The sequence below is a fragment of the Hipposideros armiger genome, unplaced genomic scaffold, assembly GCF_001890085.2.
Source record: "Hipposideros armiger isolate ML-2016 unplaced genomic scaffold, ASM189008v1 scaffold_867, whole genome shotgun sequence".
Classification (NCBI taxonomy): Eukaryota; Metazoa; Chordata; class Mammalia; order Chiroptera; family Hipposideridae; genus Hipposideros; species Hipposideros armiger.
Genome location: NW_017732217.1, coordinates 604,704 through 727,373, shown reverse-complemented (window position 1 = coordinate 727,373; position 122,670 = coordinate 604,704). Strand labels below are relative to the sequence as shown.

Sequence of the window (122,670 nt, the reverse complement as noted above, 5' to 3'; positions counted from 1 at the left end):
GCCCAGCTCCAGGTTGAGCTGTTGTTCAGCATCTTAGCTGTAGAGGGCAGTGTCACTGGCTCTCATATGTGGGATCCGAACCGGGGCCCTCTGGCTTTTAACCATCGTGCCACTCGGCCGGCCCACCATTTAATTATTTAATACAGAACACAGAGAGTAACAGCAGTTTTCTGTCACTTACTAGCTGTGTACCTTGGGATGAGTGTCCTCCCCTCTCTGACCCTCAGTTGGCTACTATGAGAAAACTGTTACAAGAAGATAATGCATACAACGCAAGACAATACACTATAGCTTTTTCTTCCTTAGCATCTAGCTCTTTGCTAGTTCCAGAGGAATCAGAGATGTACACATCCAAGACCTTATCCTATTGTAGCTACCAGTCCAGTGGGAGACACAGCCCCATTACCAGACTGTGACAGCCCAGAGTCACAGTCAGGACTGGAATAAGGGGAGCCCAGGGAGAGTGGGATCCCAGAGGAAGCATCTGACCCAGCCAGGGAGGGAGTGCCAGGAAAGGCTTCCTGGAGGAAGGGATCACTAAGATGAGACCTAAAAGATGAAGATGACCTGTCAAGAGCAGACAGTGTTGTGGGAAGAAAGACTAACCTGTGCAAAGACCCTGAGTCCAGGGAGAAAAGAGAACAGGCTTTGTCTTGTTCCTAGATGAGTTCCCAATGCCTCACTGTTCATTTTCCTTGCTTCTGTCCCTTATCCATGCATTCATTAATCAATAAGCAATCACCAGCACCTCCTGTGCGATAAGCCCTGCACTGGACAAAGCTAGCAACACAGTGGTGACCACAACAGGCCTCCCACCCTGCCTTCGCAGTTCAGTGAAGGAGATAGCCCCATCGCCAGGCAGTCACAGCCCAGAGTGATCAGGTCTATGATGGGCGAAACAGAGGCCGAGTGATCAGGAATGTGGGGAAGGCAGCCCAGGTCCTATGGAAGCACCTGACCCAGACTGGAGGGTCATGGAGGGCTTACCAGAAGGGGTAGGGGGAGATTCCAAACTCGCAGTCTCTCTCCTAGCAAACAGAAAAGGGGATTCAGATGGCAGTGGTCTCAGGGACACGTCATAGGTTGAACTTGCCCCTTTCTCTCCCTAGGCATCGCTTTCTCCAATGGAGAGCGGTGGAAGGTCCTTAGGAAGTTCTCGATCCAAACTCTGCGGAACTTCGGGATGGGAAAGAGGAGCATTGAAGAGCAGATCCTGGACGAAAGCAGCTTCCTGTTGGCGGAGCTGCAGAAAACCGCAGGTCAGATCCTGAAATGCAGTCCACACCCCTAAGTCACACTGATCCTACTTAGTGACCAAGACTGCCAGATACCACAGCATGAATGTAGCCGGGAGGCTCCTCACTGAACTCACAATAAGAGTGGCGCCCCCTGGAGGTGGATCAGCTTGTGGTGCTGTGTTTCCGAGGTTCAGCAGCAGGACATGTGGTGGCCATTCTGTTGCACTGTGTGTGGTACTTGGAGCACAGCTTGTGCAATTGTGGTCAGTGATCTTGATGATGATACTCTTGAGACTCACCACGTGTGGGGCCCTGTGCTAAACACATTTTCACACATAAGCCCCATAATCCTTGGAACAATCCATTTTGCAGATGAGGAAATGGAGGCACAGAGAGGTTAAGTAGCAGGCTTGAAGTAATAAAGCTAGTAAGTGGAGGAGCCAAGATTTAAATCTATGTCTTACTGACACCAAAGTCCACACTCAACACATTCATGCCCATTTGTGGAGTGTTTACTGGATACCAAGCACCGTGCAAACATTTCACCCTCCCAGCAAGCCTAGGTAGTTGTTACAGGTGACGAAGTTAAGTCCCGGAACTGTTAAGTCATATGCCCAGGAATGCCCAGAAAGTGGCTGGGCTGGGATATAAACCCAGGTCAAAGCTGTCAATCCATTAAATAAATAAATAAAAATTTCCAGCACTTACACGATACCTACCATATGCCAGATCTGATCCAAGAACTTTGTGTTTATTACCTCCTTGAAAAATCACCCAAGCCTAAGAAGTAGGTCCCATTATAAGCCCCATTTTACAGAAGAACCTGAGGCACAGAGAAGAAAACAGCCCTCTACCCTCGTCTCCAAATCTTGCTGGTTTTGGGGTGGGGGAAATGTAGCAGGTGATGCTGCAGAGATTAAATGATGTAGGTAAAAGAAAACTCCCAGTATTTGTTTCCTATTGCTGCTGTAACAAATTGCCACAAATGTAGCGACTTAAAACAACACAAATTTATTCTCTTACAGATCTCGAGGTACAAAGTCTAAAATGAGTCAGCCGGTCTAGTTCTGTTTGGAGGCTCTAGGAGAGAATCCACTTCCTCACCTTTTCTGGCCTCTAGAGGTCACCTGCATTTCTTGGCTCCTGGCCCCTTCCTCCATCTTCAAAGCCAGCAATATAACACCCTCCAATCTATCTATATATCTCTCTCCTTCCATCATCATATCACCTTTGCTTACTTGGACCCTTCTGCCTCCCCTCTTATAAAGACCTTTGTGATTACACTAGACCCACCCAGATAATCCAGAATAATCTCCCTCTCTCAAGAGCCTTAATTTAACCACCTTTCTTCAGGTTCTTGGAGATTAAGATGTGGACATCTTTGAGGAGCCATTATTCAGCCTGCCACATCACCCTGGTTTGTAACAAGCTCACAATGGGCCAGGCCCTTAGCTAAGCACTTCCCAGCCATACAACTCACTGACTCCTTATAACAGCCCCATGTGGAGAACACTGTCATCAAGCCTATAATACAGATGAGAAAACAGGCTCAGAGAAGGGAAGTCAGTTCACTCAGGTCACACTGAGATTAAGAGGCCAAGCCAGAAAAGAGGCCAAGCACAGACCCAAACTATGCCTATCTAACTCTGAGCTGTGCTGTTAAGTAATGGTTAAAGTGTCAGAACGTATGTGTTTTAGCATTGTTTTCTGCAGGTCTGTTCAGTTGTTGGATCACTGGGTGTTAGATGTTGTGTTGCTATATGTTATTGCTGAGCAACATTGTAGTGTTGCCAGGCAATGCATGTAATATTATATTGTGTTGTCTCCTGTGCCACCAATGTTGGTGTGTTGCTGTATACTGTGTGTCAATCTGTTCTGCCGCCTTGATTGTATGTGTCGTGACATCACACACAGCATGTTCTGTTGGGTTGCTGTGTATTATTGTTGTGTGTTGCATTTCAGGGTGATGTGGTTATATGCTGGTGTTATATGTCCGTGTATTATGTTACCCTGTCTTGGGGTGTTTCTGGGCCAGCTGTTAGGTCACTGTGTGTGGCTGTGTGTGTTAGCAAGTAATGCAGTCATATTTGCTGGGCGTTTTGTTGCCATGTTATATGTTCTATGATGCCTGATGATTGCCATGTGTTCCTGTGTTGTGTGCTGTGTGTTGTGTCACCAAAAGCCTTTTCGGGTGTTGTTATGCTGCATGTTGGGTGGCCAGGAGCACGTATTCTGTGCTGCAAGTCACATGGTCATGGTTGGGTTGGATGTTGTGCAAGCTAGTGCATGGGGCCTGATGTGTTGCACTTGTGTCTCCCGAGCTTGCCCCCTGACCCTTTCTGCCCCTCAACCTCAGGCGAGCCCTTCGACCCCAAGTTTGTGCTGGGCCGCTCAGTGTGCAACATTATCTGCTCCGTGATCTTCGGTAGCCGCTTCGACTACAACGATGAGCGTCTGCTCGCCATTATTCACCTCCTCAATGACAACTTCCAAATCCTTAGCAGCCCTTGGGGCAAGGTCAGGAGGCCTAGTTATTTGGGGGACAGGGTGGGGGGTTCCACACAATTCAGCGACAAAGGTAAAACAGCGGGTGGGGGTGGGACTGCAATTGGCCCTACCTGACCCCGCCCCTTCTCGCCTGACCCCGCCCCCGAGTTGCACGGCCCCGCCTAGCCACGCTCATGTCCACTCCACAGCCTTTCCACAAACACACAGTCTCCGCCACCACTTGGCCTCTCCAGACCTAATTGCCCCTCAGGATCCCGTCCCTGCCCTCCTGATCCACCCTGACCTTCACTGGCACACACACATTGCCTGCCCCTCCAAACCCCACCGACTCTGCCCCACCCCTAGTGGTACAACCTCTTTCCGAGCCTTCTGGACTGGGTGCCCGGGCCGCACAGACGCCTTTCCCAGAACTTCAGGCGCCTGAAGGACCTCATCGCTCAAAGCGTCCGCGACCACCAGGCGTCCCTCGACCCCAACTCTCCCCGAGACTTCATTGATTGCTTCCTTACCAAGATAGCACAAGTAAGCCCTGCCTGGAAGTCCCACCTCTGGTCTGACCTGCTGCCCCTGCTTCAAACCAAGGATCCCAGGATGTGCGAGTTTTGGTATGATCTCACACCTGGGAAGCAGAGCTGAAACACCTAGCTCTGCTGAGCTGGAGCCCGGCGCCATTTGGGGCCACTGCCAATTAACTGTTCATTAAGCCATTAAGGATCTGTTGATTGTGGGCCCTGCGGCTGAGATTCCCCCTATCCCGCCCTCCCGCGCTCTCGCGCTCCCTAGAGGAAAGGAAGTTAAACAAAGGAGACACTGAACTGGCACCCAGCAGCAGTTGTGCATATCTAGGGGAAACCCCGCGCTCAGGCTCTGAGCCCGCGGTCACTGTCGGGGCAGGGCTCCAAGTCCTGGTTCATATCCCCATCAGGAGAAGCAGGACCCGCTAAGCCACTTCCACATAGACACCCTCCTGATGACCACATATAACCTGCTCTTTGGCGGCACCCAGACCTTGGGCACCACGCTGCGCTACGCCTTCCTTGTGCTCATGAAGTACCCAGAAGTGCAAGGTGCGCGCCAAGCCTGGCGGGGTGGTCTGCCCACAGCTCCTCCGGGCACGCCGCCCCGCCCACTTCTGAGCCCCGTGAGTCCCGACCCCGCCCAGCATGCCGGATTGTCGGAGCCTCCGGCTTTCGCTTGAGTCGCATAGCCAAACCCATACGCATGCCGACCCCACCCATGTGGCTCCCAGGGTCCACGCAGCCTGTCTGGACCTAGACCCCGCTCGCATGGTCTTGCTTCGCGGCCCACCTCTGACCCTGAGCACTCAGCAACCGTCCTGCCTCCGAATCCACTTCGCATAGTCTGCGCAGCCCACTGCCCGGAGCCTCAGCCACATGGCCAGCCCAGGAACCCATTTCCTCCCACACAGTCTGACACGCCCACACAGCTCTGTCTGCGACCACTTCTCCCCAAACCCAGCTTCTGGGTCTACCCCGGGACCCTGGCCTCCAGGACAAAGTCCGACAGGGTCCGCGACGCCTGCTCCACCCCCGATCTCTCAGCCCTCCCGCTCAGCCCTCACTCGATCCACCCTCCAATGGGTCTGGTCCTCGAGGCCCCGCCCACAATCTCATCAGGGGCCTGGACTCCAGGCATCCCCGAAGCCCCGACCGCACAGCCCAGCCCCTACGAGCCCTTGCACAAATCAAACTTTCGCCCTTACCGACGTCTCTAAACCCAACACGCCCTCTCCCCCAAGGCTCCGGCTAACCCTCACATTCACCTCTGCAACTGTACCCCGGCTGGGAAGTGCTAATTGGACCCCTCCCACACACGCACACACCTCTTCCCAGTCCGTTCGAGCCCGCTGATACCCTCGACTACGTGTCTCCCTTCAACACCAGCCAGGGTACAGGAGGAGATCGACCGTGTGGTGGGACGCGCGCGGCTGCCGGCAGTGAGGGACCGAGTGGCCATGCCTTACACAGATGCGGTGATCCACGAGGTGCAGCGCTTCGCAGACGTCCTCCCCATGAGCTTGCCGCATCGCGTCACTCAGGACACGACCTTTCGCGGCTTCCTGATACCCAAAGTGCGCTGAGTATCTGGCAAACGACATCTGACACACTCAAAAGAGGCATCCCAGACTCTAGCAATCCACACCCCAAACCTTAGTAACTGGCACCCTGAGCAAGCCCTAGCAACAGACATCTGGCCCTTAAATCCAGAACCTCAGTCCCTGCCAAAGCCCACATCCCACACCATAGTGGACTGGACTCTGTCCTGAACCTCAGACTCCATCCCATAACAGGTCTCCTTCCTAGGACCCCTCTCCGGAATCCCCAGGGTCTGAGACTTCATCCTGAGGATCCCCTGTGCCTAAACACTATTCTCAGAGATCTCATTCCCTCCCGAGAAACCCCAGATCTGTTCCCACAAAGAGGGTATACCGCGACCCTGCCTCAGACCCTGACAACACAGCTTCCAGTACCCATCAATTCCAGACACCCAAACACATTTCCTGGACCCCTGATATATTCCTATGCTTCAGCCCTTACTCGCGTCAAGCCCCCAGGGCTCCCAAGCCCCTGTAGAGTGGAAACTCTAGTTGGGCAACCTCGCAGCCGTTCTGCACCACTGAGTCTGTCTTCCACCCACACAGGGCACGGATATTATCACTCTTCTTAACACAGTCCACAAGGACCCCACCCAATTCCTGAATCCCCAGGAATTCAATCCTGAGCGCTTTTTGGATGCCAATCAGTCCCTAAAGACGAGCCCTGCCTTCATGCCCTTCTCAGCCGGTAAGAGCAGTGGGAACAAGAGTCAGTTTTTCAAAAAAAAAAAAAGTCAGTTTTCAGGCTCCTTATTCCCACCTATATTGCCCAGTTCTAATACCACTCCGCAAGCCCTCTCACTTCTTCATCCCACCCATCCTCAGCTTTGGATGTGCAGAGACATCCATGCTCCCTCCCAACTCTGCTCCTACAGGCAGATAATGACTGAAATCCTTGTGGATGGAGGTGGGGAGGCAGAACAATTTAACTTGAAAGCGGTCACTGTCTCTCCACTGGGTGGCGCAAGTGGAGTGGTTCTAGTTTTTCTTGGCTTTGGTCTTTACCCCCCTGAAAAAAATCTTTGCAACTCAGTATTAGAAACAAAAAAAGGACGGGGGGGCGGGGAGGAGATAATAATAGGTAACTTAGCATATTGATACTGCGTGCCAGGCCCTGCCTCTGAGAAGAACTATAAGAATGATGGCTAAGAGCTGGGGTTTGCAGCCAGACTCCAGCTCAGCTACCTCCAAGCGGGATAGCCTTGGATTTGTTACTTCACCTCTGTGTCTCAATTTCCACATCTATAAAATGGAGATGATAATAAAGCCCACCTCTTGGAGTTGTTAAGAGGATTAAGTTAATTAATTTCCGTGTAGTGCTTAGAGTAGTGCATGTCACATAGTACAACCTACTTAAGCATTGTATTTTCACTCCTTTATCTGCATTTAACATTCACACAACGTAATGAGGCACTATTATTATCCACATTTTAAATACCCAGAAACTGTGGCTTGCGTAAAATCACAAAACTATTAATGGCAGAAGGGGGATTGGAACCCATGAAATTGCATTTGTATAAGCCGGTTCATTCTGGCCCACGATTTACTTAAAGCATCTTCCTCAGACTTTTAGATGAGTGGGCCTGTGACGTCCCCAACCGTTATCCTCATATGTTTTCCTCTAGTAATTTGGAACTGGAGCGCTTTACCCCATTTTATCTAATCTCTCCTCCCCACCCTCCCACCTCCGCAGGACGCCGACAGTGCCTGGGCGAGTCTCTGGCGCGAATGGAGCTCTTCCTCTACCTCACCAACATTCTGCAGAGCTTCTCGCTGCAGCCGCTGGGAGCGCCCGAGGACATCGACCTGACCCCGTGCTTCTCTGGTCTCGGCAATTTGCCGCCGCCCTTCCAGCTGTGCATGCGCGCCCGCTGACGCCGGCTCTCTTAGGCTGTGGGCTAGAGGGCCGCCCCTAGGGGGTTGCTCCGTCCTTCTTCTCAGTCCACTGTGCCCCATCCCATCTCGCTGTCACATTCGCTTCCCCTCTGCTTGTGCCTGCCACATTCCCATCCCTCATCGCTCCTGTCTTTACTGGGAATGCGCCCCAGAGGCAGGGGAGGACACGGGGAATGGGAGGAGCATGCTTTGTTTTACCCGCAGAGCTTACCCACAGAAAAGTTAGGCACCTTTTGGGGGACTTTTTGGATCCTTTCCTAGGAAGTTATAAAAGACGCAAACCTGGAAGAACTGACTCTGGGTAGTGAACACGCAATGTGATATATAAATGATGTATTACAGAATTGTATACTTGAAATCTATGCAACTTTACTAACAATGGTCACCCCAATAAACTAATTAAAAATTTTTTTAAAGATTCAAACCTGCCTTGGGTGAATTAAAGGGAATCCCCTAGGATGGGGAGTAGGGAGGTCTGGCTGCAGAGAGAGGAGACACCTAACTGTGACTTCCACCCTCACCCTTAGGGCAGCTAGAAATTGAGAGAAATTGTTTTCCTGGAGACAGGCTGGAATACAAAGGCTGTGAGGACCTGTAGACAGAGAGGCAGAGAAAAGGAGAGCAGTCCAGGGAGACACCAAACAGGTCTGCAGGAGATGCAGGGTGCTTTACAGAGGGACGTGAAAGCAGGGATAGGGTAAGAGATGGGGAGATATAAACAGATACAGAGACTGAGAAATAACAATTACTAACACAGACTGCTTCCTAGTCACACACTGTTCTAATTATCTCATTGAAATCGCCCTATGAGGCAAAGCAATATCATTATACATTTTTACAGATGTGTAAACTGAGGCTCAGAGAGGTGATGTGACTTGCCCAAGATCACACAGCCAGAAACAGGCAAAGCATCTGGCTCCAACACTGCTCCTCTCAGTCTCACAAGACAGAGACACACAGGAAAGGAGAGAGATACAGTGACTGAGAAGTAAGGGGGCAAAGAGTATAGAAGATAAAGACAAGGAAAGAAACAGAAATGACCAGATAAAGACAGAGAAAAGGGCAATTATGGGGAAGTGAGGCACCAGAAGACTGAAATGGCCCCCCATTTCTCACCCTCTCCACGGACTATACCTTTGTCTTGAAAATTCCCCCCTTTGGGGTGGGGATAGCAGTCCCAGGCCTGAGGCCTCCCAATGTGAGACTGGAGTTAACACCCTGACATCCTGCTGACAGGGTGTTTTCTTAATGAGCTTCATTGAGCCAGAGTCAGGCAAAGTGGGGCTGGCCCCCCAGCCATGGACAGAGGTAGCCTGAGAGGTCCTACTCTGAACAGGATCACCCCAATGCCATCCAGGAGTTAGGACATGATCTGCTGAACATGGGGCTGGCTGGGGTGAGGTATATAGGAGGTCCCCGCAAGAAGCATCCTCTGCCTAATCCCCATGCTATTCCCACCACGGGTCAACCAGGGCCCAACCATGGACGGAGAGGTGGAGGAAGAGAGGAAGAGACTCAGAGGTCCTGAGAAAGATGGAGAAATAGTGAAGAGAAACACATAGAGATACTGAGAAAGAGACCGAGAGATACATAGAGACAGCAGAGAGAGATCCTGAAAACCAAAGACTGGGAGTGAGACAGACAGAAAGAGAGAGAGAGAGAGAGGAGGAGAAAGAGAGGTACTGAAAGGGAGAGATGCTCAGAGAGAGAAAAAAGACAAAGGGATTCTAAAACAGGGAGAGAAATTAAGAAGGAACAGAGATGAAGAGAGAGAGATCTGAGAGAAAAAGAAAAAGGAAGATTGAGAGACAGAAGCCTCAAGAGATGAGATACAGAGACAGACAGGAAGAGAGTCACAAGGATTCAGCAAAAGACAGAGACTGAGAGAAACAGAGTCTGAGTTAGAGACAGAGATTGAAATCAGGATGACAAAAGTCATGCACTCGTTCAGCAAACATTCACAGACTGCTCACTGTGTGCTAAGAACTATTTTAGGTGCTGGGGATACAGAAGTGAACAAGACAAAATGCCTGCTCTGAAGAGACCCTAATAGAGAGGACCCATTAGAGAGCTTGACAGAGCGGGATGGGGTGGGGCTCCAGGGAGGGTACACTTGCTGCACTCCACCACACCCCCGCTGTCAGTGCCCTGCCCCACAACCCCTACCAGCCACCAGGTTCCTGGACAGAGAAAGGCTGACAGGAAGACCCACAACAGAAACAGAGGCAGAGAGACGGACACACAGACAGGGAGATTAAGGTAAAGACAAATTGGGAGAGATGCAGAGAGAGAAAAAGACATGCTGAAAAGGAAACAAGAGATAGAAAACAGACATGAACAGAAGTAGACATTGAGAGTAAAACAGAGATGGACAGAGAGAAAGAGAGATGAACAGAAACAGAAAAACACAGGCAGAGATTGAGAGCGAGAGAGACACTAGGGAGAAGAAACAAGACTCAATAAAGAGAGATAAAGACACTGAGAGACACTCCCAGAGACAAGCCCAGTCCCAGACTATGCACAGCCCCCCTAGGGCCCTGTGCCAGGCACCTAGCGAAAGGCTGGATCTGGCAAGGCAGGGATGGGTGGGAGGGTGGGCTGCATTCCTGAAGTGTTCCAAGTACTGACTCAGCCACACCCCCAACCGCTGACCCACCCAGGCCTGGGTCTGTTTCCTCCAGCCCATACTGCCAGAGTCGGCCTGAGTGAGGCATAAGTTTGTCTGCCATCATGACCTGGCCTCAGGTGCGGGTGCCCACTGAGAGGCTTGGGGGACTGGATACCAGGGAGCGCAGCAGCATGGGCATAGGACATCTGGGGGCATCTGGGAGCCAGATGGGAATAGAAATGGTGGAAGTTCAGAGCAGGGCATAACAATAGGGATACAAGGGGGCCAACATGTGGGAAGGAACCCCAGGAGTCATAAGGATAAGCACAGATATGCTAGGCTGATAGGAACCAGGAGGCTAGGGGACTCCATAAGTGTCTAGGAGACAGGTATGGCATACAGAGCTCCAAGAGCAGTGGGCATGGAAGTGACAAGGGCTCAGGTGTGAGTCCCTAGGAATCACAGTCATGGCACAGGAGTGCCAGGTTAATAGGCACATCATCACTGGTGTTTTTATAAGTGTATTTAGGAGTCAGGAATGTATTTAGGAATCAGAAGTGTAGTCATGTACCACTTAACAATGGGATACATTCTGACGAATGTATCGTTCTGCGATTTTGTTGTTGTGCAAATATCACACACCTAGATGTGTAGCCTACCACACACCTAGTCTGTATGGTATAGCCTATTTCTCCTAGGCTACAAGCCTGTACACAGCATGTTAGTGTACAAAACGAGATTAAATCAAACATAAGAGAAATGATACAAATCAGGAGATGTGGTTAACACAAGATGTTTGAGGTTGCTGCCAGCATCACACAGTGTACTGTTTTACAGCAAAGTTGTTTTTTTATCAGTAGAAAAAGTGCTCTAAAATAATGATAAAAATTATAGTAAATGGGCTGGCCAAGTGGCGCGTTGGTTAAGAGCTGGCTTGGGACACCAGCTCTGAGCAGCAGGACCACAGTTCAGATTCCACATGAGGGCCAAGGATGCTGCGCCCTCTACAGCAAAGATGGTGAACAACAGCTCGAACTGGAGCTGGGCTGCCGACAGTCGTTGGCAACTGTGTAGGTTGCAGTTGGGTTGGCGGGCAGCGGGAGTGAGCTTTCGTGTGCTGCCATGAGCCGCCATAAGCGGCTGTCCAAAGGCTGGCAACCGACTGCCTCACCTGGGAAGAGCTCAATGATAATACTAACATGGGCCAGTGAAGCAATGTCCTCCACAACTAGACTGAAGAATGAAAGAACAGCAACTTGTCTGTTCCCCTTCACGGATTCCCCAATAAAATCTTTTAAAAAGGGGCTGGCCAAATAGCTGGTCAAGAGCTCATTCAAGAGTTGGTTAAGAGCTCATTCAAGAGTTTGAGCTCTGAGCAATAGCGGTTCGATGCCTGGCCCAAGCTGAGCTGCCGAGGCTGGCTCAGCTAAAAAAAAAAAAAAAAAAAAAAAAACTTTTTAAAAAAAGTAAATACATAAACCAGTAACATAGTTGTTTATTATCAAGTGTGTACTATAATTGTATGTGCTACACTTTTATACAACTGGCAGCACAGGTGTGTTTACACCATCATCACCACAAACATGTGAGCAATGCGTTGTAATACGACTTAACAACAGCCACAATGTCATCAGGAGATAGGAATTTTCCAGCTCCTTTATAATCTTCCGGGACCACTGTTGTATATGTGGTCCATTGTTCACCTAAACATTGTTATATGGCACATGACTGTACAGGGTCAGGGGTCACGGGCCCAGAGAGATTCAGCAATGCACACCTACAGGCCAAATAAGACAGACCCAAAGGTACTAGGGGCTGAGGAAGGTACACCCATTGGCCAAGTGTAATGACACGGAAATGCTGGTACATGGAAGTCACCAAAAAGAGCAGGCTGAGGATGGTACAAAAAAGGCCAGGCTAACCAGGCACATAGTGCTAGGAGCAGGGTGACCTTGAGTTGGGGAATCTAGAGAATGAGCAGTTACAGACGCCCACCCCTCCCACTCCGAGACCCCAAAGGGATCTAACAGGCAAATAGGTGCAAGCATCCAGGAGTGAGGGCATGATGACCACAGAATTGTAGCGCTGCTATTGCTGCTTCTGCTGTTGGCACTAGGAGGCGGGTTGGGGGTGCGCGGGCACTCAGGTGCAGAGGGCCCTGTCCTCAGGCCCATGCTTCTCCTGCTGTCAGGGAACTTGCTGCAGCTGAAGCCCAGACTCCTGGACCATGCACTCATGGAGGGAGTCCTGAGAGTGGGGGAGGGTACAGAATTCTGGATTCATGGAGGTGGGGCTGGGGGCTGAAACTCCAGTTTCTCTGAATGGAGACAGAGTTGAGGGTTCTACCAGTTCCGAGGAAGGTTAAGGGGCCTGAAGTCCTATGTTGGGCCAAAGAAAACGGTGGGTCGAAAAGCTGGGGGCCTGGACATCTAGTTGTGAGGAAAGAGGAGACCAGGTGGGGAGTCACATACTGAGGGAAGAGGCTTCAAGGTGGAGTCGTGCTACTCCATCCCCAACCTCCATTCCTGGGTCCTGAGGGAAGAAGAGCCTGAGATGAGCAGTCCCATGCGGGGTGGGGGTGGGGGTGGGGGGGGATCGGGGCCTCGTCTCCTGGTTCAAGGCTGGGAGGGGGAGTACTGAGGACCCAGAAGCCTAGTTCTGAAGGTGCAGGGGGCTGGAGACCTGGCTTTCTAGGCCCTGAGGGAGAAGGAGCCTGGATTCCTGGGTCTAAGGGAGGAAAGGGCTGGGGATCTGAACTCCTGGGCCTGGAATGAGGGGCTGAGACGGAAACTCCAGGGTCTGAAGGGAGCTAGAGGCGGAGCTCTGGAGTCTTGGAGCAGGAGGGGGTCGGGAGCCCCAACCAGGCCCAGCTGAGCACCGGCTCCATGTAGTTCTCTGGCTGCTGGGGCCCGCGCCCTGCAGTGATGCTGTGCGGCTTCGCAGCGCTGCGGGAAATATTAGTGCTGCAGGCGGATACCCTCTCCGGCCGCGAGGCCATGGCAGTCTTTGAACGCTTCACACGCGGAAAACGTGAGGCCCAGGCGGCGGAAAGGCGGGCCTGGGCATCCTGTTTGGGCAGTAAAAGGCGGGACCGGGGAAATGGGGCGGAGCCTAATAGAGAACCAACACTAATGAGCGCAAACCGTGAGGAGAGGGCGGGGTGAAGCTGAAGTGTAGGGTCGAGTCGCGGGGACTGGTTCCTCCTGCAGCCCACAGAAGAACCTAAGAGTCAAAGCCAAAGAGAGCAAGCGCTGGTCAGAGAGAGAGAGACCAACAGAGGTGGGGCCAATGTGTGAAGACGGCCGAGAAGGCTGAGGTGGCAATCAAGAGGTCTGAAAAGAAGCAAAGCAAAGGGTTGCGAAGAAGTCGGCTCGGCACCTGGACACTTCCAGGGGGCGTGGCTAACCCCTGGCCCGCCCCCTTCGCTGCCTCACCCCCCAGCTATCACTTTTTCTAACGCGCCGCGCTGGCTGACCCTGCGCAATTTCGCACTTGCAGCGCTTTAAGGAGTTCGGGTTGGGTACGTGGACCACACAGGAGCGCGTCCTGAAGGCGGCGGCTTGTTGACTGGGCGAATTTCAAGCCACCACTGATACGGGCTGTTCGGGAAAGGAGAGGGACCTGGTGTGGGTGTGGCTAACAGCCCAGAAGGGGCCGCGGGAAAGCGTTTGGGTGGAACGGAGCCTGTAAGTCCAAGAGCTAGCTGGGAGCCTACCCACAGCGTTATGACCTGGTCCTGTTCCCAATCCCAGGAGCGCCGTTCAACCCCCGGCAGCTACTCGATAATGCTGTGCATCTGTTATCTGTTCTGTGGTCTTTGGGAACCGCTATGGCTACAAGGACCAGGAGTTCCTGAGGGTCCTGGATCTCTTCTGTGACAACTTCCGCATCATGAGTTCCGGGACGAGGTGAGAGTGCCGGCGCCGATCCCTCCCTCGTGAGCCCAACCTACGCCAAATCCTGAGTCCGTATACCTACCTAGATGGATCAGTTTTAAAATAGGGCAGTCTTAGGATCTTGGGATGGAATAGTTCTAGAATTTATAACATCAAAGCCCTGGTTCAGTGTCTCTATAGGGAAACTAGTGGGCTTGTTCAAAGCCCTATTGAGATCCTGTCCCCCCAGATGAACATTTTCCCCTCCCTCCTGGACTGGCTCCCGGGGCCGCAACACCAGATCTCAAAATTTCGCGGAACTTCTCGATCTTCATCTCTGATCAAAAGCAGCGGCCAGCAGACACAACAGCCTGGGGAACCCGCGATTTCATGGGCAGCTTCCTCAATCAGATGGATAAGGTGCTGCCCTAAACTCTATCCATGCTGCCTACAAAGAGGCGCCTGGCACGCGGCAGCACCTGTCTCCTCTGTCTACAGGAACAGAACAGCCCAGAGTTACTTCCAGGAAGAAGAGACTTTGGTGATGACAACACATAACCTTTTTTTCCTGCAGCACCCAGACCACGACCACCACCGTACACCACGGGCTCTTCATTCCACTCAAATACCCAGAGGTGACAGGTTTTCGAACAGAAGAGCCCAGGATGAGGAGACTAGGGTTTGGAGATGGCTGGGGAGTGAGCGGCTCACACGCTCTGCCAACCTCAGCCAAGGTGAAGGCTGAACTGGACACCGTCATAGGTTAGGTGTGTGACCCAAGCCTGGAGGACCCAGAGCGCCTGCCCTACACCAATGCCGTGCTGCACAAGATTCAGCGCTTTTTCAGCGTGCTGCCCGATGCCCTCACCCACAACACCCACCTGCGCAGCCACTTCCTACCCATGGTGCCCACCAGGCCAAGGGATTCTGCACAGGGGCTGGGGAGCACCTTTAACCAAGATTAGCAGGCATGAGCATGCACAAGAAATAAGACCCTGGGAACAAGAAATAAGGTCTGCCTTCCCCCTGGCTTCTAAATAGGGTCTTGGATAGATGAAAGGCAGTCTTGCCAAGTTTGTAGGTAACCCTTGCATGTCCCCCCAGGACACCTTCCTGATTCCTCTGCTTGTGTCTGTACATTAGAACCCCACCCAATTCAAGGACCCAGACTGCTTTAACCCTACCAATTTCCTAGACAAGGGCTGTTCCAGAGCAACGATGCCTTCATGCCCTTTGCCCCAGATCTGGGCTAGGCAGGGAGGGGGCCAGCCGGGGCAGGCTCTGTGTCCCCAGGAAAGCAAATTGCCTGAATGCAGATCTGGCCCCATGGGAGATCTCCCTCTTTTCACCACCACCCTGTAGCGGTTCTGCCACCTCCCTGTGGTGAGCCCCACCAATATTCTCGTAGTCCTCACTCCACAGTGCACTGGCTTGGGCAACATCCCCTTAGCCTTCCAGCTTCGCATGGTGGCCTGCTGAGGTCAAACTCAGCCATCCTCTGCTCCCTGATTCGCAGAGTTTATCCCCTTTGATCAATAAAGAACCTGAATTGCAGATAGAGGCATCTCCTTACCAAGAAGACAGAATCGGATGTGTGCAGCTCTGAGGTAAACTTTTATTTATTTCTTGGCTGACAGGACTTGCACACCCATGCTCCTCCCAGCACCTTTTATCCTGCCCAAGCAGTGGCAGCCTAGTCCAAAAGGTGCCATGGCCAAAGGGGTTGGGAGTCACTTCACATTCCAGGCTGGAGGAGTGGGGGGCTTGGGGATGTTCCCCCCCACAAACCTTTGCCAGCAAGAGGCCATGACTCACCTCAACCCCAAATCCTGCATCCTGGTGGGAAGTGGCAATGCCTCCTTCCAGCTCTCCACACCTGAGAGGGGCAAGACATAGGCCCCCAGCTCCAGTAATGGTAGCCCCCAACACTGGCCCTTGCCCAGGTTGCAACCCCAGCCCCCATCACAGGGCAGCACAGGTCTCTCCTCTTCCTTGGTCCTCAGTGACTGAGGGAGCCCTCCACACCAGGCAGGACAGAGGCAAAGTTGGAAGCAGCAGCTGTGGCGGGGAAGGAATAGGCACCAAGACTGGTGGGCTGCTGGCCGGGCAGCGCAGGCCGGGGCTTTCCCGAAGTCAGGGCAAGCTGTCTGTTCATGCAGCTCTGGGGATGGCCACTAGGTGGGCGTACTCGGCTGAGATACAGGTACTTGGACACCCTTCTGTCCTGATGCTGGGTGGGGAGGAAACAGGAACTAGTGAGTCATCAGGGAAGGGACAAAGAGGCCAAGGAAAAGCTGGGCAGGTGGGGGAGAGGACCAGAAGAGATGGGGCTCATGCTGGGAGTACCAGGAGAGTAGGTGTCTAAGAAAAGCGGGCAAAGGTGAGGAAAAACGTGGCAGGATTTAGTAAAAGGCTGACGAAGTAGATGAGGTAGCTTGAGGCCTGGTGAGGTACATGTAATAGGAATAATTTGAGGGAGGGGATGCCAACTGGGAAGCAGATACCTAGCTGATACTTGTCTTTGGCTGCTGCTCGCTCCTTGGCATCAAAATACCAGACAGTGATGGCGTACCTGGGGACCAGAGCAGCCCCGGAGGGCGATTAGAGATCACTTTTCTTCAATTCCAGCCACCGTATCCATAGTGACACCAGAGCCCACCCTCTGAGCCTGGTAATGCTCCCACCGAGGCTCCCTCAACACTTCATCACTCCCAGGGAGCACCTGGGCACACCCCAGAAGTATGGGTCATACCTGGTGGCATAGGCTGGTTTCACTTCATGAGGGTTCCGCCGGTCAGACCAGAAAATGAGCAGCCGGTCAAAGAGTGGCTCGATGTTAGCTACCACAGGCCGGCCCTCAGGGAAGATCTGCAGTAGGCCGCCATGCACCTGAGGGCAGGCCAGAGGATGAGGCAGGAGGCTGGCACTGTCCACCCCAAGGAGCCCACCAGGGGGCGTAGCAGCTGTACACATCATTCCCTTCCACCACTCAGCCCCTTAAAATGAATGACAACCCAGAGTCTGCCTCACCATGGAGATGGGCAGGAAGCTATTAAAGACAGGAAATGGAAGGGAGGGTTCATTAAGCCAGTGGCTGGGCAGACAGCACTATACCCCAAAGGAGGGGGCTCTGCCACTGTCCAGTCAGCTAGAGAGGAGGTGCCATTCCCCAGGAAGAGCCATGTGGCAGATTGCCCCACCAGTCTGTGGACTGAAAAAAGGAACGGGAGAATGCTAGAAGCTGAACTGGAAGTGGAAAATGGAGTAGATGCATGCCGCCCCACTCCCATCCCCACCTCAACACCCTACCTTGACGTCCCAGTTCTGATTCAGGTAATAGATACAGGTGATGCAGCGCCCATCGCCGTGGGGATTGTCAACATGCCTCACATACCCCAGCCCGTTGCCTGGATAACATGCCACCATGGCCTGTCAGAGACAGATGGGGGTGATTTACTGTGGCTAGGCAGGGACATTTGAGAAGCAGCCATTACCTCCTTTCTCACCCCTCCCTGCCCCTGGTCTCTCCCCTGACTCCTCAAGCATCCTGAGCCCTAAGGGCTCCAGACCCAACTTTCTCCTTTTTCAGCCAAGCCCCCATCCACCAGAAACTTCAGTTCCAGGGCCTCAACAGCCCATCGCGCGCACATACACACCTACCTACCTAAAGACTGGCACCCAGAAGGGGCTCAATGAGCAATTGAGTGTTTCATTTTTTAACCCTCTGTTGGGCACAACTGATCTCAGATTCATTGCACACACAGATGTTGCTATGAAATACCTTTTTACTGTACTAAGTCACAAACATGACTGGTGATAGTTTACGGTAGGGGGGAAGACACGGAAGTGATGCGTCACTATACTTAACTGTTAAGATATGTGAAAATTTGTGTGCAATGAATCTGTGAGAACAGTTGCGCCCGATGGAGGGTTAAAGATAACCCGACCCCACCTCAGACATTTCAGCAAAATAAAACCAGTGTGAACGTTTTCTGATGTGCAGCCCTCACAGCCCTACACCAGGGGTTCTCGCTCTCGGCTGCTGAGTGATACCACCTGGGACACTTATAACCCAAGGCCCACCTCAGAGGTTCTCATGTACTTGGTCTAAGGTGGAGTCTAGAATTTTTAAAGGTGCCCCAGGTAATTCTAATGCGCAGCAATGTTGATAACTGCTGCGCCTGACCACAAAGAATCACTGCTAAATAAATTACACCTCCTACACATACCCAGACCTAGAGTGTGACTAGACCTAAGATCTAATCCCAACTCCAAGGATAACTGGGTAGCCTTGGAAAGTCCAATCGCCTGAACGAGCTTCAACGGCCTCATCTGTAAAATGGAACTATTAATAATAAACACCTCTTGGACTGGCCAAGTGGCTCAGTTACTTAAAGAGCGCGCGCTCTGAGCAACAAGGTCACCGGTTTGATTCCCACATGGGCCAGTGAGCTGCACCCAAGCTGAGCTGCCGCTGAGTGGCAGGATGGCTTAGCTGGTGAGAGCACATGCTCCTAACAACAAAGTTGCCGGTTCAACTCCCGCATGGGATGGTGGGCTATGCCCACCTGCAACTAAGATTGAACACAGCACCTTGAGCTGAGCTGCCCTGAGCTGCTGACAGGTGGCTGGATGGAGACTGGACTTGGGAGCTGAGCTAGCTGCGCCCTCCACAACTAAGACTGAAGAACAACTTGGCTGTTCCCCTTCTAAATTCCCCAATTAAAATAATAATAATAATAATAATAATAATAATAATAATAATAATAATAATAATAAACACCTCTGTTTATGGCAGTGGCATTAACCCCTCTGTGAACCTAGCTTTGGATGTTCCTGACCACACAGATCTAACAGGACTCATTCCATGTCTTGGCTTCTGTGTGTACAGATCTAGCCACAGGTTCTCTCCTCCTCTCCCTGAACTGCCCTGGCCAGCCCTGACCATGCTGAGGCCTAGCCACTTGGGGCCTGTTTCTCATCAGGGAGCTGACACAAAGGTGGATGGATGTGGTATGAGGAAAAGGGTCCAGGTGTTCCTACAGACCTCATGCCCAGGTTTAAGATTTAGGTCCTCCTCAGCTGGAGACCGTCTGTCTTGACCCCTCCACCTAGGCCAGACTGCCAGCTGCTGCTCCCCATTAACACTCAGCTACACCTGTGAGGCCACAGCCCTGAGGTAAACATTCCTGATCAAAAAGATCAGCATCTGAGTCCAAAACAGGCTTGCCAAACACCCCATGTTAGGCCAAATTGACTCAATCCCTCCGCCTCCTCCCGACACGTCATCCCCAGGGCTCAGCTCAGCATGAGCGTAAACCGCATTACACATGTGCACCTGAACCACCACACCACCTGCCCTGGGCAAGAGGCCAGGAGGGCTGCCACCAGGTCAGGCCACCCAGCCGTGCAAAGCACGCTTCTCTCTGCAGCACCAGGGCACAGGCAGTGAGCAGCCCCTACACCCCCAGGCTCAAGAGCACCCTCTGTGCACTGCACACTCCCTGCAGGTGGGTCAGCGCTCTGAGTAAGCACTTCACTGGCAAGAAAGGACACAGCTATAGCCCAGGTGGCCTGGAATTTGTAGTCACTGATTAGGGACAGGCAAGGCCTCCCCAGTTAGAATCCAAGCAGAGATTTTGCTGGTTGTGCACAAGGAGGGGCTGGGGAAAGGGGTTCAACCTCTTCCCCTACAATCCATCCCCCACACAGCAGCCAGAGACATTTTTCTCCAGCTCTTCATTGTTCAAATCCCTTCAAGTTCCCACTGCATCCCCCCAAAACACAAAATACAAACTGCCCACCACCACATCTCCTATCCCTATCACTCTGCTCCAGCCTCTTGGGCCTCCTGACTGTTCTCTAACCTGGCCAAGCTCATCTCCAAGGCCTTTGCACCTGCCTGGAACACTCTCCTCCCCACTCCCGTCCTCTTGTTATTCAGGTCTCCAGTTAAGGGGTACCTTGAGTACTCTAGCTGGAGGAACCTGGGCTGATTTTCCACTCCACCCCTCAGTGTAAAATCAGCACAGGTACTTGTTTATCTAGTACTAGGCCCAAGGCCTGTCTCCCTGGTGGGTAGCTGCTGACTGAAAACACTGCTCTGGGCCTCAGAGCCTCTGTTCCCATCCTGCCCTGTGCACCCTCACACAGGGTCTCCCACCATGCAGCAAAGGCACCCTCTGTGGTCTGGCATGGAATGGTACTTGTGTGTGAAGGCTGGGCACAGACACAGGCCCTTTAAGGCGCCCCCCCACACACACACACACACACACTGTGAGGAATGGAGGGTGGAGGCTTACTCTGGCCCCAGAGGAGCATCTACTTCCTCCCCCACAAGGGAAAGGGACAACAAGCAGACTGACATGGACACACGGAAACTAGTTCCTCACTCTTCCACCTCAGGGAGGGGGCAGCTGGATTCAGAGCTAGGAAATTAAGAGTTAAAAGCTATTGGTGACAACGTGCCAAGAGCCCCAACACACACACACACACACACACACACACACACACACACACACACACACACACACACAAACCACCACCACCCCCATCAGAATCTGGGGACTGATCCAAGGACAGCAGGCCCCACCTCCAAGCTGCTCTTAAAGGGGCAAACCAAGCCCACCAGGTCCTCCTTGGAGTACCCTGTGGTAGTATTAGTAGGGGTCAACTCTCTCCAACCTGCAGGCTAACTGAGCAGAGCAAGCGAGACAAAACACGGGCACTCCACTTGAAACAACAGAGCAGGTTGTTGCTGGACCTAGCCATACTGGTGATCCGTGCCCCCACCACCACTGTGGCCACCCACCCCAGCACCCCACACTGTCTTACTCCAGAGCCTGGGGAGGGAGCCCAGATGTTGCCCTTTGAAGGCAGGGAAGCCTGGAGTTGCTGTCTCATTGGGGCAGGGGAGGGTCTAATAGGAACTCCAGTGATTGGGTTGGCTCCTCCCCTCCCTTCTTAGTCTACCCTGGCTTACCTCCCAGGGCAATAGGGGTCACCTAGGGCTAAAAAAGTCACACACACACCCAAATCCTAGCAAGGGCCCTGTCCCCAACCACATCCGAGGTATCAAAGGGTAAGAGATCTGCTCCCTCTACCCTCCCCTCCTAAAACGATCACAGACTAGCTGGGGACTTAACCTGGTTTTCCTATCCTGTGGATGAGCAAACTGAGGCTCAGAGAAGTGTCCTGCCCTGGGCCATTCAGCTCTTGTGGTTCCCCGAACTTCCCTCCTGCAATGATGGGGACCCTGGGGTGAAGGTGCTGAGCACCCCGTGGCCAGGGGGACTCCCACTAATCTCTCCTGCCTGCGCAGGAGTAGAGCCCAGGGAGGGGCCGCCTCTGGCTCTCCAGCTATCAAGTAACCAGGAGGGAGAGGGAAGTAGGACAAGTTCCAGCTGGGGTGGGGAGAATACTGGCCTCAGCCCCAGGGGAGCACTGGTCCCCAAGCCAGCTCCAGCCTGAGAGGGAAGCGGCACAGAGGCAGAGCCCAAGATGGGATATGAGAAAGGAGGGAGGGGACATCAGGAGCACAACCTCGTGCCTGAAGGGCAGAACACAGCCAGTGCCATCAGCCAGGCATCACTGGTGTTGTGCAGTAAGCATTCCCTACAAGGCCTTGTCCAAACGACACCAAGCCTTGGACTCGAGGTCAGGGCCCTCACACCCCTTCATGAAGAGAACTATCGTGTCAGCAGGCTGGAATAGCCCTGTGGACCACTGTCCTCTGCAGGACTCCTGACCCAGGTTCTTGAATGGGCAGCTAGGGGCCCAGGAGGCCCTGACAGCTGCCCAAAAATTCCAATCAAATCAGCACTTTTCTTAAGAGAGGATCGCAAAATAACAGATTCTCAAAATGGCCCAGGTTCCAAAAAAAGATTAATAACTACTACTCTAAAGAAAAAGAGACCAAGGGCCAGCCGAGTGGCCCAGTTGGTTAAGAGTTCACTCAAGAGTGCGAGCCCTGAGCAACAGAAGTTCGATTCCTGGCCCAAGCTGAGCTTGCAAACAGGTGGCAGGATTGTTCAGCTAAAATAAAAAAAACAAGAAAAAGAGACCAAGAAGAAACACACAGAAAGAGGATCAAGGGAACAGACCACAGCCGGACAGGAATGAAGTGATGGACAGACAGGACAGAAAGGATGGAGAACAGGGACTAGGATGGGGAAGAATAAGAAAGACGGGGGCAGGACTTCCACCCCGGCCAGCACACAGCCACCCAGTGCCACCCCCAGGAAGCTGCCCTTGACACAGACACCATAGTATGGCATACAGAGCACAACGTAGTCCAACGCCAGGCACAGCAGGCAGCACCTCCTCCCTCAGCCTGGCACTGGCCTCAAAAGTGCCACCCTCCCCCCTTCACCTCCTGGTTCTCCTGCCTAGGAGAAAGGATGGACAGACCAGAGACAGATGGGGGACAGGATGGACTAGACACGTAAGCCAGCAGACAGAGGAGGATGAAGGAAGACAGGGACAGACAGGTGCAGATAGACAAACGGAAGCAGAAACATGTGCCCGTCTACTTGGACAGTTCTTGGGCTGAGGCCCATGCACAGGTGTGCGAATAAGAATGTCGGCACCTGTTCTCAGGTTGTTCAAGAGGATCCCTGGCAAGGTCAAGAAGCACTGTGGCTACAGGCCAAACCCTTGGTTTACAGGTGCAGAAACTAAGGCCCACAGGGAGAAATCACACAGACCCGAGAGTTCCCTCAGAGAGTAAGAGCCCAAAGTGAACTCCGACACTCCCTCAAATGAAGCTACCTAAATCCTTCAGTGACCCCAGAGGCCTGTCTCCAAACCCACTGGTGCTGAGAGCATGGGGCATCCAAAAAATGCATGCTGGGCAGCCTTACCTTGGTGCGCCCATTGATGACGTAGCGGCCCAGGCGCCCAGCGCAGTGCCGGATTACAGCATCCACGTGGGCCATGAGGGCCCCGATGCTTCTGCAGCCTGGCTCGTGGCCTTCCACCCAGGCAATCTGGTCCCCACGGATGCTGCGTGGTGGGATAGCCCGCTGGCTCACTAGCTGCCCATCACGCAGGCGCCCGCCCCGTTTCAGGGCCTCCACCTCGGCCAGCACGCAGCTGCCCAGCGCCGCCCCCAGGAAGCTGTCCTTGACACAGATGCCGTAGTACCGCATGCAGGGCACGATATAGTCCAGGGCCAAGCGCTCAGGCGCAGTGGGCAGCTCCTCCTCCCTCTGCCCAGCGCTGGCCTCACCACGGCCACTGCTGCAGCCCATGCCGCCCTCCCCGTCCACCTCCTGGTTCTCCTGCCTGGCCCAGGGCCGCTTGCTGGGTGCAGGGGCATCCCCACCATCCTCTGCCCATTTCCGTTTAGGGGCCTCAGGCCGGGCGCCCTGGGCTGCCAGTCGCTGGCACCCCTTGGTGACCAGTGCCGCAGCACCCTCACTCTGCAGTGGCCGCAGCTCACCACCATCCTGCCCTCCGAAGCCCTCTGGCAGGGGGCTAGCTGTGGTGGAAGTGGCTGTGGCTCTGGGGGTCCCACTCCCTGCTGAGGCTTCAGTAGGAGCTCCTGGACATCCTGGACAGTGGTAGGAGGGTAGCAGGGGACACGGCAGGTACCTCTCTACCCCCATCCTGGACCGGCCAGGCTCCAAAGGCTCTGACACAGAACCTGGCAATGGAGGGAGAGCCTGACTCAGGGGCTGAGGCTGGCACGGGCTGTCCATGGCAGCAGTGTCTTCATCCCCCGGGCATGGAGGGCACGGCCCGGGCCCATGGTGCCACCCTCCTCCGCTGCCGCCTCCTCCACTTGATGCAGCTGGGGGCCGGGGTGGCCGGGCCTGGCGTGGGGCTGGGTGAGGCAGGGCAGGTGGCAGAGGCTCTTCTCGTGCCCTGGGGGTGCTTGCTGGTTCCCAAATCCTCTGCTGTCCCTAGGGGCTTGGGAAGGGACCTGTCAGGGTGGCTGCAGGGAGAAAGAGGGGGGGAAAAAGGGATGTGAGAGAAGCTAGAGGCAGCCAGGATGGCTGGAGGACAGGGTGAGGGGTGGAAGGGCAGTAGAAAGGCAGACAGACCAGGCTACAGAGACCCCAAAATCTGAGCCAAGTGAGGGAGTAGACCCTGGGAACTTTGGGGGGAAATCATGACAGACAAGTCAGTGAGGGAGGCAGCAAAGGAGTTAGGCTAGATCGATGACCCAAAACAGAAGACTGAGGTGGGGGCTGGGGAAGAGAGCATCCTCAGAGACAAACAGAAAAGAGGGAGGGGCCTGAAGTAGAAAAGGAATGGTGGAGAAATGGGGAGTAGGAGTTAGAGACAAATAGGGGTGATCTGCGTGGGGGTTTCAGAGAGACACAAAGAAAATGTGGGGGGTCCACAGAAAAAGCAAAATGGGGAGGACAAAGAAAACAGGAGGGGTAGGTTGGGGTGGGGGGAAGGAACAGAGACAGAAAAACCGGAGAAAAGCCGGGAGGGCCTGAAACAGCCGGACAGACAGGGGTGGAGGGGTCGACCTGAGCCCAACGGGAGGAAGCCTGTTGGGGGCTGACACACCCAGACGGAAGGGAGGTCCTGAGACAGACAGACGGACGGAAGGGAGCCGCCGGAGGAGGGTCCACAGCGACAGAGGGAAGGGCGGAGGAGGGTTCACGCACTCGCGGACAGGACTAGGGAAAAAAGAGACACCCCACCCTCCCGCCACCAACTCCCTTTCGTGCAGGCCCTGAGGCTCGTCAGGACGCAGCAGGAGACGGAAGCAGGCCTAGGGACCGCTAAGGTCCCCGTGCCCCCTCCCCTACCCCTCTGCCGAGTGCGCACTCCTCACGGTCACCCCAACCCCCGCAACGGCCGGCTTCAACGTGCCCGTCGCAATCCCTCCCCCACGCTTTACCCCCCCCCCGGGGTCGCCACGCTTCCCCACCGCGGGCCCGGCGCACGTCCCGACGCCCCGCCCGGCTCCCGCCGGCGCCCCGACTCCAGCGCCCTCTCTGCCCGGCTCCCTTCCCTCCCCGTGTTCTCCTCACCGAGCTTTTTCCTCCGGCCCCGGCGCCGCCGTTTGTGCCAGCCGCCCAGCGCTGCACAGCGCGCCATACCCCGCCCCCACCACCCGCGGCGCTCCGCCCCCCGCCTCGCCCGGTGGATACGTGACCGCGCCCGGGCAGAAGAGACGGTGCGCAGGCGCTAGCGGCACGGGGCGGGGCGAGGACACTCAAAGGACCACCCTCGAGAAAGGGGAGGTGGGCCGGCCGACACGGGGCTTATTTGCATCTACGCCCCGCCCCTTTGAGCGCGAGGCGCTAAGGCAGTTAGAAAGGGCTGAATTAGGAAGGGGCAGTTTCTGCGCACCTGACGCCAAGCGATGTGGGAGGGATATGCAAATAAAAATGCTATTTGGATAGACCCACCCCCTCAGAGCCGAGAACGCCGCAATGAGTAGCCCGGTCGGAGAGTGGCATGCAAATCGTCGACATTATTTACAAGGACAGCTCCGCCTTCTCACGGCCCAAGAATAGGGATATTGAGAAATGTCGGCGCAGTTAGTTGGGAAATTTATCTAAATTAACACGTCAGTGACAATTTACCAAGGCCTTTTTACAGCGGAGGGAAAAAGTTAGAAACGTCCTTGAGAGGAAGGAGAGCGGGTTAGAAGGGATGTGCAGCCGTATCCTGATCTATTCTGCCCTGTCTCCTCAAGACAATTTGCAGGAGTCTGAGTAAAGCAACCTAGGAAAACTACGCAGAGACCCTGGCTGAGGAGGGGCTCAGGCCTCCCAAGGGTGGGTTAAAGCTGACTTGGAGGTAGAGCAGTTAGAAGGGGGCTTCACCTGTCCCTGGCAGAGCACGTGCGGTGTCAGCGGTTAACCTGGACACAAGGAGATAACACCTGACTCCAGTATGCTCTCGAGTCAGGGTTGCTCAAAGACCCACACGAGGTTCATGGTCACACATAGGAGTGTCAAAGGAAACACATTCACATAAAAAAACACACCGACCTCAGAGGCACACTTGCAGTCACACACCGTATAGTCAGACACTGCCTCAGACTTTCAGGCATCAGACACGCATAGGTATCATCCACAGGCCCAAATTTTCATTCATGTTGCTTGGTGTCCCAAACACCAGCCTCATGAATACAATCACTGAGAACCCAGTCGTCACAAACAACGGTGTCACACACACAAGCAGCACACATTCCTACAGATACTGTCACGTCACAAACACAGGGGCATTAGTGTTACACAAGTGAGCCTCCAGCTTGCACTGTCACAAAATGTGCACACAGTGACAGACTCCCTCTACAACAAACACGTGAGTCATGGAGTCATGGTGTACCCCCACACCATGCTCAAACCATAAACATGACACACAATTCTTTCATCAGGGACGTCTTCAGTCTCCCCTCCCTTCCTGCAGCCCCAAAATGACAGAGGCCAAGACACAGGTGTAAACAATGCTTTATGGGGGTGGGGTGGGGCAGGGCAGGCCTCCAGGTAATAAATAACTCGTACTCACAATGGCAGGGCCAGGGGAGCTGGGGCCAAATGGCCCTGGTCTCAGGCTTTGGGAACTCTTCAAGAAGGGTTAGGGGTTCAGGGGATAGAGGGGTTAGCCAAGACAGAGGAAGCAGCAGCAGGTACAGATTCCCCCTTCCCCTGTGGCTCAGTCTTGCCCCTCAGCCAGGCCCCACAAGGCCAGGGAAGGGGGACAGGTGGCAGGGCAGCTTCTCCGGGGCCAGGGCAGGTGAGGGGTTCAGCCTCCCGGGGCCTGGATCTGGGGCCCAGCCAGAAGGGCAGGGCTGGTCCTGGAGAACAGGTGAGCTGAAAGAAAATTGTGTGGTGAACTGGAAGGATCCTGGCTCTGTCCAGCTGGTTTGTCTCATTTCTTGATATCTTCCTGCCCATCTGTGTCCATCTGTCCATGCCTTTCTCCCAAAGTGTCTACATTGTCTGTCTGACTTTCTATTTCTCGTCTAAATATAATTTGGGGCACTCTCTCTGAGGTTATCTCCCTGTTTGCCTCAGAGAGCTGTCTCCTTGAGACTGTAAAGAGGCATCTCAGTGTCTAAATAATGTGTCCCCACCTTTGTATGTCTGTGTCACTCTATGGTTCTGGATTGCCCCAGCTCCAGGTCTCATTGAAGGCTTTTCCAAACTAAGGAGACATATCCGGTTAGCAGTTCCTGCTTTGCTGCTGACAGTATTACCTGGGAGCTTCCAGAAATTCCAAAATCATGTCATAATCTCTGGGATGAAGCCTGGGCATCAGTAGTTTTTAAAGCTCTCCAGGTGATTTCAATGTGTAGCACTGCACTAGTGGGCTGGGAAATAGTTTGGTGGGCACTGACCAATCTTTTATTGAAATGAATACATAGAAGGTATCAGAGTGCATCGTTTGTAATAAGAATTTTGGTCTATAGAGACAGAAAGCAGATGGGTGGGTGCCAGAGACTGGGGGCAATGGGGAGTGACTGCTTAATGGGTATGGGGTTTCCTCTTAAAGCAGTGAAATGTTTTGAAACTCGACAGAGGTGGTGATTACACAATCTTGTAAATGTACTAATTGCCACTGAATTATATACTTTAAAATGGCTAGATTTATGTTATGTAAATTTTACCTCAATGTTTAAAAAAAAAGGATATTAGTGCTAGGGAAGCATGTGTTTCAGTTTTATATGTGTGTGTGACAGTATTAAATCAGCACATATTTCCTCCTTCAAATTGCAGTCAACCAAGTTTGAAAAAGTATCACCCTATTATATTTGATTCCCTGAGGGGCAAACCCTGAAACAAACCCTGTGCTAAGCCCTGGGGTAAAGAATACACACCCATCCATTTCTGCACAGCCACTGTCAGTCCCTGTTCTAAACACTTTACGTGAATTAATTATTTATCTTCTCAACATGCACATGAGGAAGGTACTACTGTCGAGGAAACCAAGGTCCAGAAAGGTTAAATATAATTTTCCCGGAGTCACCTTGCTATTATACAAAGTGACAGAGTCGGAGTTTAAACACAGGCAGCCTGGCTCGGGAGTCTGTGATCTGTCACCTCCTTTCCTTCTCAGATTGGGAAGAAAAACACCAAACAAATAATAACAATTAAGTGTACAGAGTTGAGAGCTTTAAACAAGGAAAGGGCGGTTGCGAGACCACCCAACGAGAGGGAGAGACCCCCATCTGGGATAAAGGTCCCTGCAGGAAGAGTCATGTTAGCTGAGACCAGATGATGAGTGGGAGTTGGTATAAGAAAGGAGGAAGGACAGGCGCACCCAGCAGAGGCACAGCAGATGGAAAGGCCTGGAAGGAAAAAAGAGCACTGCCCCAAAGAACTCATCCTGGACTCCTCTTCCTCAAATTCCATATCCATTCATCGGGAAATCATGTTGACTCTGCCTTCAAAGTATATCCAAAGTCCTTTTCCCCACAACCCCCCTGGAGCTGCCAATGGCTGGGGGGTGGGCATGAAGCACAGAGGGGAGAATTGGGAAGAAATTCATACCCCCAGAGAGGTGGGGATGTGATCCTGTAGGATCTTGCAAGTCTGTCAAGAAGTTTGGAACAAGCAAGCTTCCTGAAGGAGGGGGAGGAAAGAGGGAAGGAACGGTGTTCCTGGCAGAGGGAACAGCATGACTAAAGACCCAGAGAAACAGAGAAGCACTTTAGTGTGGCTGCAGTGGCCTAAGAAGTGGGGATATATGCAAGTTGAGGCAGGACAGGCTGGCACGGGCCAGCCAATAGAGTCATACACCAGGCTCAGGAGCCTCAGCTGCGTCCCATGGATCCTGGGAGCCATGGATGGGTGGTTTTAAACAAGGGAGGGATAGGATCGGATTTGTGCTTTAGAAAGACCCGGGGACTACATCAAGAGGGGTCATGACTGAAGACAGGGACCAGGGAGGATACAGAACCTATCACTTCTCAACCCCTCCTCTGCCCCCACAGTGGTCCTGTCCACCACTGTCTTTGACTTTGCAGTAACCTCCTCACCGGTCTCCCAGCAACCACCCTGCTTCCACGGTTGCCTCTACCCTGAACATGCAGTCAGAGTGTCTCTGTGAACACCTGAGTCAGATTCCATCCCTCCCTTGCATAGAGCCCTCCTATGGCGCCCAACCCACCCAAAGTATAAGCCAGAGTCCTCCCTGTGGCCCACAAGGCCACTGATCTGTTCTCCTCTACTCCCATATCCTGCTTACCATCTCCCCCACCCCCAACACACACACATTCTCCCTCTCTCTCCCTCTTTCTCTCTCTCTCTCTCCATTCCACTCTGCTCCGCTCCAGCCACATTGGCTTCCTTGGTCTTCCTCACTCATGAGAGGCATGACCCTACCTCAGGGCCTTTGCACTAGCTGTTCTCACTGCCTAAAATACTCTTCCCCCTGTCCCCACATGATCCCCTCCCCTCACCTCCTTCAGTTCTTTGCTCAAATATCACCTTCTCAGTGAGGCCTTGCTTCATCATCCTGTTTAAAATTCCACTCCTCCAGCTCTCCACCCGCCTTGCCCTGCTTTATTTTTCTCCATAGCTCTTATATCTCTAACTATTATATAATTTACTTATGTATCTTGTTGATTGTCTCCTCCACAAGGGCAGAGAGTTTTGTCGTTTCACCAGTGACTTGAACAGGGCCTGGCACACAGTAAACATGCAATAAGTATTTCCTGAATTATGAATGGGAGGGTCAGACACCCAGTGAAGAGAGCTGGCAGGGGGACGAAAAGGACTTCCTCGTGGCTGGGAAGACGGCTACTGTAACTCAAGTGTTTTTGCATCTTTCTCTGTTTCTCTTGTCATCTCTCCTTTTCTGTGTCTCTGTCCCTGCTCTGTATTCCCCCCTTGCCAGAAGACCACCCCTGCAGTGCCTGAGTTCCAGTATCCCACCTGGCTCCAAAGGTCTCAGCAGCCACAGGGCTGAGGGGCCACGGCCTGGGCACTCCGAGGCTGCCGCAGCTGGCGAAGGGAAGCGTCACCGTACTGAATGCCTGAGCCCATCCTCTCAGGGTCGAGCTCACCTGCCGGGGAGGGAAGAGGTCAGGATTGGTCCCTGGGAGAACTCTGGGCCCTACCTTCCATTCCCACTCTGGTCCGTTGGGGCCTTACCTGAGTCGATCTTGTTCAAGATGGTGCGGGCACACTTCAGGAAAGCCTCCTCCACGTTCTCCCCCGTGAGAGCGCTAGTTTCCAGGAACATTAGCTCTGGGGGCAGATGCTCAGAAGATCAGGGCCTCCGGCAGTCCCCATTCTCCACTCTGACCCTGACCTGCTGCCTCTCATTCTGTTCCTCAAACATGCCACCTTTGCCCTCACTCCTGGCCTTCATACACACCATTCCCCTGCCATGAATGCCCTCCTCCCCAGCTAGCTCTTTCTTCAGGTACCCACCTAGCTCTTTCTTCAAGCTCAGCTCACACGTCTCCTCCTCCAGAATGTTCTCCCTGACCTCCTAGGATGGGTCAGGTGTCTCCTCTGGACTTCCACAGCCCCCTGGGCCTCCCCCAGCTGTGAGCCCATGAGAGCTGGGTGCACGGCTATCTGTATCACTGTGTCCCCAGCACCATCTAGCAAGCTCCAGGTCCCCCATAGTCCACCCATCAGTCACGTGACAAGGTCTCACAGTAAGTTAAGAGCCAGGATTAAAACCCACATCTTTCTGATGGCAAAATCTCCTCTAAACCTGGAGATGACAAGCTGGAAGAATGTGGACAGACACTAAGCCAGCAGACGTTTGGCCAACATGATGTTGCAAACGGGTTTGTACTTGCATACTTTTTGAAGTGGCTGTCAGTCTTGTCCACTCCCCGAAGGCGGGTGACTGCTAACATGGGGTCCATCTACCCTGTCCTATTTCTTTTTTGTTTTTTGGGGGGTATTTTTTAGCTGAGCCATCCTGCCACCTGTTGGCAGCTCAGGCCGGGAATTGAACCACTGTTGCTCAGAGCTCAAACTCTTGAGCAAGCTCTTAACCAATTGAGCGACTCGGCCGGCCCTAGTCCTATTTCTTTTATTCACAAAACATGCCTGTCCCCTAGGGCCATCAGAGTTTGCAAGCTCCACCTTACATCAATACCCTGTGCCCTCCCCATAATGGTTGAAGCCTTCTTAGCAGCCAACGTTGAGTACCCACTCCATCCAGGTAGTGCTGGGGCTTTCCAGGGACCTTCTCCCTTAACCATCACTCAGGATGTGTGGCAGAAACATTGTAAGCCCCACTTTCCAGATGAGGAAACTGAGGACCACAGTAGTCACACAGCACGTGTGTGACAACACTCATATTTGAACCCAGACCTCTCTAAACCTCCACATTCCCCTGCTGGGTACAGCCATAGAGAGACAGTGGGCTGACAGCATGGCCCTCACCATTCTCCTGGGCAAAGCGGGAGGCCTCCAGGAAAGTGACCTCGCGCTCAGGGTCCAGGTCCTTCTTGTTGCCACAGAGGATAACCACGATGTTGGGGCTGGCCAGTGTGCGGGCATCTGTCAGCCAGGCAGCCAGTGAGTTGTAAGTCTCCCGGCTGTGGAGAAAGAAGGAGGAGGGAGGTGGGCGCAGGAGAGGGGCTGCCCAGACCCCACCCTACCCATTCCATATACTTACCTTGTAATGTCATACACCAGTAGGGCTCCGGCCGCCCCTCGGTAGTAACTCCGCGTCACTGACCTGTGGGGCCAGGGGGACCCAGTCACCCCCGAGGCTGGGGTCTGCCCCAAGACTGCCCCCCTCTGCAGAGAAAGACTGGTGGTTCGGAAGCCCCCCTTCATCCTGGCCTATCCCCCAAAACCTGGCATGGTTTGGCCTCGCTACAATTTCTCTATCTCGCAGTCTCTGTCTCCCCCAATCTCTATTTCACTTAGCTGTTTGTCTGTCTACCTCTGTCTGAGTCTCTCCCTATCTTTGACTCTCTCTGTGTCCCTGTCTTTCTGAATCTCTTCGTTGGTCTGGTCTCTGTGTTTCTCGCTATCTCCCTTATGTGTGTCTTTAAATCTCCATTTCTGTCTCTGACTCGCTCTCTTATCCTCACTCTTGTATTCCCATTCATTCATTCATTCATTCATTCATTCATTCAACATTTCCTGTCATCTCCCCTTTGCCCAGTTCTGGCCAAGTGCTATGCAATTACATCCGCTGGATCCTCTCTGTTTCCTGACCATACACAAGGACCAAGTTGTATATGTCTTCTCCAAGATGAAGGGCTGAGGGCAGATCTTCCGAGGAAGCAGTGTCTGGGGGAGGCCCCCTTCCCAGTATGGCCCACAATCTGTATCTCCCTGTGTCACCAGTCTGGGCCCTTCTGGAACGCATGCAATCATTCCACAAACAATTATTTAACACTTACTACAAACCCAGTTCATGTGGCATACCTGTCTCTCCTTTGTCCTCTCTCTCTCTGGCCACTATGCACTTCACACAGTGAACTAACACACAAGTATAACTTAGCTACGAAGTGCTGCCCAGGGACCATACTTCTCCATGGACCGGACTCCCTATTTCTCAGACTCAGGGTTTCTATGTGTCTATCACCTCTTCTGCAGACATTTCCTGAAGACGTACTGTGTGCTGAGCCCTATACGTTTTTCTCTCTCCACAACACAGAGATTTCTCCATCTCTCTGGCTACACCTGTCCCATTCTCCCTGTCTCTGTTCTGTGTCTCCTTATATCCCTTATCTTTCTCTTCTTCTCTCGGTCTCTGTCTTTCTCTCTCCCTCTCTGACTGTGTGTATCTCTTTCAAAGGGTCTTTCTATTTTAGTCACTCTCTTTCCATCTCTACCTCCTCATGCCCAGCCCAAGTGTGTCTTACCTCCAGGCCTGGTCTCTCCCTGGGCACAAGTCTCCATCCCTCCAGCCATATGGGTCTCACTACCATAGTCTCTCTAGGGTCTGCTGGCCTCTCCCTGGGCCTCTCACTCTTCGCTATGCTTCTTTCTCAATCTCTTTTTCTCTCACTGTCTCTGTCGTCCTCTGTCCAAAACTTATTCTCTCTTTGGCTGTATATACCTGCTACTCACAGTCTCTGTCCCTCTCCCTCTGCCTTGCCTGTCCTCTCAGTTTCTCCTTGCTATATTATGTCAAGTGACTCCACACTGCTCTCTCTCTCCCATTTTCTCTCCTCTCTCTTCCCTCCTCCCCCTACTCTGTCTTTCCATGAGAGCCCAGCCCACCTACCGAAACCGCTCCTGGCCAGCCGTGTCCCAAATCTGTAGTTTCACAGTCTTCCCACCCACGTTGACTACCCGAGATCCGAACTCCACGCCGATCGTGTGGTTGGAGTCCTGTTTGACTGAAGTGGGAGAGCGGGAAGAGGCAGTGGAGGGACTCAGAGGATTCCCTGTCCTCCAAGGCCTTCTCAGTCTGTACAAACCCATTCTCATTGTTGGGGAGGACTTAGCAAAAAACATACACCAGGTAGCTAGCACTGAAATTGTACCTATGGCCAGCCCTCCCCCTGTCTCCCCCAACCACTGCCTATGTCATGCCCATGCCCACCGTTCAGTGCTCCCAAGACCACTCCCAGGCACTCACATTTATTCTCAATGAACTGATGAAGAAGACATGATTTGCCAGTTCCTGCACTGCCAATCACCAGGAATTTGAAGAGGAAGTCTGAGCAGATGGAGCCCAAATCAGGAAAATCCATATGGAGAGAAAGATACAGGGGAAAATATGGAATCCAAGAGGCCATCAGAGTTATAGAGAAAGAAACAGACACAGGCAGAAACAGAGCAATGAGTAACAACAGTAACAGATAATTCTTATCTAATGCTTACCATGTACCAGACACAACTCTAAAGTTCTTTACTTACATCAACAGCTCACTTAATCCTCAGGAAAACTCTATGAGGGACGTATACTAATAATTAGCCCCATGTTCCAGATGAGGAAACTGAGGCCAGAAAGGTTAACTGACTTGCCCAAGGCCCCAAAGCTAGGCAGAGCTGGAATTCAAACCCAGGAAACTGGCTCCAGAGTCCAAGATCTTAACTTGGACTTGGACTTAATTGCTAAGGCCTCTTGACAGCCATTATATCAAGGACTACACGCTAGCCCTTGACCCTTATAACTTCACCTCCTACCCCTCTCTGACACATTGACTCCACTCTAGCCTCTGGATTTCAGTCTGCTCCTGAAGATGACAAGCTGACTCCCACCTTAAGGTCTTTGCCCTTGTTCACTATGCTTTTTTCTATTTGCTGAATGAATGCAGCTCCCTCTGACTCCTAAACCAGTGCTCTTCCTACCGCATCCTGTCCTCCCACCTCCTATCTGTCCATCCAGATTTTCCAATTCTAAGTCCCTCCTTCCTTCCCTCTGCCCAAGGCCCTGCAACTAGTCTCAAGCTTAAGCCCCACCCCCCAAGTTCAAGGATAACTCATCCCCAACCCCATTCCAGACCTCAAGCCAGAGCAATCCCTGCCTGGATCCAGAGCATCCCTTCAGGCATCCCTAGCCCATCAAATTCAATCCGCCATTCACAAGTGAGCCCCGCCCCATCCACGCAGGCTCCGCCACGACACATTAAAGCCCACCCTCTCCCTCAATGTCTACCTGACCCATCATGACTGGCTCCCTCAAGTCCCGCCCCAAATCTATTAAACCCACAACTAGACCCTCAGGCTCCGCCCAAATCGATTAAGCTCAGCCTCAGACCCACTAAACCCCACCCAGCATCCACTAGGCCCTGCCCCATAACGCCAGACCCCGCCCCCTCATATGTAAAGCCCCGCCCCATTTCCACAAGCCGCATCCTCCCTGGGCCCAGTCCCCAGACCCCAGCTTCGGCCCACCACCCTCACCATAGGTCTCAGCCATGACTCGATTGCGGCCGCTGAGGGCCGCAATATGGCGCCGCGGCCGCGCCTGCTCCTCGGCTGGCAGCCGCTGTCCTCCGGCTGCAGCCCCGGCTCCTTCCTACTCCCGGGGCCGGCGCCACCACTTCCGCCTCCACCCCCCTCCGGCGCGGCCCGCTAGGGCTGCAGGACACCAGGCCACACTTCCCAAGGGCAGGGATTGGAGAACTCGGCGGTCAGGGGGCGGGACAAAAGGTACGGATTGGTGGTGTGAGAGGGAAAGAGCCGAAAGGGGCGGGACCAAGAAGAGCGATTGGCGGAGCAAGTGGGAAGAGGCGTTGCAGAGATGCTTAGCGGAGAGTAGAAACGGATTTGGTCAGAAGTCCCGGAGCAGAGTCGAGACTCCGCATTGGGTAGAAGCGGATTTGGGGGCGGGGTCACGGATGCAAAGAAGGGGATATGGGCAGGATTGACAAAAAGAGCCTGAAACAGGGGCGGCTCTTGAGCGGCAAGTGCGATTTGACCTCAAAATCAGGATGAAAATTGGGGGTTTAAGCGCAGGTTAATCTCCCAACTCCCTTTCCAGATAATCTTCCAAGAAAACCTCTGCTCTGCGATTTATGTCTTCCTCATGATCCGACGGGCCCATTCAATAGTTCCACTCCCTCCCATTGTTTCTTGAGGAAGTTACAATCCCCTAATTAGGCTGTTTAGATTATTCCGTCTTCTCATTTGCTTGTGTGCGATATCTCAGATTAGGAGCCCACCTCCAATACCCAGTTTAGAGCAAAGAGCTTTTGGTCAGTGAAACTCTGCCTGGCAACCATTGACGTTGAGAAGTCAGTGGGTTGATTGGCTAGATTAGGAAACTGGGGACCCATTTCCTTTATCGTTCCCCACCACAAAGACCACAGCGACCCGCAGTTTGCACTTGGCTGATGTATTTGCATAAAGCCGGGAAGAAAAAAAACAGCAGGGACAGCAATAGGCTGAGATCACTGGCAGTAGAAATCCCATTTCTGGAAAAGAGAAAGGGAAAACAGTGGGGGAAAAAACAGCGGTCACACCACAAAGCATCTGGTGGTTTTAGCGAAGGCTGTAGTTGCAGGGGCCAAGTTTGGCCACACAAGTGCTATGCAAAATAGCCTAGAGCTCTCTAATTTTTGCACCTCTCAGCTGGATTGGGATATAGAAACCGCTCCCCATTTCGCAGATGAAACAAACTGAGGCAGACAACTTATCCCAATGTACTCGTACACAGCTAAACTGAAGGAGAGTGAAGGGTAGGATCATCTATGCCTATCATCACAAACCAAGGGTCTTCCCTCCAGAGCCCTGCCAGTCCCCAAGACACTCACATCGGTCTTCACATCGATTTTGCCAGGTTTCAGAGTCTGGTCCTCGCGTACGATGCTACTGGGGAAATAGCCCAGGCGAGCAGCCAGGTCTCCATAGTAATCTCCCTGAACCTGGGGAAGAGGGGTTAAAAGCCGGGGTCTGGAAAGATTGCAAGCTTGTGCCTGCTGAAGTCCTTTGCACTAGCTCTTCCTGATCTCCACATGGCTGGCTCCATCCTTGTCACCAGATCGCAGCTTAAAGTTATCTGGTGCCCTCCCTAACCACCTAATGTAGTCACCCAGTCACTCTTAATTCTAAAGCAGCACCTATTTCCTGATATATGGCTAGTCTCCTTCCACTAGAATAAAAGGGATATTCGCTGTTGTGTCTTCAGTGTCTTGAACAGAACTTGGTACCATAGAAGTGCCCTGTAATTGCTAAACTAAGTAAAAACAGATCACAGTAGACACCCCGCCAACTCTATTTCAGTTCACCCGCTCAAATTTTCCCTTTATGTGGAAAATTAGGATGCACTCCCACCCCATACCCTTTCCTCTTCTGTTCACCCAAAACTCACACTGCCTCCCCAGAAGAGCCGCCCTCGGCCCTTCAGCTTGGAAAAGACATACACGACTTGGCCCCTGTGTATGGTCAGGAATCGGCAGTCAGGGGCCACGTAGTCTTGAAGGGCCACAGCCATGGAGATGGGGTCTGGGGAAGGAATAGAAGGGAATGACAGTACCCTCCACAGAGGCGGGCAACCAAGCCCCAATCCTCCCACCCCCCACCCCCAACTCTTACGGCTGCATTCCTCATCAGCACACAGCTTCCGGTCAGCCAACTTGGGCATGGAGCGGCCCCCGACACTAGGTCCTGGTAAGGTAGACAGCAAGATGATGACACCAAGCAACACCCGGGACCAAGCCATTATGGACTATGAGGAGTGACCAAGGGGGGAATGGGATCTCCAATTTCCTCTGCCCTCCCTCTCTCCAGCAGTACAAGGAAACCTATGTTCTCAGTTTTGTCCCCGCCCTAAAAGTCCCGAATTTCACCCACACCACCTAGAGGCTGCTACCTAGCCAGAACCATTTCAAAGATAGGGTGAGGGGCTGCCCGCCCAAGGAAATGCCCAGCTAGACCCAAAGCAGCCCAGGCCACTTCAAGTGACAGCTACCCCCTCAACAGAGGCCCAGACAGGCAGATTGAGATATTCAATTCCATCTTAAGTCGGCTTGGGTACCTGGGCCCCTCCGCTATGCCCTCCAGGGACAGAACCAGAGGAGCCAGCATGGAAAACCACCTTGGAATTTCCTGTGCTGAGGGGCAGAACAGACAGCCCTTTGATTGCCAGGAATAGCCCCAGCTCTCAAGTACTGAGTGAATATTATGTGGGGCCTTAGGCTATGCAACGCCCTGTCATGACTATCCTCACCACTTTTTGAGTGACCTGGGCTAAGTTATTTCTCCTCTTCATGCCTAACCTTTCTCATCTGTAAAATAGGAATAAAAGCTAATATTTTAGGGCATTCACTATTTTTATTATTTACGTATTCTTATTAACTCAAATGGATACTCTGCATCATCTCAAGAGAAGCTATAATAACCCCATTTTACATGGAAATGGGAAGCACAAAGCCTTACGGAACTGGTCTACGGTTACCAGGCCGGGAAGTGGAGGGGCTAGATTTTGCTCCAGGCCCACTCTGAGCTTGGAGTTCAGTTGCCCAAGGTCAGAATAAGGAAGTGGAGGATGTGAAATCAAGTTTCACCTCTAAAACTGCTTCAGAGACTCACTTACTGAGATCCTCCTCCTGAGCATCCACCTTTCCCCGGGCATTCTTACCTCTGGGACGTTAAGCCCCAACTTTTTTGGAGAGGGGAGAAGAGAATGAACACACACAGGCTTGGGGTGGGGAAGAATTCATCAGGGGCAAAGACTGGGCCTAAACCATCTCTCCATAACCAACAGCCAGAGCCAAGTACCACAGTTGCATCAAACAGCTCTACTCAAATGTCGCCTCCTCCGAGGGGCTTTCCTGGGTCACCCAGTTCCTGTTCCCCAGCCCTGCCTCCCCATCACTCCATGACATATTTTGCTAATAGCAGAAGACAGTACTTGAAATTAGCTTGTCTATTTTTTTCACCACTGTATATCCTATGCCAAGAACAGTATTTAGCACATAAGTTTATTCAGCAAGTATCTGCTGAATTTACTCAGTTGCTTGCTAGGTGTCTGGCAGTGGAGGTGTGTTAAGGGAGTGGCGAGTACAAACAATACCAGTTTAACACAGAGGTTCCTCTTTACACAGGAAGAAAATGACTCTCAGGGTGGGGTAATAGCTAAGGAGTCCCCCAAGCAGACAGGAGAGACCAGGATCTGCTGACCGCAGAACCTATGGTTGCCAGTGTGGTGGGCAAGACATTTCCACTTGCCATCCGCAATAACACTGTCGTCTTTCAGTGACACCAGCAATCCCTTTCTCCTTCCATTCAGCTCCTACAGGGAAAGTCTGCATTTGGTGCTACAAGTCTCATTACTTCAGTCATCTTCCTCTTTAACGAAAAGAGCTGAGCAGGAGCAGGCTTGGACTTAGAGCCTTGGCAGGAAAAAATATCCAGAGAATGTAACACTACGTCTTATTCTATTTATTTTTGTGGTTAATTTTCTACTTCTGTCAAATCATCTTTTTCCCATCTATGAGGCCTGACAATTAAGTTCATGAAATCATTCTAGAAAAAGTGCTACATACCTCATTGCTGAATATCATAAGGTCACCTTTTAAGTACTCCCCTTGGGAAGCTACGCACCAATGCCAGCGTCTAATCCACCCTTCAAAGCAATTTGGAACTCTTTTTCTGGAATGGCCATCAGCACCGTCATCGTATTACCCCTGATGTCCTGAATGTAATCAAAATGTCTTTCAATATTTCCTTTATTTTTGGGTAAAGAAAGAAGTCACTGGGGGCCAGATCACGTGATCCAATAGTTGTTTACTGGCTAAAAACTCCCTCACAGACAGTGCCGTGTGAGCTGGTGCATTGCCATGATGCAAGAGCCATGAATTGTTGGCGACAAGTTTAGGTCTTTTTTTTTTTTTTTAAGGTTTTTATTGGGTAACTGGGGAGAACGGTGTTAGGGAATTGGGGAAGGGAACATTGTTTTTCCAGGACCCATCAGCTCCAAGTCAAGTCGTTGTCCTTCAATCTTAGTTGTGGATGGCACAAACTCAACTCTAAGTCCAGTCGCCGCCCACCATCCCATGCAGAAGCAACCTTGTTGCACACTGAGCCATCCAGCCGATGGCAGCTCGCTGCTGCTCACCTTAAGTGCAGTGTTTAACCTTAGTTGCAGGGTCGGCAGGGAGGGCCACAGCCCCCAATCCCATGCAGGTGTCGAACTGGCAGCCTTGCTGCTAAGAGCATACGCTCTCACCAGCTCAGTGGCAGCTCAGCTCAGGCACAGCTCACTGGCCCATGTGGGAATCCAACCAGCGACACTGTTGCTCAGAGCTCACACTCTTAACCAACTGAGCCACTCTGCTGGCCCCTTAGGTCGTCTAATTTTTTCATGTAGCCTTTTGAGCACTTCCAAATAGTAAACTTGGTTAACTGTTTGTCCAGTTGATACAAATTCATAATAAATAATCCCTCTGATATCAAAAAGGTTAGCAACATCATTGCAAACAAGTTTGTGAACTTAATTGTCAGACCTTGTATATGGTATGAGGAAGAGTCTTAAGCAATGTATTTTTTTGAGTCCATTAAAAATTTTCCATATCAGGTGTGCAACAGACAGCTAGGGGAGGTCCTCTATTTGATCTCCCCTTAACCACGACTTCAACTGGGAACATGACTGTCCAGCCAGAAACTACATTTCCCAGACTCCCCTGCAGCTGGGGCACTGGAGAATTTGATCCAGCCACCTGCAAAGCTTCTGGCTGGCCAGCAAGGGAGGTCAGCTGTGTTTGAAGTGCCCACACTCCTGTATCAGTGTCTGGTCAGTAGCTTCCCATGTGGGACCAAGTCAGTTTGGGCCTCATTAGCAACAATGGCAGCTTCCTGTACTCTAGATTGCAGCTCAACAGGAGTTACAAACTTGAATTCAAGTGTCTCAAACCCAGACTGTCATTCCCACTATCCTTCCAATGATTTCATGAATACCCAATTTCCTTATTTTTCTCCCTGAAGTACCTAGAGTGGTTGCTGTAGGGCTGTTGCTACAACAGAAGACATTTTTGTGAAGATTAGAAAAAGAAGAAAGGCCTCTTCCTTAACACTCTTTCATGTTAGAAAATTATTAGAATAAACATCCAAGTCTACAAAGTGAATGGTGTGCCACTAAAGGTGGCATCCTTGTGCAGTACAGAACATGTCCAACTGTACATGGCAGCTTGGGTTTCAATTTCCTGCACTGAATGCTGATTGAGACAATACAGAAATCTGCAAAAGTAGTACAGGTGACTTCAGCTTGGATAATATTACTACAGTCTTGTATTTTCCCAAGGTTGCAAACTCCACATAACTGAGAGGTCCAAAAATTCAGGTTATTCTGATGTGCAGAGAAGAGAACCAGAGGACAAGAAAATAAAAACGACAAATGGTTGTGAAAAACCATGTATCAAAAAACACTTTAATATCAGCCTAACAGCGCCAGGTGCAATGTCTGGGGACAGACTCTGGGTACAATGCTGTGTGACCACTCACTCACACACACAGCTCCAAGAAGGCCCCCAAGGGGGACTTACCTTCAAGGGGCTGAGCCAAGGGGAAGAGGGAAGACCCCCAAACAAGGGGCAGGGGCAGGCAGGGGAAAGGCGCTACTTCTTGGCAAAGGAGATCTTCATGGCGTTGTTCTGCGTGATCTTGAAGCCCTGCAGGGCGTCGCGGGCGGCCCCTGCCTGCACCTCATTGTCAAACTCCACAAAGGCAATGTCATGCCGCCCAGGGACCAGCCGGACCTCCTTGAAGCCAGGGAACCTGAGAGAAGGGAGCAGACCTCAGGGATCCAGAGACGGCATTTCCCCTAACATTCTGGCGTCTGGTGGGCAGAGGCCAGGATGTTGCTAAATATCCTATAACGTGGAAGACGGCCCCAACTACAAAGAATTATTACCGAGACCAAAAGGTACATAGTGCTGAGTTGAAAAACCCTAATATAAATAAGCGCATACAATGTAAACATATCATTTAACGAGGAATTTTAACATGAATACCTATGCAAGCATTACCTAGAGCAAGAAATAGAACATTGCTCTCCCACCAACTCTTTTGCCCAATCATAACCGAACCACTTCTACTCCAGAAATAACCACTGTCCTGACTTTTAGGATCTGCTGTTTCATTTCCCTCTTCTCATTCCCTACTTCCTTCCTCGTGTTGACTGGGCATCCTTTTTTTCCATCAGTACACACATGGTCTTGTTTTTGTTTTATCCAGTTTCTCAAAATTTCCTCTCGGCACCATTAAGCATTGCCACGGCACTCTGTTCCTTCTAAGTCTGCACAGCACACCGTGGTGAGCACCACCTTTGACCTCTCCCTTCACCCAGGCTGCCTCCAACTCCCCACCAAGCATTGGGAGGAAGGTCCCAGCTACACTCCCTGGGCATGTGTGTTAAGATTTTCTTTAGGACAATCAGCAGAGCCACCAGATGAGCGCACAGCCCCTAATGTCATTAAACAGTGAACAGTTACCCTCCATATGGCTGCCACCTTCTATTTCCCATCAGCAGGGCACGAGGGCTCAAACCTCCCCACCTCCCAGGTCGCTGTTTCAGCATGCTGATTTTTGCCAGTCTGGACAGTGTTCAATGACGCCTCACTCCTGTTTTACGTGCACCTCACATTTCTCCAATTTATAGATCAGAAAGATGAGGCCCAGAGCCTCCCCAACCCCCACAAAGGCAGAAAACGGCCGATGTGCCCTGGCCACTGCTGACCTCTGGCCTCCGTCACCACCACACCTCCATGAACTGTGGGCCTGGCCTGTCTCTGCCCTTTATGTCTCCGGTCCCACATGCAAAGCCCATCCCCATGGTCCCTAAAGAATTCTGAGGCCCCATCCCCATGGTCCCATTCCTGGCCATCACCCTCCAGCCCCACGGGCCACAGGCCCTGCTTACTGGTTGAAAAGCATGGACAGCATGAGCTCGTTGGTCTCCTCCGGCAGGTTGGTGAGGAACAAGATGTGATTTGGTGGGTTTTCTGAAAGCTGCGAGGAAAAGACAAGAGCCCATGAGTGTAGTGGGGGATCTGCTGCCCTACTGCTCTCCACCCCCAACCCTGCTTGTATCCTTTCTAGCCCCTCACCTGACAGCCCGTGTTGCTCCCTGTCTACCCCGCTTTGCCCCCTCTAAACTGTGAGCCACAAGAAGGGGCTGCTGTATCCAGAAGCAGGTACTTGGCAAAAGGTCACTGGAAGAATCGAGGTGCTGGCCGCTGCTCCAGCCTCACCCTGACCTTTCAAAGCTTCTCCAACATGCCAGTACCTCACTGTCCCACGGCCTCATCCTCATTCTTCCTCATCCTCCAGCAGTACCTCCTCAAGGCCTGCCCAGACCACCCAACCTAAAGCAGGGCCCCCACGAGTCAATCCCCTTGGATTCTGACTTTCTGTTTATATGAGACCCCAGGACTAGACACTTACAGGCTGGGCAGGTGGCATTTGGCCCGGCATAAGCTGCTGTGGGGGCATGGCCCCCGGTGGGATCTGGCCAGGTGCTAGGCCTGGAGGCGGGATCATGCCAGGGGGTGGCATGTAGGGAGGCTGGCCCGGCATGTGGTGCATGATGCGGGGCGCCTGAGTCATCGGCGGCATGCCCTGTGGAGAGAGGGCTGGACTGAGCTGGGTGGCCGGCAGGTGGGAGGAGACATGCTGCCGGCATCAGCAGGAGGCACAGAGGAGAAAAAGTTGTTAGAGGAAACCCAGAGTGCTATAGACAGGGAGAAAGACCCAGACTTGGAAAAAGGTAAAAAAAAAGGCACCCAGAGATACAAGGGAACCCAAGTGAGACAGATGGAGCAAAACAGACCCAGGGTCAAGGGGGACATCAAATCAGAAAATTAAAAAAACTTTAACAAGGGCCAGCCGAGCGGCTCAGTTGGTTAAGAGCTTGCTCAAGAGTGTGAGCTCTAAGCAACAGGGTCACTGGTTTGATTCCCGGCCCGAGCTGAGCTGCCAACAGGTGGCAGGATGGCTCAGCTAAAATAAGAAAAAAAACTTCAATAAAAAAAATTTTTTTTTCTTAATATATAAAAACTAGTCAGTATGACCTAACTATATATATATAGATTTTTGAGTAAGAAAAAAGACTGGAAAAAAATTCAAAGCATTAAACATTGTTAACAAAAAAGGGTGGAAATAAACGCTATAATGAGCATGCTGTACTTTTGCTTATAAAAATAAACTTTAAGGAAAAACAAAAAATGAAACAAGCCCAGAGACCTACAGCGAAAAAAAACAGTGGAAGGCAGAATGAACAGGACAGGAGCAATATGAAATGGGGGGGACGGCAGTGAGAAGGAGACGGCTCGATGGCACACACAACATGTGCACTGAGGGGACAGGGCTGCCACAGTTGGAATCACACCTGACGACTCAAAGGTAGACAGAAATCTGGGTGCAGAAGAGGGCAGAGGGTAAGAGTGGGGCAGCTGAACAGTAATCCAGACACCTTCGCTGACGCCAGAAAAAGTGTCAGTTAGCATCAGTGGACGTAGGACGAAAACAGTGTGACCCACCAGAAAAGCACACACGCAGATTCAGGGACCTAAGGAGTGGGTCATCTCCTTTTTTCCATCCATCTTTTCTTTCATACTTCGTACTTTCTGTATCCTGTTTAGAAAACAGGATGTTCCCATTTTTCATGCCCTCACCAAGGTCATGAAGACGTTTTCCTGTTTTCTTCTAGAACCTGTATTGTTGTAGCTGTCACATTCAGGTCTATGAATCATCTCAAATTAACTTATATATAATTGAGGTAGAGCTAATTTTTTTCCTTATGGATATCCAATTGGTCCAGTATCATTTACTACGAAAAAAAGTCCTTTCGCCGGTGGACTACAACAATAGCTTCATCAATCCTGTTTCCAGACTCGATTCTGCCCCACTGGTCCATCTTCCTACCTTTATGCCAATACCACACCATCTTGACCACTATAGCAGGTTCCCAGTTTTAGTTTCACCTGTCTTGTTTAGCCTTTCTACATTTAGAAACAGGCTGACAGTGTCCACCAAAATTCCTCTTGGAATTTTGATTGGAATTGTGTTGACTCTGAGATCCATCTGGAAAGAACTGACATCTGAACAGTAGAGAGACATCCCGCCCATTTGCTGAGGCTGTCACCAGTTTCTCTCAGCAGTGTTCTGTTGTTTCACTGGGGTGGGGATTTGCACGCCTTTTGCTGAATTGACTTCTCAGAGCTATTTTTCAGTTTGAAGTCTGCTTATGTGTGGCTAGCATACAGAAATAGACCTTTTTTCATATTGACCATATATCTGGCAACCTTGCTAAATTAAATTCACTTATTAACCCTAACTGTTGGTGAGTAGCTTCCTCTGGATTTTCTGCAGACAGCAAAATCAAGGTCAAGGAAAGAAACCAAGAGACGGAGGCACAGAGAAAGATTCTAAGGAAAGAGTCTGGCAGGCAGGGACAGGCATTTCTGAGTGGAGATACCATCATGCAGAGACAGGCACACAATCTCTACAAGGAAATGGAAGGGAGAGTCTGAATCCCCAAGCAGAGACCCCTCCCCTCCCTGCCCCCGAACCAGGCCATGTGGCAGAGGAAGGCCTGGTGATAAGACGCCCTGGCTTACTGGGACAGGCCCTGGGACAGCCCCAACCACTGGGGCAGCTCCCCCGCCTTGCACAGCTTTCTTGGCAGCCGGGGTCTCCTGGCTCTTAGGCTTCCTCTTCTCTCGCTTGCGGTCCCGCTCCACAAAGGTGCCCTTCATCTTGGCAATGATATCCGAGTCAGTCTTGGCGTACTGGATGCGCTGCCAACAGAGAGCAGAAGGGTTAAGAGTGGATTTCGGAGCCAAATCGCATAGGTGCTAAAGCAGGCCTTACCGGGAGCTCGGTGAGTAACGTTATAGAAATCACTAGGCCTCAACGTCTTCATCTGTAAAATGGGGTGTGGTACTTCCCACTTCAAAAGATAACTGTGACAACAATGTGAGTTAAAGTGCTCTGTACGGTGCCTGACACATAGTTGGTGCTCAGTTAGTGGGTTGTTGCGATTTTGAAGGGAGAATGGAAAATAGCCCTGAACATCAAAGGTGAAAAGCCCCAGGTAACAAGGCCAGGTCAGGAGTACTCTGCAGGGGGTTTCCAGTCACCTGCATTTTGAACAGCACTTAGTTCCCCAAGCTAAATCTCATTCTCTCAGTTGTTTACGAAACCTCTACTTGCTCTGAGGGGACAGCAAAGAGCAAGCACACAAAAGCCCTGCTTCATGGAGCGTCCTCAGTTGGGAAGAGAAGATAAAGATTAAAAAATGTATTGTGGGCCAGCCGAGTGGCGCGTTGGTTAAGAGCTGGCTTGGGACACCAGCTCTGAGCAGCAGGGCCCCGGTTCGGATTCCACATGAGGGCCAGTGACACTGCCCTCTACATTTAAGATGCTGAACAACAGCTCAACCTGGAGCTGGGCTGCCAAGAGTCGCCAGCGACGGCGTAGGCAGCAGCGCCTGCTGCAGTGGGTTGCCATGGGCTACCGTGTGTGGCCAGCAGCCGGTGTGAGCTGCCAAGAGCCGCCGTGAGTGGCCGTCCAGAGGCCGGTGACCAATCTGCCTCACCCGGGAAGAGCACAATGATAATACCAACATGGGCCAGTGAAGCAACGTCCTCCACAACTAGACTGAAGAACAAAAGGACAGCAACTTGTCTATTCCCCTTCTCCCGATTCCCCAGCGCTGTTCCCTTCCCTCAATTCCCCAATAAAATCTTTAAAAAACAAACAAACAATGTATTGAGAAGAATTAAAATTTTCAGATAGGGTGGCCAGGAACGGCCTCAGTGAAGTGATACAGAGGGAGTGAGAGAGGCACCCTTCCAGGACATTTAGGGAAAGAGCGTTCTAGCAAAGGGAACAGCCATCAAAGAGCTAAGGTGTGCACGGTGTGTTCAATGAACAGCAGGAAGCCAATGTGGGTGAGAAGGGAGGAGACAAGGTCACAGAGGCAACAGAGGACCATGGGGAGGACTTTGACTTCTCCTGAGAAAGCCAGGAGCTATGGAATGTTGTAAGCCGGGGAGTGTCTCACAAGGAGCACTGTGTCCATGATATGGGGAACAGCCTGTGGGGAGCAGGGGTCAAAGCACGGAGACTGGCGGGCAGGCCGCTTCCACAGTACTGACAAGACCGGGACCAGGTCGGTGACAGGGGAGGAGTGAGAAGTTGGCAAGCAGGTGGGTGTTTGAAGGCAGAGCTGACAGGACTCCCTGACAGAATTCACACGCTTGAGTGCTTGATATGGTCCAGTGATTTGGGAAGAAAAGCGGGAGGAGGGTCAATATATAAAGATTTATGGTTTTTATACCTCAAAAGCTAATTCCTGGCTGCTCCACAAAGGTCACTGGATGTGGCAACTGTGGGATCACAGACCCAGAGGAGACAACAGGAGTCAAAGCACTGAAGATGAGAGGGCCTCAGGCCCCTCTGCTGCCTTGGGGCCCACTGTCCTCCACTTGACCCACCTCCTCTACGGAGGTCACTGCCTGGAACCTGTAGGCACTGACACTTGCTGTCACCTCTCTAAGGAAACTGGTTCAGGGAAGCACGTTTCAGCCAGGTCAAAGTTGAAAACCAATTAAGGGACAAGGGAAAAGGCCCAAAGACCAAAGATGTCTGCCAGTGATATGGCAGGAATTGCACCTCAGGGCAGGGACTTTAACCCACTCCTCACCTCCCAGACTAGACCGATCCCTCAGCCATCCACTTGGCCTTGTGAACATCTGCAACCTTCCCTACTTCCTCCCATCCCACGGCCTCTGCCCTGGTCCCTGCCCGACCCCTTCCACCTGGGAGCCTGACCCAGCCTCTCCTTCAAAACTGGATCCAATCTCCCTCCTCCAATCCACTCTACCCAAGAGCCACAGGCATCTCCCTAAACCCTCCCATGGCTCTCCAGCAGCCTTGGAGTCAATTCCACTTTCAGGACAAACTTCAGCCTCTTAGCCTGACTTTGGATATGCTCTCCAGGTCATGCCCTCCCCACCACCTCCCACCCTTCACTCCAGCCAAATGAACTTGCCTTGCTTCCTCAGTTACATACATTCTTGGTTATCTCTAGGCCTTAGTCCATGTGGTCCTTCTGCCCAACACTCTTCTCCTTCAAGTCTCACCTCAGCAAGAAAGCCTTCCTTGAAACCCCAGCCTGGGTGAGGTGCCTCCCCTAAGTTTGCCCAGTTCTGTGCACTTCCCCCATCCTGGCCCTAAACCCTCTGGGTCGTCACCATCTGGTGACAGGCTTGTCTCTCACAGCACTGTGGGTCTGGGAGGGCAGGGGTGAGGGCTCCCTTGGTCACTGTGCGTCCCCATACTCCAGTACAGTGAACAGTGAACGCTGAGGAATAGCAAGAGAAACTCCTGTCCTTAAGGGACTGGACTACAGGTGACAGGAGGTCCGGTCCCATCCCATCTCCGATAGTACTTCACACACACCGTCCATACCCACAGTGCTCACCATGGGCTTGTCATAGAAGGGGAAACCCTGCATGGAGCGTAAGGCATTGGTGGCGCTGCTAACTTCCTTGAAGATGACAAAGGCCTGGCCCCTCATCTTCAGGCTCCGTGACACCAGGATATCCAGGATCTGGCCAAACTGGGAGAAGATGGCGTACAGGGACTTCTTCAGCTCTGCAGTGGGAAAAGGAAAGACCCATGGCTGACCAGAGGCCTTGGCAGCATGTCCTGAGTCTTACACTCCCTTTTTCAGAGGAAAGTGCAGCCCAGAAGGGAAACCATCAGCCAACCAACAGGTACCCAGAATGCAGTGGGTCAGAAATCCCTTAAAAGCCAGAAATAACAGTAGCAGCCAAAACCACTCAAGTGGTGGTGAGCACACCTCTGTAAAAGAGCAACAGTAACAATTCCTACCCCACAGGGTAGGACTGTATGAGGAAAAAGAGTCATACATACAAAGTGCACATTGCAAATGCTCCAGAAATGTGAGCGTTTCTTTCCTAGTCACTAGCACTTTGACACCGGCCTATGTGATGTGGCACTGGCCGACTTCTCCAACCTCATCTCTCCCCACACTCCACCTCATGCCCTTATGTCCAGCCACAATGGCCTCCCCTCTCTCAGGCCCGTCACACCAATTCTGGCTCAGGACCTTTACACTGGCTACTCCCTCTGCCAGGAACACCTTTCTCCTGATGTGTACATGGCTGCCTCCTTTTAGTCACCCAGGTATCAGCAGAAATGTTGCCACCTCAGCAGCCTGCCCTGACCACCCTGTTAAAGAAATGCCCCTCATGTCACTCTCCCCCGTCCTCATACCCTACTTGCTTTTCCTTCATGGCATTTTCCACCTCCTGACATTTGTATATTTGTTGTCCGGCTCTCCTTCTGAAGGTAAGTATTCGTTTACCGTAGCATCCCCATGCTCAGTGCAGACTCTAGCACACCAACTTCTCCAAAAACATTTGTATGAATAGATACCATTAAGTGTTTTAAGGAAAAGTCACTAAATTCTCACAACCACCCCCTGAGGTAGAAACTACAACTGTCCCATTTTTACTACCATGGAAACAGGCTCTCAGAGGATTTGTCGCTGGCCCAGGAGTATCCCAAGGATTCTGGGAAGATCCTATAGAGCTGGAACTGGGACCCAAGCTTCACTTGGCAGCTGGAACAGGGTACCAATCTTACGCAAAGAAGGTATCTGAGATGAAGATGCTCGATGAAAAAGATAGTAGGGGAATCAAGAAAACGTGTGGGGCAGTGGGGAGAGCAGAGGGAAAGCAGAGGTGTTTTGAAGCAATTAGCCAAAATTCTCCTGATGACATTTCTGGGGTTTGTTTCCATCCATCATCCCCATGAATCCAGTCTGGGCCTCAGTCATCCCCCTGGACTCTGGCCCACTCCCTCCACAGCTGGGAAGCTCTTTCACAATTAACTGAGTTCCTTGCCTGGCTTCCCACACCCTCAGGACGAAGTCCACCGCCTCATCCTGCCCATAAGGCCCCATGAGCCATCAGGGCACTGCCCACTGGAAACTTCTACTTGAGTCACAGGCACACACACAACTATCTGTAGTTCCCAGAATGCCCCAGGCTCTTTTGTCCCTAGACATCTGCACATGCTGGTTCGGGTTAGGAGCACTCTTCTCCCTCACTATAACATAAATACGATTTTTGATCCACAGTTAGGAATCTGTGTATGTAGAGGGCCAACTCAGGTTATATGTGGATTTTTGACTGCATGGGTGATCAGCACCCCTAATCTCTGTGTTGTTCAAGGGTCAACTGCACTGCTTCCTCTACCCGGAAAGCTTTTCTAAAATATCTTTTCTATAAAACGCAATGAATGCCTCTTTCTCAGTGCCCAATCCCAGCCCTGTGCTTCCCCACTCATGGCCCTGGCTATTCTGGGCTATCACTGTCTGGTAGCAGGTCTCTCATCCCCACAGGATTTGTGGCTCCATGAAGAAAGGACCAGGACTGTCATAGTCACCAGTGTGTCACCAGGCACCACAGGATACTGCCTGAGCACCACGCTCTAAAAGCATATGGGTGATTTACACGGCTTATTTTGTTTTCAACAGCAACTTTATCGGTAACCTCAAACTTAATCCTAGCAATCTCGTTTGGTTCCCCCACAATTTTCTTGACATAATAATCAGAGCTAACATTTAACCAGCCCTTACTAACTGCTAGGTACCATAAAAAGAAGCATTGCATGGAGACTTAGTTAATTTAATCCCTGCAACATCCATACAAAGAAGGTATTATGATTTTGCCAGGTTTTCAAATATAGAAAATGAGATTCAAAAAAGGTGATAACTTGTTAAAGAAAACGAAAAAGTATGTCTGATGTCAAGAATTAAGTGAAGCAGAATTCCACACTGGTGATCTCAACCACTTTTTTATTTGCTGTGTGACCCTGGGCAAGTCAGTTTCTTAATCTGAGAAATGGATTAGCTCCTACCTGCAGGGTTGTGGTAAAAATTAAATGTAATCAAAAAAAAAATTTAAATGTAATCAAGATTTACATATCAGCCCCTCATATAGTGTTAGTCGTCATTATTCATTTCATTTTCATTGCTGGCTGATCACTGAAAACAACAGTGACCAAGCCAATCCCAGTTCTTGCCCTCATGGCGCTCACAGGCCAGTGGAGAGGGCCCCATGACAGCCCAGGCAATCAGAGCTTGAAGGGGCGGGCGGGGGCAGGGGTGGCACACCCAGGGTCTATAGGATGTTAGAGGCAGGCACCTGAGGAGAAGGCAGATAGGGAAGGCTTCCTGGAGGAGGGCTCTTGTCAGCTAAAACCCTGAAGGATGAGCAACAGTGACTAGGTTAATGAGTACAGTGTAAAATGAACTGGGCGAGTATTAAAGCCAGAGGAAGCAGCACGTGCAAAGGCCGAGGGGTTAACATTTTGCCCTGGGGAAGGTTGTGGAAGAGAAGTAGCCGACTCATAAGGGACAGCATGGAGGCTGGACTCCCTCAAAAACTCACCATCCTTCTTGATCTTCTCATTGAGGTTGTTGATATAAATAGTGTGGTTGGGGCGGGTCTCGGGAACTGCCATGGAGTCAAGCGCTGAGGTAGGGCTGAAAGAAGGAAAAACAGAACTTCAACCCTGAGTTTCTCCAAATTCCTTGTCCCAAAGCGGACTTAATAGGCTGCTTAGATCTTAACGAATCTTCCTTCCAGGAGGAGATCAGGTAAGGCGGGAACAAGGCAAGAGGAGAGCACAGCTTGGAAAACAAAGCAAAGGCAGTATACCGCTTGTCCCCCCGCGTGGTGAGGGAAACGTCGAAGTTTACTACGAGTCCCAAGATGCTCTACGCGGCTCAATAGGCGGAACGTCCTAACCGGCAATTCCCATTGGCCCACGAGCTCAAAGCCGGCCCAGGAGAAAAAACCCGGATGTAAAAGCCAGTTAAGAAAGGAGGGAGGACTCTGTGGCGCCCTAACCTCGCGCGGCGGGAAAAGTTTGCCCACACGAGGCTCAAAAAGACCCAGGTGCCAAGCGCTCCGCCCACCCGATGCGGATGGCTGCCTGCGTCCGAGATTACTCACCAACAGAGCCGCAGCTCCGGCAAGCGGTGCCTGCTACGTTTCTGAGTGGCGACCACGAAGCTTCCTCTTCTGGCCCCGCCTTTGTCTTTCTGCGACCCAACCACTACACGTAAATGCGTTAGCTTGACCAATCAGAGTAAGTCTTGCCCCGATCTTACCAATCAATCTCGGCCCAGAATTTGCCAATCAAAACGGCACTTGGGTTCCCGCCTTGTCAAGAAAATCCCTCCCAACCCCTGCAAGTCCTCCACCTTCTGCGGCGCTCCGGGTTACGGACCAATCTGTAAAGGCTGCGCCTCTCGCCAATCAGGACGTGGCTCGCGCTGCAGTCTCTTCCGGAGGCAGTCCTTTGGAAGCCCCACCTCTCTCCCATCGCCCCGCGTTCTCTGTCACGTGATCTCTAAAGGGGCGGGCCCGTGTGCGAGCCCTACCACGTGATATGGGAGAGGGCGTGCACTTGGCCGCCATTTTGCGGGAAGTGGAGGTGTGTTTCGCCATGATTCTTTTCCTTATTCCCGCTGTACCGCGGCTACCTACCGCCTCTGATCTCTGAACCTTCTTTATCCCACAGACTTTTCGTGTTGCGCACTGATTCCAGGATCTTCTCCACAACTAAGCCATTTAATCTTCCCGATGTCCTTTTGACCTCTAACTCAAAGGTCAGCTGGAAGGTTCCGAACTCGGGCCTGGGATGTGAGGAGGGACAGAGCCTAAAATTCTACGTAGTCTTTAGCCCTGGGCCTCTAAAACCCACCCTGTAGGCGCCTCACCCCAGGTCTGGGCCTTCATTTTCCAAAATTGGCCCCCAAGTTGCCAAGTCTAGCCCTGGGTAATAAATGAATTCCTACTAAATCTCCCTCCTTCAGCCTTGCAACCCAACTGCATACCACAAATCTGGTTCCTGTTTAAAGAGCCTCGCCCTGTTAATCTTCAGATCCCTCATGATTTGAGTCAGCTCCAATCCCTGCTCCCATGGTGCCAAATTTTAGCCCTAGTTCTTTCAATCCCACTGCTCAGCCCCCCAGTTCCAGAACCCCACTCTAAAACCTTCAGAATCTCTATCCCTGAGACCAGCCAATTTTGGAGGATCCTTTTCTCTCCCATTCTTCCAGCCCATACCTTAGACCCAAAAATGATTTCTCCATACTTCCCTTCAGAAGAGACCCCAAGCCCTCCAAGGACCCTTGCATCCCAGGTCCCTGGCATTCCATCTCCTCCCCTACCTCCACATTCACCCAATTTAGCCTTTCCACCCTCTCCCTCAAGTCTCCAGGCCCCTATTCCCCCACCACCCCCACTGCCACTTCCAGCCCCTGCCACGGGGACTGCTCCCCCTCATGTCTTCGGCCTGGAGAAGAGCCACCTTCTGAAAGAGGCCTTGGAGAAGGCCGGCCCAGCCCCCAGGAGCAGAGAGGACGTGAAGAGGCTCCTGAAGCTGCACAAGGACCGGTAGGGTGTCCGTGTCCCACCCCACCCACCAGACCACCTGTCCCCAGATCGCTCTACCATCTCCTCTTGGGGTTTTCTACTTTCTTCAAGGTCAAACAGCTTGACTGCTTCAGCCCCCTACTTAGACCCTTTCAGTGGTTGTGTGCCTTTAGCCATGAAGAAAGATCCTGCCCTCACAAACACCAAGTCCAGGGGGAGAGACCGATAGCTCCATCCAACCAGACGGTAACAACCCAGAGTGGTCAGAGCGGGTGCTGACCCAGACTGTGAGTCGGGGGGGCCTACGTGGAGAGGAGGACCCCTGAGTGCTGTTGAGCAAGTTATCAAGGTTATGTGTTGATGAGAGTAAGCAGCTTGTGCAGAGACCAGAGTGAAATGAAGATACATGCTTTTTAAGGCCTTGCAAATGTGTCTTTAGCTGGGAAAGAGCAAAACACGGGGTTTCATGAGTGGGTAGGGAATGAGGGCCATGCGAAGGAAGGTGACTATCCTGAGGGTACCAGGGAGCCATGGGAAGGCTTTGTGTGGGGGAGGGAGGCTACCTATTGGGAGTGGAGGTGGTGAGACTGGACTCTGGGGGCTGAGGAGGAAGCTGGAGCACCTAGGGACCCACCCTGGCAGGAGGTAAGGGGGCTAGCATTGGCTGGGGCTCTGGGACCCAGTTTAAAGATTGCCTGGCTAAGGGGAAGAGAAAGAAGTAACTAGCCCAGACTCCTAAGAAACTTCCAGCTTTCTAGGCAAGTTAATAATCTGCCCTAAATGCCCCAATTATAATGAGACAAAATTAATGTAAATGAGAACACACATTATTGCATGCTTATCATATGTCTGGCACTATTGTAAGTGTTTCTAAGTACGTATTTCATCCTCTCAGCAACTCGGTGAGGTGGAAACTATTATCTCATTTTCCAGGTGAGGAAACTGAGGCTCATAGAGGTGAAGTCACTTGGCCACAGTGCGTAGTAGAAGAGCCCAGTTTGAACTCTGTCAGGGGGGCTCCATTCTTTTAATCACCATGCTGTGCTGTCATCTCCTTTCGTGAGGAGGGCACCCCCCACACCAGCCATGCCCTTTCACTGTCCTTGGAATAAAAATTCAGGCACACCTCGCTGCCCGTCCTGTGCCCTGGATCGGGGAGGAATGAATCAGAGTGGCCTTCCCAAGGGTGGGACTGGGCAGGCCCACAAAGGGCTAATGAACAAGGAGATCTCTAGGCTTGGAGCTCGTTATCTGGTTTTACTCAAGGCTGATTTAAGGGATTTTCACCTTATTTAACAACTTGAGAAATAGGCTTAAAGGAGAAAAATCAGAGTTTGGGTACAGAGATACTCCTTCAAGAAATTTCCTTTAATAAATCATTCTGGTTTCTAGTTGCAAAGCTTTTGCACGTCTGCACTTCACCCCTTCAGTAACTGAGAGAAGGAGCAGGGAGCCGCAGGTAGAAGGGTCATTACCACTGAGCAGATGAGGAAACTGAAGCTGGGGAGGGCAAGTGCCGTGGGTGAAGTGGGCAGTGACCCAGCCAGGAGCTGCCCTCAGGCCTCTGGACAGCTTGGCCTGTGTTCCTGCCGTTCGCCATCCTTTGGCACCCGCTCCCAGCCAGACCTCAGAGGGGACTCTAGGAGCTGGTTCCTGAGTGACCTGAGTGTGGCTCTGATTCAGATTCAGAAGTGACTTGCAGTGGATCCTCTTCTGTGCCGACCTGCCCTCTCTCATCCAAGAAGGCCCTCAGTACGTTCCCTGATCCAGAACCCAACCCTTTGGCTGCCCATGCATCCCCTAACCCCTGCCTTCGCTGTGCTCCATGAGGCTTGACCTTGGGGGGTGTGTGTGGGGGGGTTCATCTCATCCCAGGCAGAGTGCTGAGGACCAAGAGGGGAGGGGAGGAAGAGGGGCACCTTACCAGTTCTGGGCCCTGGGTGCATGTGCAGTAAACAGTTGGAACTGGTGAGCAAGTGAACAAATGAGCACGGTCCATCACCTCTAGCTCCGCTTTGGCACCTACTCCTTCTGGAAGCCCAGGTGACATCTCTCCCTACCCTTCCACCCCACCTGTAGCCCTCTGGCCCTAGGCTCAAGCCTTGGCCACTACTCTCCCATGAAGAAGAGTCATGTCTCCCCACCTGGCCTGGGCAAGGTGAGGGGAGCTCCTCAGGACAGCCAACCTGTTCCCACACCTCAGCTTCCAGAGCAGAGGGGGCCCAGTAAAGACTGTGACTTGGGTTGAGGGGCTGGGCCTGTCTCTCCCCAGGTGTGGACTGGTGGCCCTGTGGATGGCAGGCACGCTCCTGGTGCCCCCCAGCGGCATCCCCCTGGAGAGACTCATGCAGATGGCCGTGGAGAGAGGCTACTCCGCCCAGGGAGAGATGTTCTCTGGTGAGCTGGGTGCAGAAGGGTCACAAGCCAGGCGTTCTTCACCAGGAAGGGACTGGAGAGGCGGGTGGGACACTGCCAACCATGGACCTGTTCCATTCCTCAGGCCCCTCACCCCATCCAGTAGACAAGAGGGTTACAAGTAGACTCTGGAGCCAGGCTGCCTGGGTTCCCAGCCCAGCTCTGCCACCTCCTCCTGTGTGACCCTGGACAAGCAGCTTACCCTCTGTGCCACATTTTCTGCGTTTGCAGAAAGAGGTGATGTCATGGTGAAGGTTAGAGGCATTGATCCCGGCAAGCCCTTGGCATAGTGCCAGGCACACACTGACCCCTCGCTCTGTCTGCTTTGTCCCTGTAGTGGTCGACATGGGCAGGCTGGCTCAGGAGGCACTGGGATGCCAGGCAGAGCTGCTGTGTGGCGGCCTGGGTGGTCCCAACAGAGACCGTGTGCTGCAGCACCTTGTCGCTGGACACCCCTTGCTCATCCCGTATCCCGGGGCAGGAAGGGATCAGGGCTGGGTGGAGCTGGGTGGGCCCCAGGGCCACACACAGCTTTGGCCTTAACCCCAGCACCAGCTATGATGAGGACTTCAACCACGAGCCATGTCAGAAGAAGGGCCACAAGGCCCACTGGGCAGTGAGCACAGGTGGGTCCCCCCTCTGTCCCCGTGCCCTCACCCTGCATCTCCCCATCCCCCATCGCACCTCCTCACATTCTCCTCCTTGCACGACCACCTCCCTACTACTCTTGAGACAGGGACCAGGGCTGGGCCATCCCTGTCCCCACAGGGTACTTATCAGGGACTTAGCAGCAGCAGGTGCCTCAGTGTCTGCCAGTCGGGGTTTCCATAGACAAGTTCGGATTGGAGACTTTGAGATCAAACAGTCTGGACTCCAGGTCCAGTCCTGCCACTTTCAGGCTCTGACTGGGCTTCCATGGGCTTACCTGGAAATTGAGGTGACGGTAGTACCCACCTCAGAGGGCTATAGGACTACCTCATAGGCAGGGCACAGAAAACTCATAGGACAGTGGTGCCTTATATGTTGCATGTCTGTGTAAGTGTTAGCTATGACCAGCATTGTCGTCAGACCACCTTCCTGGAAGGACAGATTTGTGTGCATCAGATGACCTGGATCAAGGCTCTGTTCGGCCCCTGCAGGGCTTTGGCCTTGAAGGCTCCACTCTGAGCATCTCCCTCCTGGACAGCTGGAGATAACGGGGTGACAATGTCTGCTCTGTTTAATGTCGCCTCTCCACTTCCCTGTGCTGACAGGCTGTAGGAGGCAGGACTTAAAATGCTTGCAGCTCAGCTCCAAATCCCAGCCCAGCTGTGTGCCCACTGGCCCTGGCTGACTTCTCTGTAAGATGGGGCAAGGCAGCACCTACCCTGGAGGGCATCGGGGAGAACGCAGTGAGCCTCAGCACCTTGTCAGGGCTCAGCCCCCACTCACAGCCTCCCCTCTCGTCACAGGAGTCCTGCTGGGTGTGCAGGGTGTGCCAAGCCCTGGCTATGCAGAGGACCCTGAGCTTCCAGGCCTGTTCCACCCCATGCCCGGCACGCCCTGCCAGCCACCATCCCTGCCTGATGAAGGCTCACCAGAAGCCGTCTACCTTCTCTCCAAGCAGGGCAAGAGTTGGCACTACCAACTGTGGGACTATAACCAAATTCGGGATAGCAACCTGCAGCTGACGGACTTCTCACCTTCACGGGCTGCCGATGGCCGGGAGTATGTGGTGCCTGCTGGCGGGGTGCGGGCTGGCCTCTGTGGCCAGGCCCTGCTCCTCAGACCACAGGATTCCAGCCACTAGTCTGCTGCAGCCCTGAGCCAGGGTGTCAGGGCCCAGACCCCTGCTTCTCCCTTTGTGTGACAGCCAGAGGGTTTGGGCTGGGCCTCCTGAGCACCTTGTCAGTCATCCTTCATGCAGGGTCCCCTCCAACCCATCCAGTCTCAAGCCTGGCCATCACCCCAATTCCCCCACCCTCAAGCCCATCCCCTGAGTGTTGAGCACCTACTGTGTGGGCCGGGGTGAGAGCCAGAAGCCTGACAGGCAAGCTCCCTCTCCCAGGGGAGAGACGGACAACAGCTCAGACCCCGTGTCCTGTCCAGCCCACGTGAATGCTGCGTCCATCTGTTTCTCACTGGTGACCACCCTCTTCTAAACCGTCGTCCTCTCTCTGGACATCTGCCACAGCCTCCTCACCGGGCCTCCTGGCTGCTCCCCAGTGTCTGTTCACATGGGGCCAGGACCGAGGGAGGAAAACAAAAACCCTGTCTCCCCACAACCCTGCAGAGAAACTTCTAGCAGCTCCTGTTGCTCACAGGATAGGGACTAAACTCCCCCAGCCCAGCCCGCCTCTCCTCATCCCAGGCTGTTCTTTCTCACACTCTCTGCCACCAGCTATACTGCCTTTCAGGTCCCTAGTGCACCCCACTGCAGCCCTAAGTGGTGAGGCTAAGGGTCACTTCCTAACTTCTCCAGTGTGGGAGAGGAAGAAATTCTCCCCTCAAGGTTCTTTTGGCTGGTTTCATAATTAAATCTACATGAGACAGAATAATGAGAAAATGACCAAATTTAATACATGTACACATGGGGAACCCCACATACATGAGAGAGTCAGAGACCCCACATGAGAAGTTCCAAGACAGGAAAAATGATCTAAGGATCACTTTGGGCTTCAGCTGGAGGAAGGTCATTGCAGGATAAGAAGAGCAGGTGTTCAATTAGAAGTTTGCCCTGCCCTATAGATAGGTCAAAAAATTTACCTCTGATAACTTTTTTTATTACTATTAGTTTCAGGTGTACAAAACAACATCTGATAATCTGTTATTATGGGCAAGTCCCCTAATTCAAATTCTTCTAGGTAGTTAAGGGCGGGTGGGACAGAGTTTTCTCATGAGCCCACAGATTCTTGGTTGCCTTAAGCTCAAAATCCACATACCACAGAGGCACATCTGGGGTGACTTGTTCTGAACCCCGAACCAGCTTGGCTCATTACTTCCTCAGGGAAGGTTCCCTCAGCCAGGGCTAGGCCCCTCCCCATGTTCTAACTTAAAAACTTAAAAGCAGTTCAATGTGCCAGCCCCTTTACCCCCAGTGAACTCGTCAAATCCTCCAATCCTGTAAGGAAGGTACTAGGTCCCCATTTTACAGATGAAGAGATCTGAGGCTTGGAGGAGTGCAGTCACTGGCCTAAGGTCACATGGCCCGGCAAGTGGCAGGGCCAGGATTCAAATCAGGCAGTTAGTACCTCCGCAGACCTATAGGTATGCGATTACGATTACGTAGACTTCGAGATCTGAAAGGGGCCTGTGTTAGTCACTGCTGTGTCTCCAGTGCCCAACAAAGGGACTTAGACTATACAGTGTGGTGTTTCTAACCAGAAGTGAGGAATACCCCATCCCAACCCTGACCCCTCCACCTGTACCTCCCCATCCCAGCTCTTGACACTGGGACACTGTCCTGGCAGCCCGTCGGCAGGGCTTGGCACTATCTTGGTCACCACTGTGTCCCCTGCCTTGTCTAGCACAGAGCAAGGCACAAGAGGAGCAGTTCAGTGAGCACTCGGAGCCCGCATCTCTATCCCAAACTGGTCACTGTCCCGTTACCCCACGCCAAGCTAATGCTCAGATTAGTTTTGAGCCCACACACCCCAGATGCAAAAGAAAAAAATTCCACGATGCTGACTTTGAATGTCTGTTTATTGGGGAGTCGTCATGGGGGGGTAGAACCGATACTGCCTTCTGTTCCCCAGTGCTGCCCCATCTAACAACTACCTGCCTCATATAAATAAGTATAAAGGTCAGTAGAAAAGGAGTGTGCTTCCTCAGCCCTGGAAGACAACGTTTGAGCTTTGGCTTAAGAGAGATGTGCCTGTCCTCCCCTAGCCCAGCCATGTGGAAGCCAGGAAGCTAGGCTACAGGTGCAGGAGGAGACGGATGAGGGGCATCCCCCATCTCAGGGTGCTGGGGTCTTTGGTTTGGACCAGTTTGTGAGCCTGGGGTCACAACCAGCAGCCCCACCCACCCTAAGCCTGTGGCCTGGGGTGGAATGGTAGCTACCCAAGGCAGGCAACTCTGATTCCCAAGCCTGCTACCCTGCCCCTGAAAGCCCTTCTTGCCGCCTCAGCTAGGAGGAAGTCCCAAAAATGAGATGGTGCCCGAGGAATGAGGTTGTGCTGGTCACGGTGCTAGCACACGATGTGGTCATGGTTTTGGTCTGCAGGGGGGTCAGCAGAGTTCCCCCAGGAGCAGGGAGGATCCCAAAGGGCCATAGGTGGGCAGGGCAAGGTGAACTGGGCCCCAACCAACGTCAGTTCTCAGGCCAGTCCCATGGTATCACCCTCCTCAGAGCCTCTGTCAGCACTTGAACGTCACCCAGATGAAGGGATGGGGCCATAACTCTCCCAGGCAGACAAACCCTCCTACATTTGTTCACAAATGATGTGTGGTCCTGGGGCACCACAGATGAAGCTGACGGGCCCCTGGCCTCAGGAGCCAGCTTGGCCGCCAAAGGAGGCTGACAAGGACGCAGTGATTAGTCATACGGATAGGCGTGGTGTCCGGCCTGTACCCTACAGCATCTGGATGGTGTTCTTTCAGGGTGCAAGGTTTATCTGTGGCTTCCAGCAGCCCCTCAGAAACCTTCCTGTCCGGTCAGTGGACCCAGTGTGGTGGACTCATACAGTGGGACCCAGCCATGTCATGTCCGCTCGCCAGTTCCTGTATCATGAAAGGGCCAGGTGCGACCTGGTCTCCAAAGCCCTTCAGGTCTTCCACACTGGTCTTGCATGATGTACAATACAACCTCCTGTCCTGGAGGTCAGTGGCTCCATGGCCAACCTTAGGCCCCCACACACCTCAGGGCTCCTCCAGCCAGGCGGGTATCATCCAATAAATAAACCTGGCAGTGGGCAAGTGGGTCAACTCTGGGCCAGCCCGTGAAGAAGGCGGATCATGTTGTCCAGGCCCCAAAGGTAGCCATCCTCACGGTTGCCCTCAGCCCAGGGCAGCCGGTGGCTGAGTGTCTGGTGGTCAGGCAGGGCCACTGTCTTGCCGAAGTCAATCATCCAAACCTTGGCCAGGCCAGTGTGGTCGTGCACAAAGAGGAGGGAGCTGCCCACCACCTGCAGGGAGAGAGGTGGGAGGTTAGGGGGCAGAGGAGGCATTGGCCAAGGTCCCCTCAGGAGGCATCTGAACAGGGTGGTTGACAGCATGAACTCTGGAGCCAGGTTGCCTGGGTTCAAATCCTGCCTCTGCTTCTTATTGGCTGTGTGGCCTTGGGAAGGTGACTTAACCTCTCTGAGCCTCTGTTCTTCATATACAAAGTGGGAATAATGGTACCATTTACCTCACAGGTTGCTGTGCATATTACATGTATTCATTATACAAAGCACTTAGAACAGTTGCCTCTATAGCAATTGTGCGGCAGATGTTAACCAGTACCCTTTTTCAAGCTGAGGTACAAACTCAAATGCCTCCAGGATCCTGAATGGGTGGGTCAGAGCAGCCCACGGGGGACTAAGGAAGTGGGTCATGTCTTCCCTGTGGAAAGGGCAGCCACTACACAGCCCCAGAGGATTGCTGCTGGTGACCTAGGCCCCCTTTCTCCAGGCCTCGGTTTCCTCATCTGTAGAATGGGGATGATGGTCACAGCCCTACCTCCTGGGGTCGTTAGCAGCATTCCATGATCCATGCACTCATCAGCTGCCTGTGGGGCTGGAACCCTCAGAGATGCTGGTTTTGATTTTCTAATAAATACTTTCCTTGCCTTCATCTAACTCCAGGTTTGCACACCCCTCTCTTTTTCTAGTTGGGTTTCAAACTGCAGTGCCTCCAGAGAACCCAGAGGACAGGACAGGCGAGTGGGTGCCTATGAGAAGAGGGAGACGCTGCCCTGCCCTGCATGGCTGTTGGCATGTGGCAAGTGGTCCAGTGTTGCCACATCTCCCAGGGGAAACTAGAAATCCCAATTTTGGTGTGCAGTCTCACATTTTAAAAACATGCTGGTGACTCATTTTTTCAAAATGTTAAGTCACCAGGCAGGTGAAACCAAACATGAGAACAGAAGAGATGGGATCCCCAGGCCGCCTTTTTGTGACTTGTGTGTAAAGGCAGTGACAAGAACAATGAGGAGGACGTTTGAGGATAAGAAACATGACAGTAACAGCCACACACACTGAGGGTTTACTATGGGCCGCACTTTCCCTATATTAATGCACTTAACCTTTCCCATGCCCAGAGAGCAGGTCCTCTGTTACCCCATCCTGCAGGGGTTCCAACCCAGGCCAGCCTGATGCCCAGATCAGGGCTCTTCCGGAAGTCAGCAATAGGACAAAGAGGGGAGATGGGTCTGAGGGGGAGGTGGAAAAGCTTAGAGAGAGGAGGGGAGGAGAAGATAGATGCGGTGCTGTCACTACTTCTCAGACTTTCCGACACAGCCCCAGAGAGGTGAATGTTTCCAAAGACACATAGGCTGTGGATGGGGGAGAGCCACTGAGGAATGCAGATAACAATAATTGTAAATAATTATGATTACAAAGTAATTGTAAGAGCTATTGGTAGATGTTAAATGCACTTCTATGCTCCCAATGGCGCTTGGTTGCTTGTCTCACACCTCAGCAGCCCTACAAGGAAGGTGCTATTGTTCCTAGTTGGGAGGAAACCGAAAGGTCACACAGCAGAGCCAGCCTTCATCCCAGGCCACCTGGCTCAAGTCCATGCCCCTAACTCTCCTACCTCCCTGAGATCCCTTATGCTGCCTACCCCAAAAAAGCAAACCCCAAAACTTGGGGTCTCCTTTTAATAGCTTTAGCCTGTAACTCTGTGAGCGATTGCCCCTCATGCCACCTGGACCCCAACAGCCCCTAAACACACACACACACACATACACACACACACACACACACACACACAGGGCCCTCTGCTCCCACGGTGGCTGGGGTTCACACCTCGTGGGTCTTGAAGAAGGGAGAGTTCTCCAGAGCTTCACGAAGTTCTTCTAGGCGTACCACGTACTTTCTCTGTGTATGAGAGGGAAGGTTTCTTGGTTAGCATAGGGACTTTGTAGGTCCTTACCCGCCTTGAGATTTGACCTTCTCCCGTACCCCCAAAGGAGCAGCAGACATGGCCAGGATGAGATAAGGGGAGCCATGAGGAAAATGGGAGGGGTGTGGGGGGGTGCATTGGGGTGGCACAGATGATAGTGCGATTAGATTACAAAAGTACCCACAATCCCTAGCAGCTCCTCCCACCAAGAGGCAACGTCTGTTTCCCTTTAACCTAGGCCTGGTCATATGACTTGCTGTGGCCAACGGAACATGGCAGAAATGATGGTGGCCTAGCCATCAAGAGGCCTTACACTTTCACTTGTTCTCTTGGCCACCTGTTCCACCGTGAGAACAAGCCCAGACCAGCCTGCTGGATCATAGGAGTCAAGTGGCCAAGTCATGAGCTGAGACCAGCGGACATGTGAACAGTGCCTTCCTAGACCAGCCAACTGGGCCAAGCCACCAGCTGATCTCGGCCCTAAGCAAAAGACCATTGACTTGGGAACAACCATAATGGCAGTGGTCCTAAGCTGCTAAATTTGGGGCATGGGTGTCCTGCTCACCAGTATTCCACGGTTCCCGTCCACAAAGTCCTCCAAAACCTTTGTCACCTGCTCCAGCTCCTGTGTCTTCTTAAAGTTAGTGTTGCAGGTCCCATCGGCTTTCTGCAGGGCAAGGGGTGAAGGCGCAGTGTCATAACTTTTCCTTCCCACACCCAACGCCAAGCAGCCTCAGGCACCTCCTGGGGCCACCTGCCTGCCTCCATGCTCAATTGCTGCTCAGCAGAAGCCAGCCCGTCTGCCCAGCCCAGATCAATCCAGCCCCAAGTCACACTCCTGAGCAGCTGGTCCTTCCAAGTCTAACCTTGTACCCCGCTGCCTGAGACAGTCTCTAGCAAGTGGGCTTTGGATGGGGGTAAATCTGGCTTTGAATTGTGACTCTACTACTTCCTAGCTGGGTGGCTTTAAGCAAGTCACTTCACCTGTTCCAACCTCGATTCCTCATCTGGAAAATGGGAATTTACTAAAGCTAGTATAAGGACTAGAGGGGATTAGGCATGTAGGATGTATAGACAGTGCCTGGCACATGGTAAACAAGCACTCAAATGAGACTAGTGTTACTTTTTATGTTTGAGAGGGGCACAGAGAAGCCATCTGAGTTGTACTGCCATGCTGTGCTAGGTGCCATGTGGGCAATGGTAACATGGAGGTAACAGGACAGACACAGTCAGGTGAGGGAGGCAGAGAGTGAATAAGAGCATCACTAAAGGAGATAATAATAATGAAGGAGTATAGGGAGCTCTGAGGAGGTAAAGAGAGGACCCTGATCTAGTAGCGAGGACTTCCTGGAGGAAGTGAAATTTAAAAGGAGACAAGAAAATGAGAGCTAACCAGGGGAACAGTCCTGGCAGAGGGAACAGCATGTGCAGAGGCCCTGTGGCAGGAGAGAGCAGGACCCTTTCAAGGAAATGAAGTGCTTCACTGTGGCTTGAAGGTACACAAGAAGGAAGAAAGGAGTGAGAGACGAGGCTAGACCCTGGAGGGCTGTCTAGGCCAGGGAACTTCTCTTGAGGGCCCTAAGGAGCCAAGGAATGGTTGTGAAAAGGAGAATGACACAGCCAGATTTGCAACTTAGAATGAAGGCTCGGGCGAAGCTGCGGGAAAACAAGCACTCTCGGGCCGGCCGAGTGGCGCGATGGTTAAGAACTGGCTCAGGATGCCAGAGGGCCCCGGTTCGGATCCCACATATGAGGGCCAGTGACACTGCCCTCTATAGCTAAGATGCTGAACAACGGCTCAACCTGGAGCTGGGCTGCCGTGAGTCGCCGACGACGGTGTAGGCTGCAGCCCCTGTGGCAGTGGGTTGCCATGGGCTACCGTGTGTAGCCAGCAGCCAGCGTGAGCGGCCAGCAGCCAGCGTGAGCGGCCGTCCAGAAGCCGGCGACTAATCTGCCTCGCCCGGGAAGAGCGCAATGATAGTGCCAACTTGGGCCAGTGAAGCAACATCCTCCACAACTAGACTGAAGAACAAAACGACAGCAACTTGTCTGTTCCCCTTCCCCCAATTCCCCAGCACTGTTCCCATCCCCCAAATTCCGCAATAAAAAACAAACAAACAAACAAAAAAAACCCCAAGCACTCTCATATGTCATTGGTGGGATGCACAACAGTACAACACCTATGGAAGGAGTTTGGCAATCTCTAGGAACATTCCCAATGCATTTCATCTTTGAACCAGTAGTCATGCTTCCGGGAATCTAGCCTTCAGCTAAACCTTCACACTAGCAAAATGTCTTGTGTACAAAGTGATCCATTGAGGCATTGTTTATAATGGCAAAAAATGGAAAATGCAAACAACCCAGGTGGCCATCTTTAGGGGACTGTGGCACATCCACAAAGAGCTATTATAGCTCTAAAGGGGAAAGGAAGGGAGGGAAGCTGCAGGGTTGGGAGAGAGATTTCTCCTGTACACCCTTTTATAATATGATTTTGACTTTTGAACTTTGTGAATACCTAGTCAAACACGAGATTTAATTAAAAAAAAAAAAGAAGGAAGAAGGAAAAAGGAAATCCTTCTCCATAAGGAAGATGATCACTCCAGCTTACTGTGTTGGACGATGAACCAGAGGAGGCTGGGGCAGGAGAAGATGGGGGTTAGGCGAGGGCAGAGCCACGGGAAGGGAGACAAAGATGGAATCAAGTGATGCTCAGGCAGAGGGATAAACAAAACTTGGTCTCTGATGGATATGGACGTGAGAGGAGCAGGACCTCTCTTAGCCCCAGGCTTTTCATCCTCCGCAGTCTCCTGCTCGCTCTCCAGGTCTTGCTTCTTTCCAGCTTTCCCTGACACCCATGTTCCCCAAGAAGTCTTGCCTAGATCCAGTTCCCAGCCCTCTAGGGACAGGCTAGCAGCTCCTGGCCCTCACCTTGATGCCCTCAATCCGGAAGCCCAGGGTGGAGGTTGAGCTCACAGTCTCCCTCCACTGCATATAGCGGGGCTTGGTGACTGCACCCTGGGCATGCTCCTCGGGGGTGGGGGCCCCAGGGTCCACAGCCACCATCTTCTCATACATGTCCTTCCGGGGGCGGGGCCGTTCTCGCGCCTTCACCAGCTCCTCTTCCAGGTAGGTCCTGGAACACAGAGGATGTGACAAAGGAAATTGTGAAAACAAAGCTGGAGGACTTACACTCCACGATATTGGAGGCGTGTTATAAAACTATAGTGTGGCACAAAAATAGACAAATAGATCAGTGGACCAAAACCAAGTCCACAAACAGACACACAAACACATTCACCTGATTTATGACAACGAAGGCACTACAATTCAGTGGGAAAAGGGGAGTCCTCTCAATAAAGGGGATGGGTCAATAGGATATCCACATGGGGGGAAAAAAAGAACCTCGATCCCTACCTCACACCATATATAAAAATTAGTTCTAGATGGGTTGCAGATCTAAATGTAATACTTAAAACAATAAATCTTACATAAGAAAACAGGAGATCTTCATGATCTTGGAGTAGGCAGGCATTTCTTAAACACATGAAAAAAACTGACAAACTGGATTCTATTAAAAGTATACTCTCTTTATCAAAAGACTATTAAGAGAGTGAAATGGGAGAGCTGGAGAATGTGTGTATATGTGTGTGTATATCTCCTACAAAGGACCTGTATCCATAATACAGAAAAAATTACAAATCAAAAATAAAAAGACAGCCCAATAGAAAAATGGGCAAAATATTCACACAGGCACTTTTCAAAAGAGGATTTCACATGGCCAATCAACACTCAACTTCTTTGGTCATCAGAGAAACAGAAATTAAAGCCATAATGAGACACTTACCAGAATGGTTAAAATTAATAAAACAGGTGAATACCAAGTGTTGATGAGAAAATAGAACAGCTGGAACTCTCACACCCTGCTGGTGGTATGTACAACCACTCTGAAGGCTGACTTGGCACCATCTTCAAGCATGCCCACCCTGACCCTCCACCTCTGCCTCATGGCTGTCCCTGACCCCACCTGCTGCCCATCTTGCAGTCCATGATGGAAGGGCCCTCAAAGTCTGCCAGGAGATCTTCCATCTGGTTGAAGGTCTGGCCATCCTTTTGTACCACGCCATAGTAAGTTGGCACGAAAGGCTGCAGGGGGTCGCTCATCAGCTGCTCCAGGCTACGCTGCTCACACTGACAGAAACGCTTTAGAATCCGGCCATCTTCTCCTGCCTGGAAGTTCCCTAGGAGCAGCACAGTCAATAAGAGCGTCAGGACTGGATCAGCAAGAGAATCTCCTGTAGGCATCAGACCTGGCCCCTGTCCTTTTGCCTGACCCTTCTGCAATGCTTTCTCTCCCTCCCTGCAAATCTCAAAATCTTGGCCAGGGGATGGCAAGGGAAGGGCCTATTTCTACTTTGTTTAGACAAAGTCCTCTTCACAGCAGAGTGCATCGTCATTTGTTTTGTAATTTTGGATTGTGAGCTCACAATCAGCTGTGGGAATTTTTGTGAGATCTGAGTCAAGAACTTGACTCTCCAGAGCAGACGTGCGTTTGCTTCTGCCTGGGCTCCCAGGGAGCTAACAACTGGGACCTATTTAAGTTAATTTACAAATCAAGCATTTCCTAGACCACGCAGAGAGAAAGTATAAATTAGAATTAAAAATTCTTATTGAGGCAGATTGCATTTTCAGATTGTATTATCCAAAAATGGCTGCAATAGCTACTGTCCCACACAGTCTTCGAGAATTTTGTCATTCCCCAGCAAAGAGTGGAATCTCATTCTTCTCCCCTTAAATCTGAGAGGGTTTATGGCAGAAGCAACACTGTGTGACTTCAGAGTCTAGGTCATAAAAGCAGATTCCACTTTGTTGGCAGACACACTTTGCAGTCCTGAGCTGCCACATAAGAAATCTTGCTACTCGCGGTGACCATACTGTGAGGAAGCCCAAGCAGCTACATGGAGAAGCCACACAGAGGCTTTCCAGCCAGCAGCCCCAGCTGAGACCCAGCCAATAACTGTCAGCATCAATCGCCAGGCATGTGAGTGAATAACCTTCCAAAAGTTTCCAGCTTGCACCATTCAAGCTGTCCTAGCTAAGTTGCCAGATGTTATGGAGCAGCAACAAGCCATCCCTGCCATGCTCTGTCTGAATTCCTGACCCAAAACATGTGACTATAATAAAATGGTTGTTTCATTCCACTAAGTTTTACTTTTTTAAAACACCACTAAGTTTTGAGGTTTTCTTGTTTTTTGGTTTTTGCTATAACTCAGCAATAGTAACTAGGACACATATAGATGGCAGGCTTGTGTTTACAGTTTCAGGGGAGCCTTGCCTTTTCTCTGACTCAGATCTAGGATGAACACGGCAGGTGAGTTCCCCTCCTGTCTCCCTTTGCTGGTGGGCATGGTTTGTCCTAGGTCAACCCACTGCCCGTTTTTGTAAATAAAACCTTATTGGAACACAGACATGTTTACATATTATCTATGGCTGCTTTTGTGCTGTCACAGTAGAGTTGAATAGTTGTGACAGAGACCATATAGTCCACAGAAAATAAGATATTTATTGTCTAACTCTTTATGGAAAAATGCTACATGCCAGGCATTGTGCTCTTATGTACTGGATACATTATTCTAGGCCCTGGGGAAAAACCATTATAGCTGTTGTTTATTGGAGGCCTACTGGGCTCTGGACACAGGGTGAGGACAGGGAATGATAACGTCCATTCATGAGGGGCCTATGTCTCAGTCTCCATATACATTTTAATTTTAACCCTTCAGTTAGTCCTGCAAAGGAGGTATGATTATCTCTATGTTACAGATGAGGAAACTGAGGCCCAGTGAGGGAAAGGAAATTTCCCGGGTCACCCACAAATAAAGAGCAGAACTAGGCTTTAAGCCCAGGCCCATTTGTCCCCAGGGTTGTGGGTTTACACCCCCACTCCACACCCCAATACTGGGATAACAGGGAACAACCTTCTGCTCTGGTGTATAAATGACCAGGCCAGGCCTAAGCACTTCTCATAATAGCCCCATGAGGTGGGGGTCGGCACCGAACCCATTTTACAGATGGGAAACTGAACTACAGAGAATAGCTCTGTAGCTTTCCTTCCCCAGCCCAAGCATCTCTGCCCAGCCCTGTCTGCCCCCCGCCAGCCCCCACACCCTGCTCTCACCAGCATGTCCAGATAGCTGGACCCAAGGGTAGTGTTTTCGGAAGGAGACCACAAACGGCGAATACTTCAGAACTGTCTTCAGCTTCTTCCACGGTTTGTTCTGTGTGGGGCAGAGCAGGGTGGGGTCAGGGCTGAGGCTGGGGAGGGAAGTGGATGGATGGGGGTGCTGCCATGAGAGGGAATGAAGATGGACCTGTCGCCAAAGGTTCACAGGGATCTCAAAGTGAGGACTCAATCCAAAGCAGCGGTGACAGGGTTCTTGTCTCCACACAAGAAAGAATTCAAGAGCGAGACAGATGCAGGAAAGTGAATGTCCTGCCTCAGACCTGGGGCCTTCCAAGGACCAGGGAGCTTCCTGGGATCACTGGTCCCAAGCTCACTGGGGTGAGCCAAGCCCACTTATTCCAGCAATCACAAGATTCCCCAAAGGCCTCCACACAGGTGGGGAAGGGTCTCTGTCCATTTTTCTCTATCACCACTTCTTTTGTATCTGTGTCTCTCTGGCCCCTCAGATGAGTAAAGATAGGCCAGGTTGTGATGCAGTAACAAGCAATCCCCAAATATCCGCGCCCCACCCCCACACACCAAAAACTTGGAAGCCTCATCTCCGTCCCCAAACCAAGTGATACCTTCTGGGGAAAATGACAGAGGCAGGAGTTGATGGATGGAGGCTGAATCACAGAAAGAGAAGAAACCAAGACATGAATGACAAATTGATGACAGAGACAAAGGTTGCGGCAGTCATGAGAACTGCTCACCAGATAGCTCCAGCCCTCCCCCTTGCAGGCATATGCCTGCCCTTTTGAACTTAGGTTATTGACTTGCTTTGACCAATGAAATATGAGCAGAAGTGTAACTTTTGGGTGGAAGCCTTAAAGCCAGTGTGCGACTCGCCATGTTCTTTTCCCTACTGTAGAACGGGGTGAAAAGAGAAATGGAGGCTTCCTCAGCTTGGGCCCTGCGTGAAGACAGCACCGCACAGAGCTGTCTGGGATTGTTTGTTCCTACAGCAAGTCCTGACCTATTCTGACTAATAGGCACAAAGTTACTAGAAGAGAAAGAAAGAAATGTAGAAAGACAGAAAGGGAGACACAAATACAAAGTAATGGCAGAGAAAGACAAAGATAGAAGCAGAGAAAAACAGAGAGAGGGCAATAGAAAACCAGAGAAGCAAACAGAAAACAAGAACTTAGCTGTATCTTGTTGAGTCAACTAAGAGCTTCTTGAGACTGGGTTCACATGCATGTGTGTGCGTACACACACACACACACACACACACACACATACACGCACGCACGCACGCACGCGCACACACAGCTCTAAGCACACAGCAGGCCTTTAGCAAGAATTGGGAGAATTTGGTCATCTCCACAGAAGGAAGCTGTGTGGCTCATCCCACCCCCATTTCCCCAGCCCTCCCTGCCACCCCAGGGTCAAGGCCATGTTCTCTCTGACCCCCTCAGAGCCCAGTTGCGTAGCAGACATCTAATTGAGGTAGGAAGGTCAAGCAGAATCAAAGTATTGGACTGGAGGATTCAGGAAGAGCTATTCCCTCCGGTGCCCAGCTGCCCGAGTGGGAGTGGAGAGGAGGTGATTAATAAAGGTTCCTGTTTACTAAGCACCTGGAACATTCCAGGCATAATGACAAAGACTCAATGTGCTATAACCTACTTAATCCTAAAAACACAACCCCAGGAGGATTGTTGACTCTGTTACAGAGGAAGAAACAAGCTCAGAAGGGTGAAGTCACTTGCCCAAATCACACAGCACAGAGCTGGTTTTACCTCTGGTCTGACCCCACTGCCCTAGGCTTACCCACCCCATCCCTACTAGACTACAAGCTCTGAAGGCAGGGACTAGGGTTGCCATGATTATGGCTGTGTCCCAACCCATGGCCTGGCACACAGCAAATGCTCCAAAAACACTGTGTGGATTGAAGGAGGTTGGTTGAAATTATCTTTTTTTTTTTTTAATCTTAGGCAGATTCAGTATCTTCTGTCTCTCTCTTTTTTAGATATGATGGTTAATCTGGGATGATTTCAGGATGGTCTCAGCTCACATGCCCCCTCCTCCAGGAAGCCCTCTCTGATACCCTAGGTCTAGCCAGTCACCTCTTCTGGACTCCCACAACTCCTTGGGCTTCCCCAATCCCAGCCCTGACCACTCTGAGCTGTCGCAGCCTAGTGATGGGTCTGTCTCCTCCCCTGGCCTGGGAGCCCCATGAGGGCAGTGTCTTGGTCACTGCTATGTCCCCAGCGAAGCCAACAAGGGGCCAGACATATAGCAGGGGCTCAGGGACTGCTGTCTGATTAGGAGGATGGGATGGATGTGAGAAGGAAGGAAGGGGGAGAAAAGGAAGAAAGTAGCTGGGCCTTTAAGGTCAGATTGGATTTCAAAATGAAGCGAGAAGGAAGAGAGGGTATTCTGGGCAATGGGAACAGCTTGAGCAATGAGTGGAGGCAGGATGGCGGCTGTGTTGGAGGAACAGTGTGTACTTGGGCTTTGTTACAGCAAAGGGGGTCAGGGGTGGAGAAGGGAAGCTGAACGTGGGAAGGAGCCTGGAGACAGGAAGCTCTGAACATAGGACTGGACTCCTCCTGATCACTATCAGGAAGGCCCAGGGGAGCCATGGAGGGCGCCGGAGCAGGGAAAGTTCAAAACTTGATCAGAAGTGGGCCATGTAGGAAGAATCGTGAAAGATAAAGAAAAACTGGAGACAGGGAAACCTGGCAGGAAACTGGCAGGAAAGTAGGTGAGGGAGGGATCTACACACTGCAGGGGTTAAAACGACTAGGTTTTAAACTCAGCTAGAACTGAGCTAGAATCCTGGCTCTGACCAGACTTGGCCAACCCTAACTAAGCAAGTGACCTCACCTCTCTGGACCTCAGTTCCCTCATCTGTAAAATGGAGATAATAAGCATCCCAATCTCATAGTGCTGTTACAAGAATTCAAAGACTTAACACATATAAAGCACTTAAAAAGGTGCCAGGTATTCAGTAAGGGTTTCAATATCAGGTCTGTGTCTTCCAAGGTGTGTGACCTTGGACAAGTGTCTTGACCTCTCTGTGCCTCAGTTTCCTCATCTATAAAATGGGATGATAAAATTATCTCACTGCTAGGGCTGTGAGGATTAAATGAGTTAACAGAGCTTAGTACAGGGCTGGGCACAAGTACTAGTTGCTTTTTTTCCCACCCACTTCCAGCTCAGCTGCTGTGAGATGCCAAGGAGGTGAGGGAGTAGGCAGAGGGAATGGCAATGGCAGACAGCCCGCGGGTCAACTCTGGCACAGGCAAGTTGAGGCAGGTCTGTCTCTTACATCTGTGGCCACATGTGTGAGCACGTTCCTAAGGGAGGCATGTGGGGTGAGGGGTGCTCAATGCGGACTCCAATCAGAGGCCCCAGAACAATGGGAGGACCCGGAGGGTGGGCCCACTCTCACACCTGCCTTTGCAGTGACTCGCCCTCCTAAACCTGCCCAGCTGGGCCCTCCTGATTCACCAGGGGAGAACCGCACCCAAGCTGGGGGTCAGGGTGGAAGATGTAAACAAGAGTCTGCTGAGGGCCCTCTAGGGAGCTGGGGAACAACTGGGAAACCACAGAGTAGCTGGCTAGGCTAGGGGTCCCTTTGCATTTTGGGTTCACACAGCCATTTGTGATGATAAAAGCTTGGGGCTTACTCCCTACAAAAGTGAATGGGCTAAAGGGTGGTGCAGGTTTATGATCCCTTAAGGCAGCACAGGCCCCAGACTAAGAAATTTGGGGTAGAAACTACACTTTTTCTGTCCCTCTATATGAGTGCTCTTCAGATTTTGGGGTCATAAATACGCTTTCCAGAGGATCCAACAAAAGTTACAGACCTTCCTGCAAAAATGTCTCTATATACACACAGACTCACACAATCGCACCATCTCAGGCATTCCTGGGCAGCATGAAGTCAGCCAGTGGCCATGCATTTTAGACCCCAGTACTGGAGGCAGTGTGTGAGGGGGAAAGGAGAGGATTAATTAGGAGGGTGCCTGGAGTGGGCTAGTAAATCGCCTGTCAGAGGAAGGAGATGGCAGTGGATGGAAGAGGTACCTGAAGATGAAATTGCTGGTAGATGCTAGAAAACTTCTCAAAGCAAAGGCAGGGGGATAAGAGGTCTAGGGGGTGTGTGGCTTAAGGGCAGGATGGATCCCACTCACCCCAGACCTGTCCTCAGGGTCGCTGGCACCTCCACCCCCGGCAACCACGTCATCCTCAGACTCGTCGAAAGAGGAGGCAGAGGAGAAGCCGCCACTGCCCAACTCAACCCGGGAGGGGGGTCCCACTGGTTGAGCCTCAGGCTCAGGGGTCTCAGGAGTGATGATGAGGCGGGGCACAGGGGTCAGGGAGTTATACTCCAAGTGAGAGTACAGGTGAGTCACCAACTCCCCAAGTTCTGGTTCCATTAATGGGCCATCTTGGTTGGGCTCCCCCAAAAGGCAGTCTGTCCCAGGCTCTGTCTGGGATCCATGAGTATCTTGTGTCTGTGCACCATCAGTGCCAGGTTGTGGCCAGGAGCCATCAGTAGCTTGTTGTATTGAGAAACCATCAGTGCCAAGCTGTTTCCAGGCTGTTTCAGTATCCTGTTGTATTTGGGAGCCACCAGTGTGAGGCTGTGTCCTGGAACCATCAATGTACAATTCTTTCCAGGAGCCATCAACACTTCGCTCTGTTGAGGGCCAGGCCCCTTCTGGCTGAATTAGGAAGCTGGACCTCTTCTGGTGGGTCCAGAGGTTATCAGCCCAAGGCTTGGCCCTCTCTGGCTGGGTCTGTGACCCATGTATTTCTAGCTCTGTCCAGGGCCCATCAACGCCGGGTTGTGTCCAAAGGCTGGCCCTTTCTGGCTGAGGCTGGAGGTCGGACCCGCGTGAATCAGTCCAAAATCCATCTGTCTCAGTCTCCGTCCAGGGATCGGCTGTCTCCAGCTCTGACCAGTGGCTGCTCCTTTCTGGATGTGCCCAGAGGCTGAACCTATCTGGCTCCGTATTTTGGCTGGGCCGCTCCGTCTCGGTTCCGAGGCCAGCTGCTTCAGGCTCAGCCTGGCCATCTGTCCTGGGCTCAGGCCCGAAGCCGGCCCTCTCGCGCTCGGTGTGAAGGCAGGACGCTTTGGTCCGGGCCAGGGACCCGCCCCCCTCCGGCCGCCCCGCCGGGCCCCCAGCGCCGGGCCCAGGTCGCTGCTGCCCTGGCTGCCGCCGCCGCCCCCCTCGCGGCGCCTCCAGTCCCATGCGGGCCGCTCCCGGCAGCGCCCCGGCCTCGGCCTCGTTCAGGCTCCCCCGGCACGGGCAGCGCCTCATGCCCGCTCCCTTGGTTCAGGCTTTGGCTGGACCCAGCCCCTCCTGCCCCTTTAAATCCCGCGAGGGGTGTGGCTGGGGAGCCCCAACTCCCGAGTTCCGGCCCGCTGAGCTCCAACCCTCCGGGCCACGCAGGGGTTAACCGATACTCCTCCTCCGGGGGAAAGCTCCGAAGCCCCGCCCCACAGGACGTGACGTACGGGCGGGCCTTCCCTAAGCCCGCCCTTCTCTCGTGAAGGGAGGGGGTGGATTCCCAGTGTCGGGCGCTCGTCCAGATTGGGTCTGGACCTTCTTGATGTCCTGGTTGCGGGCTAGTGGGGCTCCTCCCTAGACCCCTGCAACTAATCCAACCTCCCTTCACCCGCGAGTGACCAGTTTATCCTACCTATAAACCTCGATGACGAGTCTAGCAGCGCGTCCTTTTTTCAGGCACAGCAGGGACTCAGTTTCAAAGACCTGAGAATCCCAGGTATGTGGGTTCAAGACCCGCCTTTGTGATTTCTAGTTGTGTTACCTTGAGCGTGTGACTTAGGCCACGTATCTCAGCCCCGGGCTCAATTTTGTCACCTGCAAACTGAGGATACACAATATTATTGTTTCGAAAAATGTGTGTTCGATGCCACAAGAGCCAAGCACTTTACCAACAGGGAAATTGAGGCCCAGAGTAAAAGAATTTGTTTAAGGTCAAAGGCAGGTTAGATTTGGGACAAAGCCAGGGCCTTAACTCTGAAGCTAGGATGCCTAGCCAAATCCTGGTTCCAACACTCACTTCCAGTAGGCTGTTTCCCAACAGACTTGCCTCCTCTGAGCCTCAGTTCCTCATCTAGAAAGCGGATAGCAATGATAATTTCCTCACAGGGTTGTTAGGGGAATTTTTATTCATTTACAACAACATGTGCATTTGCGCACTTGCTTTGTGCCAGGCACTGTACTTACCACTTTATACCCCAAATCTTGTGAGGTAGGTCATCATCCCCATTGCGTAGTCAAGGAAACAGAAGCACAGAAAGGCAAAGAAAGCAGTGAGTCAAGATCACATACTCGTATCTAAGTTGTGTAGATTTGAACCCAGACAAACCTAATTCAAAATCTGGATTGGTCCCTACTGGGTGCTATAATCTGCTTTTGAGGCTGGGATGTTGGAGGAGGAACCAGAAGTTAGGAGTATTTTCTCTACGTCAGATCATGACTGAAGCTTCTCTGCTCAGAATACTCCACGGTTCCTATCCCCCTCAGGGTTAAAGCCACGGTCCTCAGGGTGACTCACTATACTCTATGTCAGCGGTTCTCAACCTTCCTAATGCCGCGACCCCTTAATACAGTTCCTCATGTTGTGGTGACCCCCAACCATAAAATTATTTTCGTTGCTACTCTATAACTGTAATTTTGCTACTGTTATGAATTGTAAGTATTTTTTTGTTTTCCGATGGTCTAAGCGACCCCTGTGAAAGGGTCATTTGACCCGCAAAGGGGTCGCGACCCACAGGTTGAGAACCACTGCTCTATGTGATCTGGCTCCAGTTACCTCCCAGACCTTCACTCTGTCTTTTCCCTTCACTCATTCTGCCCACTGGCTTCTTTGCTATTTCTCTGAGATATCTTCTACCACAGGGGTTTTGTACTGGTTGTTTCCTCTGCCTGGAACACCCTTCCCCCAGAAATTCCAATAATTTCCTCGTTCACCTCCTTCAGTTCTTTGTTCGAATGTCACCTCTTCAGTGAGCACTTCTCTGAGCACCCTATTTAATCTCACATCTTTCCTCCACTCCCTGCCCCCCCTTCCTAGGTTTATTTTTCTCTTTAACATATGTCACCTCATTAAATATACAGGCATACCTCAGAGATATTGTGGGTTCGGTTCCAGACCACCTCAATAAAGCAAATATTGAGATAAAGAAAGTCAGATGAATGTTTTGGTTTCTCAGTGCATATAAAAGTTATGTATACACTATACTACAGTCTATTAAGTGTGCAATAGCATTATGTCTAAAAAAACAATGTACATATCCTAATTTAAAAAATACTGTGTTTTTAAAAAGTGCTAACTATCATCTGAGCCTTTTGGAAAAATGGCACCGATAGATTTGCTCGAGGCAGGGTTGCCACACACTTTCAACCTGTAAAAAACGCAGTATCTGCAAAGCGCAATAAAGGGAAGCGCAATAAAATGAGGTATGCCTGTACTTATTGTTTTTTATTGTACCCCTCACCAGAAGCCAGCACCAAAAGGGCAAAGATTTTTGCCTATTTTGTTCCTTGTTATGTCCCCACTGCCTAGAAAAGTACATGGTAAACGCTTAATAGAAATTTTGAAAAGAGTGACTTTTCCCTAAGAAATTTATCTCATGTATAGAGCTCTTGTTCTGTGCCAGGCCCTGTGCCAAGCTCTTTACATACAGTTTCACTGCATCTCTCTCTAACACTGAGCAGGAGGGAATGCCACAGCCCCATTTTACAGATGGGGACACTGAGGCTCAGAGACCTGCCAGCCTCTAGCCTTGGTTTGTAGCCACCAGGCTATTTAATATGACCTCATGTATGTGAAACATGTGGCACCAGGCTTGGTACCATCCGCCACAGTCCTGTAAATTAGTTATTGTCATAGGTGCTTTTTATATATTTTTACCCTCAAGGGAGATCTGTCACCCAGCTCCTGAGTCAGACTCTTACGTCTGGAGGGGGATGTTGTGGGGGGAGCAGGGAGGGTTTCTGTCTTGAATTTGAGTCACCTTTGGGAGGGGCATTGGACACAGGCCCAGGGCTCTAAAATGAGTCACCTTTTCACAGACCAAAAATCATAGCAGGGGCCCCCTAGCATATCATACAGGCTGGGAAGCGGTCAAGGCTCTTCTGAGTTCCAGAAAGGGCCAAGGCTCTTCTGAGGTCACACTGCACAGGGACAGAAACAGGGAGGTCTGATTCCTGACAAAGGGGTTAGACAGGGGCAGGGGTGCTGGGGGGAAAGCGCCACATCCCTCCTTCTCCCATCAGTGAGAGAGGCAGGCCCCAGCCAGCTGCTTCTATTCCAGACTGTGAGAAGAGAGGTGAGTCAGCCTGTTGTGGGGGGAGCAAGTTTTAAGCTGGCCTGCACAAACACACACACGCTGGGAGCTGGTTTTCTGGAATGCCAAGTCTCCTGACTCAGCTCTGGGAATCTTGGCTGACTGTGTTCTGGGAAATGTCAGGCCTACAGGAAACAGAGCGGTCCCACTCACACCATCCTGCAGGTGGACATGGAGCAGAGATAGCAGGGAATATGAGGAAGCAGGGGCCCATGGTGCAAGAGGCTGAGTGTGAGGGGGTTTATGTACATCAGCGAGTTGACAGTGCAAGAGGGAGACAGTTGGCCAGCAAGAAACAAGGTTTATATGTCCAGGGAGGAGGCTGAGTGCCAGGATGTGGGTGTTTGAAGCAGAGGGTGGGTGTGCGACGTGGAGAGGCTCCATGTGCACGGGAAATGTTTGCTGGGAAGACGTGTGTTCAACGGAGAGATGTTGAGCCTGCTGGGGGTAGAAATAAGGGAGGTTGACAAGATGTTTGTGCAGAGGAGAGTTGTGGAATTTGTAAGGGAGAGGGATGTTTGCAAACAAGACGGTGTAGAGGTCAGAAAGATCCGCCGCGCAATAGGCACTTAGAGACGAGTGGAAAGGCATAAAAGGGCACGTGCATGCTCCGGCTTTGCCCCGGCCATTCTCCGCACGCCCCAACGCCCACCCTTAGGCTCCGCCCACACCCGCTACGCACAGCGGGTAGTGTTTCGTGCCCGAGAGCTATTGCTCCGTCATTGGCTAGCTGACCGGAGGGGGCGGGCATGCGGACACTCCCGGAAATACAAGAGGCCCTTTCGCTTGCGGACCTGGAGCCAGGGACCAGTGGGTGCTTAGCAACGGGGGAGGTGTCCATTAACGGGCTGGGTGTGTAGGGGGGACACGGGAGGAATTGTGGGTATCTAGCAACAGAGGGGAAGGCGGTGCCTAGCGACCAGGGGGGCTCAAGTGGAGAGAGAGTCCTGGAGGATCTGTGGGTGTCTAGCAACAGGGGAGGACCCTAGCAACGGCGGAGATTGAGACGGTGGGGAGTGATTTTTGGAAGGTGCTCAAGAAGAGCTATGGGTTCCTAGCAACGAGAGAGGGAACCAGGAGAAACTGGAGGGGCCTGTAGCAGGGGAGGAAGTATTTCGGTGGGTGGGAGTCTTAGGATGGACACAGGAATGTGAGGGCTTGGTGGGGGTCGGGGAGCAAAGCAGAGAGGGAGGTCAGTCCCACAACTACCCGAATAATCCCTCCTTTTCTCCCCCAGGCAATGTGGCCGAAAGGGGGGGGCCTACTGCGGGGGACCTGTGGACAGCTGGGCCAGACTGTTGGTCTGCTTTGTGGGGCCCTGGGGCCTGGGCTCCATTGGTGGGTAAGAGGCTGGTAAGGGCTCTCCAAGGGGAAGAGGCTGAAGGAGGTGTCAGTGAGTAAATGGACAGGGAGGGATCCAAAGGGCCAGGCAGACCCCATGTCCTCCACTCCTTACCAATGTCCACATCTCTTGCAGGGGCCATGTGTGGGTACTTGGGCCCAAAAGTTTCATCAGGATAGGCCTGGCAGAGGCTTAGGTGAGGAGGACATTCGCAAGGCACGCGAGGCCCGGCCCAGGAAGACACCCCGGCCCCAGGTATCATTGCTTCCCACCCACCCAGCAACACCCCATGAAGCCAGCTGGCTCCCCCAAGCTTGGGGAAGGGTGTGGCAGCAGGTTGGTTGTACTCCCTGGGCACTATGCCCACCTTCCCATCCTCATACCTTTTTCCCATTTCCCAGCTGAGTGACCGCTCTCGAGAACGCAAGGTGCCCGCTTCCCGCATCAGCCGCTTGGCCAACTTTGGTGGTAGGTGTGACTGGGAGATTGTGACCTAGCTCAGAGGAAGCGATATTTACAGAAAGAGGCAAGGGAGAGGGTGAATCAGAGACAGAGAAGAGGGAGAGACGGAAAGAGTGACGGCAAAGGTCTGCAAAACCAAGAGAAATAGAGAGGAACATAATATGTATTGAGAACTTGGAAGAATGTGCAAGTTACCATACATGTGATCTCTGCACTGAGTCTATGAGTGTTTATTTCCATTGTATAGATGAGGGAGGGCATGGAGGCTAAGGGAGGTGAAGGGACTCGACCCTAGATCAAGCAGCAGGATTGTTCAAACTTCAGGTCACAATCTGCGCGAAATAATTTAGTGGGTTGAAACCAGCATTAAGAAGAATAGAATGGAAAATGTGAGTGCACCTGTAGAGTAACGAAAAATCTTGTTTCATGAAACATTATATATGTATACATTGGTCTATACCAGTTATAATGCGGATCAAGTTTTAAAGATACTGATTCACAGCATAAAGAGGGAGTCAAATGCAGTAGAGCTTTAACACCAGGCTTCCCAAGGTTCAAGGGGTGACTCTGCTGCATCTCACTTTGTGACTCTGGATGAGTTACTTAACTTCTCTGGGCCTCGATTTCCTTTTCTGTAAAATGGAAGTTTTCCTATAAAACTAATCTCATGAAGGTGTGAGGGCAAAATTAGTTAATACATTAAAGCACTAGGAATAAGTCTCTGGCATGTAGAAAGGGCTCAGAAAGTGTCAGCTATGATTATTTACAGAGATGGTGACAGTGAAAAGGGCAGAGAGACTTGAGATATCTTTGGGGATAATGGGAGAGAAGAGACAGAGGAAATCAGAGCTAGAGAGATAACATCAAAAGGAGGAATGGAGAGAAAGAGGCCTAGGCAGATGTGCCAGGTAGAGGGGAAGGGGGAAGATGGAGAAATAACTGGCTTGGAAAAGAAAATGTGAGCATGAAAAGAGGAGGCGTGTACAGAGAAACAGGTAGGAGTCACAGGAAGTCACAGAGAGATTTGGCGGGATCATTTTGGGCCTTCTTACCCTTGGCTGTACACTGGAATCAACTGGGATGCTTTGGGAAAAAAAAAAAAAGCAAATTCTAAGGCCTCATCGCAGGCCAGTTTAATCAGAACCTCAGGGGTGGGACCTGGGCATTGTATTTACAAAAGCGCCTCACGTGATTCAAATGTGCAGCCAGGGGTGAGAACTGCTGACACAGGGGACAAAGACCTGGAGAGTGGATAGAAAAAGAGGCAGCCTCACCTTGAAGGGAACCCCAAGCAGGGAGAGAGTAAGAGACTGAGCTAGGGACAAATGGAATGTGTGAACCATGATTAGATGTCAGTTGGAAAAAAATAGCTATCATGGGGATGTAAAGTACAGTTTAGGGAATATATTCAATAATATTTTAATAACTAATATTGTAATAACATGTAGAAGGTTGGCAGCAAAGAGCTGGAAGGCAAGTGTGCTTAGAGAGAGACAGAGAAGAGAGAGGGTTGTGGGAGAAAGCCCCAGGCAAGCGGGCACTCAGGCTGCTCTCTCACTCCCCAGGACTGGCCGTGGGCTTGGGGCTGGGAGCACTGGCCGAGGTGGCCAAAAAGTCCCTGCTTGGAGGATATCTACAGTCAGGTGAGTGAGCCACGCTGCCTGGGTTCAGACCCTGGCCTGGCTGTGTGACCTGGGGCAAGTGGCTTCACCTCTCAGAGTCCTAGTTTCCTCATGTGGAAAATGGAAGTGATGATAATATGTCCATTGTGAAGTGCTCAGAACATGGGGCAAAGTCACTATCAGGGTTGTGATGGATAGAAGCAGATCATGAGGAAAAAACTTAAAAAGTCATCAGGAGTTGAGTTCCTAGCTCTGAGCAGAAGACGAAAGCTGAAAATAGTGCCAGTGGGGGTCTGTGTACAAGAGAGATGGAATGAGATGTCTAGAGATCTGCCTGTGTGGGTAAGATTCCCCTAACAAGTCAATAGCCAAAACAAAAATGGCTGTGGATATTCTAGATTAAAAAGAGACTAGAGAGATAATAACTGATAAATGGAATGTGTGAACCATGATTGGATGCCAGTTGGAAAAAAATAACTATCACAGGGATGTAAAGTACAGTATAGGGAATATAGTCAATAGTATTGTAATAGCTATGTGTGGTATCAGGTGGGTACTAGACTTATTGGGGGATTACTTCATAAGTTATATAAATGTCTAACCACTAAGCTGTGCACCTGAAACTATTATAATATTGAATGTCAACTATAATTGAAAAAAAAAATTTTAAGAAAAAAATAACTATAAAACACTTTTGGGAACAATTGGGGAAATCTGAATATGGACTGGATAGTGGATATTAGATAATCAGTGTTAATTTTCTTAGATGTGATTGAGGCACTGACTGTGTAGGGGAATATCCTTATTCTTAGCACAGGATGAGTGCAACTCCAAGCAAAAAATAATAGTAAGTGTGTAGGTACACAGAGATAAAGCAGGTGAGGCAGAACATTAAAATGTTTGAATAAGGTGTATGGGTGTTTATGATGCAACTTTTCTGTCTTTTGGATTTTTTTCAAACTAAAAAAATTGAAGGTAGGTCTAGGATTAGGCTTTAGGGTAAGGCCAAACAATTTGCACTGTGCTTGGCCACTTCTGTGCTGTGTGACCCAGGGCCAGGCACTGCACCTCTCTGAATCTCTTGTTTTGTCACCTTGAAAATTAAGGTGTGGTTACCAGAGGGGAAGTGGGGAAGGGGGTGACAGATGAGGGTAAAGGGGATCAAATATATGGTGGTGGAAGGAGAACTGACTCTGGGTAGTGAACACAATGTGATATATAGATGATGTAATACAGAATTGTACACCTGAAACCTATGTAAGTTTACTAACAACTGTCACCCCAATTTTAATTAGAAAAAGAAAGAAAGAAAATTAAGGCATTGGTAGTTCTGGTTCTTACTTCCGGGAGTGATTGTGGGGATTCTGCCAGAGAATCCACAGAGACACTTAGGATTCTGCTTGACACAGGGTAAGCCCTCAATAAAGAGTTCAATAAATTGTTAAGAAAATGAATAAAAGCTTAATAAACACTTTACTAAGTAATATAATTTGCATATAGAACCATGCACATATCATAAGCATACAGTTTCATTCATTTTCACAGAATGGATGCATCTGTGCACCCATATCAAGAAACCCTAGAAGAGTATTTCTCCAATTTTTTTGGTCTCAGGATCCCTGCACACCCTTAAAACCGAGGAATAGATTAAAAAAAAAATGTGTTATATTATCCGTCCATAAAAAGGAATCAAGTACTTATCCATGCTACAATGTGGATGAATCTTGAAAACACTGTCCTAAGTGAAGGAAGGCAGACACAGAAGGCCACATGTTATATTATTCCATTGATATGAAATGCCCAGAATAGGGAAATGTAATAGAGACAGGAAGTAGATTAGTGGTTTCCAGGAGTTTGGGGGAAAGTGGTTGGCAGAAATAGGGGGGTGACTGCTAATAGATAAGGGCTTTCTTTTTGGGGTGATGAAAATGTTCTGGAATTGGTTGTGGTGGTAGTTGTGCAATGCTGAATATACTATAATAGAAACCATTGAACTATATATACACCTTAAATGGGTGAATTATATGGTATGTGAATTACGAGTGTATCTCAATAAAGTTGTTATATAAAATGAGGACCCCAAAGAGCTTGTTTATGTGGGTTATATTTATGGATATTTACTGTATTAGAGATTAAAACAGAAATTTTAAAATATAAGAACACACATTCCATCAGCCAACAGAGCAATGGCATCATCCCAGGTCACGGGACTTCTGGAAAACTCCACCGAACAATTTGTAGGAGGATGAGAGTTAAAAAAAAAGGGCAAATAACATATTAATATTTTTATGAAAATAGTTTTTTTTTTAAAGATTTTAGTGGGGAATTGGGGAAGGGGAACAGCCAAGTTGTAGTCCTTCAATCTTAGTTGTGGAGGGTGCAGCTAGCTCAGCTCCAAGTCCAGTTGCCATCCTGCCGTTCATCGGCAGCTCAGCTCAGGTGCAGCTCACTGGCCAATGTGGAAATCGAACTGGTGACCCTGTTGCTCAGAGCTTGTGCTCTTAACCAACTGAGCCACTCGGCCTGCCCTATGAAAATAGTTTTGATCTCACAGACCCTCTGAAGGGTCTTAGAGACCCTGAGGTATCCCTGGACCACACTTTGAGTATTGCTTCCCTGGTTCTCCAGAAGCTCCTGTCAAGCCTCGTCCTGGTACACACCTGATGGGGCTGTTGCGAGAATTAAATGAGAGGGTGGTGCAGAGCGCTTAGTCCAGTCCCTGGCAGGCAATGAGTGTAGTGGTTAGGGGCCAGACTTCATAAGTTCAGACTCTGGTTCTGCCACTTCCTACCTGAGTGATCTACCACCATCAAGGGTAACCACCGTCTTGGCTTCTGACCCCAAGATTAGTTTTTCCTGTTTTGGCTCTTTGCACCAATGTAATCAGACAGTGTATTTTCGTGTGTGTTTGGCTTCTTTAGCTCAACATTCTTTTTGAGAGAGGCATCCGTGTTGCTGTGAGTGGATGTTGGTGCTTTATTCCAGGCTATAGTAGTCACTCTGTGACTGTCCCGCAATTCCTTTGTGCATTGTATTGACTGTCATTTAGGATGTTTCCAGCTTGGGACTGTCATGAGTAGTGCTCCTTGGCATATCTGTCAGTGAACACGCATTTCTCCTGGGCATGCACCTGGGAGAGAAGCTGCATCTGGTATAGGTGTGTGCTTTACTAGAAACTTCCCCAATATTTTCCAAAGAGCTTGTGCCATGGCACGCTTCTCAGCAGTGTTGGCATTCGGGCTGCTCCACATCCTTGGCACCCCTTGGTATTGTCTTCTTCATTTTAGCCATCCTGGTGGGTGTGTAGTGGCATCCTGCTGATTGTTTTTGTGGTTGTAATACTAATGATCATTCCTTCCACCCCAGAAAGCGGCTCCCAGCCAGGCTCCAGCCCTTTCCTGTCAGAGGCCAATGCCGAGCGGATTGTGCAGACCTTGTGTACAGTTCGGGGGGCCGCCCTCAAGGTTGGCCAAATGCTCAGCATCCAGGGTACAGCATGATCCCCCGACCCCTGACCTTACTCCTACCCCCCCACCCCCCACCCACAAGCCCCAGCTTCAGAAACTCCCACAGGGGCCCACCTCGCCTCCTCCCTCACAGTTTCCCTTGTCCCTGGTTTCCCTATCTCCCAAGACAACAGCTTCATCAGTCCCCAGCTGCAGCGCATCTTTGAGCGGGTCCGCCAGAGCGCCGACTTCATGCCCCGCTGGCAGATGCTGGTGAGTGTTCAGTGAAGGAAGGCTGGCCAGGGAAGCGGTCTCTACCTGCCTGACTCTCTTGGCTTCACTGCTTTACTCCCTATCTGACTCTGGGCCTCAGTTTCCCCAGCTGTAAAATGGGGATCATCAAAGCACACACCTGATAGGAATGTTTTGGTGATTAAATGAGAGGGTGGGGGCTGGCCAAGTGGCTCAGTTGGTTAATAGCTCACTCAAGAGTTCGAGCTCTGAGCAACAGCGGTTCGAGTCCCGGCCCGAGCTGAGCTGCCGCTGAGCTGCCAACAGGTGGCAGGATGACTCAGCTTAAATTAAATCAATCAATCAATCAATCAGTCAATGAGAGGGTGATGCAGAGCGCCTAGTCCAGACCCTGGCAGGCTCAGTGAGCTGTTACAGAGGCAGGGAGCACAGTGGTTAGGGGCTGGACTTCATAAGTTCAAACTCTGGCTCTGCCACTTCCTACAGTGTGATCTCAGTCGTGTGGCCTGATCCCCCTGTGCCTCAGTGTCCTCATCTGTGAAATGGCGATAGTGATAGCAGCATCTATTGTACATCAGAGTGTCACATAAATTAATATATGGATAGCACTTAGAAGGGCCCCTGACACACCATGCCAATTTTAACTGTTATCACTGGTTTTTTAATTAAAGGAGAGCATGTCTGTAAATAGGTTGGCACAGCTCCTGGCACTGAGTAAGTGCCCAAGACATGAGCTGTTCTAATGACTGGGTAAGGGTGTGGAATCTGGAATCCAGCCACCTGCCTGCCTTCTGAGCTCTGTTCTGCTCACTCACCATATGACCCAGGGCAATTACTGCTGCTCTCTGAGCCACTCTGAACAAGGCCGGGCCCACAGGAAGCCCTCTGTAAATTTAAACTCTTCTTTATCACATTAACTTGGAGTTTTATACAATATACGATTATATTAAAGGCTTATTATCAATCTTAACTATACATAATAGTAATCCCCGATAATAGCTTGGACAACCTTGGGAGTACCAGCTTGGGCTGGGCCTTTCAGTCCACCAGGGCCTGGTTCGTCACCTTGGCCAAGAGACATCTCTCTGAGCCTCAGTTTCCTCATCTGTAAAGTGGGATAGCAGCCAAGAGATCAGCCCAGGACCTGGCGTTTGGCGAGTACCCAAGTTACTAGCACGTAAAGAAGTGCTCGGCACAGGAAATGCATTCAGCTGCTTCCAATCATGGTGATGATTGTTATGACCACTCTCCCCAGAGAGTTCTGGAAGAGGAGCTCGGCAGGGACTGGCAGGCCAAGGTGGCCTCTTTGGATGAGGTGCCCTTTGCCGCTGCCTCCATCGGGCAGGTGCACCAGGGCATGCTGAGGGACGGGACGGAGGTGGCCGTGAAGATCCAGGTGAGAGGGGAGGCCAGATGGGTCGTGGTGGGCACCCTGCTGCCCCTGAGGAGTGACTCCCATCCTCCCCCCACTCCTCCCTCACAGTACCCAGGCGTTGCCCAGAGCATCCAGAGCGATGTCCAGAACCTGCTGGCAGTGCTCAAGATGAGCATGGCCCTGCCCGAGGGTGAGGCGCCCACTCCACCCCTGCCTGCAGGACGGGTGCCCCGAAGAGAGAAAGTGGGGCTGGACGGAGGGAGAGTGGCTAGCTCGGGGCAGGGGGTGCCTGTGCGTGAGTGGATGTATAACTGTGTGCTTGAGACAGAAAGAAGGGACACCAAGGCAGGGAATGCCCAGAGAGTACAAGTGTGTAAGAAAAAGACAAATTTAGGGATTCTGACAGAGACACAGAAACACAAGGCCAGACCGAAATCCAGAAACACACACACACACAGTGTGTGCAGAGAGGGACTGTAGATGTGTAAGTGGGACATCATGTTTGTGTTACAGCACATGAAAAAGAGCCTGAAGAAGATGGGGCAAGGTGTGTGTGTGTGTGTGTGTGTGTGTGTGTGTGAGAGAGAGAGAGAGAGAGAGAGAGAGAGAGAGAGAGAGAGAGAGAGAGAGGCAGAAGTAAGGTTCACAAGCAGAGAGAATATAAGACAGTATGAAAAAGAGTAGGTGGCACGTGTGACTAAAAGAGATGCCTAGGGACTGGTGTGCATGCCTGTGAAAGAGACAAACCCCAGGAGAGAGACTTCAGAAGAGCTCACAGTTGTATGAAAGACGGGAAGTGTGTGGACACACAATGCAGGTAAAAGGCATGGAGCAGAAGGTGTGAGGGGCAGCGGGAGACAGACAGACACAGAGTGAGAGACACGACTGGCAAGAGAAGACATCCATGAGTGGTATCCCGAGGGGTTGGGCTGGTGGGGTGGGACAGGCTGTGGCCTTCCCTGTCTGACATGGCTGTCCCTCTCAGGCCTGTTTGCCGAGCAGAGTCTGCAGGCTCTGCAACAGGAGCTGGCTTGGGAGTGTGACTACCGTCGTGAGGCGGCTTGTGCCCAGAACTTCAGGTGAGCTGCAGGCCCCTGGAGGGACCCCTTCCCTCCAGCTTCCCTCCTTCCTTCCCTCCCTCCCAGGCTCAGTGGGAAGTGGTTGCCCCCACAGCCTCTGGCAGCTGAAGCCCTGGGGTGGGACCGGTAAACTCTGTCTTCATTCATTCATCCATTCATCCCTTCATGCATCCATCCATGTCCTCTGAACTTGGGCAGGTCACTCCTCTCTAAGTGTCAGTTTTCTCATCTGTGGAATGGGTTGGATAACTACTGCAGTCCAATGGGGAGATGAACTTGTCAACAGGCACTTAGTCACATAGCGAGTGACCGTTACACCCACTGCACTGACAGATTGAGCAATATGACAGTGTCAAGAGTTGGAGAGAATGGGCTGCAAGGCATCCTTTATACACCATAGGCAGGAAGAGATACTGAGATAAACATTCTGGAGAACAGCTTGGCATCATATAATAAGGCTCGATAGTCACATACAGCCCAATAGTCATCCTCCTAGCTAAATACACTAGGGACACCTTTGCCAGTATACACCATCAGACTTTTTCCAGAATGCTCAGAGCAGCAGTAGCCCCAAATCGGAAACAACCCAAATCTATGAAATTCATTCGGGGAGGTAGATTAATAAATATGGTATATTCATCAGTGGAATGTCATACATTAGAGAAAATGAATGAACTACAGATACAGGGAACAGTGTGGTTGTATCTTAGAAGCATCGTGATATGCAGCAATTAATTACACCTCTGTGAGATCCTCCAGTGTGGCCAGACGTTTATTGAGCCAAGCTCTAGATACAGAACGAGTGAAAGGGCTGTAGAAGGCAGTGGCTAGGAGCATGGGCCTGGACTCAGACAGATGTGAGATCCAGCCCCAGGTCAGCCCTTAACAGGCTGGGTGGCCTGAATCTGCACAGTGGCCTTGGGAGAGTACCCTCACAGAGGTGTGAGGATAAAAGGGAATTGTGCTGATTAAATCGGTTCAAACATCAGAGGTTTTATAAACAAGGACAAAAATACTAGCCCCGAAGCAGGATCTGGAGGAGGAAGGTGCAGAGTGGGCTGGGCCAGAGCATTCCTCTTGGGATCTGGAGACAGCCCCCCCTCACAGGGTTTCCCAGTGCCCTTAGGATAAAACCCACATCATTCCCCTGGCCTCTCCCCATTTCCCTGCTCCCCACCTCATTCCAACCATCCCACAAGTCCCCAACCAGAGGCCCCACTCATATTTTCTGCCTCCCAAATCTTACATTGACACACTTATCTCAATCTACTATTGGCCTGTTGGTTGGTGTGGTCTCTGGTGTGTGTAAGGGGTAGGCCTGGGGTTCATCCACTGCTATGTCCCCCAGCATCGTCCAACACGGACAAACACTGAGAAGGATTCTTTCTCTTAATCAGTGTTCTCAGTATTGACTCCAAGGGGTGGCCAATGAGTACCACCATGGACTTAGAGATTTGTATATCAGTGACCATTTATTTGGATAGATTAATTAATAAGTTGATGGAAAAAGTAATGTTCGTCAAGCTTCATACATTGAACTTATTGTGGGGCAACCAGATGTCATGGAAGTGTTTCCGGTAGTAAAGTGTCTCCAGGAGCACCAGGCTTTAGGGCAGCCACAGAGTAGGCCCTACAGAGATATTTGTTGAATGAATGAATGAATGAATGAATGAATGTCAATCTAGCCAGGTATTGGTTGTCACTCAGGACACACAGAGGCAAGAGGAGGGCAAGAGGGAAGGCAAGACAGACCACTCATGGAGGGTTTCTCAGAGGAGGAGGAGGAGGCCTAGAGCTGGGTCATAGGAGCCTGAAGCCCCAACCATCCCCTCCCCTCCCTTCTGCCCCAGGCAGCTGTTGGAAGATGACCCCTTCTTCCGGGTGCCAGCAGTGATTAAAGACCTCAGCACAACGCGGGTGCTGGGCATGGAGCTGGCCGGAGGGGTCCCCCTGGACCAGTGCCAGGGTCTGAGCCAGGACATCCGGAACCAGGTACATGGTCTTGTGGGACAGTAGGGAGGGTGCTACCCCAGGGCAGGGCCAGCAGGGCAGGCCAGACCCATGGTCCTGCTCCAGGCCAGAGAGGGCTTTACAGGGGCAGATGACTCTAAAGTGTCTGTTACTCTTTCTCCCCATCCCAGATCTGCTACCAGCTCCTGAGACTGTGTCTACGGGAGCTGTTTGAGTTCCGATTCATGCAGACGGACCCCAACTGGGCCAACTTCCTGTATGATGCATCCAGCCACCAGGTTGGTTCCGTGTGATGTATGTCAGGGTACATTAGCTGCTGTGACAGCTATTTCCTCATATTTCGGTAGCTCAACACAATAGTAGTTTATTACCCGAGTAACAGGCTAGGGTAGTCTTCCTCCACGTGGTGACTCAGGGACCCAGGCTCCTTCCCTTTTGTGATCACACCATCCCCTAGGTCTTGCAATTCTCTCCTTCTAGTGAAAGGGGAAAGAGAGATTGAGAGGTTAACCCTTACCTAACAGCTTTGACCAGAAGTGACACATCATTCCCTTTACCATTCCATTAATGAGACCGGGTCACGGGGCCTCTCTAGGTGCAAGGGATGCTGGGAAATGGAGTCCCTGACTAGGGAGTGGCTTCCTAGTGGCAATGTGACAGTATAGAAGAGGGATCACAACTTTTTGAAGGTAGTTAGTCATCATCGACCGCACTTGTTATTCATTTAGAGCACACCAAGTTTCTACTGCCTGCCTCCTAAGAATGCCAAGACAAGCCTGATCCTCACCTTCTCAGAGTTCCCAGTCCATCTGGGGGACCTGTCACCAGACAGTGATGACCTAGAGTAGTTAGTATCATGAGGGGGAAACAGAGGCCAGAGTGGTCAGTGATGGGGGAGGCCCAGAGGGCTGTGGGAACCCAGGGAAAGTTGGCTGACCCTGCCTGGGTGGGTGGGGTCAAGGAAGGCTTCTTAAAGGAAGTGCCATTAAAGCTGAAACCAGAAATTTGAGACGGGGACAGCCATCTAAAGAGCAGGGAAAAGCAATCCTGGCAGAGGTAACAGGGTGTTTAAAAACCTAGGGGTGAGTTTGGACCAAAAGACTCAGCGTCCATGGTTGCCAAATGGCCCTCCAATGTGGTCTGTACCCATTATATCCCCAGAGGGATCTTTCTGAAACACAAATCTGGCCACGCTGTCCCCTCCACAGCACTTCAGCGCCCTCAGGATCAAGCCTGAGCCCTTTGCTGAATGTGAAGTGGCCCCGAGTCTCCAGCCTCAGTCCCTTGCCAGCCTCCTTTCCTGCAAGTACATACACACCCCACGTCCCTCCTTGGCTGACAGGGAGGGGTTTTTCTAACCTGGGGAGGTGATGCGTGTCCTGATGTCAATTTATTGGGTCTCAACTGCATTATTTTTGGTTGACAGGCATAGAATAGAAAGTATCAGTGTGTCATGGATGGGAGGGAGCTATAGTATTTCATTCAGGACATTTTTGTTTAATGTTTATATTTATATGGCATTAGCATTGGTGCCCACTATAATCTGTATTTCTTACTGTGGGTTGTAATCAATAGTCCGAACTCCACTGCCCCAGAGAAACTCCTACACATGTGTTCATCAAGCAGTGTTTTTAATAGCAAAACACAGAAACACCCACAATGTCCATCAACCAGATAAATGCATTGTGATATAGTCACACAATGAAGTCCTTACACGTCAGTGAAAAAGTGAATGAACGAGCCAGAGCCGCACATAGCAGTGGGGATAAATCACAAAACCATGTTGGGCACAAAGAACAGGTTGCAGGGTAACTATCGTAAAAACCATTTATATGAAGTTTTGTGTTTTTTTTTTAAAGGGTTTTTATTGGGGAACTGGGGGATGAGAACAGCGCTGGGGAATTGGGAGAAGGGGAACAGACAAGTTGCTGTCCTTTTGTTCTTCAGTCTAGTTGTGGAGGACGTTGCTTCACTGGCCCAAGTTCACACCATCATTGCGCTCTTCCCGGGCGAGGCAGATCAGTCACCAGCTTCTGGATGGCCGCTCATGGTGGCTGTTGGCCGCTCACACTGGCTGCTGGCTCTACACGGTAGCCCATGGCAACCCATTGCAGCAGGGGCTGCAGCCTATGCCCTCGCCGGCTACTCACTGCAGCCCAGCTCCAGGTTGAGCTGTTGTTCCGCATCTTAGCTGTAGAGGGCAGTGTCACTGGCCCTCATATGTGGGATCCGAACCAGGGCCCTCTGGCGCCCCAAGCCAGCTCTTAACCAACACACCACTCGGCCGGCACTATATGAAGTTGTTTTTTTTTTTGTTTTATGTTTTTTGTGTTTTTTTGTGTTTTGTTTTGTTTTGTTTTGTTTTGTTTTTTAGCTGAGCCATCCTGCTACCTGTTGGCAGCTCAGCGGCTGCTCAGCTCGGGCTAGGACTCGAACCACTGTTGCTCAGAGCTCAAACTCTTGAGCGAGCTCTTAACCAACTGGGCCGCTCGGCCGGCCCTTGAAGTTTTAAGATACACAAAACATTACTATATATTGTTCATGAATGCACACATATATAGAAAAATATAGAAATACGTGGATGGTAATTTCAGGAAATAATAATTTCAGGAAAGTGGTGACCCTGGAAGAGAGGGTGGGGGTGTGGGGCAGGTATTATAGAATCAGGCCAGGATACATGGGAGACCCCACCTAGATTGGTAGTATTTTATATTTTAAGCTGGGTGGTGAGATTTGTGGGTGTTCATTTTTCCATATATTTTATTCTCTGGATTTTTTTTCCGTGCTGAAATATATTATTATAAAAACAACTAGGACCAAAAATAATAAAAGCCAGTTTCCTTCAGCTTCATGTCGGGGTGGATTAGAAGTGTGGAAACTGGAGGCCAGGAGCCCAGGGAGACAGAGGGACTCTGGAAGGAGGGGACAGGGCAGGGTGTAAGGAGGGAGAGATGGACCCTAGCCACCCAGGATAGACAATGGGAAGCATTGGTGGACTCCCAGCATCCTTTTCACCATTCTTGTTCCCAGGTGACCCTGCTGGACTTTGGTGCAAGCCGGGAATTTGGGACCGAATTCACAGACCATTACATCGAGGTGAGTTCCCCAACCCTGGGGTCTCAGAAGGGCCAAGGCTCAAGCCAGATACTGAGGCAAGGGTGAGAAGGAGAAGTACAATATTTGGAATTAATAAATGAGAAATCATAGTAATATTAATAGCAGCTAACAAATACCAAGCACTTAATATTGTCAGGTGCTGTTTTAAGCGATATACCTGTGGTAACTGATTTAAACCATAAAACAGCAACTTCATAGGGCAAGGACTATTTTTAGCCCCATTTTACAGATGAAGTAACTGGGGCTCAGAGAGGTTAAGTCACTTGCCCAAGGTCACAGCAGACCTGGCATTCTGACTTAGGTGGTCTGGGTCAAGAGCCCATACTCGCAACCCTGACTAGCCTCGTCCTAACAGACAGGTCCACGACGGCCATCCTTTCACCTCCCCATACCCCACACTATCCAGGGCCTCGGTGTCCAGGTTTGTGCTCACATACCTTCCTGGCAAGCTGATCCCTAAGGGGCTGCTCTGTCCTCAGGAAGTGTCTCCTCACCTGTTGACCATCCCTCCCTGCTGTCCCTCCTGCCCACCAGGGTCAATTTGTCCTGGAGGTCACAGAGAACACTATATTATTAATTTGGTCTTCCAGTCATTTAGTGATCAGTTCAAGCTCTTTGAGGCTCCTCTGTGCCCAGCCCTATTCTGGGTAATGTGGGGGACAACAGTGACCAATCCAGCCCAGGTCCCTGCCTTCACAAAGCTCACAGTCTAATGAGGGGACAGATATTGAGGGCCCAGAGTGGTCAGGGCTAGAATGGGGAAGCACAGGACACTGTGGGAACTCACAGGAGACTGGCCCAGCCTACGGGTTAGGGAGGGCTTTCTGGAGGAAGAGACATCAGAATTGAGACCTGAGGGATTAGGAGACCAATTGGGAAGGCGATAGGAGGGTATTTCAGACCAACAACGTGTGCAAAGGCCAAGAGGTAAGAAGGGATATTCCCATTAGAGCAGCACTTCTCAAACTTTAATGTGTATGTGAAACCTCCCACCCTGTGACCTAGTTAAAATGCAGATTCTGGACTGGAGTTAGGCATAAGATGCTGCACTTCTAACATACTCCCAGGTAATTGCCAAAGCTACTCTTACAGGGACCACACTTTGAGTAGTAAAGTCTTAGAGACCCAGTAGTAAGTTCATGTTCTGACTCTGCTGGTAGGTGGGGATGGGGAGGAACAGCGGCCAGTGATGAGACTGGAGCCAAACCACTCTGGGTCCTAGAAGCCATGCTTTGCAGCTTTATCCCGGTTCCCTGGGAAGCCATGGGAGGGATTTGCACAGAGGAGGGCCACAGTAAGAATTAGGAAACCCCCTCTGAATAAAGAGTGGTCTTTAAGACTGAGGAGCCCAGGGAGGCTGTGGGGAGGGAAAGACAGGTGTCGGGGACAAGGCCCAGGACTCTGGCTTGGAGACTAGAGGATGATGGGGCCACCCCTGAGATGCGGACAGGAAGGAGGAGCCGGTTAAACCTCCCCCCACACACATAGGCACAGTGGGGCCATCTCTGCAGGCCATTTGAGGCACAAAGCCAAGGCTTCTCTGGGTAGTCGGGAAATCTCATGCCCCCACCCCCACCCCTGGCCTGTTTAGCATAGCCCTCCTGCCACCTCCACAGCCTTTTCCAGTTTAAAAAAGCCCTGTCACACTGGCCCCCAAGGACTACAGGCTTGACAGATGGCCATACAGTCTTGGGCAGGGTTGACGAGGCAGAATAGAATAGCCTGATTTAATCTTGATTCCCCTTCCTCACAAGAAAGAGCAACTCAGTGGTTAAGGGTTCACCCCAGGTTCCACTCCTCGCCTTGCTATTGCCCGCTGTGAGCCTGTTTCTTCTTCCATGAAGTTGGGACCCTCATATCCACCTCTGAATAATAATAATAATAGCTGATAATATTTATGGTGCTTCCTACATGCAGGCACAGGGCTCAGCTCTACACAGTTATCTCCTCCTTCATCCTCACAACAACCCCACAAGGAAGATACTTTCATCGTCCTCACTTCACAGATAAGAAAGCAGAGGTCTGAAGCCAGGGACTTGCCCAGTCAGCCAGCAAGTGGCAGAGCGGGGCCTGAGCCCTGGGGAGCTGGCTCTCTCTTCTGTCTGTCTTTCCCTGTGCCCTCAAGTCTTGCCTGCCTGACGTGCACTCATGGCTGGAGAGGTGCTTAGCTCCACACACTAATTTGCTAAGCAAAGGCCTCCTAAGTGCCAGACCTTGTGTCAACCCAGATCCCTGCTCTCAAGGCTTCAAGTCTAGTGCCAGAGACAGACATCAACCAGTGATCAGAGAGATGGCTCAATAGCAACCTCAGATGCAGTTTTGGGTCACAGCCACATCTTTGGCCAATTGAGTGTTTGGACCCATGAGCAGCACTTGATATTTATTTTCCTCTGTGCTGTTGCACTGTTTAGTTTCCAGGCAGGCTCTGTGTTCCCAGCCAGGTGGGCAGAACCCTTAACCATCCCCACCCTCCAGGCTCTGGGACAGTCTTGAGAGAGACACAGACAGGCAAGCACAAGGTGATGAGGGAGAGGCTTCTAGGTGAGAGAAGACCTAGGCAGCTGAGAAGGGAAGTGGGTACAGATAGGGCCCAGCTTCCAGCTGCAGCCTCCATTTCCCCAGACTCCTCCTTGAACCCTTGAACTCACAGGGCCTTTGACCCTGTGCTTCATCCATTTCCCCAGGTGGTAATGGCTGCAGCCAATGGAGACAGAGACCGGGTCCTGCAGAAATCCCGGGACCTCAAATTCCTCACAGGCTTGGAAACCAAGGTTGGGAGACACTGGGGGAGTAGGGGCTGGTATCTTTTGGGGGGCCTGTGGGAGCTGCTTAACTCTACTGAGGGAACTCTGGGAGAGTGGGGAACTGCTGATCTATACTGGAGGCTCTGAGAAGGAGTGGGGGGACTGGGGGCTGTTTCGCTACTCAGAAACCCTGGGAAAATGGACACCACTTACCTATTCTAGAGGGAGGGAATGGGGGGCGGCTGGTGGGTACTGGGGGTCCAGGAATGGAGGCTGTTTCTGTCCTAGATAGTGAGGGCTGCTTGTCTATTGGAGACTGAGACAGAGTGAAGGGCCATTTCTTTGGGGAGAAGTAGGGGGCTGCTTCTTTCCTGGGGGCTCTGGAAGGAGCTGGGGCATGGGCTTGTACTGGAGACACTGAGGGAGCTGAGGGCTACTTGTCCCTTCATGGTTAAGTAGAAGGCCATACTGGGTGCCTCTGCTCTCCCCCACCCCTAGGCATTCTCAGATGCCCACGTGGAGGCTGTGATGATCCTGGGGGAGCCCTTCGCCACCCAGGGCCCCTATGACTTTGGGGCGGGTGACACTGCCCGCCGTGTGCAGGGCCTCATCCCTGTCCTGCTGCAGCACCGGCTCCGCCCACCGCCCGAAGAGACCTATGCCCTGCACCGCAAGCTGGCAGGGGCTTTCCTGGCCTGCGCCCGCCTCCGCGCCCACATCAACTGCCGGGACCTCTTCCAGGACACCTACCATCGATACTGGGCGGGTCGCCAGCCTCAGCCACTGCCCGAAGCCTCCTGACCAGAGGGGACGTCGGGCCCAGCCCTCGGACAGCTTCCCTCCGGGAAATACAGCCAGTAGAGGGCCATTCCCCGCTGTGATACCTCCTTCTCACTCTGCTCCCATCTGGGGACATCGCCCTGGGCTTCCCAGTCTTGCCTAGCGCCCTTCCCTGGGAGCTGGGGAACCCCGGGGCTAGGGAACTCCCCACTTCATGCTCCCACATCCTGCTATCTTTGTCCTAAAGTGGGCATGCGGGAACTTTACACGAGGCATTAACTTATTTCTGCCAACATTTGAGAGAGCCTCAGGCCCTCAGCACACCATGGTGGAGATGCAGACTCATCTAGAGGGGAGCCTCTCGCCTGTGCCTCAGGTCTTCCACAGATCTGGCCAGAGAGAGCCGTGGGGTGGTGGAGTGGTGGAGGCAGCCCTCACCTTTGCCTCCCTCACTCTTCCACCAGCTGCCTTCTCCCTGTCCATCCTCTCTGTGTTGGGGAGGGGTGTGTGTGTGTGTGTGGGGGTGTTTGAACCTTCAGTCTGAATAAAAGCAGCCCTCCCCTTCCCCCAGCTCTTTTCTCTGCGGAGGGGTGGGGGGGAGAGGAGCTCTCGGGCAGTCTCCAGGTGCAGATGGCCAGCCCCCTCCCACCCTCTTGTCTGCAAGCCCCAGTCCTGCCTGGGCCATCTGTTGTCGGGAACCTCCTTCTCCGCTTTCCCTCCCACCCACCCCCAACCCTCCCGCACGTGCTGACCACCTGCTCGTAAAGCTGCGGCAGCTGAGTAGGCCTCCCCCCTACACCACCTCCTCGGCGCCGGGCTCCCAGCAATCTCGCCTTTGCTAATGGGCCTTAATGCCCTTGCCAGCTGCCTTGCCAAACCCACAGGATCGGGCGGGAGTGGGGGCGCAGCGAAAGCCAGAACCGCGCCCTGGTCTCAGCCCGGCGCCCCCGCCGCCAAAACCGAACCGATCGCGCACCGGGTCGCCGGGGTCTATTCATTCCCCCTCCCATTCCTTGCAAAAAGTGCCTCGTCACCGCTTCTGCCCGCCTCCGCTGGGCTGGGAGAACCGTGGGGTTAGCTGTAAGATTTGAGGATGTGGGGCGGCGAGACGCCTCCCGAAGTAACTCGGATGCATAACTGAAGGGGATCTGAGGTCAGGGGTCATGGAGAGGAAAGGAGCCCAAGCTTGGAAGGACCTGGGGGGAAGTCTCAGCGAGGCTCAAATGAATGCTCTGCCAGGGACTGGCCGATGGGCGGGGCGGGGCGGTGGCTGCAGCGGAGAAGGCGGGGTTATATTTGCATATGGGCGTGATCTGTGGGGGCAGGGGCGGGGCTAAAGCCAACTAGGCACTCGGCCGGGGCGGGGTCTTTCTGCACATCCAGCAGGCGGTGGGCCAGTGGGCGGGGCCGGGGCCGGGAGCCGAGGCGGGAGGGGCGCTCCCCCGCCCCCGGAACGGAATCCTTGGGGAGCAGAGCAGGCTCGCGCGCGTGCATCCCGCACCATCCCTCGGCCCCCAGCCCCGGCCCGCGTCAGACCGAGCTGCCGCCGCCGCCGCCGCCGCCTTACAGCAGCAGCACTCGGGAATCCGGACCCAGCCGGGGCGGCGGGAGGCGGGGGCGCCGGGGCCCTGGATGTCCCGCAGCGCGGCGGCCAGCGTGAGAAGGGCGGGAGAGGGGGTTCGGGTGGGGGGCGGCGCCGCTGCTGATGTGGCGTAGGGTGGGAGGCGACCGCGGCGCTCGGATACAGAGAAGGTGCCAAGGGTGGTCCTGGGTGGGGGTCCACGAACAGACCCCCACCAAGCCAAAGCTTGGGAGACAGGGGTTTCACGCACAGGCCTCCCTTGCTAAGGCCCTAGAGATAGGGATCCCGGATACAGATCTCCCCCTCAGAAAAATCAAGGACAGTGGAACAGATTCCCGGTACAACTCCCTAGGCAAGGTTTTGAGGATGAGTCTGGAGCACAACCCCCAGATGAAGCCAAGGCCTCCAGGAGGCGATTCCAGACGAAACGCCATCCTGACCCCTCCCTGCCTGAGGGGGTCTCTGAGCACAACAATCCTCTAGGCAAGGTCTTGAGGATGGAGTCTCTGAACACAGCTTCCCCATCAGGCCAAGGCCTTGGGGGATTCTAGGCAGTTTGTCCCCAGGCCTCAGAGGCACCCTGGGCATAGGATCCCCCCCAGTCCCTGGGCTGCATCCCAGGAACAGCCCCTTCTTAACAAGGTCCCTATGCCTGGAACTCCATCCCCACCCCACCCAGCCTGAATAAAATAAAGCAAATTTCAGGCACCCTCTCCCACTCCCAAAGCTTGGTCAGGGGTCCCAGGGCACAGGTCCCCTGGGCCGTCCCCTTTGTCCCTGGGGCTGCCCAGCTGAGAGCGGCCCCACCCGCAGATAATGCTCTGCCTCCCCCTCCTGGTCCTGGCCCCCAAGGCTCTAGGATTCATGCTTGGGGAGTGGGGGTGGCTCCCCAGGGACCTGGTATAGCCCTGTCTGTCTGCAGCATCTGAGGTGACGGTGGCTTTGTGTATGGTACTTGGTGGGGAGGGGGGAAAGCAAGCCATGGGGAAGTGGCCAAGAGTGTAACCCCGTGTTTGTGTGACTGTGTGTGGGCACGCGTGCGCGCTGTAGCTGGCAACTATGAGGAACCGTGTGTGTATGTGTTTCGTGCTTGTGGTTGTGTCTGGTAGTGTCTGTCTATGTGTGACCCCAGCATTTGTGTGACTGTATGTGTGTATGACAGCTGCACACTGTGCAGAACCCTGTACTTTTTAGTCTGTGTTTGAGTGCGTGCATGGTTGTGACTGTGTGGTTGTGTGTTTGATTCCATCTTTTGTGACCCTGTGTTTATGTACCTTGGTAACTATAACTGGGTATGTGACAGTGTATGTGTTAAGTCGGCTGTTGGGCATGCGTGTGGCTGACTGAAGATGTGGGTGAAGTTGTGACTGTGTGTAAGTGGAGTTGTGTCTATGGCCCTGTACATGTGCAACTCTCCCGATGACTGAACGTTTTGTGGTTGTCTATGACTGATTTTATATGTATGTCACACATGGGTCTATGTGACACACAATGTCCCTGCAACTCTGGGTGTGTGACTATTGTACATGAAGTCAGTCACATTGTGCCTACGTGACTGGGGTTGTGTGATGGCACTGTGACTTGTATGTTTGTATGACAGTGGTCGTGTGTTCATAGCCATGTCCATATGTGTGACCAGCGTTGCATAAATGACTGCATCTACCTCTCTGTGTTGATACTGAGTGATTTTGTGCATGAATAGTCATGAATGTGTGATTTGGGTTATGTACTTGACTTGGGGTCTAAAAGCCTGGCTTACCATTAATAATGGGTTGTTTCATTGTGTTTGACTCAAGATATAGGTGTGTCTGTGTGGTGGCACCAGGTAACTAACTATGTGTGTTTGTGGGAGTGTGTATATATGACTGTGGTTTCTATATTTGTGTTTGAATTGCTTGTCTGTGACCCCAGGTGACTTATATGTATTTGTGTCTGTGTCATGATCTAGGAGAGTGTGGGTCTATAATTGTGTGACAGTTTGGTATGTGTGTCTGCATGCGTGCTGGACTGCTTGTGTTTGAGTGTGTGGTTTGGTGACAGGGTGACTCTCCCCTGACTGTACATGGCTCCATCAGCAACTGTCTGTGTAAACGCAGTTATAAATGCTATGTCTGGGTCACTGCATTTCTGAGCATATAGCGGACTGTGTGCTTGTAATGTGTGAAATGGAAATTGTGTGCTGATGTCTCTGTGTGTGAGATATGTTTGTACACATGGGGGTATGATTGTTTATGGTTACTGACCTGTCTGTGTGACTTGTGTGTTTGCATGAAGAGAGACTGTATGCTTCTCTGTGGTGCTATGAGATGGTACAGCTGAGTATAGGATGCTAGGTGACAGTATTATGACTGTGATAGATGGCCGGGTAATGTGGACACTAATGCTGTGTGACTTTGCATTTATGACCACTTCTGAAATGTGTATGGCTGTGAATCTGAACAACCGGCTATCTAGCTGTGTCTGAGTGTGGCCATCCTTGGAGATAGTTGTCTCTGGGTGATTGTATGCATGTCTTGGGTGTGCCTGCCTGTTTCCCTATAATGCATGTGCCATAGACATCAGTGTCTCTGTGTGTCTGTCCATATAGTCCATACAGTGGAGGACTGTCCATATAAGTTAGCTGATACTGTGACCAAATATGTGCCCCTACGACTGAGTATGTGACTGTGTGACAGTTGTGACCAAAAAGGTGTGTTGGTGTGACTGATACAGGTGGCTAAGTGTCCGTGTGCAGCTGTGTGCCTGTAGATGATTAAATACATGTGGCTGTGACTGGATGTGGTTGTGTGTGACCAAATGTGTGCATGTCTTCATGCATTCATGACCAGATGTCAACACACAGCAGTGGAGCTAGGTGTGACAAGTGTGTGTGGCTCTGATTATGTCTGTGTGACTTGGTGTGATTCTATATGGGTAGGTCTGTGACGTGAGTATCTTGGGTTGCTGCCTGAGGAAATATAACTGTCATTGGGTGTGGCTGTACATGTGCCAGTCTAGTGGGTATGCCTGGGCCCAGCTCTTTGTAAGTGGTTTCGAAAATAAAAGTGACCAAATATCAGTAGCTGATGTGACAGTGGTTGTGGCAGCATCTAGGCAGGCTGGGACTCTATATGCTTGTGGACAAATGTCTGTAGTGGAGACTGTGTATATCTGTGAATATGGCTATGTGACCAGATGTTTGTAGTAGCTGTAACTGTTTAGGTGAGTCTGTATGTAACTAAATGCACAAGCCATGACTGGATGCTAGGGACAACTGTAGATGTGAGTTGCATGCATACATGTGACTATGTTTGTATGTGTCCCTGGATATGTGTCTAGAGGACAAGGCCACTCCTTCCTCACACCATCACCGTGGGTACTGAGGGCCTCCTGGGGCCAGGCTATCCCCCAACAAATTCCCCCAAATACCCATTTCTGGACCCTTGCAACCAGGTCGCTCATCTGCCTCCTTAGCAGTTGCTATGACAACCAGGCTCTTACCCAAGCCTGAGATGGAGGGGGGTTGGCTGTTGTCCAAAGATGGAGTGAAGTAGGGGACTGAGCCCTATCCCAAGCCAACCTCTCACCTTTTCCTCTCTCCCTTGGGCAGGGGAGACCCAGGAGGCCTGAGCAGCGTCTGCCTCCAGCCCCCTGTGGGGCCCTGGGGCCCCCTGAAACCTCCAGGACGGAGCCAGGTGAGTGACTAGCTGGTGACAGGGCAAGGGCTGAATGGGTGGGTGGACCTGCCTAGAGTGACTAGAGGAACTGTCCCTGCAATCACACAGGCTTAATCACACTCATGAGTGTACACCCTCAAAACTCTTCCCTATATACTCAGTGACCATCCAAGCCTGACTTGTACACAGACACACACATCTAGCTGTGTCACAAACACACTGGGACATTAAGACACACACCGACCTCCCCACACCTACGGGTGCAGGGTCACACAAACAAACACATTCCCAGACAACACCCAGACTCTCACACAGGCAACTACAGACACTAACCAGATACCGACTCAAGATACACACTCTCAGTGGATGAACCCTTGCACACAGATAGTCTCCCAGACAACACACACAGACCCACACTTTTACAGACAACAGCCACACTTTCACAAGCAGACACAGCCTCACAGACCGCATCTGTGGACCCATGCTCTCACAAAGAGTTACACTTCTGCACACCGTCTTACAAATAATAACCAGCACTCATAGACAACAGCCATGTCGTCACAGTCACAGTCTCACAAATAACACTCATGAACACAACTTCAAAGACAACAACCTCACGTTCTCACACAACCTCACAGATGACACCCTCAGAACAACACTCATGGACCCAACTCTATGACAACAGCCACATGCTCTGACACAGACACACCCTCACAAACAATAGCTGCACTCTTGGACATAGGTATGGTCTCTTAGGTAACTCACAGACACACACTATCATAGGTAACAGTCATTAAAGACAACAGCCACACCCTCACACAGACACACAGCTTCAAAGACAACAGCTTCCTGCTCAGAGAGACACCCTCACAGTAGCATTCCCTGGCACACTCACAACCAGTCTCACACATAGATACCCTTCAGCAACAACCTTCAGGGACTTACACTCACAGACAACAACCCCACTCTTGGACACAGACTCTCACTCTCATAAACAACCATTCTCAGACCTTCGATCTTCCATACAGCCTTCAGAAATAGACACACCTGCAAACAACAGTTGCATGCTCAGCTCTAGACACCCTCACAGATAGCATTCAGGAACACACCAGCTGCACACTTGCTGGCACACACAGAGTCCCCATCTGCTATTGGTGCTCTGTCCTGGTAAGGTGTCCCTTACCCTCCTTCTGGGACTGTCAATTTGGCTATCAGTCAGTGAAGAGTATTCTGGTCAATGAAGACTGTCTTAGTGGCTGCCCACCCCTACCTCTGATGGTCACAGATGCATACTGCCCCAGGGGCCCCTGCCTCAGACTAGACACAGTTGTCAGGGGGGCGGTATCCTAGAGGCAGAGAGACAAGCCCCTGTACTCCACACCCTCTGGCCTGGGCTCTAGACCTTCTGAATCCCCCCATATCGGACCCATGCTCCCCACACCCCCCATATCTGACCCATGCAACTCCCAACACCTGTGCCTTCTGACCACCTCACCCCCTGACCTCCTACCCCTAAAACTCCTGATCTCATGACCTCTGACTCCTATGCTCTCCAGTCCCTATGTCCTCCAGTGCATTGATTTTCCATTACTTTGCATCTGTATTCTTCTAGATTGTAACACCCCCAACCTCCAGACCCCTAAAAGCTGTGACCCCTATCCCAGACCTCCCTGCCTCTTCGTCCCATGTCTTCTGAACCCCCACACTGACTCTTACAGTTCCCTGCCTTATGTTACCCCCTTTACCCATGTCCAGTGACTGCTGATGATCCAAGTTCCCTAAACGTCATGTCGTCTTACCCAATGACCCTGTAACCCTATTCCCTTGTTATCTGACCCCATGCTCCCTGAGCATTGTGTCCATCCCCCTTGAGCCCCATGCTTCTGACCCCTGCCCTTGACCTACTCCCTGTCCTGTGTCGCCAGACGGGGCGGGCACCATGAACAAGTTACGGCAGAGCCTGCGGCGGCGGAAGCCAGCCTATGTGCCGGAGGCATCACGCCCGCACCAGTGGCAGGCAGATGAGGACGCAGTGCGCAAGGGCACGTGCAGCTTCCCGGTCAGGGTGAGTGGGTGGGGCACTGTGTGCATGCAGGTCCAGGGTGCTGGACGAGTTGGGCAAAGTCCTGTCCTGTGTGGCAGAGACATCGTATCTTCAAAGAACTGTGGAGCCTGTCCTTCAGAGTTGAGATTAAAAACCAACACACATTCTCTTGTACCAGGAAAATGCTACCTGAAGGATGTCCTGCCTACGTCACCCCATTTTGTGGGAGCTCACAATTTACAGAGGGCACTGGAAGGTCACAAAAATTCTGTCGCATTTGCCCTCTATGACCCTTTACAGTTGCACACTAGCCTTTGGTAAAGGAAACAGCAGGGTTCAGGTTCAAATCTTAACTTGGTCCCCTCACCCAGAAGCAGGCTTTGGGTGTGAGGGGTCCATCAGGAGGTGCAGGAAATGCTGGTGGGAGTGAGGAAGGGAAGGCAGCCAATCAAGGGTGTGTTACTAACTGCAGACGTGGGCAACTGAGCTTAATGCAACTGGGGACTCTGGGGAAAAGAGCCACCCGCCCATGGAGGCTGGGGCAAGTGTACCGCAACTCCCATCATTCCGTGCGTGGGGCCAGTCCTCAGGCGCAGAGATGCAGATGCTGGCACTCCAAAGGACAACAGTGACGGGTTAAGGCCCAGGGATAGAGGCAGGATGGTAATCACTGCTACACGCTGTGCTTCTGTTTTCTCATCTGTATGTCTGGAATGGGAATGGGCAACCCTCCTTGTAGAGATGAGGTACAGAGTTAATAAGTAATGAGTTAATAAGTATGATATGCTTAGGACACTGCAGGATACAGTGCAGCTGCTCAGAGCACACTAGGAATTATTGATTACTGTGCTTACTTCACGTCCTCCCATCTCTCCCTCCCAAGTACCTGGGCCACGTGGAGGTGGAGGAGTCCCGTGGGATGCACGTGTGTGAAGATGCTGTGAAGAAGCTGAAGGCGGTGAGTGGGTGGCTGGAGCAGGGAAGGGACAAGGTCAGACGGGAAGAGGCCGTGACCACGCCCTCTATCCTCCCCTCCACTCCAGATGGGCCGAAAGTCCGTGAAGTCTGTTCTGTGGGTGTCAGCTGATGGGCTCCGAGTCGTGGATGACAAGACCAAGGTAGGAGGCCCGTGGGGGTGGGAGTGGGCACCAGTGGGCCACAGTCCTCTCTCTGCTGGAATGGGTCAGAGGATGCTTCCCCACCCACCTCTAGCATGTCCCTTCCTCAGAGACCTTCTAGACTATCCCCTATACTCTTGCAACATCTTGGCACACTTCACAGTCATAAGTCAGGACTTGAGTCCTGTGGTTATTTGTGAGCTAGCATAGATAATGGGTAAGAGCATACATAGATTGTGGAGCAGCCGCCTCAGCTCGGATCCCAGCTCACCCACTTACCAGCTGGGTGACCCCAGGTATAAGATGTAACCCTAACATGCCTCAATTGTATCATCTGTAAAATGAGACACCACCTACCATTATCTGAGAAAGTATATGCAAATAGCTTAAAACTATGCCTGGTATAGTGTAAGTGTTCAGATCAACGAATGTTAGTTGTTATATGTTTATTGTCAGTCTACCCAGCCAGACAAGAGCACCATGGGGCCAGGATCTGGGTATCTGTTTGCTCACTATTAAATTCCCTGTCTCTCGCCCAGAGACTGCCAGAGGAGGCAGGCAGCACGTGATGAACTAGGTTAATGACCGAACAGGATTGACACCTTTGCACAGGCGGTCCCCTCAGCCTGAAATACTGTTCCCTGCCTTTTGCCTCCAGGAAGTTTTTTGCCTGACTCCCCCTGAAGTTGCATCAGGCACCTCCTCGTGGTTTCTGCAGGCCCGTGTGCCTCCCCGATCCTGACCATGACCCCTCTGCCTGTGTCCCCTTCATTACATCCTGTCTGTGACTCTGGGCTCTCTCCTGGTAATGAGCCTAATTCCTGCACTGAACTGAGACCCCTATGCCAGCAGCGTTCACAGCTGTTTCAGTGACCGCTGGGTGCCTACCCCAGTCAGGATGGAATATAGAGCAGACACTAAAAGACTGTTGAATGAATACATGAAAGGCAGTTCACATTCCTCTCCTGGTTTCCCGGTCCCTCCCAGGACCTGCTGGTAGACCAGACCATCGAAAAGGTCTCCTTTTGTGCTCCTGACCGCAACCTGGACAAGGCTTTCTCCTACATCTGCCGTGATGGGACTACTCGCCGCTGGATCTGCCACTGTTTCCTGGCACTCAAGGACTCTGTGAGTATCGCCAAAGCCCAAAGCCAGCTGACTCTTCTCTCCCATTCCCTGGCATTCCAGCCCCACCCCGGGCCAGCTGAGTGGAGTCGAGTAAGCCACTCACTTCTCCTCTCCAGGCCTGGTGTCCTCATCTGGAAAAGGGGCTGTACTCACAGCTCCTAACAGGATTCTTGTGGACTTGAGTGGGTTCGTACAGAGGACTTAGAACAATGCCTGGCACATAGGAAGCGTTCAGGAAAACATTTCATCCTCCTCCTTATTATCAATAGTTCTTCATGTTTCTCTAACTTTTCTCATTGAGGATCCATGTCCAGCTCCAGGAATTTTTGCTTATGAATAAACCCCACCCAGGTCAAGTTTCCTGTCCCCAGCAGGCTCTCTTAGGCCCTTCTCAAACAATACCCCTCACTCTTCCTTCAGCCTCAGTTCATTTTGTCTGTGTTTTTTCATACTTGGGGGTGGGGGTGGTGTCAAGGTCCCCTCTGAGAATTGGATAAAAGTGATAAATGGACCGTCTTCTCAGAAGCATTCTAACAGTTAGGATTCTGAGGCTTGTTTGTGATAGAAACCAGTGATTTCAGTGAGGTAGAAGTTTGAGTTTCATGTGAAAGACAAGGCAGGCAGTAGAGCAGTGGTGTGGCTCCTCTCCACTCATCAGGGGCTATGGCTCCTTTTATCCTGTTGTTATGCTGAAGTATGACTTCCACTCTCTGTGATCCAAGATGAATGCACATGCTCCAGCCTTCACATCTTCATTCCAACCACAGAAAGGAGGAAGGTGTGAAGAGGGGCACACCCTTTCCTTTTCCAGAATTGTGTATCATTTCTAATTATGTACATCCCATTGGTCAGAATGTAGTCACATGGACATCCCTACCTGCAAATGATGGTTATCCAGTTGTCCCAGCCCCATCTGTCAGAGAGACTTCTTTCTCCAGTCGTATAGTCTTGGAATCCATATTGAAAATCAACTGACCATAGATGTGTGGGTATATATCTAGGATATCAGTTTTATTTCATTGGTGTGAATGTCCTTATGCCAGTATTACACTGTTTTGATTACTGAAGCTTTGAAATAAGTTTTTAAAATGAAAAGTGTTACTTCTATTTTGTTCTTTCTCAAAATTGTTTTGGATATTCTGGGTCCCTGGAAATTCCATATGAATTTTAGGATCAGCTTTTCCATTTCTCTAAGAGTCCATTGGGATTTTTCTTTTTCTTTTTTTTTTTTTTTTAAGATTTTTATTGGGGAATTGGGGGATGGGAACAGTGCTGGAGAATTGGGGGAAGGGGAACAGACAAGTTGCTGTCCTTTTTGTTCTTCAGTCTAGTTGTGGAGGACGTTGCTTCACTGGCCCAAGTTGGCACCATCATTGCGCTCTTCCCAGGCGAGGCACATCAGCGGCTGCTGGCCGCTCACGCTGGCTGCTGGCTACACACAGTAGCCCATGGCAGCCCACTGCAGCAGAGGCTGCAGCCTACGCCGTCGCTGGCGACCATGCCAGCCCAGCTCCAGGTCGAGCCGCCATTCAGCATCTTAGCAGTGTCACTGGCCCTCATATGTGGGATCCGAACCGGCGCCCTCTGGCATCCCAAGCCAGCTCCTAACCAATACGCCACTTGGCCGGCCCCCATTGGGATTTTGATAGGGGTTACATTAAATCTGTAGATCACTTTGGGAAATATTGCCATCTTAACAAGATTAAGTCTTCCAATCCCTGAACACGGAGTATTTCCATTTGTTTAGGTCTTCTTTAATTTCTTTCAGCAATGTTTTGTCGTTTTCAGTGTATATGTCTTTCGTTTCCTTGGAATTTATTCCTAACCATTTTGTTCTTTTAGATGCTATTGTAAATAGAATTGTCTTAATTTCATTTTTGGATTGTTAACTGCTAGTGTATATTAGATGTAACTGATTTTTGTTGATCTTGTATCCTGCAACTTTGCCAAATTCATTTATTAACTCTAATAGTTTGTGGATTCTTTAGGACTTTCTACATATAAGATCATGTCATCTGCAAATAGAGATAATTTTACTTTTCCCTTTCCAATTTGGATGCCTTTTATTTCTTTTTCTTATCTAATTATTCTGGTTAGAACTTCCAGTGTAGTGTTGAATAGGAGTAATGAAAATGGGCGTCCTTGTCTTATTCCAGATCTTTTTTTTTTTTTTTAGTACTGGTTTATTTATTTTTCTTTTTTTTTTTTACTTTTTTTTATTGGGGGAATTAGGGGAGGGAACAGCATTGGGGGGAATCAGGGAAGGGGAACAGACAAGTTGCTGTCCTTATGTTCTTCAGTCTAGTTGTAGAGGACGTCGCTTCACTGGCCCATGTTGGTATTGTGATTATTGTGCTCTTCCCGGCTGAGGCAGATTGGTTGCCGGCCTTTGAATGGCCGCTCACGGTGGCTCATGGCAGCTCACACCACCAGCCGCTCACACTGGCTGCCAGCCACCCACGGTAGCTTACAGCAGCCCAATGCAGCCCTGCTGCAGCCTACGCCGTCGCCAGCAATTCACGGCAGCCCAGCTCCGGGTCGAGCTGTTGTTCACCATTTTAGTTGTAGAGGGCACAGTGTCACTGGCCCTCATGTGGGATCCGAACTGGGGCCCTGCTGCTCAGAGCTGCCATCCCAAGCCAACTCTTAACCAATGAGCCACTCGGCCGGCCTCTTATTCCAGATCTTAGGGGAAAGCTTTTCTTTCACCATTTAGTATGATGTTGGCTATGACTTTTTCATAAATGTCCTGTATCAGGTTGAGGAAGTTCCCATCTATTCCAAGTTTGTTGAGTGTTTTTTTTGTTGTTGTTTTTTAATCGTGAAAGGGTGTTGAATTTTGTCAAATGCTTTTTCTGCATCAATCAAGATGATCATGTTTTTTTTCTTCTTTCATTCTAATTATGTGTATTACATTGATTGATTTTCATATGTTGAACCAACCTTGCATTCCTGGGATCAATCTCACTTGATCATGCTGCATAATCTTTTTAATATGCTACTGGGTTCAGTTTGTTAGTATTTTGTTGAGGATTTTTGTCCCCAAGTTTAAGATATGACTGAGCATCTTGGTTAGGAAACAAGTCTGACAGATCTCATGAGAATCCCAACTCTGCCACTTGTGATAGGTGTGTGGACTGAATCTGTTTCTATATCTGTAAAATGGGTTCATCGGAGTGTCCACCTCCTGGCATTGTTGTGAGGAGTCCGTAAAAGGAATGCAAGTCAGAGCTCAGCTCAGGGATGGACAGATTTATGCTGGCACATGTGTGGTTTCCCTGTACCTGGCTTTGTGCTACATGCTTTGCATGCATTAGTTCATCTAATACTGGCAATAACCCTGTGAGGTAGGTGCTGTCAGGGCCTTCATTTTACAGATGAGGAGGCTTATGCACTGAGAGGTGAAGTGGTTTTCACCAGAATACTTCCCGCAGACACTTCAGCGTGCATACCATTAAGTAGAATTCATATTTTTTCCAGCTCTTTTTCTTTTGGAAAAAAAACGCATGCTGTCCACAAACCTTAGTTCTACTTTTGTTGAGTTTGACAACTGCTTACACCTGTACAAGCCAAACCCCCGTCAAACTCTAGAACATGGCCACCACCCCCCCATCCATCCCTTCCCAGTCAGTCCCAACCTCCCCCTAAGAAATAGCCACTATTCTGCCTTTTTTCATCCTAGATTAGTTTTGCCTATTCTAGAACTTCATATAAATGGAGGCATCCAGCATTGCACTTTTTTTTTTCTTTTTCTTTTCCCATCCTCCCACCCACTCCCCTTTGGCAACCATCATCTTGTTCTCTATAGCTGTGGGCCTGTTTCTGTTTTGTTTGTTTGTTTCTTTGGATTCCACATATAAGGGAAATCATATGGTATTTTTCTTTCGCTGTCTGCCTTTTTTCTCTTAGCATAATTCCCTCTAGGTCCATCTCTGTTTTCCCAAATGGAATATATATGGAATATTACTCAGCCATAAGAAGAATGAAATCTTGCCATTTGGGCAAGATATATATTTCTTCACACACACACACACACACACACACACACACCATACCTTCTTTATCCATCTATTAATGGATACCTAGGTTGTTTCCTTATCTTGGTTGTTACTAGTAAAGTTGCAATGAATATAGAGATCCATATGTCTTTTCGAATTAGTGGTTTTATTTTCTTCTGATAAATACCCAGGAGTAGAATTGCTGAGTCGTTTGACAACTCTATTTTTAATTTTTTGAGGAATCTCCATAGTATTGCACTCTTGTTTCTGGGGCCCAGAGAGATGAAGGGACTCATCCAGGGTCACCCAGCACCTAGCTGCTGGAACCCAGGGCTCCTGGCGGCCAGTCTGCACAACACAGTGTCTCTAACCCCACCCCACCCCCAAACTTCTTCCCACAGGGTGAGAGGCTGAGCCACGCCGTGGGCTGTGCTTTTGCAGCCTGCCTGGAGCGGAAGCAGCGACGGGAGAAGGAATGCGGGGTCACAGCTGCCTTCGATGCCAGCCGCACAAGCTTTGCCCGCGAGGGCTCCTTCCGCCTGTCTGGGGGTGGGCGGCCTGCTGAGCGAGAGGCTGCGGACAAAAAGAAAGGTGGGTACTGCCCAGAGGCAGGGTTGGGCATAGAGTGGGCCCTGGTGGGGCCAAGGGTCCAGTTTGCAGGGAGAGCTGCAGAGGTACAGGGACTCTACAGTTTATAAAGCAGAGCACCAACCGCAAGTTTGGTTACAGTTTATAAAGCTCACTTCAATGTAAGGAGTTCTATGGGCAATATTCTGTAGGCCACAAATCCCGGCAAAGCTCACAAAGTGCTTTATTACCTGCCAACTCAGGGAGGTTCCCAGACTTTCCAATCTGTGTATCAAGACCTGTTCAAGGGTTGTGAAGTCAGATTGCTGGACTGTGGGTAGCATTTGAAAAAATGAAATAGAAAAGAATAGAAAATATCAGAGTAATGGATAAGTATAATGTAAAGTAAGGGTAAATATAGTTTAGTGATACTTTTATGTCAGTGTATATATTTGCATGCATGTGTACATTTTGTATGTGTGTATGTGGGTCAGGTTACTGTGTAAAAGGCATTTCTTTCTCAGCATTGCCATCAAGAAAGTTTGAAAAATGCCTGATAAACTCTAACATTCTAGGTGAATGGCAAATACTTTGTAAGTTCTCAAACAGTGGTTTTTAAAATATAAGCGTGGCACCCCAGTAGGGACCCCCGCTCGTTTTGAGAGCTGTTACTTTTTGCTCTAATAAAACTATCATTTGCTGTAAACTTAAAAAAATATATATATATATATATATATATAAAAGTGTGTTATGTGCCAAGTCACAATGTAATTTAATTTTTTTCCTGTGGATTCTAGTTTTTATTTTTTATTTTTTATTTTTATTTTTTTTAAAGATTTTTATTGGGGAATTGGGGGGATGGGAACAGTGCTGGGGAATTGGGGAAAGGGGAACAGACAAGTTGCTGTTGTTTTGTTCTTCAATCTAGTTGTGGAGGATGTTGCTTCACTGGCCCAAGTTGGCACCATCATTGCGCTCTTCTCTGGCGAGGCAGATCAGTCGCCGGCTTCTGGACGGCCGCTCACTGCGGCTGCTGGCCGCTCACGCTGGCTGCTGGCCACACACGGTAGCCCATGGCAATCCACTGCCACAGAGACTGCAGCCCACGCCGTCGCCGGCGACTCGTGGCAGCCCAGCTCCAGGTTGAGCTGTTGTTCAGCATCTTAGCTGTGGAGGGCAGTGTCACTGGCCCTCATATGTGGGATCCAAACCGGGGCCCTCTGGCATCCCAAGCGAGTTCCCAACCATCGCGCCACTCGGCCAGCCCTAGTTTTTAAATATTTGGAAAACACAGCTTAGAATTGACAAAGCATTTACCATTGGGAACTGTTCCAGATTACAGGAGACTAAAGAGACTTCACAAATATTAATAAATGCAATGTGTGGTCCTGAATTGGATCCTGTATTGTATACATATATAAAAGAACATCTATAAAGGACTTGATTGGGACATTGGGGGAAACTGGAATATGGACGGTAGATTGGCTAATGGTATTATACCCATGTTAAGTTTCCCAAGTGAGAAATTGTACTGTGCCTCTAGGAGACTGTCATTGTTCTTAGGAGGTACATGCTGAAGGTTTTGGGGTTGAGCTGTCTGCAACTTTCTCTTAAATGGCACGGAACAAAAAATTATGGAAGGAGGGAAGGAGCAAATCTGGTAACATGTTAACACTGGGGACCATAGATTAAGAGAACCTGCGTGCTCAGTGCTCCATTATTACATCTTTTCTGTCGAAATGTTAAAATATTTCTAACTAAAAAGTTAGGGAACCAGAAGTTTTATTGCTTACTAGAATATTAGAGTTTATGAAGTATGTTTTTATTCGTAAATTACATAACCATTTACAGACCCCTTTACAAATCTACACAGCTCTCTTCACAGCTTACAGAGTATTTTACTGTTTACATCATCTATTAGCATCTGCAAAGAATTTTATCATCGGCAAAACAGATTACAAAGTGAAGTTAACAGAGAGTCTTGTAGAGTATATGATGTTTTATTCTTTATAAAGAACATACTGAGTATACAGCCCTTCAGTTTATAAATATTTCTTTACCGTTTATATAGGAGATTAGAATTTACAAAGACTGTTGTCATATGCTTTAGAGTATGCAAAGGGTTTTGCTGTTTCCAAAGGATATTACAGTTTCCAGGTACTTTGCACTGTACAAAGCACTTTACAGCTTGCACAGCAAAGTGAGAGTTTATGAAGTATGTTACGATTTGCCAAACATATCAGTGTTTTGCCGATGGTACACTGATTCAGTCTCAAGGCACTGCACTTGCACAAAAAGCTCTTCCCAATTTAGCAGTGGAGGAGTGTGCTTTCCACAAAGTTGTTTACTAAGCTTTTGTTGGATTCCAAAGCATGAAACATTCACTGCCTCAACTGACCCTCTAAGGAGGCCCCGGAGGCAGCAGAGGGATGTTTATCCCAGGTTTATAGTCGGGAAACTGGAGCCCAGAGAGGGGAGGGGATTTCCTGAAGTCACACAGTGAGGTGGGGGCAGAGGTGATTTCCTGGTTCCAGCCTGTCCCAGGCTGTTTCCACAGCTCTGGGCCAGACCTGGGTAAGAGCCTCACCATCTGGAAGATGAGAGATGAAATGCTGGGTGACCTTCCTGCCCTCTCTGGGCCTGAGTTTAACCTCACCAGCATTCAGGCTGCAGCTTGGGTGAGGCCCTGATTGGAGGATGGATGTGTGTTTGTGTATTGGCAGGGGTGAGAGGATCCTGCCCTTGAAGAGCATGCTGTGTGCTTAGTGGGGAGAGCAGGTGTCCCCCAGAGGACAAAGGACAGTCCCAGAGTGGAGGGAGCCCAGGCTGAGGGTCTGGAAAGATCTGGAAAGCTCCCCAGAAGAAGCGTACCAAGCTGGGTCTAGAAGGATGGGTAGCAACTGGGTGAAAGGAGGAAGTACTTGAGATCTGAAGAACGGTAGGAGGTAGAGAAGTAGCGAGAACTGACAGAATGACAGAGGAAGACAGCATGATGTGGAGAGACCAGGCCAGAGGGAGAGATAGGTTAGGGCAATTGTTTAGACCATTGACTCCGGAGTCAGCCTGCCTCTTACTAGCGCTGTGGCTTGGGCAAGTCACTCACCATTGCTGGGCCTCAGTTTCCACATCTGTAAAATGGAGATACTGGTAGTATTGACAGTTGGGTGGTTGTAAGGATTGAATGAGTTAATAATTTCAAAGCACTTGGAACAAAGCCTGATACGTTTGTCATGCACCAAATAAGTGTCCATTAAATTAATTAGAAAATGAGACAGAAGGTCTCAGAGGGAAAAACAGCGGGAGCAGCAGAGGAAGACAGATTGGGGGCAGAAAGCTAGAAACACAGAAGGTCAGGTTGGGGGACAATTCCCAAAGAGCCTCCTGGGTAAAGTGGTCTTGGGTGAGGATGAGGGACATTTTGGGGCCCTGTCCAGCCTGTCTCGAGGGCAGGACACATTGTGTACGGAAGCCAGCCTTGAGGAATGATCAAGGGGACCAGGGGGAGAGGCCTTGAATGCCAAGATAAGGTGTCTAACCACCTGTCTCCCTCATGTCTCCAGCAGAGGCAGCAGCTGCCCCCACTGCAGCTCCCGGCCCTGCCCAGCCTGGGCACGTGTCCCCAACACCAGCCACCACATCCCCTGGTGAGAAGGGTGAGGCAGGCACCCCTGTGGCTGCAGGCACCACTGCAGCTGCTATCCCTCGGCGCCATGCCCCCCTGGAGCAGCTGGTTCGCCAGGGCTCCTTCCGTGGGTTCCCGGCACTCAGCCAGAAGAACTCGCCTTTCAAACGGCAGCTGAGCCTACGGCTAAACGAGCTGCCATCCACGCTGCAGCGCCGCACTGACTTCCAGGTGAAGGGCACAGGTAAGCCCTGGGCTCAGTCGGCGGGGACATCCGTATCAGTACCCCTGTCTGTGTACGCAAGAGACAGAGAAGAGGTGGTAGGCACCATGATTGATTAGCACTGTCTGCCATGGCCAAAGGTAAGAGAGGTGGAACACATCATGATCAATTAGCCGTGTCTGCCACAGGCAAGAGTGATCGATTAGCAATGTCTGCTATGGACAAGGGAGAGAAGAATGGTGGCACAAATCTTGATCAGTCAGCAAATTCATGGACAAGGGGAGGAGGGCAGCTGCACAGATGCTGTGATTTTGCTCAGGAGGAGACTGAGGCACCAAGGCTTGTGCTCCCTTCAAGCATTTGGCCAGTGGAGTGATACAATCTGGCCAGGTGAAGGATACAGGAAGTCCTCAGGCTGAGATGAAAGGAGGATTGTGATGGATTAGCAGTGTCTTCCCAGGGCAAGGAGAATAGAGTGATGGCTTACATCGCGATCTCCTTACAGTGTCTGCCATGAGCAAGAAAAAGGAGCAAGTAGCACGCCACGTGATTAATTAGCAAAGTTGGCCATAGGCGATGGAAGAAGAACAGCAGGAGTGTTATATTTTTGCCCAAGCAGAGACTCCCAGAATTTGGCCAGAGGAAACTTGAGGTGGAGGGCATAAGTGAGCATGGGGATTATGGGGTCAGGGATCATAGTGATGGATTCATGACGTCACTTGTGGGCAAAGGCTTGGGTGGAGGCAACACCCACCATCATTGATTAGCCGTGTCTTCCAGGGACAATAAAGAGGAAAGAGGTGGTGCATCATCATTGCTTAGCAATGTCTTCATGGGTGGTGCTAGGAGAGAGGCAATATGAATGCCCTGTTTTGCTTGGATGGAAGATGGAGTTACAAGGACCAGCCCTCACTTCCAGCATTTGGCCAGTAGAGCCATGAGGTCTAGCCAGGTGAGGAGGGGTGAGGTGAGCAAAGAGTTTAGTGGTAAATAAAGCATCATCGTGTTTGGTTACTAATGTCTGCTATGGGCCAAGGGAAGGAGAGAGGTGGCATATGTCATGATCTACAGCAAATTCTGCAAAGAGAAAGGGAGAAGAGAGATAGCATGGTACCATATTTTTCCCGAGGGAGGCAGGCAGGAGGACTGCCTGTCCTCCCAGTTGTCAGTGAAGTCATGCGGTCTGGCCCGCTCTCATGCCTCCATACGCCAAATCTGAGACACCTACCTACCCATCCTGGCCTCTGGGACTGGTGTGGGAAGTGTTGATCTATATCCAGGAGGCTGGGCTACTCCAGAAGGTGACTGTTGAGCAGATGCCAATGCTTGTTGAGAATGACGCACACTCACTCCATGCCCTGCAGTATCACTTGGCCATCACACACCCTCAGATTTGCTGTCCTCTTGCAGCCTGACATGAAGCACACCCTAAAGGCTGTCACACATGCTCCCTGAGAGGTGGCAGGCTCCCCAGGCTTTATTTGGAAGCCTCACGCTCCTACAGCCAATTGCGCACTTGCTTGGATGTCACTTGCCACACAAAATTTCACTGACTCACACAGGTGTCACATACACTCCTTACGTAGTCACACACTTAGTCACATGCACTCCAGAATCACACACACTTGGAAGTTGCACAGTTAGATGTTATAATTACATACACTTAGAAAGCACATATCCAGATCCAGAAATCACACACCCAGATTTACACACACTCAGAAACCACACACTCGGATTCACGCAAACTTGGAAGTCACACATGCATATTCATACCTGCTTGCAAGGACACTCATACATCACACAGGTGGATTGGCTTACACTTGGGAATCACAGTCAGGATACCACACACCTGGATTTCAGTTACACTCAGATGCCACACCCTCAGCAGCTGCACACCCACTTGGATTAACACACACAGTCATCACAGAATTGATGTGGAAACCACTTACCCTCCCACCTGCTCATTGGAACGTCATGCCCACTCCCTTGGAGATAGCCACTTGCTGAGGTATCACAGGCACTTGTCACACACCACCCTTAGTGGTCCTCTGTTGTTTATTCAGATAGAACCTTTGTTCATCCCAAGGGCTCATGAGGCCACCACACCTGCTCAGTGTCTCCTATCTTCCTGGCACAGGTGCATCTCTGCCCTCATGTTGTATGTTGTAGGCCAGTCTGGGTGGGGTGGACAGGGCCCCACTTCACCACCCAAAGCAGGACAAATGATCTCCAGCCAGTGAACTACAGTGTGGCCAACATCCATTCTGACTGGTCGATGCTCTTGCCATACATGTGGTTGAACATATTTTTAAATTAATAGATGTTAAACATTTCAAGTATTTTTTCTGGTGTGTGGCTACACACAGGTCCTCCTTGAGGTCCTCTTTGACTTGGGAGTCCTGTGACTTATCAGCTATCCAATTTGGGGGGAAATTTCCTGGGGCTGAGAGACCAAAGAAAGAGTCTGACAACTCTATCATTACATCAAGAGTTCGTTAAGGGAACTTACGGGCACATCTTGGGCTGCAGCAAGACGAGGTGGATATCCTTGTGCCATGTGGGAGGCACTAGAGGGTTGTATAGGACATAGCAGGATGGATGGGGTACTGGAGTGTGACCCGCCCCAGATAAGAGGAAAGTGACTTACATGCTTGTCCAGGACAGGGCAAAGGCCTGTTCCAGGACCCAGCACTCTTGAGGCATTGGGGGTCAACCAGACAATCTCTGAGGGGATTACGGGAAGCAATCTCTTCTGCCGGTGTTCTAGCTTGTGGGTCTGGCAGCGGTCATGTCATGAAATAGCCCTTCTTCCACACTAATGTCACACACTACTTGTACCACTCAGATGTCACATATATGCACAGAGTTTTCATTTTTGTGGCCATGGCCATTAGTGCAGAGTGGACCCGCCGAACCACACACTTGTGAGAGGGCCACCTGAGGGCATAAGGGTCAAGAGCAGGGCCTGTTCACTGACCTCCATCCTTCCTAACTTCCCAGTGCCTGAAATGGAGCCCCCTGGTGCCAGTGACAGCGACGGCATCAACGCTCTGTGCACACAGATCAGCTCATCTTTCGCCAGTGCTGGAGCGCCAGCACCAGGGCCACCACCGCCCATGTCAACAGGTAAGTGCAGCCCTATTCCTGGGCGGACACCCTGCAGTGCCCCTCCTGCATTTCCCTGCCCCATTCAGGGTTACCTCAGAAACTCCAGGAACCTGGAATCCCACAGGCTTAGAACCACGGGTCATCTTAGAGTTATGGGGTCATCTCAGAGCCATGGGATCACCTTAGACCCATGGGATCAATTTTAAACCTTCCTGTCTTAGAGTAATAAAATTTAGAAACCTACAGCCTTAGAATCACAGAATCATAGAACCTAACAGATTTGGAACCATGAAACCTTGGAATCTCACAGCTTTAGAAGAGGGCTTCCTGAGAAACCATGCCACGGAGTCACCTTAGGGCCATGGGCTGATCCTAGCACCCGTAGGAGCACCTTAGAACGGCAAACAATGTAAACTTAAAACTCTAGAATCTTAGAAAACACAAATTTAAAACCGTTGAACCTCATTCATTATGTTAGCGTAGTACAGTCTCAGAGAGATCCATGGAGCCTTAGAATCTTAGCCTCCTGAAACAATTCATTCTCAAAATATTAGAACCAGGGGCTATATTAAAAACATGCAATAACAGGGAAGCCAGCCTGGGTGATTGTCAGTCCTGCCTATACTTTCCCATCTTGGGCCCTTAGAATCTCAGAACTGTATTGGAATTGTGTTTTCTTAGCACTGAGGAAACATCATGTGGTCCAGGATGGTTAAGCCACTTGCCCAGAGTCAGCTCAGCTAGTGAAGAATGGAGCTGGACTCAAGGCGGGGGCAGCCTGGCTCCGGAGTCTGATCCCAGCCTGGGGTTCTTTCCAGTCCAGCCCATGCCTTCACCTGCCCCTCTCCTCTCTCCAGGGACTTCTGCCTGGGGTGAGCCCTCCGTGGCCCCTGCAGCTGCCTTCCAGCCTGGGCACAAGCGGACCCCTTCGGAGGCCGAGAGGTGGCTAGAGGAGGTGTCCCAGGTGGCCAAAGCACAGCAGCAGCAGCAGCAAGCGGCCTCAGTACCCCCCGTGCCCCCCGTGCCCCCTGCCCTGCAGCCCTTCCCTGCCCCCATGGGGCCCTTTGATGCTGCACCTGCCCAGGTGGCTGTGTTCCTGCCACCCCCACACATGCAGCCCCCTTTTGTGCCCACCTACCCAGGCTTGGGCTACCCACCCATGCCCCGCGTGCCTGTGGTGGGCATCACACCCTCACAGATGGTGGCCAATGCCTTCTGCTCAGCTGCCCAGCTCCAGCCCCAGCCCGCCACCCTACTTGGGAAAGCTGGAGCCTTCCCACCCCCTGCCATGCCCAGTGCCCCTGGGGGCCAGGCCCGCCCACGTCCTAATGGGGCCCCCTGGCCCCCAGAGCCAGCACCTGCCCCGGCCTCTGAGTTGGACCCCTTTGAGGCCCAGTGGGCAGCGTTAGAAGGCAAACCCACTGTAGAGAAGCCTTCCAACCCCTTCTCGGGCGACTTGCAGAAGACCTTTGAGATTGAACTGTAGCTGGAGCTGCCCTGCCCACCCCGTTATCTCCAGGTGCCCCACGTCTGGGAGTGGAGGCCCAACCTTTCCCCTCATCCTGCTCCCTGGGGCTGTGCCCCTCAACACCCCCTCTAATCCTTTCTCTCGACCACTCCCACAAGCACTACAGAACCGATATTGTGATGCCCAGGTTGCGACAGGATGGAATTCAGGGACCGACCCAGCCTGACTAAGGGGACCCATTTCACTGCCAGACTTAGGCTGGCAATGGCCCTTTGCCCCCACCCCAGACACGGGGATGGCCACAGTCCCACTGAGTGCCCTCGGTTCACGCTACATTTCCCAGTTTCTGTTGTTGACCTTCTACTTTCCAGTGTTGGGTGGGATGGGGAAGGAATGCTCACTTGGAGGCGCTACTGGGCCCCACACAGGGGCCCACCCCAAGTCTGGTTTCCCCTCCCCCATACACAGCACAAGCAAAGGGCTTCCCTCTGCCCACCCACTGCGTTCACTGCCAATGCTGTGCTTACCCTTATCACCCCTCCCCCCACTTGCGGGCCCACATCTTCCTCTGGCCAAGGTCTCATGGGGACAGGGGCCAAGTTGGGGGCCCAGGAGTGGGGTAGAGGGAAGAGGAAGGAGTTGCTCAGTTACCTCACTTCGTTGCCCGCTGGGGAGGGGTCCAGAGGAAAGCGGAGGGGTGCCTGGCGGGTACTTTTCTATCTTTTATTTCCAGATTTTTTTGTATCTAAACTTGCAGATTTGTATTATACAAGGACAGCCAATAAAGGAAGAATATAATGGTGCCCCTCGGGAAAGCGGGGTGTGTTTCCGGGGGGATGGTGTGGTCACACAGCCTTTCCTCCTGAGTCATCCCCTAAAACAGGAGGGTCTCCCTGTGTAATGACCTCTGAGCCAGAACATAGCAGGTACAGCTGACCCAACACTGGAGAGGTGAGTAGTAAAGGGTACCCTAAATTAATCACCCCATTTCTGATTCTTACAGATTTTGAACCAAAGAATTAAAAAAAATTCTAATCTGCTGCTAATAAGTTCAGTATTAAAATTTCAAATAATGAGGTTTGGAATAGTATATCTTTGAGTTGGCAAATTCTTGTGTCGTCAGTTGTGTTTTCTGTAACTTAGGCCAAAGTGTCATCCGATGTGGCAGCATGTTGTTTTTAAGTCTTTTGTTTCTTGGGTCCCTTGATACAATCTACTAGATATATATTTTAAAATATATATATATGTTTAATTCTTTATAGCTCTTTAAAATGAGGTGATTGATTTGGTGAAACCCAGTAATATATCCCCATTTGATGAATGGGAAAGTTGGGTCACTTGACCAAGGTCACATACTTGATCAGTGGAGGTGCTGGGATTCACACCAACCTCAAGATCAGTCATTAAACCACCAGGCTGTGAGAATACAAGCCTAGTTAGTGTCCACCGTCAAGAGTTTACAGCCTATCACTCAGCTGTAGATCCTGGACTAGGGGACATGTGACAGAGCACCAAAGTGGCTCCCCAGGGAGGGAGTCAAGGACTCTGCTGAAAATGAGCCACACTTTCTCATCTCCAAGCCTTTGCAGATGCCATTCCCTCTGCCTAGAACACCTTTCCTGACGCACCTTTGTTATCTCCTCTTCTTAGAAGTGGACCCTCTTCCAAGGCCCTGCCCCCCCATCTAATACTTTCAAAGTTTAGATAGACTTTGACCCTTCAGGCCGAAGCAGGCACCCCCCCACACACACACACACCCGCTCCCCACGCGGATCCTATAGTGCCCTGTGCTTCCCCTGTCCTGGCCCTGACCCCTCTACCTCTGTTGCCCCCATCCCAGGCCTGACCCATCCTGGGCTGTCACTATCTGGTGCCCCGCTGGACTGTGTGTGAAGGGTGGATGTGGGGCTGTTTCAGCCACATAGGTGTCCCAGCACAGGGCCAGGTTGCGGAAAAGGCAAATCTCCACAACTCACCTCTGAAAACTGCTGATGAGTGAGAAGGGCAGAAAGGACCCAGGACTTAGACAGAGATGATTCCAGCTGTTGGACTGATGGGGAAACTGGGGCCATGCAGCGCACAGCAAATCAGGGACAGAGTCAAGCCCCACTTCCCTGCCAGACGCTGATCTTTACACAAAACCATTCTTCCCTGTGCCCAGAGCAGTCTTTTTCAGACAACCTCCCCCTCCCGCCCCCGGCCGCACACCCAATAACCCCATAGCTGCAGATGTTCTGGTCCCGCGGAGCTCCAGACGGATTATCTCGCCAGGACCTCCCACTGGCTCCTCTGAGCCAGTTTCCCCATCTTCCCTCCCACGCCCGCCTGATTGAGACTCGCTGTTCCTGGTGCTTCTCCCTTCACAGAGACCATAGATCTGGGGTTAACCTCCCACCCTCCACCTCCCCCAGGCTTGGGCTGCCTCAGAACAGACCCAGGGACACCGAGTTAACGCCCTTGCCTTACCGAGTGACCTCGTCCTACGGATGCCACCCCATCCCGCCCTCATCGAGGTCACGTTGGTTCAGCGCCCCCTTTCCAGTTATGTTTGGAAAGCCTCGCCCAGCCCCACAGCAGCGAAGCACTCCTCGCAATAGCCCACGCAGGACCCCCTTCCCCGTGCTCTTTGGGAGGCTCCACCCCCTTATGGGTCCCCGCCCCTCGAGGTGGTAGTCTCCCAGAGATTCGCCCCACCGCGCCGGCGTTCAGCAGTACCCTCCGCCCGCCGCAGGGCTACAGGCCGCTGCTGTTGCAGTGGTCTCTGCGGAAACCTTCTCCGCACAAATAACCCCTGGCCTCTACACGCCCTCCAACCCTCGGGCTCTTGCCAGGCCGCTTGGGTCAATGGAGATACTGCACAAGCGCGGTAGAACAGCACCCCCTTGTGGACCTGTCCTCTGCACCTCGGAGGGGCCGTATTCTTGGCTCTGAATGAGAGCCCCGCCAGACCCATGGCTAAGGCAGAAAAAGTGGTTTTTGTTTTGTTTTGTCTTGTTTGTTTTTTTAAATTAGAGCCGTAGTCCTGAGCAATATTATCTGTCAGGCTCTGGCTCAGCCGTTCGAGCCTCCAGGAGGTGCTCTCTGACTCCTCCCGTCTGAATCGGCAGCCTGCAGTGGGCTCCTGCGGTCCAACTATACTTCCCCTATTGCGGCCCTGACCCCTTCGTCTCTGTTTCCCCCATTCTTCCCCACCCCCTGGGCTGGGCTGTCACTGTGAGGGCAGGGACAAGGGTTGTTGTTTCAGTGATTACTGTGTCCCGGGCCGGGCACCTCCTGGGGAGCATTCATTTATTCCCTCAACTCATATTTTGCTTTAATGGTTTTATTGAGGTCTAATCTACATATCATAAAATTCACACGTTTTAAGTGCTTTAACGATTTGGGGTGATTTTACAGAGTTGTACAGTCATCACCACAATTTAATTTTAGAACATTTCCATCACCCTGAAAAGACCTCTTGTGCCCACTTGCAGTCGCTTCCCATCCCCAGCCCCAGGCAGCCACTGATCTAGTTTTTGTCACATGTATTTTTTTTCTTTATTTCACATGCATTTTCTGAATACTTGCTTCTACCAAATATAGAGTGCAGAGGATACAGAATGACACATGCAGATCCTGCCCTCAGGGATCTCAAAGTCTGGTAGGAGCTTTGGCTAATGGGAAAATGTGTCCACTTGCTCATTCATTCATTCAAAAATATGTATTGATATTTATTGAGCACCTTCCATGTTTCAGGTACTATTCTAGGACCTACAGCTATAGCCATGGGGGAAAAAAAGAACAAAAATCCTGCTCTGCTGGAGTTGATATTGTAAGAAAAGAATAAAACATTTAAAAAAAAATTATGTGTGATACAATGGCTGGTTGTGATGTTTTGAAGAAAAAAATGGGAATGGATAGAGTGATGGTAAGGTTTTACACAAGGTGGTCAGAGAGCACTCTCTGAAAAGAAAACATTTGTTCAGAGACATGACTGAAGTAAGGGAGTCATGCCCATATCTGAGGGAACAGTGTTCCTGGGAGAGGGGAATGGCCAGGACAAAGGCCCTGAGGTGGGAACAAGCTTCAGGTTGGAGGGCTGGAGTGTCAGGAGGGATGGGGAGGTCAGTCGAAGATGAAGTCAAAAAGTTCTAGAACAGTCTCCCAAAGTAACTCTTGCCCAAGTCACTGTGACAATCACAAAATAATTCCACATATTTCCAAAGGTCCCCCAGGCACTGCCTCTGGATGTGAATCAGACATCAGCTGCTGGGAGCCAACTGGAGTCTCTGTTCTTCAGATTTCATTAATAGGATGTTAAATTGGATTTTTCCAGGACCTCCAGAATTGCTACTAGGACCAAAGCTGAGGACAAAGTTAGCCAACTACCCCACAGCCTAAATTCAAGGGCCCAGCTTTGGAACCAGCCACTTATCAAAAGAACTCACTGAAAGAACACAAGGCAGGCCCAGCTTCCATCATCCATCCCCAGAAAAGGGTGGAGAGGCGAAAGGAAGTGCTAGCCTGTTTGGGGAGAAATGAGAAGGTAGACTTTTCAAGAGAAGTGAGACCATTCCCTCCCCATGAACTTGGAATCACGTTTCAACTAGTTTTTTCCCCTCAAATATTTGTTGAAAAATTTAAATCTATGGGAAAGTTGAGAGAATACCACAGTAAACTCCACGGACTTTCCACTCGAATCAGCAGTTGTTAACATTTCCTGCTGTTTGTTTTCTCTCTCTCTCTGAATCCACACACGTGCTTGCACACATGTGAATATCTGCTGAATCATCCTTGGTCTTGGCTCCTAAATACTTCAGCATGTGTCCTCTAAGAACAAGGCCATCCTCTTACAGAACCACATTTTGTCACACCTAAAAACATGAGCAATCATTCCATAAGATGATCTAGTATCCAAGACTGCATTTTAAAATGAATGAAAAAGAATCTGGTGAAATTGTCATTGTTGTC

The 122,670-nt window shown here is 51.2% G+C and overlaps 9 protein-coding genes across 28 annotated transcripts in view; 4 read left to right on the top strand and 5 right to left on the bottom strand.

Moving 5' to 3' along the window:
* Positions 1 to 7,800, top strand: part of CYP2F1 (cytochrome P450 family 2 subfamily F member 1) — a 15,036-nt gene extending 7,236 nt beyond the window's left edge. The window contains exons 3-9 of the mRNA XM_019629730.1: positions 1,110 to 1,259; positions 3,595 to 3,755; positions 4,092 to 4,268; positions 4,672 to 4,813; positions 5,651 to 5,838; positions 6,409 to 6,550; positions 7,556 to 7,800. Of these exons, the coding sequence (XP_019485275.1) occupies positions 1,110 to 1,259; positions 3,595 to 3,755; positions 4,092 to 4,268; positions 4,672 to 4,813; positions 5,651 to 5,838; positions 6,409 to 6,550; positions 7,556 to 7,737 (1,142 nt within the window). The 3' untranslated portion in view covers positions 7,738 to 7,800. The remainder of the gene's footprint in view (positions 1 to 1,109; positions 1,260 to 3,594; positions 3,756 to 4,091; positions 4,269 to 4,671; positions 4,814 to 5,650; positions 5,839 to 6,408; positions 6,551 to 7,555) is intronic.
* Positions 7,801 to 15,834: 8,034 nt separating this feature from the next.
* On the bottom strand, positions 15,835 to 25,352 carry EGLN2 (egl-9 family hypoxia inducible factor 2). Of its 2 annotated transcripts, none has more exons than XM_019629774.1 (6): positions 25,236 to 25,352; positions 23,103 to 24,178; positions 17,551 to 17,670; positions 16,994 to 17,130; positions 16,746 to 16,813; positions 15,835 to 16,471 (listed from the first exon to the last, which is right to left on the bottom strand). In XM_019629774.1, the coding sequence occupies exons 2-6, from the start codon at positions 23,940 to 23,942 to the stop codon at positions 16,416 to 16,418; spliced, it is 1,221 nt and encodes a 406-aa protein (XP_019485319.1). In that variant the 5' UTR covers positions 23,943 to 24,178; positions 25,236 to 25,352; the 3' UTR covers positions 15,835 to 16,415. The 2 variants fall into 2 exon arrangements, with proteins under 2 accessions (XP_019485319.1, XP_019485320.1); XM_019629775.1 differs by lacking the exon at positions 25,236 to 25,352 and adding an exon at positions 24,766 to 24,981.
* Positions 25,353 to 26,649: 1,297 nt separating this feature from the next.
* RAB4B (RAB4B, member RAS oncogene family) lies at positions 26,650 to 35,170 on the bottom strand. The gene is made up of 8 exons (XM_019629773.1): positions 35,004 to 35,170; positions 33,733 to 33,813; positions 33,376 to 33,490; positions 31,807 to 31,869; positions 31,572 to 31,726; positions 30,315 to 30,410; positions 30,096 to 30,226; positions 26,650 to 27,029 (listed from the first exon to the last, which is right to left on the bottom strand). Exons 1-7 carry the CDS (start codon positions 35,017 to 35,019, stop codon positions 30,111 to 30,113), a joined length of 642 nt encoding a protein of 213 aa, XP_019485318.1. The 5' UTR covers positions 35,020 to 35,170; the 3' UTR covers positions 26,650 to 27,029; positions 30,096 to 30,110.
* A 751-nt stretch (positions 35,171 to 35,921) lies between these two features.
* MIA (MIA SH3 domain containing) lies at positions 35,922 to 39,102 on the bottom strand. The gene is made up of 4 exons (XM_019629772.1): positions 37,137 to 39,102; positions 36,913 to 37,046; positions 36,356 to 36,466; positions 35,922 to 36,016 (listed from the first exon to the last, which is right to left on the bottom strand). The coding sequence occupies exons 1-4, from the start codon at positions 37,261 to 37,263 to the stop codon at positions 35,993 to 35,995; spliced, it is 396 nt and encodes a 131-aa protein (XP_019485317.1). The 5' UTR covers positions 37,264 to 39,102; the 3' UTR covers positions 35,922 to 35,992.
* A 1,837-nt stretch (positions 39,103 to 40,939) lies between these two features.
* SNRPA (small nuclear ribonucleoprotein polypeptide A) lies at positions 40,940 to 51,682 on the bottom strand. Of its 2 annotated transcripts, none has more exons than XM_019629770.1 (7): positions 51,596 to 51,682; positions 51,029 to 51,123; positions 48,028 to 48,200; positions 45,158 to 45,337; positions 42,984 to 43,157; positions 42,460 to 42,548; positions 40,940 to 41,315 (listed from the first exon to the last, which is right to left on the bottom strand). In XM_019629770.1, exons 2-7 carry the CDS (start codon positions 51,099 to 51,101, stop codon positions 41,156 to 41,158), a joined length of 849 nt encoding a protein of 282 aa, XP_019485315.1. In that variant the 5' UTR covers positions 51,102 to 51,123; positions 51,596 to 51,682; the 3' UTR covers positions 40,940 to 41,155. The 2 variants fall into 2 exon arrangements, with proteins under 2 accessions (XP_019485315.1, XP_019485316.1); XM_019629771.1 differs by lacking the exon at positions 51,596 to 51,682 and adding an exon at positions 51,299 to 51,391.
* On the top strand, positions 51,658 to 59,104 carry ACTMAP (actin maturation protease). 4 transcript variants are annotated; one of them, XM_019629767.1, is made up of 7 exons: positions 51,658 to 51,731; positions 52,167 to 53,044; positions 54,707 to 54,775; positions 55,296 to 55,420; positions 55,776 to 55,905; positions 55,994 to 56,064; positions 56,890 to 59,104. In XM_019629767.1, exons 2-7 carry the CDS (start codon positions 52,728 to 52,730, stop codon positions 57,225 to 57,227), a joined length of 1,050 nt encoding a protein of 349 aa, XP_019485312.1. In that variant the 5' UTR covers positions 51,658 to 51,731; positions 52,167 to 52,727; the 3' UTR covers positions 57,228 to 59,104. The 4 variants fall into 4 exon arrangements, with proteins under 4 accessions (XP_019485312.1, XP_019485311.1, XP_019485310.1 ...); XM_019629766.1 differs by lacking the exon at positions 51,658 to 51,731 and adding an exon at positions 52,003 to 52,079; XM_019629765.1 differs by lacking the exon at positions 51,658 to 51,731 and having other exon boundaries at positions 52,086 to 53,044.
* On the bottom strand, positions 59,102 to 74,072 carry ITPKC (inositol-trisphosphate 3-kinase C). Its single transcript, XM_019629764.1, has 7 exons — positions 72,824 to 74,072; positions 68,637 to 68,736; positions 66,489 to 66,702; positions 65,393 to 65,597; positions 63,030 to 63,131; positions 62,368 to 62,439; positions 59,102 to 60,543 (listed from the first exon to the last, which is right to left on the bottom strand). The coding sequence occupies exons 1-7, from the start codon at positions 73,955 to 73,957 to the stop codon at positions 60,340 to 60,342; spliced, it is 2,031 nt and encodes a 676-aa protein (XP_019485309.1). The 5' UTR covers positions 73,958 to 74,072; the 3' UTR covers positions 59,102 to 60,339.
* Positions 74,073 to 74,188: 116 nt separating this feature from the next.
* On the top strand, positions 74,189 to 95,771 carry COQ8B (coenzyme Q8B). Of its 14 annotated transcripts, none has more exons than XM_019629814.1 (16): positions 74,189 to 74,423; positions 78,254 to 78,358; positions 78,494 to 78,613; positions 78,760 to 78,826; positions 80,386 to 80,463; positions 83,809 to 83,931; positions 84,043 to 84,161; positions 85,396 to 85,536; positions 85,624 to 85,705; positions 86,501 to 86,594; positions 88,445 to 88,586; positions 88,736 to 88,843; positions 89,727 to 89,871; positions 91,596 to 91,661; positions 94,367 to 94,453; positions 95,054 to 95,771. In XM_019629814.1, the coding sequence occupies exons 2-16, from the start codon at positions 78,257 to 78,259 to the stop codon at positions 95,305 to 95,307; spliced, it is 1,728 nt and encodes a 575-aa protein (XP_019485359.1). In that variant the 5' UTR covers positions 74,189 to 74,423; positions 78,254 to 78,256; the 3' UTR covers positions 95,308 to 95,771. The 14 variants fall into 14 exon arrangements, with proteins under 14 accessions (XP_019485359.1, XP_019485355.1, XP_019485353.1 ...); XM_019629810.1 differs by lacking the exon at positions 74,189 to 74,423 and adding an exon at positions 77,751 to 77,826 and having other exon boundaries at positions 78,254 to 78,369; XM_019629808.1 differs by lacking the exon at positions 74,189 to 74,423 and adding an exon at positions 77,751 to 77,868 and having other exon boundaries at positions 78,254 to 78,354.
* Positions 95,772 to 96,619: 848 nt separating this feature from the next.
* On the top strand, positions 96,620 to 118,523 carry NUMBL (NUMB like endocytic adaptor protein). 2 transcript variants are annotated; one of them, XM_019629824.1, is made up of 10 exons: positions 96,620 to 96,862; positions 100,378 to 100,462; positions 102,370 to 102,509; positions 103,372 to 103,446; positions 103,532 to 103,606; positions 104,594 to 104,734; positions 109,134 to 109,323; positions 112,863 to 113,165; positions 116,145 to 116,270; positions 117,110 to 118,523. In XM_019629824.1, exons 1-10 carry the CDS (start codon positions 96,839 to 96,841, stop codon positions 117,736 to 117,738), a joined length of 1,788 nt encoding a protein of 595 aa, XP_019485369.1. In that variant the 5' UTR covers positions 96,620 to 96,838; the 3' UTR covers positions 117,739 to 118,523. The 2 variants fall into 2 exon arrangements, with proteins under 2 accessions (XP_019485369.1, XP_019485367.1); XM_019629822.1 differs by having other exon boundaries at positions 96,621 to 96,862; positions 112,860 to 113,165.
* Positions 118,524 to 122,670: the final 4,147 nt, after the last annotated feature.

Coding starts and splice junctions, on each gene's coding strand:
- EGLN2 (XM_019629774.1), bottom strand. CDS start 23,942: ATGGACAGCCCGTGCCAGCCTCAGCCCCTGAGTCAGGCTCTCCCTCCA. Junction 17,131..17,550: donor ATCAGAACTGGGACGTCAAG/GTAGGGTGTTGA, acceptor GCCTGCCCTCAG/GTGCATGGCGGCCTACTGCA. Junction 16,814..16,993: donor AAACCAGCCTATGCCACCAG/GTATGACCCATA, acceptor TCTGGTCCCCAG/GTACGCCATCACTGTCTGGT.
- RAB4B (XM_019629773.1), bottom strand. Junction 33,491..33,732: donor TCAGTTCATTGAGAATAAAT/GTGAGTGCCTGG, acceptor CTCCCACTTCAG/TCAAACAGGACTCCAACCAC. Junction 30,227..30,314: donor CTTGAACAAGATCGACTCAG/GTAAGGCCCCAA, acceptor CCTCCCCGGCAG/GTGAGCTCGACCCTGAGAGG.
- MIA (XM_019629772.1), bottom strand. CDS start 37,263: ATGGCTTGGTCCCGGGTGTTGCTTGGTGTCATCATCTTGCTGTCTACC. Junction 37,047..37,136: donor TGCTGATGAGGAATGCAGCC/GTAAGAGTTGGG, acceptor TTCCTTCCCCAG/ACCCCATCTCCATGGCTGTG. Junction 36,467..36,912: donor GGCTCTTCTGGGGAGGCAGT/GTGAGTTTTGGG, acceptor CCTCTTCCCCAG/GTTCAGGGAGATTACTATGG.
- SNRPA (XM_019629770.1), bottom strand. CDS start 51,101: ATGGCAGTTCCCGAGACCCGCCCCAACCACACTATTTATATCAACAAC. Junction 45,338..48,027: donor CCTTCTATGACAAGCCCATG/GTGAGCACTGTG, acceptor CTCTGTTGGCAG/CGCATCCAGTACGCCAAGAC. Junction 41,316..42,459: donor CTGTCCATGCTTTTCAACCA/GTAAGCAGGGCC, acceptor CCCTTCTCTCAG/GTTCCCTGGCTTCAAGGAGG.
- ACTMAP (XM_019629767.1), top strand. CDS start 52,728: ATGATTTCTCCATACTTCCCTTCAGAAGAGACCCCAAGCCCTCCAAGG. Junction 54,776..55,295: donor CTCATCCAAGAAGGCCCTCA/GTACGTTCCCTG, acceptor GTCTCTCCCCAG/GTGTGGACTGGTGGCCCTGT. Junction 55,421..55,775: donor CCAGGGAGAGATGTTCTCTG/GTGAGCTGGGTG, acceptor TTGTCCCTGTAG/TGGTCGACATGGGCAGGCTG.
- ITPKC (XM_019629764.1), bottom strand. CDS start 73,957: ATGAGGCGCTGCCCGTGCCGGGGGAGCCTGAACGAGGCCGAGGCCGGG. Junction 68,737..72,823: donor ACCCTGAGGACAGGTCTGGG/GTGAGTGGGATC, acceptor TGCCCCACACAG/AACAAACCGTGGAAGAAGCT. Junction 63,132..65,392: donor TCCGGATTGAGGGCATCAAG/GTGAGGGCCAGG, acceptor CTTGCCCTGCAG/AAAGCCGATGGGACCTGCAA.
- COQ8B (XM_019629807.1), top strand. CDS start 77,766: ATGCGGACACTCCCGGAAATACAAGAGGCCCTTTCGCTTGCGGACCTG. Junction 78,827..80,385: donor CCGCTTGGCCAACTTTGGTG/GTAGGTGTGACT, acceptor CTCACTCCCCAG/GACTGGCCGTGGGCTTGGGG. Junction 94,454..95,053: donor TCACAGGCTTGGAAACCAAG/GTTGGGAGACAC, acceptor GTCCTGCTGCAG/CACCGGCTCCGCCCACCGCC.
- NUMBL (XM_019629822.1), top strand. CDS start 96,839: ATGTCCCGCAGCGCGGCGGCCAGC. Junction 100,463..102,369: donor AACCTCCAGGACGGAGCCAG/GTGAGTGACTAG, acceptor CTGTGTCGCCAG/ACGGGGCGGGCACCATGAAC. Junction 104,735..109,133: donor TCCTGGCACTCAAGGACTCT/GTGAGTATCGCC, acceptor TTCTTCCCACAG/GGTGAGAGGCTGAGCCACGC.